The sequence below is a fragment of the Leptodactylus fuscus genome, chromosome 5, assembly GCF_031893055.1.
Source record: "Leptodactylus fuscus isolate aLepFus1 chromosome 5, aLepFus1.hap2, whole genome shotgun sequence".
In the NCBI taxonomy this organism is placed as follows: domain Eukaryota; kingdom Metazoa; phylum Chordata; class Amphibia; order Anura; family Leptodactylidae; genus Leptodactylus; species Leptodactylus fuscus.
Genome location: NC_134269.1, coordinates 133,031,497 through 133,175,675, shown reverse-complemented (window position 1 = coordinate 133,175,675; position 144,179 = coordinate 133,031,497). Strand labels below are relative to the sequence as shown.

Genomic DNA, 144,179 nt, shown 5'->3' with positions numbered 1-144,179 from the left:
CTATGGCTTCTCACCTGGCCAACCAATATTCCGTAAACACCAAAAAGACAAACGCTCTACTTGGAAGCACTGTATAGGTTTGAGAACAAATGGGGTTGCACGGAAAACACCCGACTGTCGTGCAATGATATCAAATAAACTTGAAAAAAATCCAGCAAACCACTATATCATAAAACTTAACTTTTACTCCATATAAAAAATAAAACCATGGATGTTACATCACCATATCAGAGAGCAGGTACATGGCAAAAAAGCTGACGTGTTTCGGGACCAATATTCTTAAAGTCCCTTACTCACAGCCATATACAGTATTCTGTATCACTGCAATAATCCCAAAACATTAATTTTTGTATTTGTTGGTACAAATACAATATTATTATACTATGGGGTTTCTTCAGATCCATGAGTTTAATAATTGGAGACCCAGGGAAGTTGAGTGACATAAAAACAAGTGTTACTCACCTCTCCTCAGATCCAGTGCGATTTGGCCCTGTAGTGGTCACAGACCTCAAGTCAAAAAAAGAAGTTGAATCCAGCACTGACTGGGCCATTAAAATATAGCTTTTATTTCATATCCATTAAAAGGTTCATATAGCAACCATGGGGACTCAAAGTGAATACATGAATGTACAGCACCTACACGTTTCGGAACATGGTTTCTTCCTCACGGCAGATTTTTCATTTTATCAGTTCTGTTGTTTTTATGAAGATACATGGATGTAGACATGGAATTTTAGTTTTACAATGTATGGTGCATATAACTTTCTGCAGGGGTTACTCTCTTATTTTTATTTATTTATAAATTAATTAATTTATTATAATTATATATTATATAATTATATATTATTATTATGATAATGATAATAATTATTATAATTATATATAATTATAATAAGGGGTTCCTCTTTTAGCTGCTAATAATATTTTTTTTTGCACTCTAACTGAAAATTACATATTGCCACAAAATAGCATGAAGGTGTGCTATTTTCATAAAATTTGTTTTATTTTGTAATTTTTTTTGTGTGTGTGTAAAACGTGCCTCGGTTTTCAGGAATGCAAAATGTTAAAGGGGTATTGCCATGTACATAGTTTAAAAAAAAAAAAAAAAAAAAATTGTACATAATTCAAAGTTAAACATTTTTGCAAATATAAGTAATTAAACATTTTGCAGAGTTTTAAAGATTTTCTCTAAATATCTTTTGGTCACAGTCTGTTATCTTGATTGGTTGCCAGTGGATATGACCGTGAATGCAGGAACTTTCTAAGGTCAGAAAATCAGCTATGATTTTTTTATTGTGGCCGGGATATCTTCTGATACATGTAGTGTCATCGCTGATATCCCAGCTACAATAAGAAATCATAGCTGGGTTCCTGACAAGTCCCAGACCATAGAAAGTTTCTGCATTAGTGGTCGTAACCATTGGCAACCGATTAAGATAACAGACTGTCACCACTAAGAAAGTTAGAGAAAATCTTTAAAACGTTGCTGAATTTTTAATTACATTTGCAAAAATGTTTAACTTTTAATTATCTACAAATATAGATATGATCATGTACATGGGAAGACTAATTGAGCAATGAATTTGTTCATGGTTGGTTATCATTAATTTAGGATGACCATATGCAGAACAAGGCTCCATAAACTGAAGTCAGTATAAACTCTTACTAGAAAATCCATATGTATAAAACAATCCAGGGGTCCTCTACCATCTTGTTAGACTTATATGTAGTCTTCAACCAAATAATAGTTATAGAATATAAGAATTTTGGAGAGAAAAGTCACCATAAAACACTTTGCTGAACTTGCATTAAGGCCTCAAAAATAACAATTGCACAGCAAAAAACTTAAGTGTGATTTATTCCTAATGCATTGTTACAGTTGGTATTTTGGCAGGAAATTCAAACAGCACCTACTTTAGAAAAGTTTTCCTGCCAAGTCTCCATCATTTCCAAAGATAATCTGAGGTCTTAAAGTTTATGACGCCTGAAGTTTCCTAGTTTTCTTAGTACTGAACAGTTGCACAAAGCACTGTTAAATTTAACAGTTTTGTATGCATTTTAGGTAATTATTTATTAAGTAGAAAACAAATGTTTTATAATGAGACATTACACTGTTCCACTAGCCACTGCCATATCTGATATACAGATGTAGCAGAGTTCACATGTGCATTCAGGTTTCCATTCGGGAAGGGGGGGTGTCCGCTTGGGGACCCTCCAAATGGAAACATAATCTGCATAAAAACGATTACCTTAGGAAAACAGCATACCCTATAGAATATAATATGCTAGCAGAAAAAGGAACCCATTGAAGTCAATGAGAGACTTTTTATTCAGCAATGAAATTCCACACCAAATTCCTCACCATTTTTCGTCTGTTTGAATGGACCCTCTGAAGGAATTATAGTTTCTGCTTTCTTCTGATTTTGTTTCTGACATAAGGGATAGATGAGCGAGTAGTTAAATACTTGATATTTGATATTCGTTTCGAGCAGCCCCTCAATATTCGACTACTCGAATCGAATATCGAATCCTATTATACTCTATGGGGGAAAAATGCTCGTTTCAGGGGTAGGCAACATTTGATCAAACTGAACTTACCAAGTCCACGAGTGAGGGTCAGACTGGATTCTCCGAGAAGTCTTCTCCGCGCAGCGTCCCCGCGTCATCATCAGGCAATGAATTCACTCTGCTAGGCATCGGGCCTGGGCATAGACAACTGCGCATGCCCACACTACAAGAAAATGGCTGCTTACAGTCAAAGCGGCCATTTTCTTGTAGTGCGGGCATGCGCAGTCGGCTCTGCCCAGGCCCGATGCCTAGCAGAGTGAATTCAGAGCCGGAAGACACCGCGGGGACGCAGCAAGGAGAAGACTTCTAAAGGTAGGAGAAGAATCAGCGTTGATTGGCCGACTGTATAGCATTCGGCCAATCAACGCTGGTTCTGCATCAAATTTTTCGATTCGAATAGTGAGTGGTACTCGATCGAGTACGAGTATTTCAAATACCGTAGTATTCGATCGAATACCTACTCGATCGAATACTACTCGCTCAATCTCTAATTAGTAATTAGCCCCTCATAATGGCACTTTTTATATAGCAGGAAAAGGAACCCATTGAAGTCAATGAGAGACTTTTTATTCAGCAATGAAAATGCACACCAAATTCCTCACCATTTTCCTCCATGTGAATGGACCCTAATTGTCTGTTGTTTGCAGGGGTGAATTTAGTCTCTAAGCTGCCTGGCCTTTAAACTATATAATGGCACTCCCCTCCAGACTCATCAAACTTTTTTTGCATGATTTACCAATGCTGGAGTTCTCATACAGTGAACACCATAACTGGAAAAAAAATCAAGAGTCAAACCATTGTCTTTTTGCTGTTTCACCTTCCATACAAGTTTGGATAAAAAAAGTCTTCAAAGCAATAGATATTCTCTAAAATGGTCTAAATAAAAAGTACATCTGGCTCCGCAAAAAAAAGATGACTTATACATCTCCATACATGGAAACATAAAAAAGTTACGGTGTCAGAATTTGGCAACTCCAAGAATTTTTTTATTTTTTTTTTGTAAGATTTTTATTAAAAGTTGACAACAGATATGGCACATTCCGCAAACAAATCCCAAGGGATATTGTGTATGCACTGATTTCTTTATTGATAATCCATTAAGTGATTATACTGATTTGGTGTTCGCATCAATTTATAGGATTAAACTCTGGATGTATATACAAGAAGTCTGAAATATTTCTTTGAGAGACTTATTTTTTTTTTTCTTCAAGAATAGACACTCTAATAAAAGCAAGGATTGGACACTTGAAAATCTGAAATAAACTGAGAGATGTAAATATTTTTTTCTTTTTCTTATTGCAACGAAATTCATTTTTATAGTAAATGTGACTCAATTCTGATAGTCAAGCCTGTAATACAATGTTAGCACCACATCCTACTGTTTCATTTGCTCAACTCAAACAGCAAAAAACAAGAGCACGAGCTCAGTCAACTATTAAGCAGAGTGTATCAATGTCACACATTGAAAAATGTTAATGATATAATTAGCACTTATATGCAGATGTTGATGTGCGACATTTCATGTGAAATGTGAAAAAAAATCGACAAGTGTGTTTCACTAATTAGATAACACCATTTCTAAGAATGTATGTCCCTTTTGTACTAAGTGTGATGAAAGGCTTTTATTGTACATTGTATTGACATTTATGACTACATTATGATTTAATACTATTTCTGTATGCAAAAAAATCATAACAACTTAATGGTTTATCATTTATATGTAGATGAATTCTAAAAAAATCATAATATTTTGAGAAGGTCATTTGTGTATTCATGATAATTATTTGGACATGATAAACCCATAGGCTTTCTCTTTATGGAATTCACTTGATTCAATTTATTAATCTGTGTTCTGGTTATTCTTAAAGTTTTACTATGACAATTAAAAGCTGTATTTCAGAATGTTTAGATGCTCCTCCCATACACAGTATTGGTAAAATTACTACGCTAAATGGAACCGATTTATTAAGAATTTTTTCTGCCAGTCCTAGGCTGGGGCGACGAAAAACTGTGTTTAACATTACTTGAAAAGTGGATGGGATTCTGGTTAGTCCTATCCGCACATTGCAGAAAAGAATACGTAGTGGAAATGCTGGAATTTCAAAAACGCAATCGCAGCATGTCAAGTATACCTATGGAAACACTGGTGTTTTCTGTATAGGTATAATAGAAGCAAAGTCTGCAAAGGAAAACTATACAGACTTTCTGTCAAAAACACTACAGAAAAAAGCACCATGTGTTTCTGGCGCAGTCTTTTCCGCAGTACTTTTTGGTTGTGGCTCGCCACCTAGGGTCTTAAAAATTTGGATCGGATAATGAAACTGCTTAGATAAAAAGAATAGTTTATACTGTTACTTTAAATGTAAAACAATGCTTTGCCTATGTAATATTTCTACTCTACCTGGTGCTATCATTGACATTGCAACTTCTTAAAGACTACCTGTTTCAACTTTGCTAAGTGGAGGCTGAGTGACAATTTCACTTTGATAGTATGTTTCTACAGCAACTATACTCCAAGTTTCCATTGAATGTACATTTTGGATGAACAAGCTCCTTTCTTTGGCATGTATATCTAACCATCTAACCTACATTTATGAAGGCATTTAAAAGAATTGTTCCTATTAACAACGCGATACATACAAGTGTAGCAGCATTTAAAGGAGTTTTCCCATTTCTTTGCCTTAGAAGCTTTGTCTGCTGTCTCTTCCTCACACTTCCTGTATTCAACAAGCTGGGGGGAAGCTTTGACTGCTGCACAGGAATCTATGAAGTATCACAATATAGACTTTGCCTTTACCATCATAGATTTATTTATTTTGATTACTTGAAATCTAATATAGATGTAGATCTTATAATATGCACAGTAAATGTACACTCACCGGCCACTTTATTAGGTACACCATGCTAGTAACGGGTCGGACCCCCTTTTGCCTTCAGAACTGCCTCAATTCTGTGTGGCATAGATTCAACAAGGTGCTGGAAGCATTTCTCAGAGATTTTGGTCCATATTGACATGATGGCATCACACAGTTGCCGCAGATTTGTCGGCTGCACATCCATGATGCGAATCTCCCGTTCCACCACATCCCAAAGATGCTCTATTGGATTGAGATCTGGTGACTGTGGAGGCCATTGGAGTACAGTGAACTCATTGTCATGTTCAAGAAACCAGTCTGAGATGATTCCAGCTTTATGACATGGCGCATTTTCCTGCTGAAAGTAGCCATCAGATGTTGGGTACATTGTGGTCATAAAGGGATGGACATGGTCAGCAACAATACTCAGGTAGGCTTTGGCGTTGCAACGATGCTCAATTGGTACCAAGGGGCCCAAAGAGTGCCAAGAAAATTTTCCCCACACCATGACACCACCACTACCAGCCTGAACCGTTGATACAAGGCAGGATGGATCCATGCTTTCATGTTGTTGACGCCAAATTCTGACCCTACCATCCGAATGTCGCAGCAGAAATCGAGACTCATCAGACCAGGCAACGTTTTTCCAATCTTCAATTGTCCAATTTCGATGAGCTTGTGCAAATTGTAGCCTCAGTTTCCTGTTCTTAGCTGAAAGGAGTGGCACCCGGTGTGGTCTTCTGCTGCTGTAGCCCATCTGCCTCAAAGTTCGACATACTGTGCGTTCAGAGATGCTCTTCTGGCTACCTTGGTTGTAACGGGTGGCTATTTGAGTCACTGTTGCCTTTCTATCAGCTCGAACCAGTCTGGCCATTCTCCTCTGACCTCTGGCATCAACAACGCATTTCCGCCCACAGAACTGCCGCTCACTGGATGTTTTTTCTTTTTCGGACCATTCTCTGTAAACCCTAGAGATGGTTGTGCGTGAAAATCCCAGTAGATCAGCAGTTTCTGAAATACTCAGACCAGCCCTTCTGGCACCAACAACCATGCCACGTTCAAAGGCACTCAAATCACCTTTCTTCCCCATACTGATGCTCGGTTTGAACTGCAGGAGATTGTCTTGACCATGTCTACATGCCTAAATGCACTGAGTTGCCGCCATGTGATTGGCTGATTAGAAATTAAGTGTTAACGAGCAGTTGGACAGGTGTACCTAATAAAGTGGCCGGTGAGTGTATATTACTTTACACTAGTTTGTACCATGCTTGTATAGAGAGCCCACTCATGTGGTATCTTTTTGTTTACATATAGAGATAACCAAACTGTAATTAGCTGAACCGATTGTCCTGACCTTAGAGCATTTAGAACATTCATCTCCCCCAGAGAGTAGTGACTCATGTCATCCCTCTTGTCTAATCACATAAGCTTTCTCCATGGAAACAATGTTTAAACAATGTGAGGAATAATTTCACATAGCAGGCAAACAAAGCGTCATTACTAAAGCAATGCATTTAGGAAAAATCTTGAATTTACCGAAGCTGGTAGTATAGATAGGATTCTTGGGATGGGAATACCCCTTTAAACAACCTGCATATTCAGGCAGGGGTGTGACTGCATGTGGTCAGTATAGATATAATCCTTGAGATGGGAATGAAGGATGAAGACCCACAATGCTGCATTTCCGCAAAATGGGGCCTAAGGCCAGATCTCCATGAGGCATTAAAAACGCAGCATTTTACAGTTACTGTGTAGTAGAAGGTTTTCTAGCCAATCCCATCCCCACAGTGTGGTAAAATACACACAGCGGACATGCTACAATTTCCAAAACCATTGCAGTTTTGGAAATTGCAGCATGTCAATTATACCTACAGAAATGCTGACAGTTTCCGTGTAGGTATAATTGAAGCAGAAAGTCCGCAGAGAAAACCTCTGTGAACTTTCTATGAAAAGCACTGCAGGAACAACTGCAATGTATAGCCACCGTGCTTTTTCCTCCAGTGCTTTTTTGCTGTGGGACGCTACGTGGGGCCTTAGCCTAAAGGGGTTTTCTCATCTCATGTTTTCTCTCTCCACTTTCTGGATTTCAGCTCAGTCCAGCAGTATGCTTAGTGCTTGTTTCTAAACTGCAGTTATTTTTGGATTTACACCCAGAGATGACAGAAGCACTGATCAAGAAACTGTTATCACACTTATCAAAACTCAGCAACTGAAAGCAAAATGCAGAGAGAGTCCTCAGTCTAACCACTAGAACTAAATAAAGAGAGGTGGTCTGGTTCAAGGCAATAAGCTGTAAGCAGTGGCGTAACTATCAAACACTGGGCCTCCCAGCAAACATTTGACTTGGGGGGCCACTATGGCATAGTGCCCGCTTTCCTGGCCCAGGCAGGCGTCGCAACACATAATGACGCAGGCCTGGCCCACGTGCCATCTGTGATGTCATCAAATAGGCCAGAAGATGCCTGGAGGATGCCAGACCGGAGGAGAGGTAAGTAACAGTGTTTTTATGTCCTCTCACCTCCCCTGTGCCTCTGATTATTATACTCTGGGGTCTGAAAATACTTCTGAGTATAATGATAGCAATATTTGTTGAGAAACATGGGCCCACAGTCTCCCTTACCGATATCCGCTCCTGATCACAGATGCTTTCAGGGGGCCCCAGTGACATAATATGGGATACAGAAGGGGAAGCGGAGGTGGCTGTGATCAGGAGCAAGATCAGTAAGTAAATAGGGCCAGTTACACTAAGGGCCCACCGGGCCCCCTAAGGCACTGTGACCACCACTACTGCCCCTACCCCAATATTTACGCCACTGGCTGTAAACACTGAGGAAGCATAATGAGGAGTATCTGGCAAAGGCAGATAAAGACAGCTAAAGAAAGGTATTGAGTTAATCACTTCAGTAAACTTAAGCTCCAAGCTTAAATATGATCCTAGATACGGTAACACCACTTTAACTATACACTTAAGATGCTAACAGAATGGTGGCACAGAGTGTTATCCAGGTATTTCAATAACTTTTCAATGCCTTTCTTGTTAAGATACCATGCTGCAGGAAGCCAAGGTTAACTACAAGGTTGCTACATGTATATTGCTATGCCACCTTGTTATGGATGGTGCTCCCACATTATAGTAGATGCTACTAAAGCCCCATCCAGTTTCTGTAAGTGAAACACTAATTCATTTCAGTTGGACATCATTATTGGTGGTGCGGTTTTGGTGTTACTGAGAAGCCAGTGATGTTATAAAGCTGAGCAGTGACAGAACCAACTATAGCTGCATCCAGTATATCATGTGGAACCATCCTAAGATTGGTGTGGTCTGACTTATTGGAAATGAAAGTCACTACAGGATTAGTTTCTAGTTTGAACCAATTCCTGGGCAACCTCTTTAAGAATAATGTCTTATAGTCCCGTACACACAGTATGAAATGCCATAGTGGCCCTTTCATACACTATAATGCCCTATAGTTGCCCTTCCACAGACAATATATTGTCCTGGGCTCTGTCAGACTTCTGCCAGACAGGACTCAGTGGTCTCTCACATCATTCAGATGTGAACAGAAGGCGCTGTAAGACCTGCGCTGGAGCCCAGGAGAGGTGAGTATAAGTGTTTATTAAGTTTAATCATCTCACCGGGGATTCTGATCAGGTTCGTGGATGTGATGACACAAAAGTGCTGGCTTTATTTTCGGCTACTTCACTTTTTAAGATGCACTGACTTTTTCCCCTCCTGTTTGGCTGGAAAAAAGTGAGTTTTATAAAGTGTAAAATAAAGTATTTTCTATTCAAAATACAGGAGAAAACAGACAAAATGGAACAGAGTTCCCAGTATTATCTGCAGAGAGAAGGTAGGGTTCAGACAGAACGTGAGGTCTGGTAGGTCTTAGCCAATAGCTGCATTTTACAAACTTCTCTATTAAAGTTCAGTAATATTTATTATTTAAGTACCTATAGTGTACAGAATCTACATTTCAAGACCAGAATAAAAAGAATGAACATTGAATATGATTCTGGTTATATAGATAATGTTATTAGTAATTACTTTAGAAGTTATGTTACACACTTAGGCTACCTGCACGTGACTGAGTTTCACCCGTGAAACTCGGTACATGTTAGCCAGATTTACTGACTTTAAAGGGGTTGGCCACTTTCAGACCAATATTGACAAACAAATGCACAATAAAATGATACACAATTTTCCAATATACTTTCTGTACCAATTCCTCACAGTTTTCTAGATCTCTGCTTGCTGTCATTCATTCTGTTACTTCTAGAGGATGAAACTCTGACCATGGTCATGTGATGAGCACACAGGTGCCTCTCGTTACAGTCACAGCACAGTAATCAGACATCTGCCTTGTAAACAGCTGTACACCTGTGTGCTCATCACATGACCATGGACAGTAAATCACATGACCATGGTCAGAGTTTTATCCTCTAGAAGTAACAAAATGAATGACAGCAAGCAGAGATCTAGAAAACCATGAGGGACTGATACAGAAAGTATATTGGAAAATTGTATATATTTTTATTGTACATTTGTTTGTCAATATTGGTCTGAAAGTGGACAATCCCTTTAACTTCATGCTCAGAGCAGGACTCCTAGCATCCTAGTTATCAACAGCAGATTGCCCTGTGCCTGTACTTTAAATGGATCAGTTAAAAAAATGCACACATTAACATCAGTTAACATCAGTTAGTGTCCATTAATGTCTGTTATGATAGGTGTCCGTTTTTTTGTTTTTTTTTTAAACGGACACCTTCATAAAGGAATCCAACGGTAGTGTGAACCCTGCCTAAGTGTCTTACTCCCAGCATGAAGTTTAAGGCCAGGGCCTCACAGGCCAGAAATACCACGATTTGGCTGCAGTAGAAACGCGGCATTTTACAGTACTTGCAAAGTGGATGAGATTCATGTGAATCCCATGCCCACTTTGTGAAAAAAAATCTTAGCACGGACAAGCTGCGATTTCCAAAACCGTTGCGGTTTTGAAAATCACAGCATGTCAATTTTATCTACAGAAACGCCGGCGACTTTCCTATAGATATAATTGTAACAGAAAGTCAGCGGAGGAAAACTCTGTGAACTTTCTCTTGAAAGCTCTGCGGGAAGAACCGCAATGCTTTCACGCAGTGGTTCTTCCCACAGCGCTTTAGCACTGCGTTTCCGCCCAGTGGGGCCTTAGCCTTAACCAGTAAATACAGCTAACAGATGGACTGAGTTTCATGGGTGAAACTTGGTTGTCTGAAGCTACCCTAAGGTATTGATAGGTGTCATGTCATCTCCATATGGTTACCATATTGCCTAGATAATATTCTTTTACATGATAGATCATTGCAGCTTATCATATGCTTTTATCAAACCTTTACTTAAGACTTGCTAAGTCTGGAAAAATAATGTTCAGTTTGTTTACCTATAAGTTGATTATGGAGAGCAATTAACAGCTTTTGCAATGTTATAGAAACAAAGGGAAGTGTAATGTGCCACTAACTGTCTTATAGCTAACAGGAATTCTCCCTGTAAATATATTCTCAACAGATAACTGAAAAGTATGTCATTAATAGGTTGCCAGACAGCATTGTGCGCCTTGCATTATATGACTGGCACCATATGGGTCCATTCACACAGAGGAAAATGGTGAGGAATTTGATTTGGAATCTTCCACGCTGAAAATTTCTCTAATGGAAAAAAAAGATAGCAGAACCCATTGAAATTAAATTGATGGGAGGCTTTTTTTTTTTTTTTTGGAAATCTTATTAGGGTTTTTTTTTTTCAGTGTGGAAAATTCTACACCAAATTTCTCACCATTTTCCTCCGTGTGAATGGACCCTATATAAGTAGAGATGGGCGAACATTATTCGAAACAGCCGTTTCAAATAGCACACTCCCATAGAAATGATTGGATGTAGCCGCTTCCATTCATTTCTATGGGAGTGTGCATTTGGAATACTGGGTATCTGCCCCCACTTATAGATTGTAACGCGCCTTGCAGATGACTGTGGCAGTGGTCAGTGTGCTATCTGTGTATTTCACGGATATTACACTTACCCATTCTTTTCTATGGACCCATACAAATAAATGGGAATTTCACGGTCCCGTGTGCAGGCCGACAATCCAGGCCCCAAAATATAGAACAGGTCCTATTCCTGTTCCAGCCCTTGCTTTTATGGCTCCTATTCATTTTATGAAAGGAGCCATGGAAGCAAGATCCGTGCACGAGCGGCACACGGGGGACATGCCTGTGTCCCCCGTGTGCCGCCAGTACTTTTAATTCACGGCCAGCTGATTGCTGCAACTGACTAAAGTGCGTGAGTGAATGTGTTTTTTGCTTTTGAGTAGCCCCCACCATTTACTACTTTAGCCTGTTAGCCTCCAGTGAACCAATGATTCGGTCAACATAAGTTAAATGTGTCCTCTTTTTAGTGATACAAAATGGATCAGATCCACTCAAGTAAGATAATAAAAGCCTTTCCCAAAGTTTATGTTTACATTTAATTACTGTTATTTACATAGCACCATCAATTCTGTTGTGCTGTACATATTGGTTGTGTCTTTCATGCACGCTAAGATTAATTTCATGGAAAACCAATGTATCTACCAATGAGTTTGTGTTTGCACAGATTTCTTCTGGACAGTCTGGTTTCCTTTCAAACACAAAGACAATGTACAAGCTCCATGCAGCTGTTGCTCTTGGCCAGATTTAAAGCTTTGACCTCAGTGCTGCATATCAATGGTGCTAGTAAAAAAGGGGCCATTGACATCACTTTTTAGCTCACTGCTGAGTGTTTCTTTGGGAGTTAACTTAAATAGCTGGTATAGAATGCTGATTCATTCACTTTAATGGATCAAACAGAGTCTATTGCTAAGGCTTCCTTCACATGACCATAATTAAAAAATATTGTCTGCAATTTACTTGTAAAACTGATCCGCAAAATCATTCTCTTCTGTGGTGCACTGTCTGTGGATCTGCCAAAAACAGCAGAAGGCTAGTAGTCACTTGATAGTCCCAACCTCCTGAAATAGGTCACATGATGGTCCTGACTCTTTTTCTTCAGTATGTGTAATTGTTTGACAAATGTGTTAGATTACTTTACTAATTACAAACAGGTTTCTGTGTTTTCTCACTGGAAACACGCCATTCACTCATGTGGATGATATTCTTCTGGACTGGCTTGATTCTTGGTGATTTGGACATCAGTCTGCTAAGCTGGAAGAGGGAGCCAAGGAAGAGGTATTGAGTTCACCCCATTAAATTTATATGGCACAAGACAGGTCATTTCCACACCCTCTACAGTGATTCGCGACATCATCTAGACAAATTCCACAGCTACTGCTGCATGAATAAACAACAATCTGCTGTCAGGCCTTCGTCTTTCTATAAAGGATACCAATATGCAATGGCTCATCTCTCTGGAGGAATGGCTTCAGATTAGTATAGTACTGTCCCATTTTGTCCCTTGCCATCCTGATGATTGTGTTACACCCTTGTTTTTCCCCTTTCTACCTTGATAATGTTTATATGTGTTTGATTTCCCTGGCTACTGGAAATTTGTATCCCTTGCTGCACTTTGAGTTTCTGCTGAGGTGCTTAGCCATTTTATACATCATAAGACTCCCCTGTGAAGTGAATTGGCAGTATCTGAGACATCTGGTGATGCCAGGGCCAAAGGAAGGAGATTGGTTTAGATTGCAGAGGGCTTCTACAACTTGGCATAACAAACACAATGATGGAATATAATGAGCAAGTTGTTGGTGTCGATGATCCGCCTGCTCCGGCATTTCGACAGCTGTCAAGCTGGCCTGCTGCTACACTCATTCCTTGTGCTGTGCCCGTGATTGTTCCAGCATCTCAGCAGCTCGCTGGGAAGCCATATAATGAGCGTGTTGTTGGCATCGATGATCTGCCTGCTCCGGTGTTTTGGCAACTGTTAAGCTGGCCTGTCGCTGAACTAATTCCTTACACTGGGCCTGTGATTGTTCTGGCATCACAGCAGCTCACTGGGACACCATATAATGAGTGTGTTATTGGAGCCGATGATCCCCATCAGCTCCGCTTGAAGAGAACTCTGTTGACTTCTGGCTACATTCATAGCTGTCATTGTTTTAGAATTTTGCAACAAACTAGATTGTCTTTTTCCCGGCATGTTTAAAAGTAGCAAACTGCCAATTTGGATTAAAGGTTTTTTCCCATGTCAGTGTGTCAGCATGTTGCCTGGAGCAGATCAAATAAAATGCAAATGCATATACAGAATCCACTAAGGGTTAGCTAAGTGTTTACATAGCTTCCAATAAAGCCAGGTCTGTTATCTCTCTGAGATAAGCTGCAGCAAAGAGCAGTGTAATATAGTATGTGAATGTAAATTCATAACAGTCATGAAGCCATGTCATTTAAAAAGTAGCCTATGTTTTAATCGTGGTTACAAACTATCTGCCAAATTTTAGCGTGATTGAGGAACAAACATCCAAACACACAAACATCCAAACACACAAATTTTCACATTTATAATATTAGTAGGATTAAAAAAAACCAAGTTTTTACAAATGGATTCCTCAGCAGAGAATTAAAATGCATTGTGCTATCCCGAGGCTACTGTGTTTTTTAACATAACCCTTGACAGGAGCATTTCTTAAACACTATTTCTTTAAAAAGCTATTGTAAATTGTCTCCAAAAGACCACCTCTTTTATAAGACCCCTCCTAATCCATGTTACCCTTTGAGAAGTCCATCCCCATAGTAGACCACTTTATAATGCAATTTTTAGTCGTCTCAAAGAGTTTTAACTGTATAAGGTTTTGCTGTGTAATGAAAAACTGCAAAGTGTGAACCTACTGAAGACTTATAGCCAAAGGAGAGACCAATGACATTGAAGGTCAGCTGTTAATGATAGAGTTCTGATCAATAAATCACTTTTATCTGAAAGCATGCATACTGTACATAGGTGCAACTTAAATATCCATTGGAAGGCAGCTGCACTGCTTGACCTAAATTAGCTTCACATCGGAGTTCTTCGTTATTTCTGTTTCAACACTGGTACAGATATACATTTACAGTGGCCTTTACTGACACAGATTGAGTAATACCTAAGGAAAGTTACACTGCACCACCTTAGGGGAAAATAACACATGAAATGTGTGTTAGGTTCTAAGTATTATAGGATAAAGATGAAAATAATGCTAATGGAATTTATAACATATCTATTTCAATCATTTCTACAGTCATAAAGTGTTAGTTAAGCAGATTATAAAGACACAGTCACTTGTGTGCAGGGGCACTATTTACAAATATACATGACATTTCACACTGGAGGAATCTTGTATGCAAGCTGGAAAGCTGACAGGCGCTGTCATGGAATGTCAATCACTTAATGTATATTTTTAGCAAAGTATACAGAATTGTCACCAACATATGGTTACAAGTGACCTTTTCATATTTAAAGGGCTCCTGAGAAGTAAATACAGTTTGATCTATCTGCTAAAAAAACCTGCTTATATGTGAGCAAGTCTTGGGAAATGTGTAAGCATAGAGAAAGGTCATTCAGTAATACTTATATAATTTACACCACCTAATATAATACCTGAAATACATATGGAAGTTTTTTTTTTATATGCACTAGAAATATGTGCAGATTTGATATGATATAGTTGTGGTTGTATTATTTGTTTTGTTTTATTTCTCTATTTTATTTCTCAAATTTAGATTTCATAGTGAATAACACTTGAAGAGTTTTGGTTTTTGCCCATAAATTAGAGTTAAGTAACATTATCAGCGTAAGTTCACACAGAGATTTTTGGACCGGATTTTGACGCAGGGGCCGCCTCAGATTCTAGTCCAAAAACGGCTAGCCGCAACTGGATGCTGTTGCAGTGCACCAGAATACTAGAATTGAGATTTTACTAAACTAGATTGTAGAATAAAAGACCTAGTTGGTATACAAAAATTCACAAGCCAGCAAATATAACAACTTCAAGTTACTAGATATTGTATGAAGTGATGGGCAACTCTACAAGGCATTCAAGGCAGAAAAATCCCCAGAAGTCTTGAAAAATAACACTGTAAATATTGAGTGTTTGCAGGAACTTGATGCATTTGCCAATTTGAGCAGCACAGTGCTCAGTGGTTAGCATTATTGCTTTGTTGCAACATCTTAATGAAGTTTGTACATTCTGTTCTCCGGTTACTCTGCTTTCCTCCCACATACTAAACACATGATGATAGATAAATTGGCTTCCTGTAAAACAACTGACTCTTATGGGTGTTGGGGATGAGTGTCTGTATGGCAGCCACTATGTCCCCTACTCCTCAATGCTCCCTATTCTCTGAGCCACTTGGTAAGAAAAGTATGAAGTACAAACGTTTGTCATAAAAGTTTACCAAACCTCTTTTAAAAGATTAAATTAACTAATTAATAAACTAATTTTGGGTGAATTGGCTCATTTGCAATGAAGATTCCAAATTGTTTTGTTTTTACTAAAACCGAACAATATGGGGTTTGTCTTAAGCAAACTAGAATGGCTGCTGCGACATGATTTGTGGTAAATTATGCTGTGAAGTTTCTTCAGACTCCAGAGCAAAATAGGAGTATGCTCAAAGGAGGTTTACGAAATAAAAAAACATTTATATTCTCTTTCGCTCACCTCTTTTAGGCCTCCTTGCTGCATCTGGAGATGTGTTTCTTCCTCCTCCGGCCTGTGATGTCTCAGAAGTATGCCAGGGCCTGAGTGTGATGCAAGTCTATAATATCATGTGCCTGGAGGAAGGAGGAAACAGATTGCCAGACACCGCAAGGAGGCCCAAAAGGTGAGGGAAGGGGAGTATAAATGTTTGGTTTTTTATTTTTCACACCTCCCTTGGGCCTACTCCTTTTATACTTTGGGGTATGAAGAGACCTCAGAGTATAACTTCATACCCGGTTCTATCCTTTTTTGTTATACACACATGGTGGTTATATTGCAAAGCACAAAAAAATTGTTTTGACGTTTTGACTTCATGACTTGTTAGTGCTACAGGTTATTTTGGAGAAATAACAAGTCTCGTTCAAAAAGTGACTTTTCAAAACAAAAAGCCATGAAAAATTATCCCTTCATGGGTGAAGATGTGAAATCAAAATGGTGTTGGCGCTGAAAGATGCAATGCCATGAGTTTTTTCAATATTACTTTGGTTTTTTTGTGCCAACACTATGGAACCAACAGAGTATGGTATGGTAGAATGTGATGGACCAAGCCGCAGGACATATCTGGCTGAGGAGTGGTGCACCATCTTAGTGGATACTGCTTATATTGTCTTTATTTTGTTTTATTGTGTACTGTTCCACTGGCTGAATATATTGTGTCTTTTCTCTTGATTTTGTATGTTTGTAGCTTCCCATATGTATGTTCCCTTTTTGTTTATCTCACTTGTTGGCTTCCACTATATTTTACAGGGCTTGGTAGACCATTGACCTAGGGATGGAGACTCTAAGTTCAGTGAAGTGTGTGACTGCACCTCTGACTGAGTCCTAGGCAGCCTCTGAGGAAGAAGTGACTAATGAAGGCCATCATCTGCCCAAAGACGGCCCTGAGACAGGTAAGACATAGCTGTCAACCCCAAAGAGATTTTAAAAAAAATGTGCCTGAGAGGAGAAAGGAGTCGTGCTTCTTAGGTTTGGTTTACTCAGCCCCCATACTCTATACCATCATAAACTGGGCATCCCTAATCCCAAGCCTGGGAATAGTCATCCAGGTGGAGACTACTACCCCCATCAGGAAGCTGCATGAGTTGAGAGTTACACTGTTCTCAGAGTAAAGTTCACTTTGGTTAAACGTATGAGTTGTTCCTCGGCCTTCCGAACATTATCACACGGCTTAAAGTGGGAGAGGACCACTCTCCAACTAGAGGTGCCCTGGTTAAGCAGCTACCTCCACCATCAGACACAATGAAGGCCCCCCTAATCAGCGTCCAGTCTGGGAGATGGGTGGGAAGAGTTCAGATGAGTGTACTCGGCTTAACATGTGACATCATCACCACCACTACTACTCCCATCTCCAGTGCTGGGTTGTGGCAGAGATGTTAGCTGTGGCAACATGAGAGGCCACAGTGGCAGTACAGTATGGAATAAAATGAAGGACCAAATTGCAGGACATTTATGGCTCAGTGGCAACATGACTGGTAGTATGGCTTGGAATAATGTGATAAACTGGGCCACAGCAGATTACACCCAGGTGTTTAGGAATAGCAGAGAGCATCAGTAGTACAGTAAATGGAACATGTTACAGGGATATAGTGGTATCTCTATTATGAGGATTGTGCACTGTCCCAGGGGCTTGCCATGATTGGACTTCTTGGCCATCACGGTCGTCGTCATCATTATCATCTTGAAAGCTATAAGAATTAGCCTCTTCGACTGCCTGTTTCTGCGACATATCAATGGCCTCCTCTACAGCCAAAAGTAGAGTCTTTCTCTGCCTAATTCTCCTGATCTTTCTTTTCCAGTCTAGGAGTCCCAGGTGCTCCACCATAATAACTCTCATCCAGTTCGTTCAATTCCCCTTGCATGAACCCAAGGCAATTATGGTGACCAAGAGTTGGAATTTGTTCTTCCTTCTACATCTTTCATTGCATGACAGTGTTTCATGTAAGATATATGATAAAGGGATGACATCACTGATGCTGCAGCTGTCCCTGCTTACAAATTTCAGGAACCTTCTCAAAGGGCTTGAGAACCTGATACACTTCCTTCATGAGCCTCCAATGACCTTGGTCATTGTACCTGTGGTCTACTGTATGCAGTAATCATTCTTCTGCTCATCACTCAGATGCACTAACATGTGTAAAATGGAATTCCACTTAGTTTGAACATGACAGATAATGCAGAGGCATATAATTTTGTTGCTGCAAGTCCAACAGATTGCTTTTATCCACATAAGAATAGCTGAAGTGTGCAGACACTTTTCTGGCCATAAGCAGGCCCTCCATTAATCCACCATATATGTTAATAAAGCAGCACACTGCTAAAATTAGCACATGCACCAAACTGAGACAAAGAGTTATTCAACCCAACGGATGCCATTGTCGCTGGCTACACTATCCAGTTGTAGTAGGTGAAGGGCCACCCAGCGCAATATTAGCTTAAAGGGGTATTCCCATGACGCTTGTTCACTAACCTGCAGGCTGTTGTGCTCTCTTCACTTCCTGCTTTTCTCGGCACATAGGTGGGCGGGGTTTCACTTGCATGGGATTGGTTGTAAATGAATTACCACAGTGTGAAGCTGATGTAGCAGAGCTGTATTTGAGTCATACAGAGGTAACGGACTCCCTATCTCAGCCCTTATCAGCCAAATTCAATTAAACCGACTGATAAGAGCTCAGAAATCCCAGAGCTCTCTGAGAAGCTCCACTACTTAAAAGACATAAACAGCTCAGAGCTGCTCCCAGCCCCTCCCTCCCCCCTGAGATCAGGCAGCTACATCACTGGACAAATGAGCAGATAATCCCAAGGGCCATAGAAATAGAGTGTAAACAATGAAGTGAATAAATTAAGATATCGGCCAAACAAAGCAGTTTTGATAAAGCAATGCATTTAGGAAAAGTCTTAAATCCACATAAACTAGCAGTATAGATAGGATCCTTGTGATGGGACAACCCCTTTAAGAATACAATGGAAAAGCTGCTCCACTGTGTGATTCCTTTGATCCAGACTTATTAGCTGTAAAACTGCAAGCCAGTGTTTCATCTTACACCCATGAAAAGAGGAAGGAAAAGTGGAAGCCTTGTCGGCAATTACCCATACAGTGAATGTTTGGTCAGAGGAAAGTGTCGTGTCTCTGAGGGACTGTTTTAATATAACATTATGGGAAGTGTTTCAAGACTCATTTCCAGGTGACATTGAGGGACTCACACACTTCATAACGGACTACATTAATTTCTGTGTGGACAGCACAGTATCAACTAGAAAGGTGAAGTGTTTCCCCAATAACAAACCATGGATCAACTCTGAGATTAAAGCCCTTCTCAAGCAGAAAAATAGAATCTTTAGGTCTGGGGACAAAAATGGCCTGGGGGAGGTGCAAAAACAGTTGAGACAACTAATCAGAGAGGGGAAAGCCAACTACAGGCAGAAGATTTAACTACAGATGGGGGGAAGGTAGGTTCTCGAAGGTGTGGGATAGCCTGAAGGTAATATCCAGACATAAACAAAAGCTGGTCCCCAGATAGAAGGTGACAGGAAGTGGCTTAACAAGCTTAATCTATTCTTCAATAGATTTGACTCCAAACCAACTCTCCATTCACCAGCATGTCAGTCAACCCCCCTCCCCTCAAACACCAAGACCCAACCCCCACCAACTGGCAGTAAATTGCAATCTGGCTATCTGATCCTCAAGGAGTCTCAAGTGTGTAGGGAAATCAAGAGGATTAAAGCAGACAAGACCGGGGGACCCGATGGGATAAGCGCAAGAGTTCTTAAAATGTGTGGCGACCATCACCTGTCCAACTGGATCCTAGACTACCTCACAAACCAACCTCAGCATGTGAGAGCCCGGGACTGTGTGTCTGACACTGTGATCTGTAGTACGGGGGCACCACAAGGTACAGTTCTTGCCCCATTTCTCTTCACACTGTACACTGCTGACTTTAGGCACAACTCATCCAGCTGTTACTTACAGAAGTACTCCGATGACTATGCTATAGTAGGCCTTATCACTGATGGTGACGATAGGGAATACAGAGATCTAAACCAGAATTTTGTTGAATGGTGCCAGCTGAACCACCTCAGGATTAATGCTGGGAAGACCAAGGAGATGGTGGTGGACTTTAGTAAACATTAGGGGGCCTGGTCACAGCCACTACCGCTGCTATTTTTTTTTTTAATATCCCGTTATGGGCCTGGGCCCTATTTACTTACCGATCCTGGTTGGGACGGGATCGGTAAGTATAATAAGTATAATAATCGGTAAGCAGACCCCCGAGTATAATGATCGGAGGCCCAGGAGAGGTAAGAAACATAAAAAACACTGTTACTTACCTCTCCACGATCCTGCCAGGCCTCCTTCCTAGTTGTCTGACATCTCTGACGTGACATGAACCCGGCCTGCGAACCGAGTCATGTGACATCCGACGTCATTGAAGAAGGACGGCAGCTGAGGCCGACAGCATAGGAGCCGGGGGACAGGTAAGAAACAAGAGTTTTTTATGTTTTTATCCCCCCGGGTCTCTGATTATTATACTCTGGGGTCTGAAAAGACCCCAGAGTATAATAATTGTTTATGGGTGTCCACAGTGGGACATAATAGTGTGTGCAGGGGCAACTATGGGACATAATACTTTGTTCAGGGGCGACTAAGGGACATAATACTGTGTGCAGGGGCCACTAAGGGACATAATACTGTGTGCAGGGGCCACTAAGGGGCATAATAGTGTGTGCAGGTGCCACTAAGGTGCATAATACTGTGTGCAGGGGCCACTAAGGGGCATAATAGTATGTGCAGGGGCCACTAAGGGGCATAATAGTTTGTGCAGGGGCCACTAAGGGGCATAATAGTGTGTGCAGGGGCCACTAAGGGACATAATACTGTGTTCAGGGGCCACTAAGGGACACAATACTGTGTGCAGGGGCCACTAAGGGACATAATACTGTGTGCAGGGGCCACTAAGGGGCATAATACTGTGTGCAGGGGCCACTTAGGGACATAATACTGTGTGCAGGGGCCACTAAGGGGCAAAATAGTGTGTGCAAGGGCCACAAAGGGGCATAATAGTGTGTGCAGGGGTCACTAAGGGGCATAATACTGTGTGCGGTTGCCACTAAGGGACATAATACTGTGTGCAGGGGCGACTAAGGGACATAATAAAGTGCGCAGGAATGCGGAGGAGGGGGTTGGTCGAGGTCGTTGGTGTCATTTGGGGGGGGGGGGAATGTCAAAAGCTCACCTGCCATTCCTAGTAACGCCACTGATTAAAGGATTATCTTATCTTATAAGTACTTCTTCAGGTATTGAAGGTATCATGCACTTTTCCCCACACTGGCATATCCAAGGAAAGGCCTGCATTCTCCAACACATGGCAATATAAAACAAGGAAGATCACAGGGAGACTAGGTAGGATAGTCTTGATAACGTCCCCTACCAGTGCCACTGAAAAGTCTATTTTGGCAAATAATCTTATGATTCTTTTTCATCTGGGTACATAGAGATATAGTTCAGTTGTTCCTGTACGGCCATGGCAAAATTTCTGCTTGCAGATCTTGCACATTGCCATGGACTTGTCACTTGGTAATGTGCAAAAAAATTCACACATAAGAGGTGACCACGTGAAATTGATGCAGCCAACACCAGCGACATTGGAAATGTATCGGTACCCGTAGGTCTGCCCTAGGCAGACTTTTTGGGTGTTGGGGCTGTGTATTGCCTGCAATATCACTTTACTATCACCACTGTATTATCCTTTTCCTCTGATGTCACCTTGTGACCCTGATCTGGTCGCCAGGACCTATCAAAAATCATTAGCAATCATCTTCTACACTTTTTCTGACTCTTCATGGGCATGGGATTCTTGCACAACCTCATAACTTCCATCTCCAGATTTTCCCCTAGTGCACCTACCAGAATGAACAGCAGTACTTACCCTTACCACTTACTACCTCCACCAACAACAGTAATGTCTTCAACCTCTGCTTCTTCTACTTGTACAATATGCTGACTATTTTTATCCAACAATTCAAAAAGAGGAGGAAGACTGCTCTGACTAGGGGAAATAGCTTTTAGTAGCAGCTGTCACATCACTACTAAGGATCTTTGTGTATGAAAAAGATTAAGGAGAAATGGCTGGCAGTCCAAATAGCCTTGCAGTAATTTACATGTTACAACATTAGAGGAGGAGCGCACAGAAGTCTGACTCAAGATGCAAGCGCCACTCTCAGATGCAATGCTCTCCTGTGACTGAGATGAGTGAGCTAAGTAATCAAAAATTGATCCTTATTCTCAAGAAGTACAATAATTCTGCTTCTACTGGCAGAGCCATCAAAACCAGTAGTGTTGCTGATGCCAACCCACATTCTTTTTGCTAGTACTTGCTTGAATGTTTCCTCCTCCCTTTCTTTTGCCTGTTCTATTTTTCCATTCATTTTACTGCACACTGTTTAATCACGATTGGCAACAAATCTGACATTGTATATAATTTTGTATGTCTTTTTTTTCTAACAAGAAAATAAAAAACCCACTAAAATGATGACCTGGATGACCTGGTCAGTGACCGGTAGGCTAGAACACACTTTATCAGTCACTTATTTTTTTTTTTTTTATTATTAACTGGACTAACTTTATTAGTAAAAACAATGTACTAAGATACTCTGTGGACAGTCACAAACCAATCTGACACTGTATTCAAGAAAAAAACAAAACCCTTCTCTATTGCAAAAAAAATCCTGTAAAAATGTATATTATTGGCAATAAGAGGGTTAAATGTCCAGTGTCTTTAAGTACTCTGTGCAAACTGCAGAAGTCACAGACTGCAGAATTTCTCCCTCCCCCACTCATGATTTTTCTGACTATTTGCCAGTAATTGATTAAATCTAACTAAAGTTCTTTCCACTTCTCATTCTCCCTTTATTCTGTAGTTCTATTGCACTGATACTGTTGTATTTCAGTACAAAATAGAGATATTGCATTGGATAATGCAGTGAAGATGCTAACATGTGTGTCTCAGCTTGAACACATCCTAAAATGTACCTGTCTAAAATCTTATCTTTTGTCCATTACGTCAGAACTGTAAGGTCTCCACCTACCACTCATTAATGGCTGATGGCTGGTAGGTGATGCCAGAAGCACAGCCAAAGTCGCACACATATATTTTCACCGTATAATGCATGTTGTGGCCATTTTAGTTTGCCTATTGGCGTGTTGCAAAGTATTCGGTTAGGTTAAAAACTGAGCAATTTCAAATATCCAGGTCGAATCTGGTCCATAACAAATTGCTTTTCCTATCTTTATGTTTAATCTGATTTTATTAAATTTTTCAAATATTCCAGAAAAAGACAAAAACAAAGTGAACAAACTGATGGCATAATGGCACACAGGCCTCGCCAATGAGCAGGAGGACGGGGGTAAGACACCATCCAGCATTACAAAACATAATATGACAACAAAGGAACGTAAGTCCCAGAATTACGGGGCCATGAAAACAATGTCAATAAGGAAATGGAGGCGAACAAACAGACAAGGGGAACAAACAATGGGAACTGCAGTTGGAAAACACATACAAAAAAAAAAGTTGGCGGGGGCGCAACAGGGGGAGAAAAGAACGACCAGCAACCTGCTCCAGGGAAGGGGGAGAAAGGGCTTTTCCTATCTTTAATTTTAATGAATCTCCCATCACAATAAGAGGTATTACATTAATTTTCAATTTTTCTGTTATTCATTTTTTAGTTCTGTTTCATAGTTGCATATACAGTTAAGCTAGGGGTAAAGGTCATGTACTTTCTAAACAAATAGCCAATAAATCAATATATAACTTTTTAATGAAGAGCACTCTGCACCGTGACCCTGTTGAATGCAAAGCCACCTAATATAAAACTTTCTTTAACCCCTTCCCACTGAGGGCATTTTTTGATTTTAGTTTTTTCGTTTTTGAATCCCCTCCTTACAACCTCTATAACTTTTTTATCTTTCCACTCTCAGAGCCATATGAGGTCTTAATGTTTGTTTGACAAATTTTTCTTCATGATGCTACCATTAATTATTCTGTACAATGTACTGGGAAGCTGGAAAAAAATCAGAATGGGGTGGATTTGAAGAAAAACTGTATTTGCGCAACTTTCTTATGGGCTTCGTTTTACCGCGTTTATTGTGTAGCCAAAATGACATGTCATCTGTATTCTATGTTTCAGTTCGATTCTGGGGATACCAAAATTTATATAGTTTTATTTACATTTTAACCCCTTAACAAAAATCCAAAACTGTGCCAAATTTTTTTTTCTAAAACTTTATTCTGACACCTATAGCTTTTTATTCTTCCATGTATGGGCATGCATAGGGCATCTTTGTTTTGCGGGGCTGGGTGTACTTTTTTTTTTTCTACCATTTTGGGGAATTGCTTTTGCTTTGATCACATTTTATTCACATTTTTATCAGAGGTAAAACAGTGAAAAAACTGCAGTTTGGAACTTTTCATTTTCTTTCTCGCTACAGTGTTTACCGTATGGGAAAAATATTTTTATAGATTTGAGAGTTTTCGGACACAGGGATACCTAATGTGTATGTGTTTCACAGTATTTAAGTACTTTTATATCTTTTCTAGGGAAAGGGGGATGATTTGAACTTTTGTTATTATTATTATTATTATTATTATTATTATTATTATTATTGAGAAGACATACATGCTAGACCAAGTCAAGCTTGGCAGGTGAAATGACCTGCTGTCCAACAGAATTTAAAAGTGTGTGAACACATTTACAAAAATATAACATAGGGTATACTATTTTATTTTATTTCCTGTAAAATAGCTACAGGGAGTGTAAACTTTGTTTGTTTTGTAAGAATTGGATGTCAACTTTGTCATTATTTTCTACAGAATATTAATTTACACAGCTAAGTAGATTTGATTTTGCCTGAGGATGTTTGTGACATATGATAGTTAAAGATTTTTATAACAGTATAAACTCACAATATTTAAAGAAAAAATCATTCAGATGTCATCAAAAAGCATCTTGTATTTTATTTTCCAGTACTGGAATACTGTAAAAAATGATGCCTTGCTATAAACCGTTCTTACCCTACAATAGCATGGGGATAGGATAATATGCTTAAACTGTCTATCTATCTATCTATCTATCTATCTATCTATCTATCTATCTATCTATCTATCTATCTATCTATCTATCTATCCATCCATCCATCCATCCATCCATCCATCCATCAGCCGACTGTGCAGTTGTCTGAATTAGAAATGTTTCTTGCTTTTTAAATTGTAGCTATTAGGCATGAGCGAATCGGTTTGTAACAAACTGGATCCGATAGTATAACGGCTGGAAGCCCAGGGGAAGTGGCAGAAATATAAAAAATGTATACTCCCCAATTACAGGCCTCAGCAGTGACCCTGGGCAGATGACATCAGAGAAGAGTGCCAGACAGCAAAATCTTCTACAAAAAAGCTACGTTTCCACAATGTGGGGCCTCACCCTTAGCCTAAGGCCCTATGTTGCGGAAAAACTGCATTATTTGCGGCAAATTTTGCTGTGTTTTTATGATCCAAAGCCAGGAGTAGATTGAACAGAAGGGAGAAGTAAAAAACTTCATTTATATTTGCCATTCCATCTGTAGTCATTCCCGAGCTTGGCTAAAAAAACGCCGCAAAATTTGCAAACAACAGCAGCTGCAACAGTTTATTTGAAATTCCATACAGGATCACTTTATAACCCAAAGAAGTAAGGAGGGTACTTTAGTGTTTATTTTAGCATTGGAAGAAAATTGGCTGCAATATTTTATTTAACTTGAGTTTTGCAAGCTTTGGAACTTGAAGCTGTGTTCCATGTGCTTCAGAGGGACTGAAAGTTTACATTGCATAGCTTTTGATAGTCGATATCTTTTGTAGATTATTATACTTTCATATAGCATTTCACAGAACAACTGTGGATTACAGTGTGTATCAGCTGCTTGTAATAAAAGAAAAAATAATGTATACTAAGACATGAAAGTACTTACATTCTTCATGTTACTTCATCAGCTGCTTTTTTTTAATGTAGATTGTGAGCCCACATAGAGCTCACAATGTACATTTTTCCCTATCAGTATGTCTTTGGAATATGGGATGGAAATCCATGTAAACACGGGGAGAACATACAAACTCCTTGCAGATGTTTTTTTGTCCTTGGCGAGATTTGAACACCAGGACCCCAGCGCTGCAAGGCTGCAGTGCTAACCACTGAGCCACTGTGAGGCCCCCTTCATCAGCTGCTTTAAATGTAGAAATTACAGTAGATGGTGTAATGTACGTACAGTGTCCAGATATGTATAGCACTATATAGTGCATATTTTATACACAGGCAAACAACTGAAAAAATACTTTAATTCCATCTATTGAATCTCAATGACAGAGACAGCCTGACAGTCTTAGCAATAGTAAATAATAGTCAGAGTTGTTTCAATAAAATTATGATATTATTTACCACAAAAGCAAATAGCAAATAACATACGGATGGTCCAGCAACAATTTAATATTATTACCTACAGGGACGTAACTATAGGGAAACATCTTCTGTGATGTCACACAACCTGGGTCTCCACTGAGGCCTGTGATTGGGACACCACGGTCACATTGGGCATGCCAACATTATGAAACTTTGATCCACGTTCATAACATTGTTGTGGCCCACGTGACCACTGAGACCCAATAACAGGCCTCAGTTGTGACCCCAAGGAAAGTGATATCAAAGAAGAGATTGGAAGAGTCTGTGGGTGAAGACTGGAGAACCAGGATAGGAGAGTAAAGGTAAGTTTCTATGTTTTTTTTAAATTTTTCTCTGTAGTTCCCCTGGGCCTCTGCTAATTCTATTCTGTCTTCTAAAGAGACCCCGGAATATAACAGCACTTCCTGCACATCTCTGCAAAGAAGAGGAGGAAGAGGAGAAGGATAGAGAGCTCAGTCAGCAAAGTGAAAGTAAAACATAAAACAACAGGTACATACTGGGGTTATTATTCCTGTTACTGTCAGGTATTTGGTTTTAATAACTTCATGTACCTCACATTAATCCATTTGCATCACAGCCAGTTTTGGACTTTATGAAACAGCCCCATTTTTTAAATATAACATGTGTTACTTTATGTGGAGCAACACTTTAACTTTTCCAGTTGATTTTGAATATGTTTTTTCATGACACATTGTACTTTGTGTTTGGTGTAAATTTGGGTCAATATGTTTTGTGTTTTATTTATTATAAAATAGGAAATTTGGTGAAAATTTAGAAAAATATGCAATTTCCAAAGTTTGTAATTATCCTATTTTCATATAAAGTCATATCACTCAATGTGGTATGTTGACATCAAATTTTAAACGTTCATTTAATTTTTTTCGGACGTTATAAGGTTTACAGTCTAACAGGAATTTTCAGGAGAATATACGAAACAAATTTTTTAAGATACTAATTCAGCCCCAATAAATCACCCCCTTTTCAAAACCATATCACTAAAACAATTCAATACAGCATTTGAGGAGTTTGTTAACTCTTTAAGCGCGTCACAGAAATTAAAACAAAATAAAGGTGAAAAATGTACTTTTCAATTTTTTTCAACACTATGTTCATTTAACCCTAAAATTTTGAAATTCACAAGGGGTTAAAGGAGAAAATGCATCCCATAATTTGTTGGTGTGTTGATGTAACCTGCTCTTTGGGCACTCGACAGGACGCAGAAAGGGAAGGAGTAACATTGAGCTTTTGGAGGGCACGTTTTAACCTGAATCGTTTTCAGGTGCCATGTTGTATTTGCAGTGCACATAGAAACCCCCGAAATGTGACCCCATTTCGGAAACTAAACTACTCAAGAAATTTATCAAGGGATATAGTGAGCATTTTGACCCTACAGATTTTTCCATGAAAATAGATACATTTTTTTTCCGTTAAAATGTTGTTTTAACCGCAAAGTACTGGAAGTCCAGGTGTAACTTCCTTCTATTATACCCATCTGAAAGCTGCCCAAAACAGGGAATTTATATTGTGGCATTAAATGGGTGAAAATGTGTTATGTGACAGATAGAACTTTCCGCCTGTTACACGTGCTTTATTCCTTCATTCCTAATGATAATCATCATTGCTATGATCACATATTTTACTCTGTAAAAGATCAGGTATGGACGGGACAGTGAAAAAGTGTGTGTATGTGTGTGTGTGTGTGTGGGGGGTACTAGAGCCTGTAATAAGGACACATTATTGATGCATTATTTTATTTCTTTTCTAAATTATTTTATTTTATTTTTTCTATTTTTACATTTGGGGCATCTGATCACTTTTTTTTTTGTGGAGAGGCTGATTTCCCCTATAACTGGGACTGGTACATTTAGCCCCAGTTGCAGGAGGAATGCAGCCTCCAGCCCTGTATGACCTAGCAGCGCTAACACAGTCTGATCCCGGCAGATCATGTGACCACCGGGTCAGAGGGGAGTTGCATAATAATGGTATTAAATCTTCCCTGCCTTCTTTAGGAGAGCTCCGGCTATAGTTACATTTCATGTAGCTGCTGGAAACTGCCTGGACGTATCGGTATGTCCTTGCAGATCTAGACAACCACTCTCCTGACGTAAAAACCCAATGGGCGGTCTGGAAGTGGTTAAACTTAAAATTAGGAGGCCATATAAAAGTGCCATTTACAGTATACATATTTTCTATCAGGTGTCACAAGCAGATGTTGTGACATCTGGATACATTTTTAAAAGTATGCTTTTTATTACATGCATTTGTATGTATTTGTATGGCTCCAAATGGTAAATAAAGTCATGACAGTGCATATGAAGTGTCAGCAGCTGTATGCTCTTTAATGATACAAAGAATTACACTATTATGACCTGCATTTGAATGTTTAGTTACCCAGCTTCTGTCACTTATCAGTTTACTCTTGAAATTCACTATTTATTGAATGTTATGTTCTATACTTATTTGTAAGACATTTTTGAATAGCCTTAGGCTTAGGGTTTAGGCCCTTGTATTATTTCAATGTATTTTGACAGTCAGAATATGGCAACATGGCGCACTATACAGATTTTGACGGATCATCATCGATCCATTAACATACATTATCAATCCTATGCAAAACCAGCTGACTATTTTTAAAGAAGGTACATATTAGGCCTTGTTCACATCACATTAAAGCATGCAATAGTAAAAGCTCCAGCGTAGGCACTAAACATGTTCATACAGCTTACTTCAACTTAAAAAGGCCAAAAGAATGTCCTTTTGGCATCTATAAAATAATATACAGTACCTTTGTAAACTTCAAGAAAAATTGGTATGGAATATTGTAGTATAACAATATGTTATTCTGTACAACTATATACAACTATATACAGTAAAAAATGTATACCTCATCGTGCAGGATGTATTTTTTTTTACAATGGGAGCCTATGGACAACACATTCCAATGTACTGTACACATTGGGATATGTCACAACTGTCCAAGGGAGGTTAATGGTTATATTAATTTCTATTAAATTATAAGTCGCGTTCATATATTTGCACTTGCATGGATTAATTATTTATTACGTTATATGATTATCAATATTTTTTTGGGGAGGACAAAGTTTAAAGGGGTTTTCCAGGTGAAAATATTTCAACAATTTTTTTTTTTTAAAAGGTCTGTTAGTACTATTAATGGGTTAATAAATGCACACAAATACCTTTAGCAGTATTTTAAGTGATTTCTGCCTTTCTCTGGGATCTCCTGACATCTTCAGTTTTTGTTTACATCGTGTAGCTTCCTCTGCTTCTAGCCTACAACTACCATAATTCTTTGCTCCCTCCCCCTCCCTCGCTCCCTCCCTCAAACCTCCTCCCATTCTCACTATCTATCCGGCCCTCTACTAGCCCTTCCTAACTGACTAACTAACTCAGCCCCTCCCTGCCCCCCCCCCCCCCCCCCGCATCATACTTACCTGTCTTCCTGTTTCCTCCTCTTCTTGATGTCTGCCTGGAGTGAAGTTGATCCTGGCCAACCACGCTGCCTGGAGTCGGGTGTGACGTCACTTCCAGAAATTATGTCACGACTACAGTCTTGTCCGGAAAGGAGAAGAATTATGATAAGTATAGTTTGAGACTTACCATCACTATTGAGTGTGCAGGGGGGCCGCACACAGAAGAGGAGAGTTGGGGATGACTCTTCTGCCCGGGTCTGCAGGAAAAGGTAAGTACTGTATAAAGGGGCTAGGGGGGTGAGGCCTTTTCCTGACGTAACGAGTCAAGATATGGATTATACTAATGACTGTTACGTCAGCGGAAAGGTTAAAAATGTAATATATGTAGGTCATAGGACCTAAATATATTACTGCCTAAATATACTATATGTTTATTAGACTTATATTAGAGAGTTGGAGGAGGGGGCATGGGGGGCTTAGTTTTAAAATATTGATTTAGACTCTACAACCCTTTGTCGCTACAGTTAAATGTCCATCCTGTTCTTATCACGGCACTTGGTGAAAGATGATTCAGCAGTAGAGCTCTGTTGATAATCACGGGCTACGTGCATTCTTAAAAATAGCTCGCCTCTTGTGTAGTGGAGGAGGCCAAACTTTGATGAGCGGCTCCAGCTGTTCGGCTGTCTGCATCATCCAAATGTAAAGGTCATGGCAACAGTTGCTAGTATCAGATTCCTGGCAGTCTCTGCCATGTGATGTCTGATATTGTTGTGGAGCAATATGCTGCTGATCTCATACTTCCAGCTAGCAAAACTGACATGACAAAAAATGCATGCTAATAATTAGTGACATACGTTTTCACCAAGCTGATTTTAGTGCTATTATTTAGCTTTTTTTAGTTCAATACAACTTGTCTTATTTATGAGTTCTATTCAACTTACCTTGTTTTTTTTAGATCTATACGACTTGTCTTGTTTTGTATGCTATTTCTTGTTTTGTTATGGTATATATAATCAATCTTTCTACATTATATATACTTTTATTACTCCTAATAACTGCTGTTCTACCTACTGTATTGTAATATTGGTATAACGTAATTTATTGATATTAGTCCATAAAATAGATTTTCTTTATAGCATCATTTATTATGAAGGAAAAAGAAGGGAGGATATTTGTCTATAACACCAATAACTAATTTTATTAAAGGGCTGATACAGTGCTTCTGGGGTTTCTTATGTTCAATGCCTCATTCTTACTATTGCGTTCAGCTCCACAAGTACCACCTCTAAATTACTTGCATCACAGAATGTGGCTAGTTGGTATCTAAAGCAGACATGTTGCACAAGGGCTCCTTGACATCAGCCCAAAACCATACATCCACTGGCAGCAGTCGTATTTTTCGGGGCTCATTATCACCCCAGGACTTGACCCAAGTGCTAATCCAGCAGTATTCCAACTGAGGCCTAATTTACATGTAATGTCCACTGCTGTGAGCAGACGCCACACTACTGCAAGTAAGCAACCACCACCAACTTCGGAGTCTCCTAGAGCCTTTGCCTGGTTGATTATAAGCCTTCCACCTAATATTTACCTGAAGCCTAAAAATGCTTGCGGCTACAACACCAGCTCCATCTTGAGACATTTGTACCTGTCCCACGGCCTCTTCTTTTCTGTTTCTAGGCCCCCCGAGGCCTGGCCTGAGCTGTTGAGCAGAATCCTGGGGGGGGGCGCTACTCGGCTTGCAGGCGTTGCCTGGTGTGCCTCATTACAAAAGGCCTACATAACTTACTGAGGCCAGAGATCCTCACTATCAGAGATTGTGAACCCTCCACCTGGGGCCATTATTATCCTGCACCAGCAGACATACAGGCCCTGCAGCCAGCCCACTTGAAGTACTTTTGATCAATATAAATCTGCCTTTCTCTGTCTCTTCCCTGGATTGCCATTTCTTGCTGCTAACTGTGAACCCACTTCCTCTCTCTTCACTACCATCTGTAAGTCTGGAATACAATACTGGCCCTCCAGACCGCACTATGCTTCTATCACATATGCCTGAATAGAGATCTGGCTGACCGCCACAGCTATCAGTGATGACATTGCCTGCTGTCCTCTTCCAACATACAATTAGAAATGTCTACTCACTCTTAGAAACCCAAACTCCCCAAACCTAGAGAGGACCCTACACCCTGACATACTTACTGTACTTATCATTGCTGCAGCCATTAATAATTCTGCATTATGTGCTGTTACTTAGGAGTGCAATCTGTTACCTTCAGTATGATTGTGTGTGTGTCATGACTATCATCTGTGGGTCACTATATTAACCCTGCACTATTCCCCATAGTGTATTATACCCACCAGGCCTAGCACAAAGTCCATTCCCACCACTAGGGGGTTTTATACTATAGGATGTATCTGTGCATTGTCATGCGAATAAGTGAAACATTTCTCTGTTCACATTTTATCAAGTTTGCCCTGTTTTCCATTCCCATAATAAACCAGTTAAGTAGTTTTACCTTTAAAATTTGTGAGTGTGTACTGAGCTTAGGTGGGGGTTTCCTGAGTCGACCCCTAAGAGAAGAGGAAGACCCTCCTGAATACTTACAGAACTCCTAGCCATAGTGAGGTGAGAACTACAATACATCCTGCCTACAGAGGTTGGCCCAAAGGGGTGTTACATATGCAACTGTATTGGTCAAATGTGACTAAAAGAAATTAATTTCCCTTCTCAGTCCAGGTTTACAATATGGACGACTCTTAATTTATGCATTGCACTTTGTTTATCACATTTTTATTATTTATTATTAGAGATGAACGAACAATGAAATATTCGAGATTCGATATTCGTTTCGAGTAGAGCCTCAATATTTGACTACTCGATCAAATATCGAATCCCATTATAGTCTATAGGGAAAAAATGCTTGTTTCAAGGGAAACCACTATTCCACTAAAGGAGAGTCACCAAGTCCACGAATAGCAGGAGAAGAGTGTTTAGGAGAAGCACTGTGCAGTTAAAGTGCACGGATCCCATTATAGTCTATGGAGTCCGTGTGCTTTAACTGCACAGCGCTTGCAGTTGCGCTGATAAAAAGACAGCTCCCTCGTAACTGCAAGCTGCCAGCTCTCCTGACTAGCAAAGACGAGCCTGCGGCAAATCAACGCTGGTTCTCCAGCAGGCTCATCCTTGCTAGTTGGGAGAGCTGGCAGCTTGCTGTTACGAGGCAGCTGACTTTTTTGTCATAGGAATGAATTGACCAGTGTTGATTGGCCAGTGTACAGCATTCGGCCAATCAATGCTGGTTCTGCTGGAGGCTCATCTGTGAGGAGGCGGAGTCTAAAATCGGACCACAATGGAGACTGCTGTGGTCCGATCTTAGACTCCGCCTCCTCATAGACGAGCCTCCGGCAGAACCAGCGTTGATTGGCTGAATGCTGTACACTGGCCAATCAACGCTGGTCAATCCATTCCTATGAGAAAAAGTAAGCTCCCTCATAACAGCAAGCTGCCAGCTCTCTTGACTAGCCTGCTGCAGAACCAGTGTTGATTTGCCGAATGCTATACACTGTATAGCATTTGGCCAATCAACGCTGGTTCTGAATGGAATATTTACTGCGAATAGCTAGTAGTATTCGATCGAGTGTGAATATTTTGAATACCTACACGATCGAATACCTACTCGCTCATCTCTATTTATTATTTATTTATTTTTATGTTCTCCTTTCTCTTTTCTCCCCCTTTCTTTTCTCTTCCATTTTTATATTTCCTCTTGTATGTTTTATGTTATAGATTTTTCCACATTTACTATGTATGTGTCTATATTAAGCTATATCTACAGTACATCTTTGGGCACATCTGAAGGCAGTGAATGAAAACTTAGTATAGCTATTGCTATACTTCCGTAGAGATTCATCTTTTATAACAATAAGGCAAAGGCCCTACTTAGCAAGTGTACGTTTGAAAACGCAACTTTTCCGCAACTTTTAATTCTCCCCCCAACGTATGGATGAGATTAAACAAAATCTAATTCACTTTGCTGGTACTGTAAATCACTGTGTTTCTGCAGCAGCAAAAAAGCTATGTTTAGCCTAATACTGTAAAAGCATTCAGAACAATGCAAAAGAATGATTGCTTTGGTCTAGCATTTCACTCCAGATAGGCCTCATTCACAAAAATGTCTTATTAATCCATATTTTAAAGATTGGCAATACAGCGCCAATAGACTGTTTCATGCTGATAATGTACCTCTGTGTGCCTTTGATGTTGTACATAGTCTAACATGCCATGGCTCATATGACAGAATACAGTGCCTCATGGAAGTATGATACAGCTGTATGTGGAGTGTCAGCAGGAACTTTGGACCTTTTAGAAGTCCTTGTAATGATATGGACACTCTGTACTCATAGCAGTTTTCATGAGCCTTTAAATCATTTGAGGATTTCACATTGTATCTGTATGAAGTGCAAAAGATCAACAGTCAAAAGGAATATATTTTAAAACACAATATTCATATCCAACTTATTGTAAATGTTTGAGGGAGATATGGCCTTATGGGGGACATATTAAAAAATACTGTATTTAAAAATAAGTAAAAGAAAATTCTAAAATTAAATGTACATAAAAAGCTATACTGTACATGCATACCCAAATCATTGTCATATACGATAATATGAGACTATATTATATATCATTATATTATACTGTATATCAAATAGCTAAAAATAATAGGAATTCATTCCTATACGCTTTGTTGGTGTAAATTTGCAAATGTATTAATTTAAAGAATAAAAAACCTATGAATAAAAAATATCTATCAATCCATCCATTAACATCCACTTCATTTAAAAAATAATATGTCATTGGTCAGATTAGTTGTAAACATGAAACTCACACTTCAGTATTTCTACCTGATTTTTTATTGAAATGTGGCGTAGACAGAAATATCTTTGCAAACAGTTTTTGTTAAAACAAAACTACTTATTGAAACAATATGGAAGAGAAATGCAGTACATGAGTGTTACATTGACTAGTAGCACCTAAATAATCATCTAAACGTTAAAAAAATCAGTAAAATGATGTTTGTTTCCTTTTGACTTGTCATGCAGATTCCTCATTCTTGTGATATAAAGCTGAATATAATCTGTTGTTTGTCGAATATCATTTGCACCTACATTTAGGTTGCACTTACTTTTCCCAGGGTACCCATACACTCATTGAACTGACCGCTAATCCTTCTGACTCCCCCATACCTGTACACACTCGGCTCAGCCAATGTGCATGTGTTTTCAATGGTGACTCCTCTGGCATCGGAATAGTTTCAGCAAAATCTTTGCTTTTTCCCTGACATTTGTTGTATGGGGTCAATCACATCCACATTAAATGGTCCTTCTGAAATTATTGGGTAAACATATTAAATAATCATTTAAATAATATTATAGATCACAAGGAACCTATCAATAGATTTTCAGCTATTATACCACTGCCTTTTTTGATTCAGTAAACACGCCTTGGTTAGAAGTGTCCATTTTCCACTACATACACAAGAAAACTTTTCTTTATGTATATTACCCATGAAGAGCCATATTATTGGCGCCAGGAGCTCGATCACTGGATTTTCGCTATTTTAGATAAACAGGAAGAGGAACTTACATAGAAGAACCAAGAGAGGAGGGCGTGAACAGATTATGACATGGAGGGTTGCACGGGAACACCCACGGTGCATGGTAGGGCTCATTTACATATATGTTCAAAAGGTAATTCATTAAAATGGGGATCTTTTAACAAAAGATTAGCAGGCATACATTTATCTAAAATAGCGAAAATCCAGTGATAGAGCCCCTTTAAGCAATCATGCATCCCTATTCTTATTTATCTCCCACACGTGAGGATTCCCCAAGCAAGGCAAGTGCATTTAGCACATACGTAGTAAAGCAGGATATACCGGCCTCTTCTTCATCTATATGGGTTACTATTGGAGCTGACTTATAATGAAGTATTCTGACCAGCGAGAAATCAATCTGGCCTGCATGAAATATTAGGAGATCAAAACCACCACCATGACAATTCTTCAGTCATTTCTATAGAGAACATGCTGTATTAAAAGTTATTTTTATGTATAGTGCTAAAACATATTTTTCACAGAGGCCTGCTTAGAAAGTATTACAACATGGTAGTGGTCTGGTGGACAAAAATGTAGTGACATATTCCCTCTAAGGCTAAGGTCCCACATTGTGGAAACAGCTTTTTTTGTTGCGGAATTTGTTGTGTTTTTTTGAGCCAAACTTGAGAGTGACTACTAAATAAATGGTAAATATATAGGAAGTTCTTATACTTCTACCTTTTGCTCAATCCTCTCCTGGTTTTGGCTAAAAAAAAAACGCAGCAAAATCTGCAACACAAATAGCTGTATTATCGCAACGTGGGTATTTAGCCTAGTAGGGTTCTCTAGCTCTATAACTGACCTTAGATAATATGTAAGCCAAAGGTAAACGTTACATTTACCAACATATAGTGATTCCTAGAACTTCATTACTTTTCCTTAGTTTTGTAATGCTACTATCTTGACTTCATTGTCTATGCTTTCATAGTCATGGTAATGCCCATGTTCAGGTAAGCTTATGAATAAAAAGACAGAAATGGGTAAGGTAAGATAACTATTTAGCTATATTTAGAATAATAAGGAAGCAACTGGCAAGCGTGGGAGAGGTAGTTTGATAAATACATGGCTAAAAAATGGTTAAATTTCCTGTTATTCATTGAATTACTTCTGTAAATATGATGGATAAAAGGGAGTGTTTAGGTAATATTAAGAAAAGAAATTTAAACTGTAGCCATTGCTTTAATGCAGTTTTCTATAAAGGGGTTAAAATTTTTCATGACCTTTAGGATACGTCATTAATATCACCCAGCACATCATTTGTTTTCAGTAGCTGATGCACTGAATGGACAATGGAGCAAGAAGCAGACAACTCTGTTCTCGGGGCCGGTTCAAATCTGCGTTCAGTATTCCATTTGGGAAATCCGCTTGGGGACCCCCTGAACGGAATACTGAATGTATTAAAAAGCAGTGAGCAATGAAACCACACGGACCCCATAGATTATAATGGGGTGCGTGTGATTTCCGTGTGGTGTCCGCATGAATCATGGGGAGAGAATACTTAAATACTTAAGCGAGAATACTTAAATTACTTTTCTCTCCGCATGATTCGTACATAAGCCATACGGACCCCATTATAGTCTATGGGATCCGTGTGGTTTCATTGCTCACCGCTTTTTAATGCATTCGGTATTCAGTTCAGGATGCCCCCAAGTGGACTTCCTGAATGGAATACCAAACGCAGATGTGAACCGGGCCTCAATGTAGTGTCTGAAGATGGTCACTGCAGCTTACATCACATTCAAGTGTATAAGAGCTGATCTGCAGTAACCTACTCTGACCACTATACAAAGAATAAAACAGTCTGCTTCCTGCTTCGTTCTCTAAGTACAGCTGATGGTGGGGTGCCATCTGATCTGATACTGATTATCAAACTTTTTAGCATAAAAAACCATTTAATGTGTACATCTGGAGCCATATGTCTCTTCCAAGATGGCAGCTACATATATTATTGTTCATTATTGGCCCCAAAGAGGGTATAGAATTGTTAGAGATTGATAACAGGCTTAAAATTATATTACTGGCAAATAACATTGTTAAAAGCCATATCATTCAGTCATATAGTTCATAGACTTTTTTTATCACTCACTGTGGCTCAACAACCATCTTTTCTATGTAAAAGTGACTCATACCCTACAAAAGACTGGAGACCTTTGCTTCACACAGTAGTAACTAACCAATGTGAGGGAGCCTGCACACGGAGTTTACGCTCACTGATTATGAACATAAAACTCGTTCAGAGTGAGCGGCGTAAAAAACAGATCCCATTGGCTTGAATGGGTGCCGGCATACGCGCGCTCCCCATTGAAATCAATGGGAGGCTTCTTTACCTATTGCTTTCAATGGGATATGCGCGTATGCTGGCACCCATTCAAGTCAATGGGATCTGTTTTTTATGCCGCTCACTCTGAACAAGTTTTACGTTCAGAATGAGCGAGCATAAACGCCGTGTGCAGGCTCCCTTAGAGTTTTAGATATTGGTAAATCAGACTACCCTTTTTATTGAAAGAAAATATTTAGCCCTTTAGTCATGGGTCAGCAACCTCTGCCACCTAAAGTCGTCACTTCAGGCATATCTACCTGGCAAAGAGCTCTCTCAACTGTATTGCTTCAGGACAGGGGGGAAGCCCGAGGTGTGACATTGTGCCTGGGCATGAGCTAGTCTGAGGGCAGAAATAGTTTTTATATCTTTAAAGTGTCTGTTAAAGTGTAATATGGCAGCATAACACGCTAAAATGGTCGTTCATTCATTTCAACATGGCTGAAATGGTTTGTATCAATTTATTTAACATAAAGATCTGACTGTGTAAATGTTTGAGTCCATATTAAAAAGAATCACCAGAGAAAGATTCCACTAAAATATAAGTTTAATCAACTATTTAATTGGTTGCCGATATGGATTGTGCTTTATGAGTATCAGGTAGAGGTTGATATTCTTACAATTACTGCATGGCACACTGACTACTTTGTCTTTGATTTTTTTTGTAATCAGCACACCATAGAAAAGGCTGCCAACCCTTGCTGTAGTCTATAATAAAGGTAGAAACAGTAGTTTGATATAAATTATTCTCTCACAGAAGAGAATACACCAGTAACATCAATTAGATAGCAAGATACTCAATACAAAAGTTTTTCTCATCTGCCAAAAAGTGTTTTCTCAGCCATGTTCTCCATGTACTCTCAACTTGTTCCTGTATAAAAGTTGATATTCTATTACATTAGTATCACAAAATGGGTCTTACTTAAGAAAACTAGTTCAAAAGAAAAGTGAAGGAAAGGCTGATGGAACTAAATAGCATGGAATTCTATTCTGAACTTGGGATTTGCTTGAAGTAAAACATGGTCATCAGGCCCAGGACTATGGCATTCTGGCTGATCCATTTTTTATTTTGTTAAGAACTACAATAATTCATAAGCCCTACTATTAGTTAGTACACAAAGTGTTAATATTTTATCTATCTTACTAGTTTCTATGACCAACATATAATCTATGGACTACATGTCAGTAATAAAGCATTGTGCAAATGTTTTAGGTGTTAAAAAATGCTGCAAATTAAAAATGCTTTCAAAAATAGAATTGTTGTTTGTTTTTGTCAACTAACACAATGCAACATAAATCAACAAAAGATAGACCTAAATCAAGTCAATAATCAATATTCGTGATCACTCTTTGCTTTCAAAAAAGTATTTGTTCATAGCACAAACAAGGAGGTTGTTCCAAACATCCTGGAGAACTAACCATACATCTTCTGTCTACGTAGCCTTGCTCAGATCCTTCTGTCTCTTTAAGTAATCTCAAACTGGATGATGTTGAGTTTAGGGCTCTGTGGGGGCCATGCCATCGCTTCCATTACTCTTTCAGCAAATATTGATTTGATTGAGATTTTTTATTGTTTATTAACTTAAATTTGTTAGTTGAGAAAAATAAACTGTTAACAATTATGTTTTTCTTTAACGTTTTCATACTTTGCAACATTCTCCCTACACTAGCTTAAAACTTTTGCACAGTACTGTACAAATATGTCAGTAGTAGTATAGCTTGCAGACCAGACTGATATCCACTTTACATATAAAGAAAAAAATATTCAATAAGAAATATTCCAGATTTTTGTAGATGTAAGTACTTAACAACTCCAGGTCTCTCTCATGTGGTCCTATCTCAAATAACAATCAATTAAGAAAACTGATGATAATAAGTATGTACTTCCACTAAGGTCCACTTATCACTTAACTAGATGTTAATTTGTTAATTCAATTCTGGAGTAACATTGTTACTCTTTTCTGACAGTATTTTTATTTTTGCCGCCCTCCCAGTATAGCCAGTATAATGAGAAAAGGTAGAGGGCAAAGCATACCACAAAATCAAAATGATACATGAGGCCAGCAAACACCACAAACATTATAAAACATAAGACTTTAGACCTGACATGACCCATATTTACGGGCTCTGCGGCCATTGTATCGGTCTGAATCTGTTGGTCAGGACAGGTTGGGTGATCATGGAGATTTTGCTGTAAATCCTCTAGACTGCTCTGTTCTGCTTCTGGGCATGGAGCATCACCTTCATCATCAGGTTCACTGGTGATGAGAATAGATGGGCCCACATATCCTTCCTCAATATTAGCTAGTACATTGCCTATGCTTTCATCCTCTGTTATAATCAGTTGTGAAAGATCAGTAAAATCTAGAGTCTCCCTATTAGTTTCAACACCATCCTCAGAGCTGAGATGTGGTTCCTGCCCTAGTGATATTAAACCATGACTGAACTCCGTAACTGGAATATCATTTTCTTCCACGCTTTCTCCAACTAAGTCATCAGACCTGCTGTCATAATGTTCTAATTCATATTGTCCTCTAGAAATATATGCAGCGCCCCCATGGTTCCTGTCTGTAGATAAGCTTGAAATATTATCTGTTTTTAACATAGCCTCCTCAGCTAAAATTTCAACCGTCCCTTTTTCATCAGATACAATGTTTTTACAGGTGAGCTTGATGTTCTTCCCTGACTCAAATGTATCTTTTTCTTCTGTATCCTCATCAATTTCTTGTTGTGCTTTTATATTTTTACTACTACCAATGTCTATATAGGAGCCTTTGCTGCTACCCTGTGTGTCTTGAGTACTATTTTGACTTTGACCTTTTTCTTCTGTTATCTTAGCAATGACGACCTTGTATCCCTGTGTCTGTTCACTTGGAAGACTTCCCAGCATTGCATTCCATTCATGAAATGTGCCCTGGGTCACATTTTCAGCTGCAGTATGGGCTCTTGATGGTGAGCAGTCAAGTACTGATGATTCCTTTCCTGAATCATTGACTACATGTACAGCTCTATCTATGTGATCGTCTGTCCCTGATACCACATCTTTATCATCAGTAACCTGTATTTTCTTCTGCTCCTGAAACCAGTGTCTATCCTGGTCTGTGACATAATATTGTTTGGACAGTGAAGCAGGTATAATGTCAGAATCTGAGAGTTCTTTTTCCTTCCCAGTAGTAATATATTGTTTGCCATCTGATACTTCGGTGTTATCATCCATATATTTTGTATTTTTCCAAACAGAAGGAGTAAGATTTGTACTTTCAGTTGCTTTATCTTCTCCTGTGTCCCTCACTTGTCCCTCTCTAACCAGATAAGCATCACCTGAAGATGTAAAGCTACAAACCTTCTCATTTGCTTCTGTATTTTCCTTTTCAAGGACACTGCTGCACGAAGATTTACATTTATATGAAAGATTCTGGAATTCTTCCTGCTGTGAAAATAACATGGGGTGTTCTTCTTCTGTATGTTCTTTTGTTGCTGGCAGTAGTGTGTCATTTTCAATTGTTTCACTTTTACTTTTTTCACTTTGCTCATCTTTTATTCTCTTTGTGTTGTGTGTTGAAAAGTATGGCAAAGTACCGCTGTGGCTGTAATTTGGATTGGCATTATCATCCAAAACATCTGCTATCTCTGTTAACTGCATGGTGTTAGTCGGTACAATACGTGGAGTTTCTGAAATGTTGAGACAGCTTTCGTTTGTGGAGTCCTCATGTTTCTTTTCGGGTGATGACCATTGACATGATTCCTCATGTGATATTTCATCTGTAATCACACCTGAGATTTTTTCCTGTTCGTTTAACTCTGAGTCAGGTATATATAAATCTGTTTCTTCACCTCCTTCCAAACATCCCTGTGTACTTGTGGGTGCTGTGTAATGTCCAGAATTATCATCTCTGCTTAAAAATCCTACAAAGTCCTTTGTTTCCTTAGATGGGATTCCCTTGGTAATCGGTAGATATTCCCCACTATTATCACATTCTTCTGGCTGCTGTAAATCATAGTCTGATATGCCAGAATACGTATTCTTTAGGTATTTCATTCTTTCATTCTCTTCTTGATCATTTGATGAATCTTTTTCGATATATCCAGTACTGTGTTTTTCTTCAGAAGAGGTGATTCTGGCATTCATAAGCCGCTGACTTAGCTGGAATTTAAAAAAAAAACAATTAAACAACAAAAAAAAAGACTGGATAACAACAAACAAAAGCAATTAAAAGACGTATATCTGAGTCATTAAATGTTATTTTTTTTCTTAATATTGTTTTTAAAAAACAAACACAATCATGTTTGAGACTTTGTATAACGGTGTAATGTCAATTTCTAAAGTGGTAAAACCATGCTTCTGTACTTTCCAAAATGGGGTAACAAGCAGTTAGATACATTTCATCTTTCAGGATGCAAGAGTTTTGTGAGGGTGCTACACATATCTTCACATTCACTGCTCTTCAGTGACCTATGCATAGCAAGCAAGTTAATGTTTATAAGTCAATTCCCATAAGGAAGAAATTACCCCGAATCATACCTGTCATTATATCCCAGGCACTCTGAATGTTGCCCATGGTGCGTGTAGGAGAAGTTTTGCAGCTCATGGGAGTAAGGGCTGCATTTGCCTGGGCTTGATAGCTGAGGGAATTGAATGCACTTTGCTTAATTCAGTATAAACTACAGCAGTATTAAAATATGTGTTAATGTAAACCTTCATGCATGTACTAAGAATACTTATTCTACAAAGCATTATTTTAATAATTCCTAATTTTTAATATCTTCTTTCAATAAAAGCATTCTTCTGGTGACTCATATATGAACATGTACTTATGTTTTGTTTGTATATTAACCTACATGGTTGGGTAAACCAGAAAGATTCAAAGAAACACAATGCATACTTCTAGTTCTAAAAAACAACTTGTGCTTGCTCTTGAACCTTTAGGCTGCATTCACACAGAGTAACGCCAGGCGTTTTTTGTGTGTTTTTTGCACATAGCGCCGCGTTTACGCCGCGTAGCGTCGCGTTAACGCCGCGTATACGCCGCGTTAACGCCGGGCAACGCCACCGCTAAATAGCGCGGCGTTAACGCGGCGTATACGCGGCGTTAACGCGACGCTACGCGGCGTAAACGCGGCGCTATGTGCAAAAAACACACAAAAAACGCCAGCGTTTACTCCGTGTGAATGCAGCCTTAGGCTGGGGCCCCACATTGCGGAAACATAGTTTTTTTTGCTGAAGATTTTGTTGCGGTTTTTTGAGTCAAAGCCAGGAGTGGATTGGGCAGAAGGAAGAAATATAAGAGCTTCCTATAGGTATCCCATTCCTTGGCTTTGGCTCAAAAAAAAAAAAAAAAAGCAACAAAATCTGCAACAAAAAAAAGCTGTGTTTCCGCAACGTGGGGCCTTAGCCTAACATACAATCACTTTTTCTTACAGTCACTTTCTGGCACAATAATAAGCTACTTCTTGTTAGCCATTTCAACTCCCAAAGGACCAAATTCTTCCAGTCGCAGAAAATCTGTGTTTTAAAGTATGGCTTCTCCTCTTTGCTCCCTCTGTGTCTCAGACAACCAGTAACATCCACCTTCTTTGCCATTTACAGTGCATGTATGTGCCTGAGAGACATAGAGATTAGAGATGAGCAAGTACTATTCGAAACTCCCGTTTCGAATAGCATGCACCCATAGGAATGAATGGACGCAGCCGGCACGCAGGGGGTTAAGCGGCCGGCCGCTGGCAAAGTCGGCGTGCCAGCCGCTTCCATTCATTTCTATGGGTGCGCGCTATTCGTAACGGCCGTTTCAAATAGTACTCGCTCATCTCTAATAGAGATGTAGCAAAGTTTAACACTTAAGATGACACTTTAATGTGTTAACAACACTGTGGCACAGAATGTTAACTTGACCTTTTCAGTGGCTTTTGTCATGTTCTGTGACAAGATATCCCACTGCGAGATAATATTAGTGTCAGTGTGCTACATATGTGTAATATTTGGCTCTCCATCTGTGACAACATTCAGGGATAAAGATTTTTAGGACATTCTGGCGCATGTTGGTGAGCTATAAATTGTTAATTACTGTAAAATAGATACAGAACATATAGAAAATGTGAGATTTAATAGCACACCTTAAAGGAACTTTTACCCATGGAATTTTTTGGAAAAATGCCACAATTTTTATGCCAGTTTTCCATTCAGCTTTTTAAGCCAGAGCTAGAAAAGGATTCAGAAAGGAATTGGAAATATAGAAGAAAAACTTAGTCTCCATTCACATGGAGGAAAATGGTGAGGAATTTAGTGTGGAATTTCAGCGCTGAAAAAATGGATCCCATTGACTTCAATGGGTTCCTTTTTCTGCAGAAAAAGGAACCCATTGAAGTCAATGGGAGCTTTTTTTTTCAACGCTGAAATTCCACACTGAATTCCTCATTATTTTCCTCCATGTGAATGGATCCTAACATTTCTCCTTCCTTTTGCATCCACTGACTTTGGGTCAAAAAACTGCAAAGAAGCTGAAGTGGCCTTACTTCAACCCCTGGTTCATACTAGCGTATGTATTCCGTCCGGTTAGAATTCACATGGAGACCCCCTGGACAGAATACAATCGCAATTGCAAGCACTGTGCTGTCAAAGCACACGGACCCCTTAGACTATAATGGGGTCCTTGTGCTTGCCGCGCACTGTCCGCACAAGTTTTTCTTGCAGCAAAAATGCTAAAAGGGTTTCCAGAGATTTAGTTAAATAATCAATAGGAAAGGTCATCAATATCATATCAGTGGGGGTCCAATACCTGGGTCCCCCACCAATCTGCTGATAATTGGAGCTGTGTTTGCTCAACTAGTGCAGTGTGTATAGAGTCAAAAGCAGACAGCTCTGTACACTGTGGTTACCGCAACTCAGATTCCATTCACGTGAATGGAGGCTAAGCTGCAATAACCCAGAACAAAAAAGGAAAATGCCAAATATTGGTAAACTATGAAATATAAAAACATTAAGTTTTAAAATGCATTCAGGCTCCACATTGTCTAACACTAAAGAGCAAACTTGGTCTAATAAATATCAATTCTACTAAATACTGCTCTTTATATTTCCCACATAGTGTACCATGAAAACCATTCTCTAGTTCTTACACAATGGCAGTAATATATAGAGACTGCCAGAAATGTCGGCATCAAGTCTGACATGTTTGAACATAACCCTACTGTAAAGAATCTCCTACTAACTTGATATTAGAAGTGACTTTCTTCTATGAACACATGAAGTCATTTCTGTTTATTTCCTGGAATAACTAGTGTGGGCAATAATTCTCTTTATTGATTCTGCACATTTTTATACATATTAATAAGATCGCATATAATATATTTTCTCCAAAGTAAACAAAGCCAATTCCTCCATTCTTTTTTTTTTTTTCAGTAAGACAAAATTGTAATCCTAGCCAATGAGGAATACTATATACTAAATGAGTCATACATCTGTATGTGTCTTTTTTATGCATTGTAAAATTACATTTGTGTTTGCAATTGGTCCTGTAAGGGTGCATTCACACTACGTAAACGGCAGCTTATTCTGAGCGTAAAACACGTTCAGAATAAGCGGCGTATAAAGCAGTTCCATTCATCTCTATGGGAGCCGGCATACGAGCGCTCCCCATAGAAATGAATGGGCTGCTTCTTTCACTATGAGCACTCCCATTGAAGTGAATGGGAAGTGCTGGCGTGTACGGCTCGGCATGAGCAGAGCTAGCCATACACGCGAGCACTTCCCATTCACTTCAATCGGAGTGCTCGTAGTGAAAAAAAGCAGCCCATTCATTTCTATGGGGAGCGCTCGTATGCCGACTCCCATAGAAATGAATGGGAACTGCTTTATACGCGCTGATTCTGAACATGTTTTACGTTCAGAATAAGCTGGCGTTTACTCTGTGTGAATGAGCCCTAAAGAGATCTGTCTAAAACTACCTAAATAATAAAAAAAATATGGTAATCATAATAAATTGCACGACATATGTTACTAAACCGTTTGCTTAGAATCAGCTAAGATGAATCATCAAGAATATATATTAAACCAAATTCTGAAATCTTCTGTTAGTCTAGGTGTTCATTTACTGAAGTAGGGCTAAGTAAAATGGTCTTGAGTTAAGATACTATAGTCCGTAACTGTATAATAACACAATAGAAAATCATATTTTATTAAAACTATTAAGAAATAATGTAACAAACAGGACAGTAATGCATATTCGGTATAATAATATATTATGTATACAGTACTTGTATTGCTATTATATGTGGCAAAATTGAGGTGAATCAGACTGAATTGTGTAGCACCAAGGATAAGAAATTATTTGCATGGTTGCTGGGGTTAATTCATATGTAGAAGCAAGACAAGATCTACAGTAATGTGTAAAAGTTTTAGATAGGTATGGAAAAATTGCAAACTACTACTGCAAGCTAAGAATGAATTTATAAATAGAAATGTTAATAGTTAAATCAGTATTTGGTGTGACCACTCTTTGCCTTCAAAACAGCATCAGTTCTTCTAGATACACCTGCACATAGTTTTTGAAGGAACTTGGCAGGGAGGTTGTCCCACACATCTCGGAGAACTAACCCCCGATCTTCTGTGGCTGTAGGCTTGATAAAATCACAATACTTCTGTCTCTTGATGTAATACCAGACAAACCTGATGATATTAAGATCAGGGCTCTGTGGAGGCCAAATCATCACTAGGACTCCTTCTGCAGAGGGTGGTCACAGCAAATATTGATTTGATTTGGATTGAACTTTTGTTTTTATTTGACCAAAATAAACTTTTAACACTATTTTTGAAAGTATTCTTACTCTGCAGTATTTATTTATTTGCACACCTAAGACTTTTGCATAGTATTATATGAAGAATTACAATGTTTAACTTGATTTTCTGTGCGATAACTTTCTGTACAGCAAAAGAAGCCCTTAAAAGAGTGAAGTTTACACCCTGTGCCACAGTGTTGTTGTAGTGCAAGCTAAACTTTACCACATTTGTGTGTCACAAGCATATATATTGTATATATGTAAACAATATAAAGACTATTAGACTGTTAGATAAGTTATATATTTATCTAAGATAACTGAATTTTATTTTCTAATTTACACAAGTGTCATCAATCTTTTCAATTAGAATATTGAACATGAATAAAATGTACAAGTACAAGTACAATTTTACATGTATAGTCTATAGGGTTGTTTACATGCTCACCTTACTAATCCACTGGTGTGTTGCTATGTAGGATGGACTGTCATAGAAACTAGATACTTGTATGGAAATTAATTTACCAATATGGTACAATATAGATAAATTAATAACTGAATTCAGTTATTTACAACAAAATTAACTGAATCCATTTTGAGCTAATCTTTACTCTCACTTCTAATATAGAACATTAGTAGACATCAGACTATGTAATATAACATAGCTGCTATATTGCTATTAAAATAAGAAATAAATCATTGGTTCATTATGCACTATATGTTCATCTACTGTATTGTAATAGAGAATGACATTTTCTTAAGAACACACTATAGGGATAACGGTAATTCTTTAAATATTATAATACACTTAGAATCTGTATTTATTAAGTAAGTAAAACCTTTAGATTTTAATGGTAACATTATCAAAATTGAACTTATTCATTTTGTTGTATTAGTCTTTTTTTCTGCATGTTTTTCATGTGTTAGTGATATTGGTATTTGAACAATCATCTAATATTAACACACATTTACTCTACTGTGTTTGGAATGGTGTTTTATTATACTGAATACTTTAAAGGTATTCATGAATATCACAGTAGATTCCACACTCCTGCTTTTGCCAATGCGTTGCCTTAATTTTAGGAAGTTTTGCAAACTACATTTTTTTTCTCTCTCCTTTTTTCATTAGCTATTGTTGGTTATTCTGTATGGAGGTAGTTAATTTTGTCATTCCAATGGAAAACCTCCAATCATTTCGGTCTTTTTTCCCTCAAATGTCAGAACCATCATTTCGATCTCAACTTTATGCATACGTACTGTATATTGATAGCTTCTTTCAAATCAATTAAAAAAGGCTCAATGTCCCCATACTTCACCATGCAATTTTTATGTGGAAGCCCACTACAACTTATCGTGCTAGTATGTTTTCTGGAAACTCTCAGCCAACTATAAATAGCAAACTATCACTCAAAGAAAAGTGAGAGTGTTAATGTATCTGCAAATTCTGTTTTAATGACCTTCTGCCAACTAGTACTCAAATGCATTTGAGCTTTTCAGTGATGCCAACTGTCAGGATTTAACAGTGAAATGCCTGTGTTTTTTTATATTCATAACTGACATTTGCATGATCTCGGTAATTATATGCAAATCTTACAATTTCTTCTTTTTCTAACATAAGGTTCATGCTACTTGTCAACTGCTCAGCTGTCTAGTGAGCTAATGCCTGTGGGTTTCAACCATTCTAGATGGCTGTATTTCAAGGTCTTATACTGCTTCATTGTTTAAGTCATTAAAGTGTTGGAAGTACAAATCTAAATTACAAATATCTAAAGAATATACCTCTAGAAAATCAAATGAGATGGTCAAAATTTGCTTTATTACCTTATCTGAACCATTTACGCTACAGAAAATGTACTGATAACTTCCTTTGGCAAAGTAATGTGACATAGTGAACGTGATTAGCTTTTGTGTTAAATCTCCATTTTTTAAAATGGGTAGAAAAGAGATAAAATTGATAATAAACTCGATTATAATAGTTATATACGATTTAAAGTGAATCTAAATTGAATTTTTTTGTTTCTTATTGAAGACTTAAGCGAATGTGGCAATTTAATAAACACAGTACGTCTAATACAGTTATATTGAGGGTATATTCACATGTTGTAAAATGACGCAACAACGGACAGCACCATTAATGCGCCACGGCAAATCTTCCCATTAATACGGGGGCATGCATGTACACTCAGAGTTAGGGTACAATCACTGTGCACCGTTTTTACACTGTGTGCATATATCCTTAGATAACTTTCTAAATCAGATTTCATTGCCAGTAATAATTACTTACAGATGGCAAAACCTTATTTAACTATATTTCTTTTAAAACTTTGAAGCAGAATCAGGAATGTATTCATTTTAATATGGATAATAGTGACTGGGACAAATTTTGATGATCTGTTTTGTACTAGGGAAAGAAAGACACAGTAAAGAAGAACACAGCAGATAAGCCATTGGATGTCCAATGACCAGATTCATTAGGCACAGAACTTTTGGCGATATACATATTCTGACCAGGTGCCATATTTTGTATATAGCCATAGTTGTAGCATAACACATTTATATTATACGGGAAACCTTTGTTACCTATAGACATCATACGAATTACCAAACAATATGTTCCAGTGTATATTACTGAATATTAATTCAATCACAGTACATGTATCAAGCTACATATGCAGAGATTTATTTAGTAACTATCCTGGCAATATTTAGATTCCATTTTAGAAAAAGGTATTGCTGAGGTCAGTCTGATAAGGTAAGACATTGAATAAAATATAAGAAAAATAAAGAATTATATTTTTGAAGAGAAATAACATGAATAAATGATATGATTTTTATTTTAGAAATACTAATGATATAAAAAATAAGTAATTTATTTGTATTATAATTTATACCTAAAGAGCAATAAATCTCTTTGATAATGACCTTAAAATATTTTCTCATGAACCAAATTAATTATTAAGAATTAGATTTTTTTTAAATCATGTGTTTAAAACACTACATTTTAAAATGAAATAATTTATTTTTCTGGTCAAAATATATTCAACTGAGATTGTGTTATAATTATTAATTTTATGCTTGCAAGCTATGTTTAAGTACAGAAAGTAAACCTAGACGGAAATAAAATATTGGTGGTCGATATTTGGTTCCATAATTCAGCCTTTATTGTTTATATGTAGCAACTATGGCCATAAAATATGTGAAATGCACCTGATAGCAATTTTTAACTGGTTCACTTTCTGTACTGGTAAGCAATGGAACAATCATGTCATCTCCTTACTCTTAAAGTGTTAGGTCTGCAGACTTAGCCTGGCCTTGATTATATCATACACAGAGGCAGGAAAAAAGTATCTTATAATAAAAACAATTGATTCTCTATGAAATTCATTATATAATAGTTTCAATAATGTTAGAGAGAAAGAAATCTGAATTATGTGGTTTTAACCCTTTCCCGACATCCGCCATAATAGTACGGCGCATGCCGGGTGTGTAACTATGGCGCAGTAGACAACTGGCGCTAATGTCTCTAATCGGTCCCCGGACCGATCGGAGGCATTAACACCTAAGGCCCCGCAAAAAAATACGCCCTATGCATCCCCATACACTGACGTATAAAAAAGTTATGGCTGTCAGAATATGGCGACTTTTAGAAAAAATTTTTTTACACAGTTTTGGATTTTTTCTAAGCGGTTAAAATGTATATAAAACCATATAAATTTGGTATCCCCGGAATCGTAATGAAACACAGAATACAGGAGACATGTCATTTTGGCTGCACAGTGAATGCTGTAAAACCGAAGCCCGTAAGAAAGTCGCAGAAATGCACTTTTTCTTCAAATTCACCCCATTCTTAATTTTTTTCCAGCTTCCCAGTACATTATACAGAATAATTAATGGTGGCATCATGAAGAAAAATTTGTCCCGGAAAGATTAAGACCTCATATGGCTCTGGGAGCGAAGAAATAAAAAAGTTATGGGGTTTAAAAGGAGGGGAGTCAAAAACGAAAAACGAAAATCAAAAAATGCCATTGGCTGGAAGGGGTTAATATATTCACTTATTTATTTTGCAGATTTGTTTTTACACCTTTTGCAAAATCATAAACTGCTATTTGAGTAATAAATGGTCTGTAGAGAAAAAAATATTGGCTTAAATTTGCCAACAAAATAGTTTAATATAATAAAAAAATTTCATTTTTTAATTTTTGCTGAAACAAGGATGTATAGTAAAGTATTCCAACCTCTATTGTCTGATATGCTTGAAATATATATATATATATATATATGTATATATTTATAGTAATGTATTCTGTTTACTGAACAATCTACCATACTGTATAGTGGATTTGCATTTCTGATTATCTTGTTTAATATTAGAGTACTATGTTGTATACCGTGGTAAAGCTTCACACAATCTAATATTGCAGTTTAGAAAATATTGCATGTACCAGTATACTGTTTCTATAGTTTCTTGTTTAATATGATGTATTTGATCATTTTACAGTACTTAATGGTATATGCTATATCTATTTGTCTACCTGTCATCTGGATTGTTTTTATAAATTTTATGCCATTTTATCACTTTTTTTTAAAGAGTTGGAAATCATTGTTTCTGTGGTCCTTCTTAACTAGCATTTGGAGTTTCTGAAAATACAATACATTCTAAATGTAGAACAGAGCAACCATTCATGACCAGAGCACAGACTGCTGTGGATTCTCTGCTGTGTAAAGGTGAGTGTAGGAGGACATGTACTCGTACTATAATCAACCTTTACAAGCACTCTTTCTGAAACACATAATAAAGGTCTTTTGTGGCATACATTACAATCATAGGAAATAAGCTAATTTTACGTTAGTTTCCCTTTAACATTTCAGTCATTGGTACTGAAAAACAGCAAAATAGAATAAAAATAAACGGTAATTAACAAAGAATTGAACAAAAATATGAGCTGAAACACAATTATCCCCAGTGTGAATAAAAATATAAAGTGAACAATAGATCCATTTCCTATTAAACATGATAAATAGGAAGAATATATTTAAACGTGCATATTATAGCCCACACAATAAAGCCAATGCTTTGTAAAAATGTAAAAAGAATCCAAGTGTACAAAATTAAATGACAATGGAATACCTTTCCAACAAAGAATGGAATGCCGTAAAAAGCATACTATCTTTATCTTTTCAAAACTACATGTATATGAAAGAAGAGTAAATTACCCCAATTTGTTAGAATTAAAACAAGAACATTGACAGATTCAATATCAGCCCAAAAAAGACTTACAAACAATTGCACTTCACTTTCATCCTCATTGTTCTTTTCTTTACTTCTATCTTCTGTTTCTTCATCATTGTTGTCTTCAGAAAAATCATCATGTGAACAAATTATTCTGGGAATATATTTCTCTGGAACAGAAAGATAATTAAAATGAATTGTATAAGTTAAAAGGACACAGAACATATTGCAGCAAGTTATATGAATGATATGAAATTTTTAATAATGTACCTGTTGCTGCGGAAGTTTCTTCATGAAACACATCAGAATCTTCATCTTCTTTGCTATACAAAGAAAAATAATCAGTTTTTAACTCATAAATGTAATACAATAGGTACATGTATAAATTACTATATACTGTATGTACTTGTATTCGTCTGGACAGCACTTTAAATTACATAAAAACTGTCAGTAAACTTTCTATACAACAAAGGACCGGTAACACAGATTTGTTTTGGAAAACCTGGTTTAAGAAGGAACCGTGCCCACCATAGGATGTTAAGAAGCAGCTTTACTTAAGGACTCAAATACAACATGTTTTGGATGTCAACTCCGCCCTTCCTCAGGTGAAAAAAAAAGTTCTAGGGGGCCACATGGTGGCTCAGTGGTTAGCACTGCAGCCTTGCAGCGCTGGAGTCCTGGTGTTCAAATCCCGCCAAGGGCAGAAAACCATCTGCAAGGAGTTTGTATGTTCTCCCCGTGTTTGCATGGATTTCCATCCCATATTCCAAAGACATACTGATAGGGAAAAAATGTACATTGTGAGCTCTATGTGGAGCTCACAATCTACATTTAAAAAAAAAAAAAAGAGTTCTGTACTGTCGGGCATATAGTTTCATATAGCTATATTCAAGCTATATGCCTGACGGTACAGAACTCTTTTGCACCTGAGGAAGGGCGGAGTTGACATCCGAAATGCATTGTGTTTGAGTCGATAAATAAAGCCGTTTCTTAACATCCTGTGGTGGGTGCGGTTCCTTCTTAAACCAGATTTTCCAAAACAAATCTGTGTTGCCGGTCTTTTTTTTGTATTACCTATACACCCGTGAGGTGCGTGGAACCCTGCAGCCTAACCCAATCCAGAAAGGGATGCTCTGTCAAGTGTTCCCACTGCTATAGTAGAGTTGTGTGCATTCACAACCTTCCAAGGTGAGCCTTGTTTCTGCCATACGTGTCCATTGTCCAAACTGTTCTACACTACGAATTGCTCGGTATCTCTCCCTTCTTGTTTTCGAGTAAACTTTCTATGTAATTGTATGAAAATGCACGACCAATTAGAAGCAAGAATTGACACAAGAAAAAAATTACACTTGGTCCTTATTCATAAGTGAAAAATGGCTGCATGACAACATTTTTGCATACCTCCATCACATGGTCATCATAAGAACATTGGTCCACATTTACTAAAGCTGTTGCACCTAGAAAGTGTCCAGAAATGTGTCTAACTAGCAACAGCCTCTGTACCCCATGGTGCACCAAGTCCCCAAATTTATAACTTACAAGTGGATTAGATTTGAGACAAGGCATACCTACATGCACAAGAATTGCTATGAGGCTACAGAATTACTAAGAAGAAATGAGTATATTCACATCTTTTTTTTTTTTTTTGATGGATAGAAAAAACAGTCAGTTAAAAAAATGGACATGTTCTATCTTTGTCTGTTTTGACAGGCACAATTGAAATCGATTGGTCTGTCTTTAATGTGTATAAAAATTGATTGACATCCAAGTTAGGTCAAATTATGCCCATTTAAAAAAACAGTCAATGGTTTTGGTAAAAAAAACAAACAAACAAAAAATAATGAAATCAATTCTTTTTTTTAGCAGTCCATTTAAAAGTGATGTATAGTGGATGACTCTTGGTCATAAAAACAGGCAAACAGAAACAGAACGTACGCAAAACAATAGTCTGTCAAGATTTTTTTTTTTTTACCAGAGATACAATGTCAAAGAGCTTCCTATATCAAAATCAGGTCAAGACAACTATGCAACCAGCAAATTCCGTATTGGATAATCTACCCAGTAAGATTAATGATTATGGATGTGGATAGCTCCCTTTTCTTCAGCAAACTGGCAGACACGGACGAGGAACCACCAATCATCAAGATGCTGACTATGTCCCCAACTCTTCAGGAAGGCGACTATAGACCTGTTGTAGCATGTACATGACATCTACGTTATTCATATATATATAGCACACTACTCTGCCGTAGGTCTGTGATAAGCAGCTTTATACATTATTTATATGCAATTTATGATATTGCTTTTTGGTGGTATGAGGGTCCCGCAACCTTGCTCAATATATGAAACCATAATTCTAAAAAAGATGGGTGCAGTGTGATCTGTAAAGAAAACAACAATGATTTGGAGAACTCATATAATCATATTTTATTCACAATATGAAACAAAAAAATCTGGCAAAGAAGACCCAGAAGACTGTTGAACAGCTACAATCCTACATCAGACAAAATATGACATTTATCTCCCCAAACTCTACCAACAATTTTCCTACTCTCTTCCAAGACATTTATTATTTGAAATGAAATGGAAAACTGTCTAACATTCACCTTCTGATATGTGCTCCATTGTAAATCATCACATTTTTGTTTTCTTTACATTTTACACAGTGCTTTAACTTTTTGGATTTAGGGTTGAATTTCCCAAGTGGTTGTCTTGCTTGGGTGGATACATCTTCTCCATGGAACACCTGATGGTTGTCACAAACATTTCAGACTTCATTGGGTTATAAGTTTAGTTATGTGTAACATTGCTTACTGTACCATGGTACACCCTTGGTATGATAAAGTCTCTTAGTTGACTGCCACATCACACAACACTGTTGAGGCCAATCAGTGGCCTCAAGCAGCCACAGGAAGTTAACTGGTGACATGTAAGTCACTGGCACCTTTCCCATGGCTGCTGAGGCCTGAGCTGTAACTTACAGCACAGATGTTGCATATATGTTCACATGTTCAACATGACTGTCTTTGGCAGCATAGTTTTATACCCTATAAACAGGCAGAGGGTAACGTGGTGGATGGCCAGTATCTGCCACTTAGAATGCTGCTTTCAGTGAGATAATGGCTGGAGTCTGGGATTGAGGACTTGCTGCAGGTCCACTCCAGTCCGGGTGTTGCTAGCACAGGTGAATGCAGTCTTTAAATTGAAAGCTGCCAGAGCAGTAGAGGTGTGGTGGAACACAACTAAGCTGCCGTGTGATACAGAGCTTGTTCAGCTACTATACACACTCAAACCCAAACAACTGCATGGGTAAGGAGCTCTTATGAACTATTTTGTGCCCTGACATTAGGGATGCTTTATGTTATCTTTTGTTTTAAGTTGGACTGTCTGAACTGTTGCCAATAAAACTGCAAGTGTGAACTGGTACCTATGCCTCTGTGTGCCTGACTTATTTGGCAACAACACCATTGTGAAGGTCCTGTGTTTAACAACCACTATTTTGGTCTTTTATTGTCTGATGTCATTGTAGGAGGATTAATATACAGGCTCCAGCATCTTTTTATGTAATCTTTGTATGTTGTCATCCCTTATTACTATATATATATATACATATGTTATATATATGGACTTGTGATTGGAATCAAACGATGACATTTTCATAATATATTAATACATAGTGTTCTTAAAGCGCTGTTATGGCAGAAAAAAACAACAACATGCAGTGCATTGGCATCCAGCTGCACACTCCGCTCCGGATTAGGCCCAATGAATGGGCCTAGTCTGGAGGAGGGAGTGTCTTCAGGCCAAATCGTGAGGCAACTCGGCCTGAAGAATGAGCTCCTCGCTTCTTTTTTCCAGGAGCTGGAAGATACGGCTCCCGGGAAAAACTTGATTTAAATGGGAGTCGTCTTTTTGGTCAGGATATTGAGGCAGATACGGCCTCAAAATCCTGACCAAAAAACTGCGTGTGAACTTACCCTTAGACTGCGAGTGACAGCAGTGACACTACTTCTGGCTCTGGTGGCACTGCCAGTAGCCGCAGCATAGTTGTAAATTGTGATTGTAATTTTCCATTACTTAGCTTGCTAATCTAAATTAAAGGGGAGGATATTACAACTGAGAGTGATGTGGTCTTGAATCAGGATGTTTCTTCTCTTCCACCTCTAATCTTGTAACAATGCAAGGCCATTCTGGACTGTCAACTAAATCTCCATCTTTTTCATTGATACAGTTCCCATTCTCCAGTAGTGATGTGACACTTTATGAGAAAAATATTTGTCCTGGTCTGAGCCTTCCTCCTTTTTTTTGATGACTTGGATGAGAACAGTCAGTATTTTTTGCCAATAGAGGAGGCAGAGGTGGTAGAAGACATGACTGTTGGAGACAGGCAGCATGGTACTGGTGGTTGTGCTGGTAGGAGGAGCACTAGGGAAAATTTGAAAATTATGAGTGTGCAAGAATCCAATGGCCATAAAGAATGAAATAAAAGTGTAAAATATGTTGACATTGCTGATGACAATTCTTTTATGGATAGGACCTGGCAACCAAGTAAGAGGGACAAGGTGACATCAGAGGAAGAGGGTAGTGGCAGTGGTGTTAGTAACAATGTCAATGAGCAGCACCAACATTCAAACAGCCTGCTGAGGGCAGACCTAGTGAAGCTCTGGAATCAGGGGAGGTAGCACTGGTGGTGGAAGAGGTAGGCACATTTTCAACACTGCTGGTATTAATAGAGGTCACTTTCCATTGATGGCAATGTGCAAGACTTGCAAGAATAAAATTAGCCATGGCTGTGCAGGAACAAATGTAGGAACGACTTTTCCTGCTTGAAAGAAAAGGCATCAGCTTATTTGGCAAATTAGAACTGGCAATGGCAGTGGAAGTGAGAAGAGTTAGCATTTTTTTAAAGTAGAGGAGGCAGATGTGCTAAGTGGAACTTGTGAAGCTATGCAAGAATCCTATGGCCATAATGAGTCAGAAAAAATTAGGAAGACCGTGACATTCCTGATGATGATTCCTTTGCTGATGGGGCCTGGCAACTAGTTTAGTGTGACAAGGTGACATCAGAGGTAGGGGTGGTGGTAGTGGTAATAGTAATGATTCCAGACAGTGTTCAGCCCAAACATCCAAAAAGCTTATAGATGCTTGTAAAGAGATGAGATCCGCAGCTCTTGCTCGTAGTAAAAATTAACTTTTATTTTTTCATATTAAAAATGGTAGAGACACCATGACGTACAAGTGAAAAAAAAGGTAAGAAAAAACATAGGAGTGAAATAAAAAGCGCAGTGACTACATTTTAGGCTGACTGACACGTTTCGAGACACAAAAAAAGTCTCTTAATCATAGTCTTGTGAAACGCGTCAGCCAGCCTAAAATGTAGTCACTGCGCTTTTTATTTCACTCCTATGTTTTTTCTTACCTTTTTTTTCACTTGTACGTCATGGTGTCTCTACCATTTTTAATATGAAAAAATAAAAGTTAATTTTTACTACGAGCAAGAGCTGCGGATTTCATCTCTTTACAAGCGTCTATGGAATTTCCTTTTTCCTCAAGTCCAGGAAAACTAGATCGTGCACCCTGCTACATGGATCCAGTGAGCTTATACACCTAACTTTATCGTTTATTATTTATCCAAAAAGCTTGCCTATGGCAGACCTGGGCAGAGCTCAGGAAGTGGTGGCAGTAGCATGTATATTTTACCTGCTGGTATTGGCAGCAGTACCTACATGTGGAGATTTTCCCTGCAGGAATATTTGTGTACATTGCCAAACTAAATGTAGGAAATACATCTCTCACATACTCACATGAAAAGGCATCAACGGTTTATTTTGAAAACTAGAATTGGCAGCGGCATTGAAAGGGAAGTGAGCAAAACCATCCTACATCCATCTCCCCATGATTGTCCATGTATGCAGGCCACAAACACAACTAGCTGGTTGTCATTATCATTAGCAGCAGTGTCAGACCTATGTCACCAATGTCAAACATCCATAAGGGAATGTATGTGCTCGAAACAGCAATTATGTACCCAGTAATCCAATAGTTCTGCAACCTAACCCAGACCTGACCAGGTTGCTGCCATATCATTTAGTGTATTCTACTGCATTTTGACAAATTGCATGTGCTCAGTCTTGATGGAGGATACTTAGCTGCCATTATTTCTCTAGGAAGGATGTCCCTGTTTTATACCACCATGTGTCAGAGAATGTGGGCCTCACCTTGAATATGTCAGTGTCAGGAAATTTGCATGTCACCGTTGACATGTGGAGCCACAGTTATGGACAAGGACAATAAATGGCTTTCATGGTCCACTTTTCAATGTTTTGAATGGCAGTGGCCACAGTTCTGAAATGCAACAAGGACTGGGACTAGTTCCACTCCATTTGTATAGACCCAACACAATGCAAGACTCAATGCAAGACACAATCAAGCCTCCGCTGGATCCTCCTCTCTGAAACTTTTCAGGCTTCCACTTCCCCCCCCCCCCCCCCGCCGCCTTGTTCAATTTGTGTAAGATTAAGTGCTGCTATGCAGTTTTACAGCTAATGAACTTGGGTCAGAAAATCTTCACAGAAAAGGAGCTGCCTACTGCATCCTGTACCAAGTATGAATTGCTCTTCTCCAACTTCAACTAGGCAGCGTTGCAGTTGGATAGAATAACATGGTGCATGTGCTAAATTTGGTGGAGCAATGCTTTATTAATACATGTTGAGGCTTACAGGACATGCTGATCATGGTCAAAAAAGTGTGTGTGCATTCTTATGTGAAGAAAAATATTCTGCTGGACTTGCATCAACAAAACAGTGACAGATCTTTGCACTCTCATCTGCCATTTTCTAATCTTATAGAATTCCACTTTGCACATGCTGGAGTGTTTGAGCAGAAAAAGCTAGTGAATGATTACTGCATGGAACAGACCACAGGGACAATATGTTATGAGATCTACCACTGGAGACTCATGAGGGAAGTGTGTCACCTTCTGAAGCCCTTTGAGGAGGCACTAAATTTGTTATCAGCAACAAATGTAGCATCAGCAATGTGATCCCTTTATTATATGTCTTATAGAAAACACTAACACTCATGCAATGAGAGATGAAAGAAGAATAACTTCCAACTCTTAGTCACCATGATTGGCCTAGACTGATGTAAGAGGACCTGCAGGATAATGAAGAACTCAGTCAGGGTCATCATGGTGGAGGACCTGAGCCTTTTAGACTGGAAGACGAGGAGGAATACACTCCTTTGGATACATAGGAAAAGCTTGATATTGTACACCCATGGAGGAGGCAGACCCTTGTTTGTTTCAACATGATGATGATAACTGCCACTCTGGCCAAGAAGACACGCTATGGCAGGCCCTGAGTCTCTGCACACACTGATAAGCATGGCAGGCTATATTCTTTGATGCTTACACAGTGACTAGCATGAAGCAGAGGGGTGAGAACTGGATCATGTGCTTTTAGACTCTTGAAGGGCCATATTAGGCCAAAATGGGGAATTTATCCCTGTCTCACCAAGGGAGAAAAAAAATGGCATATTATCAGGAGGCCACTGCTAGTGTCAGACGTACATCTGTTTAGGTGGTCTCTGACTTCTACTAGTCCACCTTATTCACTCAGCACTCCACCTCTGCCAGTGCCACAGCTACCAGTAGCAGAGTGAAAATCAGCAGCAGTCAGGATAGGATCTGGAGCATAATGAACCAGAAATTTTCACTTTGCAACACCTACCAAACTCACAGCAGGCAACTGATAGTCACCAGCTGGACGAGCAGGTACGGTTGTATGTAGAGTGTCTTCATATTATGGCAGATAACTGTAACTCCATGGAATTCTGGGTTAATAGGTTTTAGCAGTGGAAAGATCTGGTTCAATTTGCTTTGTAAGATTTATCTTGTCCAGTCTCAAGCATAATGATTACGAGGGTGTTTAGTGCTGTCAGTGAGGTTATAACACCTAAGGCGGACTAAACTATTTTACATAACTCCAGCTGATGGCACTGAATAGCTCTGCCATTGTCTTACCGTATCATATTTCATTTACTGTACTGCTAATGCTGCCTGCTACTCCTGAGCTGGACATCATCTCTTGCAGTCTGGTCCATCACAGTATTCCTGCCGCTACCACTGCTGCCACCACTCAGCCAGATATGTCCTGTGGCCTGGTCCATCATGTTATTCCAGACTGTACTGCCAATTGATGTTGCCATAGCTGCCACCACTCAGCCAGACATGTTTTGCAGCCTGGTCCATTACATTCTACTATTTCACAGTATGGGGTATACCATTGCTTTTTCCACTATCAATACCATGTTGGTGTGTCATTCTACTCCCTTAAAGGGATAATTTTTGGTGACTTTTTATTTTTAAAGCCAGGTCTTCTTCATCATTTTTCAATTGGGCACACTGTCACACATTTTTCTTTACAATAACAAGCCTGTAGCATGTACAAGTGCACAGAATGGGCTAATTTTGATATATTTATTTTTCAATATAACTTGTGTGTATATAAAAAAAAAACCCAAAAAAACCCCACAGTGACAAGTACCTTTTCCCAAAGCATGCAAATTTTTTGAGTATTTTAAATGTTAAAATGTGTAAAAGAAAATGGCAGCCAATGTGTAGTTAAACTAGCAGTTTGTGTCCACTGCTTACCATCCATTTTCTCATAAACATATACCGTATTTTTCGGACTATAAGACGCACTTTTTTCCCCCAAAATTTTGGGGGAAAAGAAGGGTGCGTCTTATAGTCTGAAGGTGGCGCCTGGCATCCGCTGTAATAGAGAGGCGGAAGCCGGCAAGTGATAGACACCATTACAGGTGCCGGGGCCTGAGACATCGCTGCGCTCCTCTGCCCTGCTGGCTTCATGCAGGGCAGAGGATCGTAGCGATGTCTCAGGCCCCGGCGTCTATCCCTCCCCGACATCCACCTCTCTAGTACAGCAGATGCCGGGTCAGTATCGGTGGCCTCTTCTCCCCCGGGGCCGGTCCCCACCGGCCCCGTACCTGTGACGTTGCAGGCCGGCTCCTGCGCGGCAATATCACAGGAGCCGACCTGTTCGGGTGACAGCCGGGAGCCTAATGAGGCTCCCGGGCCTGTCACTGCTGTATTAGTATTGCGGCTGGTCTCTATGACCAGCCGTAATACTAATAGACAGAATGTCCCATAGACGGCAATACAGTTGTATTGCCGTCTATGGGACTTGCGATCAAGTGACCGCAGGTTCAAGCCCCCGGGGGGAATAAAATAGTAAAAAAAAAAAAAAAAAAAAAGCTTTAAAAATATGAAATAAATAAAAGTTCTAAATCACCTCCTGTTTTTTTTTTCAATACAAGGTGATCTAAGCAATAGATATCCCCCAAAATGGTATAACTAAAAAGTACAGCTGGCCCCGCAAAAAAAACGCCCTATACATCCCCGTACAACTGCAGGGTCACCTGTCAATGTGGCCTTGCAGCTGTTGCAAAACTACAACTCCCATATATTAAATATTTTACCATTTTTTGCTTCAAAAATTTTTTTCCCTATTTTCCTCCTCTAAAACCTAGGTGCGTCTTATAGTCCGAAAAATACGGTAAGTCACTTTCACTTTGAAATAAGTCTTTGTTTCCTTTACGCTAGGTTCACACTAGCGTTTGATCTCCGTTCTGCATGCAGAAGATGGAAACCTGTCAGACCGGGTACGGCCGTGAGCGGCGGTGAGCGTTTTATGCTCTCCGCCGCGAAACTGTTTTTTAAAAATTGGACACAGAGTACTGCATGTCCGACTTAAAAAAAAATGGTTTTGCGGCGGGGAGCATAAAACGCTCACCGCCGCTCACGGCCGGACATCTTTCAAACCCATTCAAATGAATGGGTATGAAAAAGTCCTGCAGGTTTCCGTTTCCTGCCTCTGTTTTGTGCAGGAAATGAAACCTGCAGAACGGAGACCGGGCGCAGATGTGAATGAGCCCTTACAGAGCTAGAAATGGCCTAGATAGAGTCCTAGGAGCTCGGACAGTGTCACCGCCTTAAGCTTTAGTTCATGACTAACCTGAAAGCAATCTTTGGACCAAACTTCTCGAACCAAAAACAGTACAAATATTCAGGGAGTCACCCATTTATACCCAGATCTGGAATATGTCTTGTATTACAAGTCTAAATTCACAGAAGAACTGTGCTTAGTTCTCTAAGGTGTTTGAAACAATATTCCGGCTGAATTCTTTCAAAATATGTGTGCAAATGTACCTAGAAGAATTTATGCTGTTTTGAAGGCAAAAAGGGGTCATACCAAATATTGATTCATATTGCCAAAAATAAACTATTAACACTGCTATTTTTGAAAGCAATACTACTTTGCAGCATTTTTACCACACCTGCCTGAAACCCAGGGCCGCACCTCTAATGAGGCGACATGAGGCGACATGAGGCGACGGCCTCAGGCGGCACTTGGGGGGGGGGGGGGGCTTTATAGAGGAGCGCTGGTCTGTGTGATTTGCTCCAGACCATTATTATATGCCGCCCCTCCTGATAGTGGTTGTTGTATTATTGTGCTATCCAGGTTTTTACCAAATAGCACACTGATCCATTCATTTTTATCAGGCCACGCACATGACGTTACACAGATCAGTGTACGGGCCGACAGTCCAGGCCGCAAAACTCTAGACAGGTCCTATTCATGTCTGGTTTTGCGGGCATACCATGGCTCCTATTCATTGAATGAATGGGGCCGCGGAAGCACGGTCAGTGAACAGGCAGCACGTGGATGACACATGCGTGCTGTCCATGCACAGGCCATGCCGTTCAATCATGGCCGGTGGTCATCTCATGGTTGTCTGCAAGGAGCCTTATTCTCATTCTCATTTACAATTAAATGAGGACTAAAATGCAGTAGAGGGACATTCACACTACTGTTAAGAACATCAATCTCTCTCATCCATCAAAGGATAAAAGCAACAGACCATAGCAGTCCTCCATCTGCAATCATTCCCATTATTTCTAATATAAACAAAATTACACAGGCTTTCTTCTACCATGTTTGTTTTACTCCTGCATGCATAACTTTCTCTTCCATCAGCAAAGCAAAAAATCAGGGTAAAACAACCCCTTCCGTCATGATTTACATGAGGCATGGCACATTCCGAAATGGAAGGGACTATGTCTGTAAAAGCCACTGTATGTGTATGCTGATCTGATCCCATGGCAGATGACAGCAATGAGCATTAAATAACGGTGGTGTGAATTCACTGTAACTCAGCACAGCCACTACACAGACAACAAAACTATCTACTGCTGACTCTGTTCTCCGTATAGTGACCGCTGAGAAGAAGCAGATTGTGGGATCCTAGATATAGATTTATGATAAGCGTAAAGGTTTGTGTGGATTATACAAATATAATTCCCAATATAACTTGCAAGCAAAAATTTATACATTCCTGTGGTTCTGGCATTTTTAACTGTAAATATAGACATGGTTTGTTCATACTTCTCATATCATATGTTTATTTGCAGTATACGATACATTGTGTTTGCAAAAAGGATCTGTTTGCACAGTGTTTTTGTAGTAATTATTTTAAACACTAATAACTGATACAAATTATATGGTTCTATTTTTATACAGAGTATAACATGCTGCTCCCACTTAAAGAGGCATTCCCATCACGCTTGTTAACCAACCTGCAGGCTGTGTGCTCTCTTCACTTCCTGGTTTTCTCGGCACATTGGTGGGCAGGGTTTCACTTGCTCTGCTATGTTTGAAGTCAATAATGAGGGATTGGTTGTAAATAAATTACCACAGTATGAAGCTGATGTAGAAGCTGATGTAGCAGAGCTGGATTTGAGTCAGTTTATAATACATACAAAAGTAACAGACTCCCTATCTCAGCCCTTATCAGCCAAATTCAATTAAACCAACTGATAAGTGGAAGAACAGGAGATAAGAGCTCAGAAATCCTGGAGCTCTCACCTCCCCCCTCCCCTATCTGAAGAGCTCCGTTGCTTGTCTGTGGCAGAGACATACACAGCTCAGAGCTGCTCCCACTTGGGGACTGAGCAGATAAGTCCGGGGCCTGTGGTCATAGAAATGCATGTAAACAATGAAGTGAATAAATTAAGATAGCGGCCAAACAAAGCAGTTTTGATAAAGCAATGTATGTAGGAAAAGTCTTATATGCGCATAGACTAGCAGTATAGATAGGATCCTTGTTATGGGACAACCCCTTTAATGCAATTACAATTTGATAGTATAGTAGCTAGTTAGGGTGTGCATTCTATATTTTAACAATTTTTGGATGTATGACAAATATTGGCCTCCATTGATTATTTTTGAGAGCAGAAGTTCTTGCTGACGTAGACATTGTTTTCACATGCATTCCACTTTTTGTGTTGCAGATTAATTCAGATAGCTGTAATGCAGCCATATTAGTTGTTCTGTGTTACAGCAACAAATCCAACCGCTTATCTAATGAATGAACCTAGTAGTGTGATGGGGATCTACATTGCCATAATTTCAGGTCAGTAGCCTTGCACTCAGGACAGAACTTATGACCATGAAATGCATTATGACTGTGTGAATTAGCCCTTAGCCTGAAATGTAAGACTTAGGCTGAGGACCCATGTTACGAAAGCACAACTTTTTTGTTGCAGATTTTGTTGCATTTTTTTTTTTTTAGACAAAGCCAAGAGTGGATTGAGCAGAAGGTAGAAGTATAAAAGCTTACTATATATTTCCCAATCCTTTTGTAGCCACTCTTGGCTTTGGCTCAAAAAAACAGCAAAATCTGCTACAAAAAAAGCTGCGTTTCCACAAAGTGGAATATTCACTCACTTAATCCTGTATCTCAAATTTCATGAAATATAGGGGAATATTTACTATTGTGGTTACAACTTAAACTTCATAATAAAAATCTGGTGCAAGCTCTGGCTTTGGGGCATCTTGTTTTTTTGGAAATTTTTACTAAATGGGAAGAGGCTTCACCAAAAGGGTTGTGGTCTTCGAAGGACAATGGCAGGTCATAAATGCACTAAGATGGACTAAATTGTGGCAAAATGTTTAAGCAAAATTCGGAAACAACGTAAGCCATCTAATAGATGATATAAAGTTAGGACACTTTCACAGAAATGTATTCGGACTGCATAATATGATCCATGTTTTGGCCACATATCCCAGTGCGACTGTGGCTTACTTGAGTTATAAAATCATTCTAATTTATGATGAGGTGGGCTTCAGAATCGGTGATATTCCTGAGGAAGCAATTGGGTGATATGAGAGGGTAGAAGAGTAGGTCAGATCCCTTCACTGTTATATACGTTATGTTGCAACATTTTGTGTAAAGAGATCATCTGTTTTTCCATTTGTTGTGTTACTGATCCAGTTTGTCATTTGTGACAGGTACTTAGGACAGAGTTTGCCTCATACAGAGGAGGCTACTCCAGTTCATTTGATAGGATATTATTCAATAGTTTTTAAAAGTATGGTGTTTTGCTAAAATAAAGATTGGGTTTATTTCACCAAATACTGCGACGCCATTTTCAGCAGTATCACTGTTTCTGTGTTTTGGTTTAGTTGGTATAACAGGGTGTATAGAGGATTATATTTATATTGGTGGCAGCTATCTAATGTATAATAGATGATCTAAAGTTAGGACTAGAGATGAGCGAGTAGTACTCGATCAAGTAGGTATTCGATCAAATACTACGCTATTCGAAATACTCGTACTCGATCGAGTACCACTTGCTATTCGAATGTAAAAGTTCGATGCAGAACCAGCATTGATTGGCCGAATGCTATACAGTCGGCCAATCAACGCTGGTTCTTCTCCTACCTTCAGAAGTCTTCTCCGTGCAGCTTCCCCGCAGCGTCTTCCGGCTCTTCATTCACTCTGCCAGGCATCGGGCCTGGGCAGAGCTGACTGCACATGTCCGCTTGTAGTGCGGGCATGCGCAGTCGGCTCTGCTCAGGCCCAATGCCTGGCAGAGTGAATAAAGAGCCGGAAAACGCCGCGGGGACGCTGCAAGGAGAAGACTGCTCGGAGGATCCAGCCCGACCCTCACTTGCGGACTTGGTAAGTATAATTTGATTGAACGTTGCCTACCCCTGAAACGAGCATTTTCCCCCCATAGACTATAATAGGGTTCAATATTCTATTCGAGTAGTCGAATATTGAGGGGCTACTCAAAACGAATATCGAACCTCAAACATTTTACTGTTCGCTCATCTCTAGTTAGGACCCTTTTACACAAAAGTATTAGGAGAATCATTCTCCTTTATGATGTTGTGGGCTTCTGCACTACTATGGCTTTACTGTCGTTCACGTACCGTACATAATTCACAATATATAGTGCCTTGTATAATTGAAATGAAGTGTCTACATGTTATCACATAATACCTTAGTATATTTTATCCATTTACTGTAAATCTAAAAGGAAATTTAAGTGACTTGTTTGTTGTCTCAATTATATTTATTTTCTTCTGTCTAGACCAGGACAATAGGCAATAAAAGCTCATTTGGAAGTATGGAAGAGAGCTGGAGCTAATTCATGACGGTCTAAAGTACACATCATATAAATATTAATAGATACTTTTTCTATATTAGTTGTATAATCTGCTTGTTTTTTGAGATCTGATATGAGTCTGTGTGCGAACAGGATACACTTGGCAAAGAACATATAAGTAAAAGTATTTCAGCTCTGTATTAAATTGTATCACATGGTATTAGAAAGAAACACAATCTCCATAGTTCCACGACAGACAGCAAAGGGCATTATCACAGTATTAGGTTTTGACCTATGATCATTAAACAAATGTCATATGGGGAGACATTTAGGAGGTGAGTAGTGCTTTATTCTTTACAGTTTTCTGGCACTGGGTATTCTTTTTATAGACTTGCTTTATACTAAGTTTTGAAGCTTTTACAGTAATTTAGAGCAATATATATTTACTTTACTGATCAAACAAGAGCAGCAATCATGTGGTAAGTGTTGAAAACAAGAGTATATTTAGATTTGTAGAATCGGGTTAGAAGCAGTTGTTTGGAGTGGATTCTGCAACACATCTGAAAATATATTGAATACCATTGAGGTGAATACCCAATATAGGAATAACAAAGGAGATCTGCATGAATTGTAGGGCATTGTATAAATTTAAATTTTTGATGTAAGCCCTGTAGGATTGCTACAGTTTTCTGCAGTGGATTTGAACTTCTAATAAAAAGTATCCTTATTATGACTAGTATATCGTACATGTGGTAAAGCATTACTTAGAATATGCTGTCAGGCCATAAGCAAACTAATGAAGAGCATAACATACATTGGAACAATTGACACATTCAAACTGTGTATCTCAAAAACAAAATTGCACCCTATAATTGTATAACCATATAGTAACATATTATGCACAGTGCTATCATTGAGTGCATTGAAGTCAGATAGTCTTGGGCTATTGGGGTCCTTTCTGTGTTGTATATAACACCTACCCATCTTCTCTGGGATACAGCATAACAGGTGATAGGTTTGCTTTGTTTTCTACATTCAGCAGTAAGCTGCTTTCCTGATAGCCAGGATCCAATTATTCAGGGTATCACTGACAGCCACTTGTTAATTGGAACTTGGCTCTCACAGACAGCTACAGATTCAGATCCTGAGTCATTTAGCATCTCTCCAGTTCCCCATTTTGAAAATAGTACTATTGCACTGTGAGTGCTATAAGAATTAAGTGATGAGATTTATGACACGACTCTGTTGAAACACAAAATGAGAAGGGACACTAGCAAGGTAACTGTATTTCTACAAAGTATATACACAGGCGATTCATAACTTTAACCCCTTTAAGAGTTATACCCATCTCAAGGATCCTATCTAACTTACTAGCCTGTGTAAATTCAAGATTTTTCCTAAATACTTTGCTTTAGAAGTGTTGTTTTGTTTATCTGCTATGTGAAATTATTCCTCCCTATTCTTGATGTCAAGTACCCACCTGATATCTCTCCTTATCTGGCATTATAGGATGGGTGATGTAACTCACTGCTCTCTAGAGGGGAGAAGGGCTGATTTCTCAGAATCACCCTTGATCTCAGAGCTGTTATTTCCTGTTCATCAGTCTGAGCAATCAGGTCAGCTATTTAATTTTGATGGTAAAGGAATGAACAGTGTTTTTTCTCTCTCTATGTAAACACAAAGATACAAAGATCCTTTTTTTCTCTCCAAACCTGTGTAAGGTAATATACATTTACTGTGCATTATATTGATCTACATTATTATACATGTATAGCAATCAAAATAAATCTCTAATGGTAAAGGTCTATATCTACTGAGGTACTTCATAGTGACCTGTCCATCAAGCAGTCAAAACCCATCCACAGCTTGTTGAAGAATACAGGAAGTGAAAAGAAGAGAAAGCAGGCGAACTGGTGAGAGTGAGGGATGAGAAAATCCCTTTTAAGAACCTATCCTATTTTGTATCTTTTGAATTGCAACATTCATAGAGTCACACATTTGTCAATTAACATCGCTCCAGTGGCTTAACTAGGAATGGCGGGGCCCCGTGGCGAACTTTTGACATGCCCCCCCCCCATCCGACACCGACATCGAAGACCTCGACCGACCCCCTCCTCCACACTCTATTATGTCCCTTAGTAAACCCTGCACAGTATTATGTCCCATAGTGGCCCCTGCACACATTATTATGTCCCATAGTGGCCCCTGCACACTGTATTATGTCTCATAGTGGCCCCTGCACACAGTATTATGTCCATTAGTGTTCCCTGCACACAGTATTATGCCCATTAGTGTCCCCTGCACACAGTATTATGTCCCTTACTGGCCCCTGCACACAGTATTATCCCCCATTGTGGCCCTTGTACACAGTATTATCCCCCATAGTGGCCCCTGCACACAGTATTATGCCCCATAGTGGACACCCATAAACAATTATTATACTCTGGGGTCTTTTCAGACCCCAGAGTATAATAATCGGACACCCGGGGGAATAAAAACATAAAAAATTACTGTTTCTTACCTGTCTCCGGCTCCCACGCTGTCTTCTCCGCTGGTATTACTATGAAATGACGTCAGATGTCACATGACCCGGGACGCAGGCCGGGTTCATGTGACGTCAGAAAGGAGGCCTGGCAGGATCGTGGAGAGGTAAGTAACACTGTTTGTTATGTTCCTTACCTCTCCCGATCCTCCGATCATTATACTCGGGGGTCTGCAAAGACCCCCGAGTATAATGATAGTATTTGTGGGACCCGCGGTTCACTTACCGATCCCGGCCCAGCCAGGATCAGCAACTGAATAGGGCCCGTAACGGCCTATTTAAAAAAAAAAAAAAAAAAAAAAAAAAAAAAGCGCAGCGGTAGCGGCTGTCACCGGGCCCCCTAATGGTCCGGGCCCTGTGGCAGCCGCCTCCGCTGCCTCTACAGTAGTTACGCCCCTGCATCGCTCCATGATTATTCGCTTTTTGAAAAATAAATTGTATTTTTCAATAGCTCTGGGGTATATATAACTATAGCATTAGTTAAGTTTTTGGGGAGACATGCATTTAGAAAAAAACTTCATTCTAAATTATTAATATTTTTGCATTTAGAGTGTTGATCATGCAGTATAATAAATATGCTACCTTTTTTCTATGTGTCCACTTGATTATGGCTAAGATCATAGCTACAGTAAAGAAGGTGCAAAACTTGCAAACTCTACGGGATCACAGTTCCAATTGGAAAGTGGGAATCCCTTTACATATTTAGCATTAGGACCCAGCAGCATCAAATTAAATCTCTCATTATGGCAATGCTAAAAATGCATTTTTTTTTCATTTTTTAAAATGTTTTAGCTCTTTTGTTCAATATAAAAACCAGTAATGCATAAAAAAAATGTTTCCAGAAGCTGTAACTTTTTTATTTTTATGTTGCTATAAGTATTTTTTGTGGGACAAACCATGCTTTTTAGCCAGGGCTGTGGAGCTGGTAGACAAAGCATTGACTCTGACCCCAACTCCTCTATTTTTCTGCAGCCTGGAACTTCTCTAACTCCTGTACTTCTCTTTGCCTCCAATCTGCGCTGTTAGTTTTGGTACCTGCGCTTACAATCTGCTAAAACTTACACAGTGGTGTGGAGACAAGAGGAGTAGTACAGCAGGGTCCAAACTAAGAGAGAACGTAATAGACAAAATCAGGAGACGAGCAGTATCCAGGAAAAAAGCCAATGGTCACAAATCCAACTAGGAATGTCAAAGCAGAATCAAGAGGCACATAGGGAATTCAGGGAGAAAGCCAGAAGTCACAAAGCAAACAGGAAAACACGCAAAATGGATAGCCAAACTAGAAATAGCAAAGAAAAATTAGTTGACACTTGTCTCAGGAAGGAACCCCACCACTTGACTTCACTGGAAAGGTGCGCCTGAGAATAGCTGATACAGCAAAGCTGCCAAGTGTTAACCGTCACCCCTGGTCAGCAACAGAACATGCTCTGCCTAAGCTAGGAGCTACAATAGTAGAAGACAGTATGGGCAAAATGGGACTTAGCCTCTGAGTGGCTCCAAAAGGTTTGAGCATGCTCAGTAGGAAAAGAATGGCACTTAGCCTCTGAGCGGCTCCAAAAGGTCTGAGCATGCTCAGTGGGCCGAAAGCTGGACTTAGACTCCAGACACCTCACTGCACGATGCCGAGGGCGAGGGTTGGATTGGCCCGCAGGTGGCACTATGCGCTGGATGGGAAGCCTGTGGGACTCCATCCTAACAGCAAGTAGTATTCGATTGAATAATATTATTTTCGAAATACTCGTACTCGGTCAAATACCACGCGGTAAAAGCAGTAAAAATTTGATTCCTCTCCCACCTTCCCTGGCGCTTTTTTTACGCCAATATCTATGCAGGGGAGGTGGGACAGGAACTAGGACAACATAGGCATTGGAAAAAAAAAACATATACAGTCATTGGCTGGCTAAATCAGTAGCAGCAGCAATAATAATAATAATAATAATAATAATAATAATACTGGGACTTGGGCGTGTTAGATGCACCCAGGCATGCTTCCCCTGCTGTCCCAGTTGCATTCCAGAGGTGTTGGCATCATTTCCTGAGGTGGCATTATAGTGGACTTGGTGACTCCAATTGGTCGAATTTTGGTTTCCCTGAAACGAGCATGTTTTTCCCATAGACTATAATTGGATTCAATATTCGAACGAATAGTCGCATATTGCGGTCTACTCGAATCAAATTTAGAATTTTCTAATATTTCACTACTCGCTCATCTCTAACTATAATGTATAAACCATGTCTGGTGTGCTGAGTGTAGCAGACATGGTGACTCTGGGTTATTAGAGAGCATTGATGATCAAAGCTGTATATTTTGTACAAAGAAAAAATTACCTCATGGTAAGATTTTGGTGATACAGGGTACCTGTCAAGTCTGTCTATCTACAGTCAGCTGTGCTCTCAGTCAGACTGTAAAACATTTCCATCTTACACCATTTGTATGTGTCTTTTTGTCCCATCTTTTTGTTTGCTAAGCATTGTAGTTTTTATGTTGGCTCTAAATGTGCTCAAGTCTGAAGAAAGTAAATATTGCATATTGTTACCTTTTTGTGTGCCATTTGAGCTTGGTTTGGGTATATTGGTGTTTTGACATACAATAAGTGGAGAGTGGTGGCAGAAAATTTGTGAAAATGTGCAGGGGTCAAATTACTCCTATGTAACTAGTGTAAAAGGTGAGTATGGTATACAGCAGACCTGGGCAAAGCCCAGCCCCCGGGCTATATCCGGCCCTCTGACTGATTAAGTCCGGCCCGCACAGCTTGACTAGGGGGCGTGTCTAGGGAGGCGTGTCTTAGTGCCGGCAGGAAGATGGAGACATGTGGTGTGTGTCATAAGGTACTGAGAGATGTAAGGTGAGATGCAGCGTGGAGTGTGTGTGTGTGTCTATATGTGTCTGTGTGTGTGTGTGTGTCTATATGTGTTTCTGTATGTGTGTGTCTATATGTGTCTGTGTGTGTCTCAGTAACCTAGGGGCAGAGATGGAAGGGGAATGTTATACTAGGGCAGAGATGGCAGATGGAGGGGGGGACATGAAATGGGGGTAGATGAAGAGGGCACTTAAACTGGGGGGACATTAAACTGGGGACAACTGGAGGGGGCATTAAACCGTGGAGGAGGCTGTAGGGGGACCTGTTGCACCCAGTTTCATGTCCTGCTCCAGCTGTCAATTTATTGCCCCCTCCAACTACCCCAACTGTTTAATGTTCCCCTCCAGCTGTCCCAGCTTCATGTCCCCTCTAGTTTCCACCAGTTTAAACTGGGGCACAAGTAGAGGGACTCAATACTGTGGGGCAGTTGGAAGGGAACATTATAATGTGGGGGCATATAATGTACGGGTGACTGTAGGAGGATTATACTTTGTGGGGGCACATGGAAAGATGATTGGGAATGGGCGAGGTCAACACATAAGTGGGTGGAGCTAAATTTGCCATGGTGCGGCGCTCTAGCATAGTTTCAATTTCTTATGCGGCCCCATGGGAAAATTAATTGCCCACCCCTGGTATACAGATACCCAGGGCCAGCATCAGCGCACGGCATAGTCGGGCAAGTGCCGGGGCCCACAGAGCCTCTGGGGGCCCGCCGGCACTTGCCCGCCCCAGCACTTGCCTGTCCCGATTTCAGCTCATCGGCGTCCGACGGACGCCAATGAGCTGAATACATAGGCGATTAAAGCAAGAGCGGTAAGCTCAGCTCTTGCTTTAAAGCTGCGGCCCGGCTTGCGTGTGTAGGCGCGATGACGTCATCACATCGCGCCTACACACACAAGCCGGGCCGCAGCTTTAAAGCAGGAGCTGAGCTCACAGCTCCTGCTTTAATTGCCTATGTGAATGGAGCGAGAGAGCGGAGAGCGGAGAGAGGAGCATTGGGGGAGCGATGGAAGGTGAGTGTAAGTGTTTGTATTAAATATTAAGGTGGAACATAATGAAGGGGGCCCATGAAACTGGGGGGGGCAAATATAGGGGAGGGGGGGAACGGCATGACACTGGGGCAGATGGGGGGGTGGAACAGCATGACACTGGGGCAGAGATGGGGGACATGAAACTGTGGGCAGATGAAGGGGGAGAACGTGATGAAACTGGGGACAGAGATGGAGGGGGGGACATGAAACTGGGGCAGAGGAAGGGTGTATATGAAACTGGGGGAGAGATGGAGGGGGGCATATAATTTACGGGTGACTGTAGGAGGATTATACTGTGTGGGAGCACATGATAAATGAATGAGAATGGGCGGAATCAACATAAAAGTGGGTGGATCCAAATTTGCCGCGGTGCGCCGCACATTTTGCCCCTCTTTCTACTTTTTAAAAATTGGGAGGTATGGCATTGGTGACGCCACACTCCTGCGTGACGTCACTCGCTTCATCTGCGACGCACAGTGTCTCGACTCCCCCGCCTCCTTTACAAGGGGGCCCACTGAGGCTCTGTCGCCCAAGGGCCCATAAAAACCTGGAGCCGACATGTATACAGTAAGTCTACATTGGTATACCTTGATCCCTGACAGGTATATACATTTTTTTTTTTTCACATGCATTTGATTTCTGACATAATGATGTAACTTCCAGTTCACAATTTACTTCTGTTGATATTTACAGATATTTATGTCCCTAAATGAACACTGCTTTATTACTTCTGTTCTACAAAGTAGAAGTGTAGCCTTGACTAGATATATTGTAGAAAGATGCTAAGCTGTTAAAAAAAAAAAAATAAATAAAAAAATTTGGATTGGAAGTTTAAATTTTTAAATGTAAACAATAATGTTCTATTTACAGACAACAAACAAGAAGAAATATTTAAAATTCTAAGAATTGAGGCACAATGCAGTATTATCTTGTAGTTATCCCATGATTGATTACCTTTTTCATATAGACCACTCAAACCATAATAACTGGTGGCTGGAAGGCTCCTCACCAACTACAACTAGGTAGCAGTACCAGCAACAATGGCACCAATTTTATTGCTGCACTGCAGTTGGGTTGAGTAACACATTGTCCCTATATGACACGTGTTGAATCTAATGGTACAGTCCATGACAGCAGTTTTGTTGTTTATCCATGTTGTGAAATCAAAAGCTTATAACCTGACTTTAAATTCATCCATTGGTTTTAGAAATGACTCATATGAAAGGTGAAACCCTCCCAATTGTATTTTTTGTTAAGAAAATAAATTTGCTTCACCGCTGAAATATTGATCATTTAATGAACATAGAAAGGTCAGATTTAGGAAAGACAAAAGTTCTGTCGCTCACATAAAGTAACGTGAAAATCAAACCAATAACACTGGTCAACAGCCAAAATGTTTCGGGCATCAAACCAGTTGTTCTTAACTAATTTTGGGGTGCTGAGATTGAAATTGATGCTAAAATTTTAAAATTGGCTTTACTTTTCATGATATAGATGTGCATTTTATATTTCTATTTATATTTGGTTAAGAAAGCCTACCACCTGTATTTTGGCTGCAAAATAGGCAACCAGGAAAAGAGTTGGGCTCCACACATATGCTGTAATACATGTTCTTCAAATCTCAGACAGTGGTTGAACCGAAAGAGACAGTCTATGCCGTTTGCAGTGCCAATGGTCTGGAGAGAGCCATCTGACCATAGTGACAATTGCTACTTCTGCAAGGTGCCTCCAATTGGGAAAGGAATTTCAAAAAGAAAGAAGTGGACTTTACAGTATCCGAATATTCCATCTGCGATACGCCCAGTAGCTCATTCTGAAGAATTGCCAGTTCCAAATGCTCCAGAAACATTCTCGCTCGATTCCACTGACAAGGAAGAAGAAGGAGTTTGTCTTGAACCATCTACCTCGTCAGATCCAGACTTTCCTGCATCACTCTCCACTGAACCGCACCTTATATCGCAAAGTGAACTTAACGATCTTGTTAGAGATCTAGACCTGCCCAAGAGTAAGGCCGAGCTCTTAGGTTCCAGACTTCAACAGTGGAACCTGTTGGCAAATGATGTTCGAATTTCTTTCTTTAGGAACCGTCAACAGTCTCTTGTCCAATTGTTCTTCATAGAGGGTGATCTTATTGTATGCAGTAACGTTTGTGGTTTAATGGATGCTCTCAAAATCAGCTATAACCCCGATGAGTGGAGGCTATTTATCGATTCATCAAAGCTAAGTCTTAAAGCTGTCTTTCTTCACAATGGCAATGCACTACCATCAGTTCCAATTGGTTATGCTGTTCACATGAAGGAAACCTATAACAACATGAAAGAGCTCTTGAGATGCATAAACTATGATCAACATCTGTGGTGCCTCTGTGGTGACTTGAAGGTGGTAGCGCTAGTGCTTGGTCTACAGGGAGGATACACCAAGTACTGCTACTTCCTATGTGAGTGGGACAGTCGTGCAAGATCAGAACACTACAAGAAAAGAGACTGGCCACTCAGAAAGTCACTGCAGCCAGGGACTAAAAATGTTATGCATCCAGAACTTATTCAAGCAGGAAAGATTCTGTTACCTCCTTTACATATCAAGCTTGGTCTTATGAAGAATTTTGTAAAGGCAATGGATAGAAATGAAGAGGCATTCAAATATCTCCTCTGTAAGTTTCCAAGGTTGAGTGAAGCGAAGATAAAAGCAGGAGTCTTTATTGGTCCTCAGATTCGTATGCTTCTTCAAGATGACGAGTTTTACCATTTGCTGCGTGGCAAAGAAAAGACTGCATGGGAAGCATTCAAGTTAGTCGTGGCTAATTTCTTGGGAAACACCAAAGCAAATAATTATGAAGAGTTGGTTGAAAATCTCCTGAAGGCATATAAAAACCTGGGATGTAACATGTCTTTAAAGATTCATTTCTTACACTCTCATCTAGACTTCTTTGCACCAAACTGTGGAGCGGTGAGCGATGAACATGGTGAACGATTTTATCAGGAAATTGCGACTATGGAAAAGAGATATCAGGGTAAATGGAACCCATCAATGCTTGCAGACTACTGCTGGACAATTATCAGAGACAATCCCATATCTGAATACAAGAGACGTGTGTAAAGGAGCCGAATAGCAATTCAATAAGGATCTACGTTCCAAAGTTCAATAAACATACTTCATTTGTAAAAAAATTCTTAGATATGACTATAAATTATAGTTGATTTTAGATAGAACTAAGTTTCCTAAGAATATATTTCCAAAATTTTAAAAACAGTAAACTTGCACCTCTATTATTGCAGAAGTAATAAATATGTATCATATTCTATACAATTCACAAAACAGTAAAATGAGAACTCTTCGATATCATAGAAACTAGAGACAATTGACAGTTTTCCTTGTGATATTAGAATTCAGCACATAAAAATCATTAGGGAATGACTCATTTCATTTCAGAAACAAAAAACTTTTGAAAATTTGTTGACCAGTGTAATTCAGTTCAAATACAAAGATATGTTTCATAACATTAGTGAATGAAGTTGTGGTGCTATTAGAGCCCTATTTAATATTTTGTGTGACTTCCATGAGCTTGAAGGACGGCATCCATGCGTTTTGACAATGATCATACGATTTATTGATGAAGTCATCAGGAATAGCACAGAATGCAGTCTAAGGCTGCATTCACACTGAGTAACGCTGGTGTTTTTTGTGCTTGTTTTTGCACATAGCACCACGTTAACGCCGCGTATACGCCGCGCTATTTTGCGGTGGCATTGAATGGCGCAAACGCGGCGTATACGCGGCGTTAACGCACCATTAATGCGGCGCTATGTGCAAAAATAAGCACAAAATACGCCAGCGTTACTCAGTGTGAATGCAGCCTAAGGGTGCATTCACACTGAGTAAACGCTAGCTTATTCTGAACGTAAAACACGTTCAGAATAAGCGGCATCTAAAGCAGCTCCATTCATTTCTATGGGAGCGGGGATACGAGCGCTCCCCATAGAAATGAATGGGCTGCTTCTTTCACTCCGTGCAGTCCCATTGAAGTGAATGGGGAGTGCCGGCGTGTACGCTCCGGCATGAGCAGAGCTTGCCGTATACGCCGGCACTCCCCATTCACTTCAATGGGACTGCACGGAGTGAAAGAAGCAGCCCATTCATTTCTATGGGGAGCGCTCGTATCCCCGCTCCCATAGAAATGAATGGAGCTGCTTTAGACGCCGCTTATTCTGAACATGTTTTACGTTCAGAATAAGCTAGCGTTTACTCAGTGTGAATGCACCCTAACATGCCTCCCAGAGTTCATCAAGATTCTTTAGTTTTTGTCTGCCAAGCTTCCTCTTTCATCCTACCCCAAACCTGCTCAATGATGTTCATGTCTGGTGAGTGGGCTGGCCAGTCCTGGGGCATCTTAATCTTCTTTGCCTTGAGGAACTTTAATGTAGAGATGGATGTATGAGATGGAGCACCATCCTCCTGCAAAATTTGATCCCTTTTATGATTGGGAATGTAAGAGAAAGCTAATACTTGATATTTTAGGCTATTGATATTTCCTTCCACCTTGCAAATGTTTTGCATACCCCTATACTGAATGTAACCCCAGACCTTGATCTTTCCACCACCAAACTCAACTGTTTTCTGGGTGTATCTTGGTTCCATACGGGCTCCAGTAGGTCTCCTGCAGTATTTGAGGTGGCTGTGGTGTAATTCAACTGAAGATTCATATGAGAAATCCACCTTCTGACACTTTTTCCCATTGTCCATCCATATATCAGGCTGTGGGCCTTTAATTGCCTTTTGTTTAGTGCTGGCTCCTGGGCACTGATTCGACCATGGAGGCCATTTTGAGACAGAATCCTACAAACTTTTCTAGTTGACACAGGAACTTGAGCTGACCAAGCCTGTTGGAGCTCTGCTGCAGTGGAAGAGTGGCTGGATTTGATTTTCTAACCAACAAACGTTCCTCCTGAGTCATTGTCTTGAGGGGTCTGCCGGACCTGGGCTTGTCAAAAAGATCTCCAGTCTGTTCAAATATATATATTTTTTAATTCTTTGTACTTGACGCTGAGACACATTAAAGGTGCCAGCCACCTCTGCAGTGGATCTGGTCTTCAGCCTCTTGATAATCAAGACTTTGGTCACAGGGTTGATTTTTGGCATGTTGTCAGAGGTGAAGTTGCAGTTGAAGTGAAGGTCTGGAGTGCTGGAATTCTTTTTATACACACCCACTAACTAACTGATCAATTAGTGAGCACAAGTGCGGCTGTACACTAGGATTGGGGGCATTATATGACAAGGCGACAAAACTTTTGTCTTGCCAAAATCTGACCTTTCTGTGTTCATTAAATGATCAATATTTTGCCAGTGAAGCCAATTTATTTCCTTAATAAAAAAACACATTTGGGAGGGTTTCAGCTTTCATATGAGTCATTTCTTAAACCAATAGATTAATTTAAAGTCAGGTTATAAGCTTTTGATTCCACAACATTGATCAGCGACATAACTTCTGTCAGGGACTGTATGCTGCTTCATTAACAGGTATAGTGGCTTAAAAAAGGTGCTCCTCATGGCCAGAAAAGTGCGTATTTCATATGTTCTTATGTTATATTATGGTCTATCTTTGCACTGCCTTATCTACGATGTTCCAAGTCAGTGGAACGCCACCTTAAGTATACTGGAGCACCTGTGTGAGCAGCAGAAGGCAATGAACAATTATTGTATGCAGCAGACCATAGGGACAAGGTGTTATTTTGAGATCCATCATCGGAGGCTCATGAAAGAAGTGTGTCGGCTTGTCAAGCCAGTTTAGGAGGCCACCAAATTTGTCAACAGGAACAACTGCAACATCAGCAATGTCACCTTTTGTTATATATCTTACTGGAAACGTACTTATGTAACAAGTGACAGAAGAGAAGGAAGAGCTTCCACTTCTAAGTCAAAGACATGGCTCTGGGTTGATGCAAGGGCAGTTGGAGGAGGATGAAGATTTGGATAAGGGTCATTATAGTGAAGAAAATGGAACTCCTAGACTGGAAGATGAGGAGGAAGTCACTCCCTTGGATGCAGGGATATGTCACAGGCACATCAAGAGGAGGAGGTTGACCCTTATTTCTTTTGAGATGACGAGGATGCAAGCTATCACGCTGGCCATGAACACAACCCATGGAAGGCTCCTTGGTCTGTGCACACATGGAAAGCATGGTGGGCTGTATTCTTCACTGACTACACAGTGACAACTGTATTATTATTATCAAGCTGAAGGATGAGTATTGGATGACAGTGCCCTTAGACTCTTGCTTTGAAGCCAAAATGGGGGAATACTTCCCTCCTTCTCAAACGGAAGAAACACTGGACTATTAGAAAAAAAGGCTGTATACCCAGCTTCCTGCCGCATTTAGGGAGAGCACTGCAAGTGCCAGAGGCCCATATCCAGGAGCCTCTGCTCGCTCCCAGTCCACCTCCTCACGTCACTGCTCCACCATTTCTGCCAGTTCTTCCTCACCTGATACAAGTAGTATGAGTAAAAGCAGCAGCATCATCTGCCAGTACAGTATTTGGAACATGAAGAACCAGAAATATTTCACCTCTTAGCGCCAACTGGAGCCGCACAGACAACTGAATCACACTGACTGCACCAGAAGGTACAGTCATATGCAGAGTATACCTGTTTCTCAGCAGATAACTGTGACCTCATTAAATTCTGAGCCAATAGGTTAGCGCAGTGGATGGAACTGACCCAGTTTGCCATAGGAGTTTTATATTGACCTCAAATAATGTGTTTAGTACTGCTGGTGACATTGTGACACCTAGAATGACAGAACTGTCCACTGCGAGCTTGGAAAAAATTACTTTTGTCAAAATGAATCAGGCATGGATCAGAGGGGATTTTCCACAACTCTGGCTGATGCCTCCGAATAGTGGTGTCACCGTTTTCCTGTATCATATTTCTTTTACTGTACTGTTGAAGCAGTCTACTACTCCTAAACAGCTGCCACCACTCATCAACATTTTACCTGTGACCTGGTCCATCATATTAATTCATGCTGTGCTGCCGCTCCTGTTGCCACAGCTACCACCACTACTACGACTCAACCAGACATGTCCTGTGCCATCATATTAATCCATGCCAAATTATTTCTCATGCTGTCACAACCACCATCACTGCCACAACTGTTGCAGCCTGGTCCACCACATTTTACTATACCACATTGTTGGTGCCCTATTGTTGGCATACAAACAAACATGTAGATTTTGCATCTGCTTCCATAAAGGGATAATTTTGGTGGCTTTTTTTTTTTAAACTCCCTTTTGAATCACTTTTCAACTAGGCACACAGCCACAAATATGTTTCCCTAATAACAATTGTCAAATCTACTGTTTTTGGAGCTATAAAACAGACACTCTGGATTGGTTTTGGTCCCAGTGGTTGAACAATATACCTTTTAGGTTTTAGAATTATACATGCACCAACTAGGCCTGGGAAATTTGAAGGTTTTGGTGCTTCTGTATTGCAGTACATTGCACATGGAACACCTATAGGGAAAGGCAGCCTGAATGCCATGGCAACCCCTTAGACTTTAAAGGACTGAAAGAGAGGCGATATCCCCCAGCGCCCCCAACCACCCAGATGCAATGATCATGGCATTTGAGGGTATAAGTTGCTGGAGTCTGAGTATTTTACGACTCTGGCAGCTAGTTACGGGTCTTGGCTGTGTCATGCAGTTGCGACCTAAAAGTCAGGCCACAGGGACAGCTCTGGTGCTTGCAGGGTAACAATTCCATACTATTATGGCATTGAGAATTAATTATATGCTCAGCGCAACATAGTAGTAGGGTTCAGAGCGTGAAAGGGTTAAAATAATGAGCAGCAGCTGTGTCAGAATGACCTGTAAGCCAAGATGGATTTCTGAGCTAGCGCTCCAAGAATATTTAAGTCTTATGCTTCAAAATATTTTCTGCTATTTAATTTTATCCTTCATGTACTGCACAGTGTTGGGGTATGTTCACACTTCACACCATCCATTTATATTTTTTAACATTCACATCAATACAGATGCTATCTTTGTTTTTGTCATAAGGGAAATCTCTCATTCTTTTGATGGATCATAAGAATGGAATACAGAATGCCGAAAAGACCCAAATCAATGCAATAAAGTAAACCTATAAAAGTGGTTTGTACAAATCTGACATATCTGTAGAACTTTGGAGGGAATTTTAATGAAAAATTGCTAACATGCTATATTTGCTTATTATTAGAGATGAGCGAACAGTGTTCTATCGAACTCATGTTCGATCGGATATTAGGCTGTTCGGCATGTTCGAATCGAATCGAACACCGCGTGGTAAAGTGCGCCATTACTCGATTCCCCTCCCACCTTCCCTGGCGCCTTTTTTGCTCCAATAACAGCGCAGGGTAGGTGGGACAGGAACTACGACACCGGTGACGTTGAAAAAAGTAGGCAAAACCCATTGGCTGCCGAAAACATGTGACCTCTAATTTAAAAGAACAGCGACGCCCAGCTTCGCGTCATTCTGAGCTTGCAATTCACCGGGGACGGAGGTTTCCGTCCAGCTAGCTAGGGCTTAGATTCTGGGTAGGCAGGGACAGGCTAGGATAGGAAGGAGAAGACAACCAACAGCTCTTATAAGAGCTAAATTCCAGGGAGAAGCTTGTCAGTGTAACGTGACACTGACGAGCTCAATCGCCGCAACCCAGCTTTCCCCGGATCCTGAATGGAATACACTGACAGTGTATTCCCGTATACCCTATATATACCCTCGATCCCCATTCCAACGGTGTGCCCCCCCACCTTCACCCCAGAAATACCCTGCAAGTCCCCTAGCAATAGAATTGGGGCTATATACACCCACTATTTTTGCTACTGCCATATAGTGCCATTGTCTGACTGGGAATTCAAAGAATATATTGGGGTTACATATAACTTCAATTCCAGGGAGAAGCTTGTCAGTGTAACGTGGCACTGACGGGCTCAATCGCCGCAACCCAGCTTTCCCCGGATCCTGAATGGAATACACTGACAGTGTATTCCCGTATACCCTATATATACCCCCGATCCACGTTCCAACGGTGTGCCTCCCCACCTTCACCCCAGAAATACCCTGCAAGTCCCCTAGCAATAGAATTGAGGCTATATACACCCACTATTTTTGCTACTGCCATATAGTGCCATTGTCTGACTGGGAATTCAAAGAATATATTGGGGTTACAAATACCCTCATTTCTTGCTACTGCCATATAGTGCCAGTTTCTGACTGGGAATTCAAAGAATATATTGGGGTTACAAATACCTTCAAGTCCTGCCACTGCCATATAGTGCCATTGTCTGACTGGGAATGCAAAGAATATATTGGGGTTACAAATACCTTCAAGTCCTGCCACTGCCATATAGTGCCATTGTCTGACTGGGAATGCAAAGAATATATTGGGGTTACAAATACCTTCAAGTCCTGCCACTGCCATATAGTGCCAGTTTCTGACTGGGAATACCTGGCCGACACCAGCTCTGCCCTCTCCGATCCCTCTGTGCTCTACAGCCTACACTTATTTTCTCATCTTTTTTTCTGCACTGCACATCTCTTGCCTACTTCCTTTGGGATGTCAGAAGTGGTGGTCTCAGTGCTGAGAAACACATCTGAGTCCCCCATGCAATATGCATTAAGAGAACCCTGGAGCCTACCATAGCATCAAGCCTGGCTAAATGCAGAGAAAGATTTTGGACCATTTCCAGAGATGGTAATTTCAGTGCTGCAGTTGGCAATGGATGGTGTAATGGGATTAGCTGAGGGATCGCTGTCTTGACCACTTTTTGGCACAAAATGAAAGTCCAATCCAGCCAAGTATGGTGCAAGGATATGATGCAAGGACACCTACATATCCGTCTGTGACACATTGGGGAGTTCACCCTCATCCGCCCTTTTGGCCTGCACCATAATGCGCCTCTTCCCAGCTAAGCTAAGCGCTGAATTTAGGGACCGCCTCATGTTTGGGGGAAAGTGCTGGTGTGGACGGCACAGTGAGGTGGCGCAGTAGACACTGCCGGGACTCCAACATCTCCTGGGCCAGATTTTTGGAGATGAGGCCGTTGAAGCCTTGGGCATGTGGGTGGGTTGCGCTGTACTTTAGCATGAAATGAAAGGCCTGGGAGATGGGGAGTTGCTGGGAAGAGGCGCATGATGGCGCGGGCAAAAGGAGAAGTGGCAGGAAAAGGGGAGGATGAGGGAGAAGTCAACAAAGTGGCGGAGGCAGATGAAGTGATGTCCTGGCTCGTCCTCTGGAGTGCATCGCCAGCACTGTGAGCAGAGGCAGTGGCATGAACGGCGGGCGACGTTTGTCCTGCCGTTGCTGCCTGCCACTGATTCCAGTGCTTGGATTCCAAATGACGGTGCATTGAAGTGGTGGACAGGTTGCTCTTCTCAGGGCCCCTACTCGATTTCGAGAGGCAAATTGTGTAGACGACACTATATCTGTCCTCGGCGCTTTCCTTGAAAAAACTCTACACCTTCGAGAAACGTGCCCTCGATGGGGGAGTTTTTCTGGGCTGGGTACAAAAGGGAACATCTTCGGACATTCCGGGTCTGGCCTGGCTTCGGCGAAGCTGCTGACCTCTGCCTCTAGCTACCCTTTTTGGTGCTGCATCTGCCTCAACATCCACACTACTTTCCCAGCTTGACATCCGCCTTGTCCAGGTGGAGTCGGTGTCCTCGTCGTCCACCACCTCCTCTTCCAACTCCTGTCTCGCCTCCTCCTCCTGCACAATGCGCATGTCAACTGGCTGCCCTGACAGCAACTGCGTCTCATCGTTGTCGATGAGGGTGGGTTGCTGGTCATCCACCACCAAATCGACCGGAGATGGAGGAGACTCTAGTGTTTGAGCATCTGGACACAGATACTCGTCTGTTAGGTCCGTGGAATCGCGAAATGGAGGGGCAGGTTGCGGTACAGTCAAAGGAAGGGAGAACAGCTCTGGGGAGCAGGGACAGTTGGGGTTATTATTCTGGGAAGATTGAGAATTTTGGGTGGAAGGAGGACAAGACTGTTGGGTAAGAGGAGGAGAGGAGGTAGAGGCTGACTGGCTGGTGGACAATGTGCTTTAAGCATTATCTGACAGCCATTGCAAGACCTGTTCCTGGTTCTCGGGCCTACTAAGGTTTGTACCATTCAGCCTAGTTAATGTGGAACTTTTGTGCAAAGCGCAGAACTTAGCGCCCGCCTGATGTTAAGGGACACACGCTGGTACAAGGCTCAACTCACCCTAAGGGCCAAAAACACTGCTGGTGCAAGGCTCTACTCATGCCAAGGGCCTCAATCTCTGCTGGTAGCTCAGCTTAAGGTCCTGTAACTTTGTTTGGAAGGGCTCATGTTAAGGGCTAGAAAAGTCCCATTGCCTATTCCATCTGTGGTTGTCATGGTTTAAAGGGGTGGTTGTTACTGTTTGTTGAGCTTAAATTGGGGTTTGTGTCCATCCATTTGAGGAGTAAAGAAGGTTTCCAGGTATTTTCCCACTTTGATAGAGGTTTTTTTGAATGTGTAAAGTGTGTAGTTGTTAGGCTATGGTGTTGGGGTAATAGAGGGTCTTTGGTGTGTTAGATGCCCCCAGACATGTTTCCCCTGCTGTCCCAGTGTCATTCTAGAGGTGTTGGCATCATTTCCTGGGGTGTCATAGTGGACTTGGTGACCCTCCAGACACGGATTTGGGTTTCCCCCTTAACGAGTATATGTTCCCCATAGACTATAATGGGGTTCGAAACCCGTTCGAACACACGAACAGTGAGCGGTTGTTCGAATCGAATTTCGAACCTCGAACATTTTAGTGTTCGCTCATCTCTACTTATTATAAATGTGGCACAATTCATGAATGAGAAAAAGTGCCATACTTTCAACTTGATGGTGAGACACACATGTAGCAGAGTTAACCCGAACTGCTGCAGCGTGATCTCTTAGCACATAAGACAACAAAATGCTATGAAAAAAAATATTTTCAGGACTTTTCAATGTTTTTGTTATTTTCAGTGATAAGATATCACACTGCAGAAATGTAACCAATTGCAGAAGCTCGAGGTAACTCTGCTATATCTGTATGTTGTATATCCTGCGTGTCAAAGTCCATCTTGAATCTGTCAAAATCTAATAAATTAGCTGACATTCAACTTTGGCACTAGTTATAAATGTGTACCATTAAAGGAGCTCTATCAGCAAAATTATACTGTAAGAGCCCCACATATGAATGAATAGCCTTTAAAAGGGCTATTCAGGCACCACAAATGTTATTTTAAACCTCCCCCCTGTTTTAAAATAAAACCAGAAAAACATATTTGTAAATCATACCTATAGTGCATGGTGGGCGGTCCTTCACGGTTCGACATGATCTTGCTGTCACGCCTTCCTCTTATTTCTTCCAGGGACGCCCTCCTGTCCTCGCTCTTCCTCGCCTCGAGGAGGTTTAAAATAACTTTTTAAAGGCTATTCACGCATATGTGGGACTCTTACAGCATCATTTTGGGAAGAATATGCAAATCTGTCTTCCATGATGTAATTAGGAAGTCAGGTGCCTCAGTGTTGCGGTGGTCTCTCCCCAAGAAGTGACGATATCCCCCTAGCATCATTTTGCTGATAGAGCCTCTTTAACTTCTTGCTTGGCCAAATCTAGGTAAATTTATGATCCCTTGAGTGAGTAAAATTGTCCAGCTAATAAAGCCCTCAAGTAGCCCATTAGAGGATTCTCAGTAAGGACTTATTGACATGACCGTTCTATTTTCACGAACATAAAATACGCCAAAAAATGGCTGTGCATGTCAGTTTTTGTGAAACAGTTTGTCTGTTCCACTTTGTAATGGCTGTATTGAATCTTTTTAAATGACTGTTAGATAAGGTTGAGCAGATCTTGAGATTTCAGGATCGATTTTAAAATCCGATTACCGATCATTTTCCATTTGAACCCAATCCCGATTCCAATCCTAATGTAAGTCAATGGGATTTTTTTATTGATCGAAAATTGGATTTTAAAAACGATCCTATTTACTACACAGCGTGGAGTCCAAAAATTTTGGACTCCACACTGTGTAGTGATTTAAAAAATCCGCCGGCAACTTAGTCCCCCCCACTTACCTGCACAGAACCGCTGCTGCCTCCTCTCCCGGTGTGTACTCCACTCCCCGGAGATCTCAGATGTAGCAGAGCTGAGTATACAGTAAAGCAGGGACGAAGCAGAAGAGTAGAAAGACAAGTCAATGTACAGTAATGCAGATGTAGCACAGTCCAGTATACTCTTCTGTTACCTCCCTGCTATGCCGTAGGAATGAATGGAAACAGCCGGCACGCAGGGAGTTAAGCGGCCGGACGCCGGCACAGACTGTGTGCTGGCTGCATCCATTCATTCCTAGGGGAGCGTGCCGTTTCGAATAGTACTCGCTAATCTCTAGTAGCTAACATTGTTAGCTTTTCCCACAATGCCTGGCCAGTAGCAAAGCATTGTGGGAAATAACCTCCGACCTCGATCCCGCCTAAAAAGATCGAGATCGGAATTAAGATCGCGATCGTGAAATTTACTCGATCGCTGATCGGAATCCGATCTTTTCCGATCCCGATCGCTCAAGCCTACTGTTAAACAGATTAATTTCATTTGGTCTTTCTTTTTTGACTCAATGGATGTCAATCTGTTTAACACCGGTTAAAACAGATGCATTGAGTTCCAGTGGGTCGTTGTGTTTGTAAATATGGACAAAGATAAAGTATGTCCATTTTTAAATTGACCATCTTTCTGTCTGTCAGAAAAACAGACGTGAATAAACTTACTCCCATTGTGTTTAAAATGGCCATGTTTCTAGTTCTAAACCCATTTCTGTTGACCAAACTGTGGAATGGCTGCTCATCTAGTTTCGTAATCTTTCTGTAGTAGTCACCAAAAACAAATAAATAAAAAAATAAACTGAATTATAAATGCCAAGCAAGTTCCAGCTTCATGAACCCCTATGAGTATGATATGTGCACATTTCTTCTGCATACGTGCTACTTGAAAGAAAAGCCAAAGCAACTTGGCTTACCGAACTCCCCCATGGATATAGCACAAACAAGGACGTTATAAGGTTAGAACCTCAACTATTTGTTTGGCAACAAAGAATTAATGATTAAGAAATAAAAGAGCTGGTGACACATTTATGTCTTCTACACAGTAAATGAGATTGTTGTATGTAGAAAAAGGAGTTATTCAGATAGAATTATCAGTATATCTATAATCCTTTCAACCTAGAGGAATCACTTATTAGGAGCAAAGCAACCGCTGATGGGTCAGACTTTGCACAGGGTGTGAAATATGTTCTTTGCTGTCTACATTATTGCAATGTCAGTGATTGTACTTCCTATGTCATGAAGACCTAATTATGCTTGAACTGAAGTATGGGCATCTTTTTTGTCATTAAACTGACAATGGAAGCAGAAGTAAAAAACCTTGACATTACTTTCAGAACATTTTCTTAATTTGGAAATACAAAAATCACATTATTCTTCTCCATTTAACCAGGATAAATAGCAAGCAGGTAATTCAAAGTGAATTGAGCTAATTATAGGAAGCCAAATAATTGTAGCAAATTAAAGGAAGAGATCACAAATTATCTTCAACAGATATAGGAATAAACTGATAATTCTGCATATCAGAATGTGAAGGTGACTTTTCTGGAATGCACATTTGTTAGATTATAATATACATTTTTCTATATTTAATAGAACCAGTCATATATTACCATATATACTCGAGTATAAGCCGACCCGGATATAAGCCGAGACCCCTAATTTTACCACAAAAAACTTGTGAAATGCAGCAGCTACTGGAAAATTTCAAAAATGAAGGCTGGAATTTTTGGGTGCAGTAGATGCTGGGTGATGGGGAGGGGGTGTTTTGGTTGTCTGTCTGCCGCTTCCCTGAGCTTGAGGACTGTTTTTTTTTCCCCCTATTTGGAACTCAGCCTGGCTGAATATAGTGTATCTGCAGTGCTCCTATTAACCCCTTCCCGAAGGAATAGGAGCACTGCAGATACCCTATATTCAGTAGACCGGGCACTTTCAGATACAGGGATACCTAATGTATTTTTTTTCACAGTAATTTTCTACTTTGAGTGCAGGTTCACACCTGCGCCTGATCTCCGTTATACAGGAGACCGAGAAACTGGGCAGGAGACGGAAATCGGCAGGCATCGGCATGAATGGGTTTGAAAAGTGTCCGCCAGTTAGCACCTTCTGCTCTCCGCGGCGAAACATTTTTAACTGAACACAAAGTCAGACCTGCAGGACTTTGTGTCCAGTAAAAGAAAAAACAATTTCGCCACGGAGAGCAGAAGACGCTCACCAGCGGACAATTAATGTCAGTTTCTGTCTTCTGCTGACAGAAAACGGAAACCTGCATAACAGAGATCGGGTGCCGCATTTATATGTATTCTAGGGAAAGTAGTGATTTAGAACTTTTATTTATTATATTTTTTTAAAACTTTTTTTTTCACTATTATGCAGTCATAGACCATTATGCTGGTCATAGACCAGCCGCAATAGTAATATAGTGATGACAGGCCTGGGAGCCTTCATTAGACTCCCGGCTGTCATCAGAACAAATCAGCTCCTGCGAGCTTGTTGCACAGGAGCCGGCCTGCAACTCTAAAGGTATGGGGCCGGTGAGGACCGGCCCCGGGGCTAATTTTAAACTTGGAGGGGGGAGGGCCTGAGCTTATGTGGCCACGTCACCCAGCATGTGACGGGGGTGGGGGGTGGCGGGGTCTTCGTTCCTGGCCTGTATATACGGTATAAATAAAATACAGGCCAAATGTCTAAAGTGCTGGCTTAGTTAACATTCTTGGTGAATCACATAGTCTAGAATCATTAACATATATTGAAACACATTAAAGAAATATCACAAACTTAAGTCATTTAGTTATACATGGGACCATGTGCAAGATACAGTACACATCTAGTTTTGTAAAAAAAAAAATAATAATAAAATTTCACAAGATTCAGTGTGCTAAAAATGTAGGTGATAAAGTAGTATCTATCTATCTATCTATCTATCTATCTATCTATCTATCTATCTATCTATCTATCCAGGGGTGCACTTTTCATGAGGCGATTGGGGGGGAAGGTGCACAAAAACAAGGGTTGTGTATTGTGTTGGGGCCAAAAAAAGGGAGTTATACTAAATTAATTCCCAAATGAGGGAATTTTTTGATCTGCCAATGGGGTGGCATGTTTTAATTAGTAGGAACATCATGCAACTAAAGATAGCCGGGTGGGTATTTGTTTTTTCTATAGTTTGCCTAAGCCAGCAGAGAGGCTAGGTTCACCCCTGATATTTTAGAAAAAAGTGGGGGAAGATGATGATGCGGACATTGCCAATGATAATTCTCTTACCAATAGGATCTGGCAACTGGGTCAGGGTGACAAGGTGACATCCGATGAAGAGGGAGTTGGCAGTGGTGATAGTAATTCCAACCTGCTTGGGGAAGACCTAGGGGAATTTCTCAGGGTGAGGGTGGCAGCACTGGTGGTATTAGTGGCAGAATTGTTTCCGCTGATGCTGGCGGCAGCAAGTACACACCCATCTCCATATCTCCCATGTAGAAATTTTTTTTGTACATTGCCAAACGATATATCCATGGTGATGTGCATCTAAAGGGACAAAACTATCCATAGGTAGCGTGGAAAAAATTACTTTTATCACAACGAATCACAAATACATCTGGGAGAATTTTTAAACACCTCTGGCTGATCCCTTCCATTTACTGTACTGATGCTGATGCTACTCCTAAATTGCTACAAGGACCACCACTCAGCCAGCCATGTACTGCAGCCTAGTTCATCATATTATGGCTTGCCATACTGCTACACATGTTGCAACAGCTGCCTAGTGCCTACCACACTGCCACAACTCAAGAAGACCTGTTCTGCAGCCTAGTCCATCATATTATGCACTGCTGCAGTGCCACACATATTGCCACAGCTACTGCCACTTGTGCAGACATGTTCCCCAGCCTGATACACCGTTCAACTATAGCATACTGTTGGTGCCATTATGTCTGTAGCATTTACAAGCCATCAAAATGAGCTAATATTTCTACCTATCCAGTGCTTTTCAAAATATATCCACCATTGGTGTGTCTAAAAAAACTACAGGAACACACACTTCCCTAATAAACAAGTAATTTTGGAGCATTTTAAATATCAGTGCAGTATTCTCTGCTTACCATCTGTCTTTCCATAGACATACATTCACTTTGAATGTATGTTTGGCTGTGTTTGTCTTCGAGAGCTAGAAATTGGATATATAGGTTCCTATGAGCCCTGACAGTGTTATACACTGGACCACTGTATAAGGAATTATACCTCTTGTGTCATTACTTCTACCTCATAGATCTTGTGAGAAGGGCCCTCACTATTGTGTGAATTTGATTTATTACTCTGTAATGTCTCTCTTTTTTTTTTTTTTCATAAAGTAGATTGTGAGCCCCACATAGAGCTCACAATGTACATTCTTCCCTATTAGTATGTCTATTTTGGAACATGGGATGGAAATCCATGCAAACACGGGGAGAACATACTAACTCCTTGCAGATGTTTTTTTGCCCTTGGCGGGATTTGAACACCAGGACTCCAGCTTTAAAATCCATTCATTTGAATGGGTTTTTTAAATGTGACCACTGGTGTCTGCTGCGGCCTCTCCATGGGGAAACCATTTTTTTCAGCCAGACACAAAGTCAGATATGTAGGATTTCAGCATGTGCAAAACTTTGTTCTTGCATTAGGTGTACCACTGTTGGAGGGGTTTGTTAACAACTTATTCCCCAATTCCCATTGAAAGAGGTTCCCCTTCCATCCTTACATCTCTGATGCAGCAGAGCTGAGTGTGCAGCAGGGTTCAGCGGTTCTCCGGTGTATTAGCGGTTCTACCGCTGTGTAGCAGTGCTGGCCGTGCACTCAGCTCGGCTACATCTCCGGAGTAGTTGAGCTGAGCACACGGCCAGCTATGCTTCATATCCGATGTAGCAGTGCTGGCCGTGTGTTCAGCTCGGCTGCATCTCCGGAGTTGCCGAGCTGAGCACACGGCCAGCTCTGCTTCATATTCGGTGTAGCAGTGCTGGCCATGTGTTCAGCTTGGCTGCATCTCCGGTGTAGCCGAGCTGAGCACACGGCCAGCTCTGCTTCATATTCGGTGTAGCAGTGCTGGCCATGTGTTCAGCTTGGCTGCATCTCCGGTGTAGCTGAGCTGAGCACACGGCCAGTACTGCTACATCTCGGCATAGGAATGCATTGACCAGCGTTGATTGGCCGAATGTCATACAGTGTACAGCATTCGGCCAACCAACACTGGTTCTGCCGGAGGAGGCAGCGTCTAAGATCGGTCCACAGCAGTCTCCATTCCAGTCCGATCTTAGACTCCGCCTCCTCACAGATGAGCCTCCGGCAGAACCAGCGTTGATTGGTCGAATGCTGTACTCTGTATGGCATTCGGCCAATCAACGCTGGTCAATGCAATCCTATGGGAAAAAGTCAGCTCCCGCATATCGCAAGCTGACAGGGATCCCGACCAGATAGAGCCCCAAAGAGTTGGGTGAGTAACATTCCCACCTAAATAAAGGTAATCCCTAGCTAACCCTGCCTATACATTTATCCCTGTCTCATAGTGACATAGTTCACAGTCTCAAATTAACCGAATGTTAAATCCATCATTCGTAAAAATTGGAGGTCACCTGAATTAGCCAGCCAATTACTTTTTCCGATTTTTTTTTTTTTCAATGCCTCCGTTGTCGTTCCTGTCCCACCTCCCCTGCGCAGTTATTGGTGCAAAAAAAGCGCCAGGGAAGGTGGGAGGGGATACATATTTTTAGTGCGTTTGCCTTGTGGTATTCAATTGGAATCGAATAGCTCAAACGGCCTGATATGCGATCGAATATGTATTCGATCGAACAGTGTTTGCTCATCTCTATTCACTTATACTATTTATGTACTAATATATTGTGACTCCCCTTAATCATTGGGTTCAGGTGTATCATTCATTCCCAATGCTACAAGTGTATAACATGCAGTAGCTAGCCTTGCAGTCTGTCTCTACAAACATGTGAAAGAAAACATATTCTATGGACTAATGAATCATGATTTTCTATGTGGAAGTCTGATGGCTAAATCTGGGTTTGCCAATTGCCAGGAGAACATAACCTGACTTGTTTGCAATGTGTCAACTGTAAAAGCTGGTAGAGGAGTATTAATGCTAATGAATTTTTCTAAGTCCCTTAGATCCAGTAAAGGGAAATCTTAATGCTATAACGTACCAAGATATTTGAGAGAATTGTATGCTTCCATCTATGTCAGAAAAGTCCCACAGAAAAGGTCCACAAAGGCATGGTTGGGTGAATCTGATATGGAACGACTTGACTGGCCTGTACAAAATCACAATCTCTACCCCTCAGAACAGCTTTAGGCTCTATTCACACAGAGTAATGCCAGGCGTCATTTGTGTGTAATTTGTGTGTCTTTTACGGCCGTCCGTCATTTACGGCCGTCATTTACGGCCGTCATTACAATGACAGCCGTAAATGACGGCCGTAAATGACGGCCGTCTTTTCCTATAGAACTCTATGTAAACGTTTTATGACGGCCGTAAAAGACACACAAATTACACACAAATGACGCCTGGCGTTACTCTGTGTGAATGGTGCCTTAGAATGAACTACAATGGAGATTGTGGCAGACCTCACAACTGTCCTTCTGGATGAATGGGAAATAGATATGAGCGAACACTAAAATGTTCGAGGTTCGAAATTCGATTCGAACAGCCGCTCACTGTTCGTGTGTTCGAACGGGTTTCGAACCCCATTATAGTCTATGGGGAACATATACTCGTTAAGGGGGAAACCCAAATCCGTGTCTGGAGGGTCACCAAGTCCACTATGACACCCCAGGAAATTATGCCAACACCTCTGGAATGACACTGGGACAGCAGGGGAAGCATGTCTGGGGGCATCTAACACACCAAAGACCCTCTATTACCCCAACATCACAGCCTAACAACTACACACTTTCCACATTCCAAAAAACCTCTATCAAAATGGGAAAATACCTGGAAACCTTCTTTACTCCCCAAATGGATGAACACAAACCCCAATTTAAGCTCAACAAACAGTAACAACCACCCCTTTAAATCACGTTCCCCATGACAACCACGGATGGAATAGACAATGGGAAATCCAAAAGCCCTCACCCTTAACTGTCATTTTGAGTGTGTGTGTGATGTGGTAAGACCTTCCAAAATTCACTTTTCTAGCCCTTAACATGAGCCCTTCCAAACAAAGTTACAGGACCTTAAGTTGAGCTACCAGCAGAGATTGAGGCCCTTGGCATGAGTAGAGCCTTGCACCAGCAGTGTTTTTGGCACTTAGGGTGAGTTGAGCCTTGTACCAGCGTGTGTCCCTTAACATCAGGCGAGCCCTAAGTTCTGCACTTTGCACAAAAGTTCAACATTAACCTTAGTAGCCTTAGTAGGCCCGAGAACCAGGAACAGGTCTTGCAATGGCTGTCGGATAACGCTTAAAGCACATTGTCCACCAGCCAGTCAGCCTCTACCTCCTCTTACCCAACAGTCTTGTCCTCCTTCCACCCAAAATTCCCAATCTTCCCAGAACAATAACCCCAACTGTCCCTGCTCCCCAGAGCTGTTCTCCCTTCCTTTGACTGTACCGCAACCTGCCCCTCCATTTTGCGATTCCACGGACCTAACAGACGAGTATCTGTGTCCAGATGCTCAAACACTAGAGTTTCCTCCATCTCCGGTCGATTTGGTGGCGGATGACCAGCAACCCACCCTCATCGACGACGATGAGATGCAGTTGCTGTCAGGGCAGCCAGTTGACATGCGCATTGTGCAGGAGGAGGAGGCGAGACAGGAGTTGGAAGAGGAGGTGGTGGACGACGAGGACACTGACCCCACCTGGACAAGGCGGATGTCAAGCTGGGAAAGTAGTGTGGATGTTGAGGCAGGTGCAGCACCAAAAAGGGTAGCTAGAGGCAGAGGTCAACAGCTTCGCCGAAGCCAGGCCAGACCCGGAATGTCCAAAGATGTTCCCTTTTGTACCCAGCCCAGAAAAACTCCCCCATCGAGGGCACGTTTCTCAAAGGTGTAGAGTTTTTTCAAGGAATGCGCCGAGGACAGATATAGTGTCGTCTACACAATTTGCCTCTCGAAATCGAGTAGGGGCCCTGAGAAGAGCAACCTGTCCACCACTTCAATGCACCGTCATTTGGAATCCAAGCACTGGAATCAGTGGCAGGCAGCAACAGCAGGACAAACGTCGCCCGCCGTTCATGCCACTGCCTTTGCTCACAGTGCTGGCGATGCACTCCAGAGGACGAGCCAGGACATCACTTCATCTGCCTCCGCCACTTTGTTGACTTCTCCCTCATCCTCCCCTGTTTCTGTCTTATCTTCTTCTCCTGCACCATCAAAGGCACCATCAGGCGCTTCTTTACAACAACCCACCATCTCTCAGACATTGGAGCGCCGGCAGAAATACACCGCTAACCACCCACCCACGCAAGCCTAGAACGCCAACATCGCTAAACTGCTGGCCCAGGAGATGTTGGCGTTCCGGCTTGTTGAAACTCCCGCCTTCCCGGACCTGATGGCAACTGTGGAACCTCACTATGCCGTCCCTAGCCGTCACAACTTCTCCCGGTGTGGCGTCCCCGCCTTGCACCAGCACGTGTCACTCAACATCAGGTGGGCCCTTAGTTCCGCACTTTGCTGCAAGGTCCACTTGACCACCGACACTTGGACAAGCGCATGTGGTCAGGGATGCTGCTTATCTTTAAGGACAGGCAGGGTGAATGTGGTGGAGTCTGGTCCCGGGGTGCAAACTGAGGTACCCTATCTCCTCTCCCAGGCCAAAATTCATGGCAGGAGTAGACTGAAACCCTACGATGCTGCAACCTCCACCCCAGCTACTAGTGGCAAACGCTAAAACACTGGTGTGGGGAGACGTCAGCAGGCCGTGCTGAAGCTCATCAGCTTGGGGGACAGACAGCACAGTGCCTCCGAGGTCAGGGATGCCATCCTGGCTGAGATGGCTTTTTTTTTCCCTGCTACACCTGGGGCCTGGCATTTTTACGCCTGTGATAATGGCTGGAACCTGGTAGCGGCTCTGGAGCTTGCCAGCCTCCAACACGTTCCATGTTTGGCCCATGTCTAACCTAGTGGTACAACGTTTTTTGAAAACATATCCAAATGTACCGAAGCTACTGTTGAAAATGCGGCGCTTGTGCGCCCACTTTTGCAAGTGTACAGGAGTCGCTGCTAGCCTAAAAACACTCTAGCAAGGCCTACATCTGTCCAAACACAGGCTGTTGTCCGTCATTCACACACGCTGAAACCCTACAATACCATATCTTGAGCAGGGTGTGTGAGCTGCACAGACCTTTGATGGAGTTCCATCTACAAAACCCAAGGGTTCCTCAATGTCAGCTCCCAAAGTTTCTGCACCATGAGTTTCCAGGGGTGGCAGAGTTATGGCTAGGGGCAGAGGCATGGATAGGGATGATGTCTAGGGGCAAAAGCAGTGTGGATGTGGAGGCAAGCTAAGCAGCAAAAACTGGGGGTACAAGCTAAGGCATGGACTGGGGTGATGTCTAGGGGCAAAAGCAGTGTGGATGTGGAGGCAAGCTAAGCAGCAAAAACTGGGGGTACAAGCTAAGGCATGGACTGGGGTGATGTCTAGGGGCAAAAGCAGTGTGGATGTGGAGGCAAGCTAAGCAGGGAAAAAGGTGGCTAGAGGCAAAGGGATGTCCAGAGGCAGAAGACAGCTGCATGACAGAAGCTAGACCTGAGCCAGCAAGGCCCAAGATGCCCTCTTTTCTAGCTTCCTTAGAAAAATTCCCCCATCGAGGCCACGTTCCTCGCTGGGGGAGATAATTTTTAAATGTATAGGTCGAGGACAAACTGAGTGTGGTTTACACACTTTGCAATGCGACTCCCCATCTCCCAGGCCTTTCATTCCAGGCTAAAGTACAGCACAACCCACCCACATGCCCAAGGCTTCAACGGCCTCATCTCAAAAATTCTGGCCCAGGAGATGTTGGGGTCCCGGCTTGTGGACACTCTGCCCTTTTTGGGCCTGCTGGCTACTGCGCCACCTCACTGTGCCGTCCACACCAGCACTTTTCCCCAAACATGAGGCGGTCCCTAAGTTCAGCGCTTTGCCCAAAAGTTCCACGTGACCAGCTATGAATGGACAAGTGCATGCGGACAGGGACGCTAACTTTTAATCTTGGCACAGTGGTTGAATGTACTTGAGGCATGGACCAGGTCGCAAAATGTGGTAGACTGACTTGTCTCCCCACACAACATTCCTGGGAGGAGGGCTGAAACACCACCCTCCTCCTCCGCTGTTAGATTGACCCCAGCTACGAGCTGGAAACGCTGCAACACTGGTGTGGGGAGACGTCAGCAGGCCGGGCTGAAGCTCATCAGCTTGGGGGACGGACAGCACACTGCCTCTGAGGTCAGGGATGCCATCCTGGATGAGATGGCAATTTGTTTATCCCCGCTGCCCCTGGGGCCAGGCTTTTTTGTCTTGTTGGAGGGCTCTGGAGCTTGCCAGCCTCCAACACGTTCCATGCCTGGCCCACGTGTTCAATCTAGTGGTGCAACGATTTTTAAAAACATACCCCAAATTAGCAGAGATAAGGGTGAAAGTGGGGCACTTGGACACCCACTTTCCCAAGTCTACAGTACCTGGAGCTAGCCGCAATACACTCCAGCAAAGCCTACATCTGCCTGAAGCACCTACTGTTGTGCGAGGTCACCACACGCTCAAACCCTAGATACCGTATGTTGAGCAGGGTGTGTGAGCAGCAGAGACCTTTGATGGAGTACCAGCTACAAAACCCAAGGGTTCCTCAGAGTCAGCTCCCTCACTTTCTGCACCATGAGTTTCCATGGGTGGCAGAGTTATGGCTAGAGGCACAGGCATGGATAGGGGTAATGTGTAGGGGCAAAAGCAGTGTGGGTGTGGAGGCAAGCTAAGCATAAGAAACTGGGGGTAAAAGCAGAGGCATAAACTGGGGTGATGTTTAGGGGCTAAAGCAGTGTAGATGTGGAGGGAAGCTAATTCAACAAAAAAACAGGGTAGAAGCAAAGGCATAAACTGGGGTGATGTTTAGGGGCTAAAGCAGTGTAGATGTGGAGGGAAGCTAATTCAACAAAAAAACAGGGTAGAAGCAAAGGCATAAACTGGGGTGATGTTGAGGGGCTAAAGCAGTGTAGATGTGGAGGGAAGCTAATTCAACAAAAACAGTGGGTAGAAGCAAAGGCATGCAAAACTCTACCCTGTTGGAAGACTTATTCCTAGGTCTGGAACACGTTAATGCCCCCCCCCCTGGACAAATTACTGCCACTCAGGGTCCTAGTGTCACCAGGAGGGACAAGTATAGGTGCATGTTGTGGGAATACCTGGCCGACACCAGCTCTGTCCTCTCCAATCCCTCTGTGCTCTACAGCCTACACTTATTTTCTCATCTTTTTTTCTGCACTGCACATCTCTTGCCTACTTCCTTTGGGATCTTAGAAGTGATGGTCCACTTCCAAAGGTGGTAATTTCAGTGCTGGAGTTGTCAATAGACAGTGTAACGGGAGTAGCTGAGGTATCACGGTCTTAACCACTTTTTGGCACAAAATTAACTTCCAAAGCCAAGTATGGTGCAAGTATATGATGCAAGGACACCTACACACCTATCTCTGACACATTGGGGAGTTCACCCTCATGCGCCCTTTTGGCCTGCACCATCATGCGCCTCTTCCCAGCCACTCCACATCTCCCAAGCTTTTCATTGCAGGCAGAAGTACAACACAACCCACCCCATGCCCAAGCCTTTAACAGCCTCATCGATAAACTGCTGGCCCTGGAGATGTTGGTGTTTGTTTATGCTTCTGGATACCCAGGCCTTCCGTCAGCAGATGGCAGCTGGGGCACCTCCCTATGCTGGGCCTAGCCGTTACTACTTCTCTTGGTGTGCTGTCCCTGCCTTGCGCCTGCATGTGTCCCATAACATCAGTCGGGCCCAGAGCTCTGCACTTTGCTGCAAGGTCCACTTGACCACCGACACATGGACAAGTGCCTGTGGTCAGGGATGCTGCAGTGCTTATCTTTAATGACAGGCAGGGTGAATGTGGTGGAGTCTGGTCCCCGGGTGCAAACTGGGGTGGCCTATCTCCTCTCCCAGGCCAAAATTCATGGCAGGAGTAGACTGAAACCCTACGATGCTGCAACCTCCACCCCAGCTACTAGCGGCAAACGCTGTAACACTGGTGTGGGGAGATGTCAGCAGGCCGTGCTGAAACTGATCAGCTTGGGGGACAGACAGCACAGTGCCTCCGAGGTCAGGGATGCCATCCTGGCTGAGATGGCATTTTTTTTTCCCTGCTACACCTGGGGCCTGGCATTTTTGCGCCTGTGATAATGGCTGGAACCTGGTAGCAGATCTGGAGCTTGCCAGACTCAAACACGGTCCACGCATGGCCCACGTTTTTCAACTTGTTGGTGCCATGTTTCTTTGAAACCTACACCATTGTGCATGATATACAGGTCAAAGTGGGGCCATTTTCGTAAGTGAGAACTAGCCTCTGCTAGGCAGAAAACATTCAGAGCACACTCCTCTCATCTTCGCACCGTTGGCTGGCGGAGGAAGACGAGGGGGTTGGAGTGGCATCTGATGTCCCTGTCCCACACGAGGCTAGAGGGTGCACTTCAGTGCATCCCATTGCTTCACCACAAATGGTGTGAAGGGGAGTGGAAAATGGAGGAAATGGAGAGTGACCCTTACAGTTGGGGCCAGCAAAGGCATGCCAAGTAACACACTGGCACACATGGCTGACTTCATCTTGGGTTGCTTTTCAACACATATTTCACATCATGAAGAACAAATAATACTGGATTTTTACAAGCCTCGAACCCCGGTCTAGGTCTAATGTCTGTTCCTTTCTTATATTAGGGGAGAGGGAAAAAAAATTACTTCAGTGATACGTTTAGCATACATAGACTGACTATTAATGTGTATCCCACTTAGTGTTGTTAGGGTTACACACCGTCACAACCTGGCTAAAGCTTCTATAGCTGTTAATAAAGTCAACATAACTTTACGGTATCCAAAAAGACAGCTGGTACCGACAGAGAGCAAGACAAATGTCAACCAAAGCTGTGAGCTCTGAACACCCACAGTGACTTTGGCGTCATCATCATTATAAGGGAGCGGGTGGTAATAAACAACTTGGCAGTGCCTAAAACCCAAAAAGCTTATACAACTATATTTACATTAAGATACACAAATGACACTTTTTAGTAGCATGTCATGATACAAGCTGATAAGATCTTCCTTTGTGCAGTGCTATTTGAAAGTTAAACGCTGCCTTTATTTTAATTCTGGAAAAGGTGCAGACATTAGATTTAGAACATGTTGTCTTGATTGTCCAAATTCTCTATATAGGTAATGTGTTTTTCGGGCTGAGCTGTCTGGGAACGAGCTGGTGCAGCACTGACAACCTGGGTGAATATGGCAAGAGCCTGAGATGTAGGGTGAATGAATCCCCAAATTATTTGGGGAATTTCCACTCAGAAACTGGCACTATATACCAGTAGCAAAAATTGTGGGTGCACGTAACCCCAATATATTCTTTGAATTCCCAGTCAGACAATGGCACTATATGGCAGTAGCAAGAAATGAGGGTATTTGTAAACCCAATATATTCCTGGAATTCCCAGTCAGACAATGGCACTATATGGCAGTAGCAAGAAATGAGGGTATTTGTAACCCCAATATATTCTTTGAATTCCCAGTCAGACAATGGCACTATATGGCAGTAGCAAGAAATGAGGGTATTTGTAAACCCAATGTATTCTTAGAATTCCCAGTCAGACAATGGCACTATATGGCAGTAGCAAGAAATGAGGGTATTTGTAACCCCAATATATTCTTTGAATTCCCAGTCAGACAATGGCACTATATGGCAGTAGCAAGAAATGAGGGTATTTGTAACCCCAATATATTCTTTGAATTCCCAGTCAGAAACTGGCACTATATGGCAGTAGCAAGAAATGAGGGTATTTGTAAACCCAATATATTCCTGGAATTCCCAGTCAGACAATGGCACTATATGGCAGTAGCAAGAAATGAGGGTATTTGTAACCCCAATATATTCTTTGAATTCCCAGTCAGACAATGGCACTATATGGCAGTAGCAAGAAATGAGGGTATTTGTAAACCCAATATATTCTTTGAATTCCCAGTCAGAAACTGGCACTATATGGCAGTAGCAAGAAATGAGGGTATTTGTAAACCCAATATATTCTTTGAATTCCCAGTCAGACAATGGCACTATATGGCAGTAGCAAGAAATGAGGGTATTTGTAAACCCAATATATTCTTGGAATTCCCAGTCAGACAATGGCACTATATAGCAGTAGCAAGAAATGAGGGTATTTGTAAACCCAATATATTCTTGGAATTCCCAGTCAGACAATGGCACTATATGGCAGTAGCAAGAAATGAGGGTATTTGTAACCCCAATATATTCTTTGAATTCCCAGTCAGACAATGGCACTATATAGCAGTAGCAAGAAATGAGGGTATTTGTAAACCCAATATATTCTTGGAATTCCCAGTCAGACAATGGCACTATATGGCAGTAGCAAGAAATGAGGGTATTTGTAAACCCAATATATTCTTGAAATTCCCAGTCAGACAATGGCACTATATGGCAGTAGCAAGGAATGAGGGTATTTGTAACCCCAATATATTCTTTGAATTCCCAGTCAAACAATGGCACTATATGGCAGTAGCAAGAAATGAGGGTATTTGTAAACCCAATATATTCTTGGAATTCCCAGTCAGACAATGGCACTATATGGCAGTAGCAAGAAATGAGGGTATTTGTAACCCCAATATATTCTTTGAATTCCCAGTCAAACAATGGCACTATATGGCAGTAGCAAGAAATGAGGGTATTTGTAAACCCAATATATTCTTGGAATTCCCAGTCAGACAATGGCACTATATGGCAGTAGCAAAAATAGTGGGTGTATATAGCCCCAATTCTATTGCTAGGGGACTTGCAGGGTATTTCTGGGGTGAAGGTGGGGGGGCACACCGTTGGAACGGGGATTTGGGGTGTATATATGGGGTATACGGGAATACACTGTCAGTGTATTCCATTCAGGATCCTGGGAAAGCTGGGTTGCGGCGATTGAGCCCGTCAGTGCCACGTTACACTGACAAGCTTCTCCCTGGAATTTAGCTCTTACAAGAGCTGTTGTGGTTGTCTTCTCCTTCCTATCCTAGCCTGTCCCTGCCTACCCAGAATCTAAGCCCTAGCTAACTGGACGGAAACCTCCGTCCCCGGTAAATTGCAAGCTCAGAATGACGCAAACCTGGGCGGCGCTGTTCTTTTAAATTAGAGGTCACATGTTTTCGGCAGCCAATGGGTTTTTCCTACTTTTTTCAACGTCACCGGTGTCGTAGTTCCTGTCCCACCTACCCTGCGCTGTTATTGGAGCAAAAAAGGCGCCAGGGAAGGTGGGAGGGGAATCGAGTAATGGCGCACTTTACCACGCGGTGTTCGATTCGATTCAAACATGCCGAACAGCCTAATATCCGATCGAACATGAGTTCAATAGAACACTGTTCGCTCATCTCTAATGGGAAACAATTCTGACAGACATAGACTAGGTTCACACCTGCGTCTGATCTGTGTAAGCAGGACTTTTCTCTCCACACCTTATGTTTTTTGGAGCCAAACCCAGGGGTGGCTACGAAAGTAATGGGAAATCTATAGGAAGCCTATATACTTCTCCCTTCAGCTGAATCCACTCCTGGATTTGATTAAAAAAACCAAACAAACTGCAAAATCTGCAACAAAAAAAGCTGTGTTTCTGGAACCTGGGGCATAAACCTAAGGCCAGTTGCACATGGCCATGTTCTACTGGCCAGCCGTGAATTAAAGGCATGAAATGAATAGGAGCCTTGGAAGCAAGGGCCATAAAATAGGACCGGAATAGGACCTGTTCTATATTTTGTGGCACGGATTGTTGGCCCGCACATGCGACCGTGTAATTCATGGCCATGTGTAGGGGCCCATAGAAATGAATGGGTCAGTGTACTATCCGGGAAATACACAGATAGCACTCTGAACACGGCCACAGTCATCTGCAAAAAGCCTTAGGTTAAAGCTCCACCTAGTGAAATGCAGCATTTTGTACTTCCTCTATTGAATATGTATAGGGAAACTGCTTGCAATTCTGCATCTAAATTTAAAATGCAGCTTTTTTGCAACTATTTTTACACAATGTGTGGATGAGATTAATGAAATCTTATTCACGTTGCTGGTGTTGTAAAAAAATAGTGTGACTTTTTCTGCTACATTTCTGCAGCAGCCAAAAATGCTGTGTTTCTGCAACACGGAGCTAATTCCCCCTTTTGAACTTGCATGTCTGTTAGTGAAAGGGTTTCAGCCACTGACACATTGTGATTGTACACCACTGAATTCAGTATTAAATTAAAAAAAAAAAAAAAAATTATATATAACTTTTTACTGCTTTCCATATCATTATACAGTATGTCTTTATGCATGCAGTCATAGCCCAAAATAACTGTTCTGACTTTCTTATACCTTGGCCTACACAATCTTTGGTCTTGTAACACAAAATCGCCATGGATCCCCAGCATTATTTTGGTAATAATTGTTATTGCTAATTAAATCAACTATTGTGAGAACTAACATTATTAATAGTAAAACTACCATAAAGAGTTCACTGCAAAACATATGCATAAAAATATGCTCAAACTGCACCTCCAAAATGCATCAAAAACTGCATGAGTTATTCCAGTCTCATACATATTTTTTTTAAAATTATTTTTATTGTACCTTTTTCCCATTAATAAAGAAAACTCAAACATCCACAGAATGCTAACGTATATAAGGAAAAGGAAAAAAAAACACAACAACAAAAAACTAGAATAAATTAAAAACCAATTTGGCTGCCACAAATGAACCAAACTACCTAAATTTACATATCTTGTTAAATGTGGCCAAGAGCTTTCAAATATCATTGTACACACTATTGACCTTGGGAAATTACCCTTTTACCCTCTCTTATCTAACTTCCTACTTGTGACAGATGGTTCTGGAGAAAGGTGAGACCACACTCTAGAGCCAAGTACACATTCTCATCATTTACGTAACAGTGACATTTATGCTAGATCACGTCACCATATACTGCTACAGTAGGATCTATGAATAATAAAATAATTTAATAATGTAACAAATATTTTTTACAATTTTTTGCACTATGGTAATACATTATTATGGCATACACACAGTTTGTACTAATGACAGTTGAAAAGTTGCTTGTACAGCTCCTACGTAGGAATGCTCCTGCCTCCCCTCACTCATTTATCTATTATAATAATGCAGCTCTATGTGACAGACAAGTCTATTGCACTGTGCAAATAAGGATATTGGTTTATTTACCAAACTACCTAGACATTTTGAACAAAACACAGAAAGCAAAGTAAACATTGCAAGTTTTACTATATGTTCTGTTTGTGTGAGTGTTAGTATACTGTTATCATGTTTCTTAAAAAATGTATTCTGCTCACCGTTTTAATTGGTGCTATGTTTGGTTAACGTGTAAAGAATAAACTGAATTTGCATAATGTGTTTCCAATTACATTGTGTTTTAATTAACATAGTTTTATTATCAGACTTACCTTAGTGATGGCTTTAAACAACTTTTCTTATTTTTGTCTATAACCTCATCTGAATCCTTACTAATTTCTATAACTTTTTCCTTCTTTTGACATGTTAGCACATAATTCTGTCCATCATTATTATCCCAAAAGGTACCAACTGATGTTTCATAGCATAAACAGAACTCCACTTGTGCTCCCTCTTGTTGATATGGGCTGACCAATGATATTGTAAAGCAGAATTGATCTGTTTTCCCATCACAAGAATTGGGTACATACTCTGCCAATAGGTCATAATGGCTTTGCCAGTTATCAAGTGACATTCTGACGTAGACCTGTTTTTCAAAAGAAATATTGAGAACTCGAATAATTCCCTTCATGGCTGATGTTCCTGGTATGAAATCCACAGATTCCAGTGTCACATTTTTTGCATGCAGCCTTTCCATAATGCCAGTGACTGGAGGTAAGATAAAGCTTGGTGTTAAATAAAATTCCTCAATTTTAATGCTTTCCATTACAAAGTTTGGCATTACAGTTGGAATTTCCCATGTGTCAAACTCTTTAACTGATACCAAATCGAATCCAAATGCATCTGCAAAGGATACCTTCCTTGCGACTGTAGGTGGTGGTTCCAGGTCTCCATCATCTGAAGATGCAGAGCTACGTCTTCTGGGAAGTGGAGATAAACGAGGTTTGATAGTAGCTTTTACATCCTCCTCATCCGTAGTAGAATCATTTATACTTGGTGGTTCTAGTAGGTTATCTTTACTTGCATTCATTTCTTCAAAATTCTCCATCTTTCTCCTAGATGTGTACAGGAGACAAACAGGACGGCTACTGACAGCTGACATTTGAAACTGTGTGACTTAGGATGAGGATTAGCATTACACATGACATTGCAAAGGGTAGTCAGGCCTATTAATAAGTGTGGTGGCTTGTAAACTATGCTGGCCTTCCACCTAAAGGTTTAAATTCTGATGCCCTTAGTGTGACTTACTAGCGTAAAAATCCAAATAGTTCCTGCATATTCCTTTTTTAATCATTTAGATGCAGTAATTTCTTTATTATTCTGATTGTATAGCTAGAGAAGATAGTTAATGTACAAATATTACTTATACACTGTTACTGGCAACATAAAATCACCAGTGTGTACACACACTTCTACCAATAATGTATATATAGTATATCGTATGCACAAGAAGGTGCATAAAAGGGGGTTAAAATAAAGTTCTCGTGGCGGAAAATAGAGGAACTCCTTTTCATATTCCGTCACCATTTTTCATGCTGCAGTCTACCTGCAACGGGATGCAGAGGCAGTGCATTGGCATTCAATCATGTCTTTCCACTGTGTATTAGGACCAAATAAATGGCCTGATCAGCAGGGAGTTTTGAGCCGTGGATTCTGAGACAAGATTGAGCAGGATGCTTATTTTTTCAGCCCTGCTGCGATCTCTGCTTCCAATTGAAAACCGAGAAAAATAATGGGAAAACATTGAAAGCAATCGAAGACAGAATTTGGGCAGAATCTGCTGTAGGTTTGGGGGTGGAATGCATCTCCACATCTGTGGCAAATTCTTCTGTGTGAACTTATCCTATGGGGAATAATTAAAAAAATGGGGGTAATAGAAAATGTGGCACAATGTGACTCATCTTTGGCACAACTCTATACATCTTGGTGCATCTAGTTTTGGCTAACATTTTACTTGTAGGTATGGCTTCTCAGAAAAATGGGGCAGGGGCTTGGCCATGAGCCAAGATGCACCATAAATGCATTGTAAAGTTCTGGATCAAAGTAAGTTAACCTATGTTGTAGTTATATCAGATCCATCGCACAGCATCAGCCACTGAGCTAAATCTGGCATACTTTCAGACTGCCTGTCTAGGGTTACTTCTAACTTTTAGTGAACCTGGACCAGTGTTTTATAGTCCCAACAAGGGATTTCAATTAATCTCATCCCCACTTTCCACAAATAAACACTTCAGATTTTTTTTTTTTTTAAAGCGACATATTATGTTTCCTGTAGAAATGCCTGTGCATTCCCCATAGATTTATATGGGGAAGATAAAAATGAAAAACATAGTGGAAAAGCAGTAAAAATGCAAGTGTTTTTCCCCTCAGTGTTTTTTAGCAACATTTACCTCAGCCTAAAACTACATCTCAAAGCGGATTAGATTTCACAAAATTTTAGCAATACGATGAATAACACCCGCAGCACAAAGTTTCTCATGTTGTGGGTTTAAATCCTGTACCATGTCAATGATTTCTATAGGTTTTACCAATGTCTTTTCAACCTTTATAAATTCTGAAAATAACTGGAGACGTGTCAGTTCCTAAAAGTGAGCCATCTCAAAAACCACCCAAGTTCAGGTGTTGGCTGCAGTAACTTTCAGGAAAACATGCTGCTCATGAAAATTCAGCAGTAAGGGTTGGTTCACATTTGCTTTTGTATTCTGTCTGTGGAGAGTCTGCATGGAATTAGCAGACTCAAAAAAGATATTCACCAATTGTAATCATTGTTGTTTATTAGTTTATGATCACAAGGTGCCAGTTTTAGTACAGTTTTTACCTTATTTCCACTAGCTATACTCTGTTCTGGGTGGATACATTGACCCTGAGTCATACACAAGTTAACAAGACTCCTGGAGCCCTGACATGCCCCTTTGGTGACGTTAGGAGGTGAGCGACCACATACAGATTGGCGCTCCACTTGGAGGTGTGTACCAGGGGGTGGAGCAAATTCTCACTCTGGGTCTATTTAAAGAGCGGAGGTTTCAGACAATAGTGTCAGCAATGGCCACATTCAGTAATAGAGTTATCCCACCCAGCAGAATGTGGGTCCATAAACTTGCAGCGCGGTCATGGGACTTGTTTTCCCAACATCATGGGTACTATTTGCAACACTGTTGCAACTGGATACTTGCATTAACATTAAGCTACAACTTCTACATTTTAATAGACTGTCCCAGTGTCTGGCTACTGTAGGGGGGTCTCGTCCATTAACTGCGCTTTCAAATGGTCAAGCACCTCCACCAAATGGAATAACCAGTTATTGTTAAAGGGATTCTACCATTAAAAAACTTTTTTCTGTGGCTAACACGTCGGAATAGCCTTTAGAAAGGCTATTCGTCTCTTAACCTTTAGATGGGATCTCCGCCGTGCCGTTCCTTAGTAATACCGGTTTTTACCTGTATGTAAATTTGTTCTCTGGCAGCGATGGGCGCGAGCCCCAGCGCTGAAAATTCGATGAGGGTGTCCCCACCGCTGCCCGAGAACAGGATCCTCCGCCGCCTCTGTCTTCTGCTGGATCCTCCCCTTCTTTCTTCAGCAGCGTCCCTCTGTCGGCTCTTACACTAGTAAAGCCGACTGCGCATGCTCACAATTGCGGCCTCGGAACTAGGCCGCACATGCGCAGTCGGTGGGATCGCCCTCATCGAATTTTCAGCGCTGGGGCCCGCCCCCATCGCTGCCAGAGAACTAATTTACATACCGGTAAAAAACGGTATTACTAAGGAACGGCATGGCAGAGATCCCATCTAAAGGTAGGAGACGAATAGCCTTTCTAAAGGCTATTCCGACGTGTTAGCCACAGAAAAAAAGTTTTTTATGGTAGAATCCCTTTAACAACTATCATATAGCCATGCTTGTTTACATTCTGATCAACAAAGTAGCTGAGACCATTCTAGATAGTCATCTAGTTTCACAGCACAACACAGCTTCCAGGTAGTCAGGATACAAAAGATGCTGGTCCTTCTCTTGCTTCATATACTTGACTTTTACAGCAGTAGATTTTGCTTTTCGTTTATTATTTTGGTGAAAAAGTTTTTTTTCTCCTATGACAAAAAGAAAAAATATGGTACTGTTATCATACTAAGGCTAAGACCCCATGTTGCAAAAAAGTCTTTTTTTACAGTACCAGTAATTAATGAGATTTTGGCTAATATCATTCACATATTGCAGGAAAAAGGCTGCGGAAAAGTTGTGTTTTCAAAAGCACGTGTTTTCAAACACATTTTACCTGCGGAAACACTCACATATTTTCTCACTCCATAGATTTAATAAGGAAAGAAAAACTAAAAAAAAAAAAGAAAAGCAATGAAAAATGCTTTGGAAAAAAAAATGTAATCTATTTCCGCTGCATTTCTTTTGCATCATTTTTTAACTGCGTTCCACAATGTGGGGTCTTAGCCTAAGATTGTCTTTGTGTTGTCCTTGCTACATACCAAGCCATGTATAATTTTATTTAATCATGACAGTTTACTTTTTGACTTTTATATTGTTGCCAAATTTTATCGGCCAATTTAAATACAATGCTAGATCTTTAGCTTTTCTGTAATGCGTCTTTTGTTTTTGTGCCAGAGCAATAAAAAATGTCAATTTGTTGAAAAATATGAGCAGAGCTGCAGTGGCTGGGGCTTCTGCTTTACAATCATTACTTGAATAAGTGGAGTGTCTACTCAACTTACCATCCACTGCTGCTACTTCCTAGCACTTGGAGACTGCTGAATAACCTGATCTGATTACCTGATTACCTCAGCCTAAAACTACATCTCAAAGCGGATTAGATTTCACAAAATTTTAGCAATACGATGAATAACACCCGCAGCACAAAGTTTCTCATGTTGTGGGTTTAAATCCTGTACCATGTCAATGATTTCTATAGGTTTTACCAATGTCTTTTCAACCTTTATAAATTCTGAAAATAACTGGAGACGTGTCAGTTCCTAAAAGTGAGCCATCTCAAAAACCACCCAAGTTCAGGTGTTGGCTGCAGTAACTTTCAGGAAAACATGCTGCTCATGAAAATTCAGCAGTAAGGGTTGGTTCACATTTGCTTTTGTATTCTGTCTGTGGAGAGTCTGCATGGAATTAGCAGACTCAAAAAAGATATTCACCAATTGTAATCATTGTTGTTTATTAGTTTATGATCACAAGGTGCCAGTTTTAGTACAGTTTTTACCTTATTTCCACTAGCTATACTCTGTTCTGGGTGGATACATTGACCCTGAGTCATACACAAGTTAACAAGACTCCTGGAGCCCTGACATGCCCCTTTGGTGACGTTAGAAGGTGAGCGACCACATACAGATTGGCGCTCCACTTGGAGGTGTGTACCAGGGGGTGGAGCAAATTCTCATTCTGGGTCTATTTAAAGAGCGGAGGTTTCAGACAATAGTGTCAGCAATGGCCACATTCAGTAATAGAGTTATCCCACCCAGCAGAATGTGGGTCCATAAACTTGCAGCGCGGTCATGGGACTTGTTTTCCCAACATCATGGGTACTATTTGCAACACTGTTGCAACTGGATACTTGCATTAACATTAAGCTACAACTTCTACATTTTACTAGACTGTCCCAGTGTCTGGCTACTGTAGGGGGGTCTCGTCCATTAACTGCGCTTTCAAATGGTCAAGCACCTCCACCAAATGGAATAACCAGTTATTGTTAAAGGGATTCTACCATTAAAAAACTTTTTTCTGTGGCTAACACGTCGGAATAGCCTTTAGAAAGGCTATTCGTCTCTTACCTTTAGATGGGATCTCCGCCGTGCCGTTCTTTAGTAATACCGGTTTTTACCTGTATGTAAATTTGTTCTCTGGCAGCGATGGGCGCGAGCCCCAGCGCTGAAAATTCGATGAGGGTGTCCCCACCGCTGCCCGAGAACAGGATCCTCCGCCGCCTCTGTCTTCTGCTGGATCCTCCCCTTCTTTCTTCAGCAGCGTCCCTCTGTCGGCTCTTACACTAGTAAAGCCGACTGCGCATGCTCACAATTGCGGCCTCGGAACTAGGCCGCACATGCGCAGTCGGTGGGATCGCCCTCATCGAATTTTCAGCGCTGGGGCCCGCCCCCATCGCTGCCAGAGAACTAATTTACATACCGGTAAAAAACGGTATTACTAAGGAACGGCACGGCAGAGATCCCATCTAAAGGTAGGAGACGAATAGCCTTTCTAAAGGCTATTCCGACGTGTTAGCCACAGAAAAAAAGTTTTTTATGGTAGAATCCCTTTAACAACTATAATATAGCCATGCTTGTTTACATTCTGATCAACAAAGTAGCTGAGACCATTCTAGATAGTCATCTAGTTTCACAGCACAACACAGCTTCCAGGTAGTCAGGATACAAAAGATGCTGGTCCTTCTCTTGCTTCATATACTTGACTTTTACAGCAGTAGATTTTGCTTTTCGTTTATTATTTTGGTGAAAAAGTTTTTTTTCTCCTATGACAAAAAGAAAAAATATGGTACTGTTATCATACTAAGGCTAAGACCCCATGTTGCAAAAAAGTCTTTTTTTACAGTACCAGTAATTAATGAGATTTTGGCTAATATCATTCACATATTGCAGGAAAAAGGCTGCGGAAAAGTTGTGTTTTCAAAAGCACGTGTTTTCAAACACATTTTACCTGCGGAAACACTCACATATTTTCTCACTCCATAGATTTAATAAGGAAAGAAAAACTAAAAAAAAAAAGAAAAGCAATGAAAAATGCTTTGGAAAAAAAAATGTAATCTATTTCCGCTGCATTTCTTTTGCATCATTTTTTAACTGCGTTCCACAATGTGGGGTCTTAGCCTAAGATTGTCTTTGTGTTGTCCTTGCTACATACCAAGCCATGTATAATTTTATTTAATCATGACAGTTTACTTTTTTGACTTTTATATTGTTGCCAAATTTTATCGGCCAATTTAAATACAATGCTAGATTTTTAGCTTTTCTGTAATGCGTCTTTTGTTTTTGTGCCAGAGCAATAAAAAATGTCAATTTGTTGAAAAATATGAGCAGAGCTGCAGTGGCTGGGGCTTCTGCTTTACAATCATTACTTGAATAAGTGGAGTGTCTACTCAACTTACCATCCACTGCTGCTACTTCCTAGCACTTGGAGACTGCTGAATAACCTGATCTGTTTGGGGTCGAGATGTCAGACCCCGACAGATCACATAGTAATGGCTACTGTTCATCAGTCATAAATATGCATTTGGGGCCAGACAACCCTTTAAAATAAACAACAAAAAAACAACTTGGTTCCATTAAAACACATCACCTATGAGATATAGATTATATGTATAAAAAGAAAGATTTTACCATTGGCAGTGTTGCATTTTATACATTACTTAGTACTTTATTTGTCAATGAAATTCTCAGAACCATCTTTACATTCACCTTTATATTGGTAACCTTTTGCTGGATCACTGTAGTAGTCCCAAAGACAACAATTATGCCTGCAAGAATATGAAGAAGGAAGAAGTTGAAACATGAGTAGCGAAAAGGAATTTGTGAAACTTGTGCTGGTGCAGATCCTGATAGAGATGTGGAAGTCTCTTTTCCAGTCTTGCTGCGACAGAATATGGTAAACCCAACTGCTCCTCCACTTAATACTTCAGCCAATCTTCAGTTGCTGACCAAATTGGTGAGAAGTCAGCCAAATTGTTCATATACGGTTCCTAAATCATGGGCTTATACTATGTATCCAAAAGTAGCCAAATGCCAGAAACCAGGACAAAACTGGAATCAAAAAGGAGAAGTATAAGGACTTCCTACATATTTACTATTCCTTTTGTAGCCATTCTTGGCTTTAGCCAAAGTGGCAGTTCCACAATGTGGGACATCAGCCTTCTAGCTAAAATCAATCAGTGGTGCTACAAAAATTTGCTGTATAGTTCCGGCAAAATCAAGGGGACTCTAATTGATTACTTAAAGCATTTCAACTACAATTAACCATTTTAATTTAAATTCTTGATAGCTGCTTCTGAGGATATTAAGAAAGAGAAACAGAACTGCATGTATGGTTGCAAAGCATGGTTGTCTCCAAATTTTGGATGTGGATATAAATCTAGATCTGGATCCTTCCCTTCCGCCTTCAAACATGCCACCGTCACACTATACTTAAGAGACTGTCTCTCGACCCATCCTCTCCAGCCAGCTATTGACCAATCTCACTGCTCCTGTATGTCTCAAAACTGCTTGCAAAACACATCCACTCTGAACTATCCTCCTATCTCTCATCCAACCTGCTCTTTGACAGACTTCAGTCAGGCTTCAGATCCTATCACACCATAGAGACTGTCCTAACCAAAGTCAATAATGACTTTCTAACTGCCAAAGCCAAGCGTCACTACTCTGTCCTCCTCCTCCTTCACCTATCCTCTGCCTTTGACACAGTCAACCTTTCCCTCTTGTTAGAAACGCTCTCATCCCTTGGTATCCCAGACCTGGCCCTTTCCTGGATTTCCTCATACCACCTCAACTGCACATTCAGCGTCTCCCATACCACCTCCTTGCCATGCCCTCTTTCTGTAGGTGTCCCCCAAGACTCCGTCCTAGGACCCCTCCTGTTCTTGTTCTACACCCTCAACCTGGGCCAACTCAGAGAATCTCATGGTTTTCATTATCATTGTTATGCTGATGACACTCAAATATATCTCTCTGGACCAGACATTACCTCTCTGTCTAGCGGCCATACCCTCATTTCTCTTTCTCAAGCTCAACATGGAGAAAAAAAGAGTTGATCAACTTGACCCCACATCCTATGGCCTCTCTATCTGACCCATCTATCAAAGTTAATAGAACCACATTTATCTCTATCCCACGGGTTTGTTGCCTTGGAATAACCCTGGGCTCTGATCTATCCTTCAAATCGCACGTTCAAACCTTCAACAACTCCTGCCGCCTCCAACTCAAGAACATCCATCAAATCTGCTCCTTCCTCACCCCAGAAACTGCAAAGATGCTAGTCCATTCCCTCATAATCTCCTGCTTAGATTACTGTAACACCCTTCTCCATGGCCTCCCAGTGAATACTCTCTCCCCCTCCAATCCACGTTAAACTTTGCTGCTCACTTAATACACCTCTCCCCCCATTCTTAATCGGCCTCTCCTCTCTGCCAGTCCCTTCACTGTCTACCCATTGCCCAGCGAATGGAGTTCAAATTGCTAACAATGACCTACATAGTCCTCCACAAACTGTCCTCTCCATGTATCTCTGACCTAATCTCCCATTACCTGCAGACACGTAACAGATCATCCAAAGACCTCCTAGTCTGCTCTTATCCGCTCCTCACACAACTGCCTCCAAGATTTCTCTTGTGCATCCACATAGTCTAAAACTCCTTACCAAGACATATAAGACTGACCCCCCACAATCACAAGCTTCAAGAAGGCCCTCACCTCACCTTCAAGAAGGCCCTCTACTCACCTATTCAGGAAGGCCTACAACCCCCAATAATGGTGCTGTCACCATACCACCCTCTGAACAGCCCGTTCTTTCATCTTCTGTTTCTATCCCTCTTCCCTCAGACTGTAAGCCCTTGCGAGCAGGGCCCTCTACCTCACTGTACCAGTCTGTCGTTGTTAGTACTCTATTTGTTTGCATATTTTTTGAACCGTATCTAAACCCTCAAATGCAAAGCACATGAAATTAATGGTGCTATATAAATAAACAATAATAATAACAACAATAATAATCTATACCAAATGACCCTTGACATGTACTGTATTCTAAGTGGACACCCTTTATGAGTACTTAAAATAATTCCTCTTGTAGGCCAGAGCATCTTGTTTTAAAAATGCAGCATTTTGGCCATGACACAAATGCCACAGCAAAAAAACATTTGACAGCACCTACAAATTAGATGGGATTCTGGCTAATCCTATCCACACATTGCAGATAATAATCTGCTGCGGAAAGGCTGCATTTTCAAAAACGCCTAGTGTTTTTTTTGTTTTTTTTTTAAATCAGTGCATACCAATTATATCTATGAAAACACTAGCATTTTCCATATAGGTATATTAGGGACAGAAAGTCTGCAATGCGTTTCCTCCCCATTTCTTTTTCATTTTATTTTGTTGCGTCCTGCTACATGGGGCTTTAGGCATACATTGTTTCAGCCTCTCATAATAGCAACTAGACATTATATAGCAAAACATTAAAGGAAATCTATCTTAGATTAGTTAGTAGAGGCTGTCATTTTTCTTGTTTGGTTATTGTTGGTTAGATGGTTGGGTTCTCTATCATTTTGCAAACTTGTTTGTAGATAAATTTGTAAATGAAAGGATAAGTTCACAACCAGTGGCCACGATATAGGCAAAAACAACCTTGTCATATGGCTTTACTGAAAGCTAGCAATATTGACAAATTGTTTGTTAGTGCTTACTCATCTTTTGCAGGGATATCTGGTGTCCACTTATAAAACCATGTGATCATTAACAAGCATTTTGCTTACTGCTCTGATTTGCTGTAAAACCACATGCCAGGAGTAGCTTGTGGCAGGATGATGGCTGCGTCTGCGCTTATCAATGTTTAAGGCTTTATTAATAACAGTCATATACTAAAATTTCAAAGTGAGAATCCTGTGCTTATTCTGTAGAAAAATGCCTTACGGATGTATTATTTCATTAACTATTGCAATATATTGCACAAAATCACAGATGTGCTTTTTTATGATAATTATTCCATGAATCTTGATAAAGTAATTGAGTTTCAACAACTGAAGCAATCAAAGCAATTTACAGGCCAGATGGAGCACACATGATTTAAATATCAGACTCAATATATTAAGAAAAATTAGTTTTAGATCATCTCTGTCATTAATCAGGAAATAAATCCTTCACACAAGTGAGCCCCATTACTGCAGTTAATGATCAACATCACGTGCCAAAGGCGAGAAACTAAATACTGAAAATTTAACTGATTTAATATATAAGGTGAAAGAGTTTTAATAGAATCTTGAAAATACAAAACATTTTAATGTGTTGGCCGGATTTACCAGCCTGCATCTAATGCAGATTGAGGAACTCCTAGCAATATAGTTCTGCGTAATGCTAGGAGTCCTTGCCTCCCAACAATATACTGTTCCGTAATGTAACCAGTAAGGGGCAGCATGTCATTTGGGAGGCAGGGACTCTTAATAGTATAGCATATTCCCTCTACTGGCATAGGGTAGATAACATGCTGCTCAGTTGAGGTCTGACTGATGGGACCCCACCAATCATGAGAATGAGAGATTTTTCCCCATTCAATTCTAGGACTAAAGCCTCATTCACATCTGTGTCGGTAACCAATTTGGGGAGTCCGCATGGGGACCCCCCCAAACCGAATACCAAACCCATTGACAAGTGGTGTGCAGTGAAAGCACACAGACCCCATAGACTATATTGGGGTCCACAAAATCCCCGCACAAGTCATGCGGACAGGAAGTGGATCATAAAAAACTTTTCTGCCCACATGATCCCTGCAGAGACCATGCTGAAAGTACACGGACCCCACTATAGTCTATGAGGTCCGTGTGCTTTGACTGTACACTGCTTACTAATGTGTTCGATAATGCGTTCAGGGGGGTCCCCATGCAGACTCCCCTGAATGGATTACCAATGCAGATAAGAACGAGGCCCAAGCCAAGCATAAGAACTACTGCTGCACCATTCATTCTCTATGGCACTGCCAGAGATAGCCGAGCACTGTAATTGGTTATATCTGGCAATTCCATAGACCTTGAATGACTTGCTGCTCCATTCAGGTGGGGAAAAAAAGATCCCATTCTTGTGATCAGTGTGTGTCCTAGCGGTCCTCACAGATTACCATATTTTATCCTATCCGGTCGATAGGGGATAAAATTAAATCTTAGATTAACTTTTTTTTTTTTTTTTTTAAACCTTTTTCTTTAACCTTGATCATATAGAAAAAGTCATGCTCTATAATCTTGTTTTCAGTCTTTTTGGGAACAAACACTGACAAATGTCTGCTGCTCATGCCTTGTAGACATCCAGTATGTACATGTAACTAAAACATTTACATAGTTTCCAAAAATGCAGAGGTACGGTATACAAACTCTGTGCCTTCTGCTGAGGAAACATTGTCAGGTTATCACCGTCTGTACTGCAGAAGTCAGGGCAAGAGTATTATAATAGCAAATACTTCTGTACTTTGATGGACATGTGTGAGCTCCAATGCTTTATAATATATAATGTTGTGAGTTTTCTATGAAAGAAAACAATAAAAAAAAATTCTGTCTCACTCAGAATCATTGTGGAGGACAATATAGATACATACTAAACAGTTTTCATGCAAATAAAGAAAAAGAGGTGACGCTAGGTTCACACCTGCGTTCAGGGTCTCCGTTCTGTGCTTTCCGTCTTCTACATGCAAGAAGACGGAAAGCACAGACCGGGTCCGGCCGTGAGCGGTGGTGAGCGTTTTATGCTCTCCGCCACGAAACCGGGTTTTTTAATCCGGACACAGAGTACTGCAGGTCCGACTCTGTGTCCGAATTAAAAAACCCGGTTTCGCGGCGGAGAGCATAAAACGCTCACGGCCGCTCACGGCCGGACATCTTTCTCACCCATTCAAATGAATGGGTGAGAGACTCCTGCAGGTTTCCTTCTCCTGCTCTGTTTTATGCAGGAAACGGAAACCTGCATAACGGAGTGCCGGGCGCAGATGTGAACGAGCCCTGAAATAGAAAACCTACTATTAGCTGCATTGTCTACTCTCTGTCTGAGGATCTGCTTTGGTCTAGCTCAGCACCTCCCTCCTCTGACTTCCATTCCCTCTCTATAAACTTCCATGGGCAATTGCAATGTGATACCTGAGTAATCTGAAAGTAATTCTTGGGAGAACAAAATGTATTTAGCACAGAAGAATAAGGGAACAGTTTGGTAGGGAAGGGGGAAAGAAGAAAGGGGCCAGAAAAGTGAAGAAAGAAGTATTTTAAAAACTTTTTGTTTACTTGTACCATTGATTTATTCAAAGTTTATATTAAGGTTAGAAACCATTTAAATCTGTATTAGTATCATCTTACAATTATTATGCATTTTACTGTATTTTTTTTTTCCACATGGAAAACTTTTTAGTGAATACTAGTCTTTTTCTAAAACAAAGAAAACAAACCCTCTTAGATGGTATGTTCAATGTCTACTTTTATAACTGTAGCCTTACAAACATTTATGACATGAATATTTCTGTTTCTTTCCACCGGCTATACTGAACCTCTTCTATTTAAGGATTCCTTGACTCTTAAGACCAGTTCTTGACCTTTAGAACTTCTCCGGTACAAGCAACAGCACTTACAATAACCACTTCTTCACTCTTTTGTAGTGTATGTATAGTTACACTAGTCTTGTTTTAAACCCACATAATCAATAATCGTAATAATAATCAATAGGATGGTGTGATGAAACGTTATAAGTTGTGTATCTAGTTCTGAATTTTTCTTGTTACAAATTTGATTCATTGTAGAGGATAGGTCATGATGACTTATTGTGTAATGTCTCTTTTAAGTCTCAGTGGCTAAGGGGTATGGCCATTTCAACTTACCTCCACAGGCCAGTATGCACGTGGTGAATTAAGTCATGGGTATTAACTAAATTGCTGTCAATCTATCTAACGGGCCTTTGTGTAGTGGCTCCCCACCAGATAGGTCAACTATGTGTCTCAACCTGAGGCCTGGATAATTTATATCAAACAAAAAGAAATATGACATCAAAACCATGGATGTTATAATTCATATTTTCTAACCATCCATGGATCAAAAGATAACTGGTGAACTCTAACCAGTCAATGAATTAAAAAAAATCTGTACATTGAAGCTCCCCAATAGGTATCCATGCAAGGGAGTATAATTTAATATACATATTTGGTATGCTTGGACTGGAAAAAACATTTCATACCTATATCTGGGACCTGCCCAGAGTCAAGGCATGTTCACTAAATATTTCATATCTCTGGATTTGGAACATATACTCAGCCAACCCCAATCAAAGGTGGGGGGTTCCAAAAAGGATAACACCAGAATCACCTGGGTCAGATATTTGGAGACACAGCCTAGCGTGCAGCCCGTCTACTTCTTACAATATTCTCTATGTCCAGCCTTAAAATAGGCCTGTTTTGGAAGTGAGTGTGTAACTAGTCCCTGTTTTTGGTCACATCCAGGGCCACGTGCTTGTGCGGTGAGTATAGTGTATGGAATCATGACAGATGAGAAATTTTGTAGTTAGAAAGCAGTATTCACTTTATGGATTTCTTCACTAGACTAGATCTGTTACAGAAACTTCTTCAAGTGTTTAATTCGTATTGCTACATGTAAATATATTCCCCATCACCCAACAGACAAGCAAACACTCATTTGTTGGCTCAATTTTTAAAGCATAATAAAAAGTTTGCAATATTTTTTCAATAATGTCACAATGTCAAAAAAGCAATTGATGTGGTAGATAGACTTGTGGTCTAGAATGTCCAATGTCAAATCCTGATTGCATAACATACAACACTGCACTCATGTGCCAAATACTATAACATGTCACATGTCGCATCTTCAAATGCCAATACACAATATTTTACAAATTGGAAAAATTGAAAGAATACTAAGGGGGTGTTCACACTAGCGTCGGTGTCGGACAGCTAGTGTCCGATGCTAATGTCCGCAGAAGATTTTAGCATCGGACACTAGCTGCGTCCGTTACAATTTGCATTATTTTAAATGGGACATCGTGTAGTGTCCTTTAGTGTCTGGATGTCCTTTAAAGGGGTATTCCCATGTACATGATCATATCTATATTTGTAGATAATTAAAAGTTAAACATTTTTGCAAATATAAGTAATTAAAAATTCTGCAAAGTTTTAAAGATTTTCTCTAACTTTCTTAGTGGTGACAGTCTGTTATCTTAATCAGTTGCCAATGGTTATGGCCACTAATGCAGAAGTTTTCTATGGTCTGGGACTTGTCAGGAACCCAGCTATGATTTTCATATGTTGATGGGTTATCATGCAGGGACACTACGTGTATCAGAAAATATTCCGGCCACAATAGAAAGTTCCTGCATTAGTGGTTGTATCCACTGGCAACCGATCAAGACAACAGACTGTGACCACAAGATATTTAGAGAAAATCTTTAAAACTCTGCAAAATTTTTAATTACTTATATTTGCAAAAATGTTTAACTTTTAATTATCTACAAATTAAAAAATAACTATGCACATGGGAATACCCTTTAAGTGTCCGCTTACAAAGATGTCCAATTTTTCAAGCGGACAGCTAAATCCTACATGTAGAGGCAAACAAGGTACAGGAGACGGGTGTGGTGGAAATTCAATTACAGAAATAGAGCTGTGTTTACACAGTGCAACCAAAATCTCTAAACAAGGAATCAAACTGCACACGCCTCCTGCACCGCAACATGCCAGCAGAGGGTGGCGCAGAGACCCGAACAGGCAGAGATGTTACAATAAAGCTGTGATTTTTAAGCATAGTGTAAAAAAAAAAAAACCTCAAGTATAATCCAATACCAATAATTCTGGGGCTTTGAATGTTTCTCTGCAGTTTTTTTCAAATCAGTATATAGTTTACAAAGAACTGCATATGAACCTTCCCCTATGTTATTAAAATGCAGTTTCAAAGAAAGAAAAGGTAATATAACGTTACTAAAGTATCTTGTTTGCCAGATAACAAATACAACAAAAAATAACCATTGCATTGCTTATGTAAGACCTCTGACATATGACTGTGTCCAATGGCCACAATATGGAAAAAAGGGAAAGTATGGCATACTATATTAGAACCAGTGAACTTAAAGAAATGTATAGAGGATACACTTGGAATAAGTATTGGCACTTATGAACAAAGTCGACAGTAATTTATTGCTTCTTCAGCATTTACTTTGTCCTACACATTCAATGTAGTAGTTGAAGTCTGGAATAAGTGTATATTAGGAATAAAACAATATCATGCACTGCTTTAATTACAGCCCTATATTTATCAGTAACATTAAATATACCAATTAATCCTACATTAGGAAAATATAAAGAGTCTGAGTAAATAGCATGAAATTTACAGCACAACATATTACATAGAACTCATAAAGGAAGACCATAAAAATTGACTTTTTTGCTGCACATTTAAAAAATAGATTCCCAAATTGCTGCAAAGTTTAATTATGAAAAATGACTTCAAAACTTATTTTTGAAACCCTGAAACACTGTATGAATTATATACCGTACTATACGAATTGTAGTAATAATTGTAACAATTGTCTGAACATTTCAGAAATCAATGTAATTATTCAATTTTTGAATTCTAAAAATGAAAGCAACAAGAGATTCGAGTCTGCGTCAATACTGCCTTCATGGTTAGCCTGTCATTCCAAACAAAGATATGTGTAACACATTTTTATGATCTGACATGTTAGGTCACTTAATTGCTCCCCAGGCCAGTAATTTTTTGAATACAGGAGAAAAGCAACTAAGCAAAGTTAATTTTACTAATTATACTGCAATAGATTTCTTTTATTTGCAAGGTCAGACCAAAGCTGTCACTTTGAATTTATTCTCTAAAGTGAATTAAATATTAAAGTAAAAGGGGGGAAAAAAAATCAGCTCACAATACAAAGAACGTTTTTATAGTATTCACTGTCTACTTTCTAATGAAAGAACACAACACAGAGGTCTCCTACAGTAGTGGATTGCTATACCAATATTCAGAGAAGAGCTACGGTATTTTATTTAAGAAATCTAGCATTTTCACTTTTGTACAAAATATACATATGTAAGGTTTATATGTTTAATTTTTCACTTTTTCTACAGTGAAGAAAAAGATGCTATTGAAAAGCTAACCACAATCTAAGCTTAGTATTACAACTTCAGCAAATGATACATTCAATTCAATTTATATTTTATTCCCCTTCCAATTCCTTGCAGTTATATATGTTGCTTGTGAATAATTTAGCTACTTGTATTTCTACCTATAAGCAGCGTCACTTACAGAATTCCCAGTACCCTGATACAAAAGGGAGGATGGGGGGGAGGAGATTTATCAAGCCTGTTGAACTGATTCACTATACACCAGGTTTATCAAATGCAAGTCTATAAACTCTTGAAAACATACAAATGTTTTTATCACATCTATTAAAATGAACACAGGAAAAAAGGGTAGCTCCGCGGCACTGCACCTGAACTCATGCCGAATCTCAAAGGAACATAATTAGGGAGTCACTGATGTCCAACTTGGTGGTGCTCTGCTTTGTAAATAGATCATTTGTACAAGCCTACAGTAGGCTAAAGAAAAGCGGCACTCACCAGTGGTAAAAACCTTCCTTATTCTTTCTCATATAATGGGCAACATTATGGCAGTTTCACTTGTAACCAAATGCTTCTTCTGGCCCCTCATTGCAGCATAGTAGCATTAAGCTTAAAGGGGAAGAACTCTGACGATTTCATACATTGTAATTATTAAAATAAAGGTAGATATTGTATTAAAAAATAATTTCTATATCACAAACCACGTAGCCTTAATAATTTGGGGTGACTCACTGTCTGATGTGATTGATTTAAAATGCTCTCAGAATCTCACATATAGATGTTTGATGGTCATTCCTATATAAAATCTGCTGAAAAAAGTGGTATAAAATGGCATAAACTAGAAAAGTGGCCTTACAGTTAAAAAACTGATTGACCACATACCTGGTACGACCCATCTGTATGATCCAACCATGTGGATGTATTACATATAAACCAACTCCTAACTAGCTGGTTATTAATTGTGCAATTAAAATTCTACTTAAGGCTAAGGTCCCGTGTAGCCTTACAACAGCTAGCATTTCCGTAGGTACAGTGGGGCAAAAAAGTATTTAGTCAGTCACCAATAGTGCAAGTTCCACCACTTAAAAAGATGAGAGGCGTCTGTAATTTACATCATAGGTAGACCTCAACTATGAGAGACAAAATGAGAAAACAAATCCAGAAAATCACATTGTCTGATTTTGTAAGAATTTATTTGCAAATTATGGTGGAAAATAAGTATTTGGTCAGTAACAAAATTTCATCTCAATACTTTGTTATATATCCTTTGTTGGCAATGACAGAGGTCAAACGTTTTCTGTAAGTCTTCACAAGGTTGGCACACACTGTTGTTGGTATGTTGGCCCATTCCTCCATGCAGATCTCCTCTAGAGCAGTGATGCTTTGGGGCTGTCGCTTGGCAACACGGACTTTCAACTCCCTCCAAAGGTTTTCTATAGGGTTGAGATCTGGAGACTGGCTAGGCCACTCCAGGACCTTGAAATGCTTCTTACAAAGCCACTCCTTCGTTGCCCTGGTGGTGTGCTTTGGATCATTGTCATGTTGAAAGACCCAGCCACGTTTCATCTTCAATGCCCTTGCTGATGGAAGGAGGTTTGCACTCAAAATCTCACAATACATGGCCCCATTCATTCTTTCATGTACCTGGATCAGTCGTCCTGGCCCCTTTGCAGATAAACAGCCCCAAAGCATGATGTTTCCACCACCATGCTTTACAGTAGGTATGGTGTTTGATGGATGCAACTCAGTATTCTTTTTCCTCCAAACACGAAAAGTTGTGTTTCTACCAAACAGTTCCAGTTTGGTTTCATCAGACCATAGGACATTCTCCCAATACTCTTCTGGATCATCCAAATGCTCTCTAGCAAACTTCAGAGGGGCCCGGACATGTACTGGCTTAAGCAGTGGGACACGTCTGGCACTGCAGGATCTGAGTCCCTGGCGGCGTAATGTGTTACTGATGGTGGCCTTTGTTACATTGGTCCCAGCTCTCTGCAGTTCATTCACTAGGTCCCCCCGCGTTGTTCTGGGATTTTTGCTCACCGTTCTTGTGATCATTTTGACCCCACAGGGTGAGACTTTGCGTGGAGCCCCAGATCGAGGGAGATTATCAGTGGTCTTCTATGTCTTCCATTTTCTAATTATTGCTCCCACAGTTGATTTCTTCGATCCAAGCTGTGTTGCCTATTGCAGATTCAGTCTTCCCAGCCTGGTGCAGGGCTACAATTTTGTTTCTGGTGTCCTTTGACAGCTCTTTGGTCTTCACCATAGTGGAGTTTGGAGTCTGATTGTTTGAGGGTGTGCACAGGTGTCTTTTTATACTGATAACAAGTTTAAACAGGTGCCATTACTACAGGTAATGAGTGGAGGAAAGAGGAGACTCTTAAAGAAGAAGTTACAGGTCTGTGAGAGCCAGAAATCTTGATTGCTTGTAGGTGACCAAATACTTATTTTCCACCATAATTTGCCAAAAAATTCTTACAAAATCAGACAATGTGATTTTCTGGATTTGTTTTCTCATTTTGTCTCTCATAGTTGAGGACTACCTATGATGTAAATTACAGACGCCTCTCATCTTTTTAAGTGGTGGAACTTGCACTATTGGTGACTGACTAAATACTTTTTTGCCCCACTGTATAAATGACATGCCGCGATTTCCAAAACTGCACAGTTTTTAGAAATCGCAGCGTGTCTGCTGCACATATTCTTCCACAAAGTGTGGATGGGATTTTCTAGAATCCCATCCACCTTGCGGTGATTGTTAAAAGCCTCACAGCATTTACGCCATGTGGGCCCTAGACCTTACTCAGGGTTTTGCATCATTATGGGCCAGTTTTTCATGAACGCTGAACATACTGTATAGTAGTTGCAGACAGACTATACTGGGACGAAAAAGTAAACCTATTTCCATTTGAACACATCTTTGTTTCTTCTGTTCGATAATAAATCTAATTGTGTGTGACTCACTGCATGATTTTTAGTCTTGTCTAATAGCTCTGCAGGATACCCCCTCAATGTCAAACATTGTTTCAGTTCCAGTGCTTGTTCCTCAAACATAGCTGTATTACTATTTAATCTTTTCAAACAGATAAATTGACTGTAAGGAACTGCTCATTTTACATGAGGGGGTGAAAACTCGGAAAATGCAAGTACAGATTTCACTGCATGTACTTCCAGAAAACCCTAGTTTCCAATCAATTACTGTCAATGGTTAAAGGAAAATGTTTGTTCTCGTACCGTGTTAGCCAGTGGGTAGGAAATATAAAAAAAAACAAAAAAAACTTGATAGTCTTCAGTAGTTGATACTAGAGATGAGCAAACAGTAAAATGTTCGAGGTTCGATATTCATTTTGAGTAGCCCCTTAATATTCGACTACTCAAATCGAATATCGAACCCTATTATAGTCTATGGGGGGGAAAATGCTCGTTTCAGGGGTAGGCAACATTCGATCAAATTATACTTACCAAGTCGACGAGTGAGGCTCGGGCTGGATCCTCCGAGAAGTCTTCTCCGTGCAGCGTCCCCGCGGCATCTTCCGGCTCTGAATTCACTCTGCCAGGCATCGGGCCTGGGCAGAGCCGACTGCGCATGCCCACACTAGAAGCCGGAAGACGCCGCGGGGAAGCTGCACGGAGAAGTCTTCTAAGGTAGGAGAACCAGCGTTGATTGACTACAGGACCTTTGATGACATCACAGTCACGTGACTTCATGATAAGCCAATCACAGAGCAGTAGCACTAAAGGACCACCCCCTTCCAGTTTTCTGTGCTCCGTTAGACAGAATCCCACCTTCTTTGCAGGTAATGTAAAACACAGTGGTATTTGGCAAAGCATTTCTGCCGCGGTCATAGCACAGTGTTTTCACAATGTGCAGCCCCGGTCTTGGGCTAAGGTAGCACGTTGCGGAAAACTTGTTTATTTTTTTGCAGATTTTGCTGTGTTTTTTCGAGCCAAAGTCTGGAGGGGAATTTAACAGAAGGGAGAAGTATAAGAGCTTCTTTTATATTCGCCATTCCTTTTCAAACCACTCTTGACTTTGGCTTAAAAAAACCCTGCAGCTAAATAAGCAACAAAAAAGCAGCTACTTAAGGCTAAGGCTGGGGGCCCACGTGGCGTAGCAGTTTGCAGTTTTGAGCTGCTGTATATCAGCATGCTGTTTAATAACATTTAGTAGTGTTGATTAGAGATGAGCTAGTAGTGTTCGATTGAGTAGGTGTTCGATAGAATACTACAGTATTCGAAATACTCGTACTCGATCGAACACTACTAGCTGTTCGAAGTTTAAGGTTTGATGCAGAACCAGCGTTGATTGGCAGAATGCTATACATTCTGCCAATCAACGCTGGTTCTTCTCTTACCTTTAGAAGTCTTCTCCGTGCAGCGTCCCCGTGGCGTCTTCCGGCTGGAATTCACTCTGCCTAGGCATCCGGCCTAGGCAGAGCCAACTGCGCATGCACGGGCATGCCCTCGCATGCGCAGTCGGCTCTGCTCAGTCGTCGGGCCGGGCGGAGCCGACTGCGCATGCGGAGTCAGCTCTGCCTAGGCCCTGATGCCTAGGCAGAGTGAATTCCAGCCGGAAGAAGACGCGGGGACGCTGCGCCAGGAGAAGATTTCAAGGAGAATCCAGCCCGACCGTCACTCGTGGACTTGGTAAGTAAAATTTTATTGAATTTTGCCTACCCGTGAAATGAGCATTTTCCCCCATAGACTATAATGGGGTTCGAAATCCGTTTGAACAGTCTAACAGTGTGCGGCTGTTCGAATCGGATTTTGAACCTCGGACATTTTAGTGTTCGCTCATCTCTAGTGTTGATTTTATCACTGAAACAAAGGCAAGAGATGACAGGTAGGTTTTTTCAGTGCAATAAATTTAGATTCAGCACTTTGATTTATTCCCATTGAAAACAATGATAGAACAGGGGCAAAAATGTAAGCGGTTTCACATTCATTTGTAAATGGAAAATGCAATGGAAATGCTTTGGAAGTAGCAGTCAAAACATATTGTAAACATACCCTTACCTGTACTTTTTCTCATTTCCTATGTAATTTAATATTCAGGGCATTTTATGTTATTCCATGCTTTATTTGCTGATGACATGTGTTAAAGTATGTAAGTATCAAATTATTACATGTATCTTTTTTCTTCTCTGACATATTTTATATGTATCGTCATTAATTGCTGCAAAAATATTAGATTTCAGCTCTTCCCATATAAATAGAATATGAACTCTTTTCATGTTGTGTCTAAATGGTAAGATGTTTTACTAACTCCTCTTCACATTTTTATGCATAATCCATGATGACTGATGTTTTGCTTTTATCTGTCATCTTGTGGATGATATTGCTCTCTCACTCAAATCCCAGATTAAGTACACATACCATACGTGACAATTTTCCGTAATGAATATTTGGTATTTGATGATAAACCACAAGGTGTCTTCTGATACAGAAATGTATTTTGTGAAACAAAACACACAACTGTACTATGAGGATGTTACTAAGTATATACTTAATTCAGACATATGAACTTGTTAACCCGTTATACTACTGTTCATCAGACATTATGCTAAAATACTGTTTTCTAAAGTGAAAATTCCTTTTTTTATATTTTAATCAATTACACATAAAAAGTAGGTTTAACAATTTAGATGCAATTTGTAAAATTAGGTCACAATAGACATATATTAACTAAAATATATATTTTTTAAATTATTATTTAACTCCTACTTATTGTCTAACTGGACAACGATTCTCAAACCAAAACAGAAACAAATAATGCGATGGCATAAACCTGAATCATACTGGAGCCCACCATACAAGTACGCAGTACATCCTAATTTTTGTTCATTCATCATTGAGGGATAATAAAAATAATTGCAGGCAAATATCCAGCACGATGAAATGTTCCGATATATATAAAACTTAACTTTTAATGGTGCAAAAACATATTTAAAAAAATCACAAGATACAGAGTGAAAAAGGAGAATAAAAACTTACAAAAACATGCCATAAAATAGACAGGACACCACATCATGAACTAATGATGCGTTTCAGGGCATATGCCCCTTACTCATGGTGTGTTAGATCACTAGGACTCATCTTAGACTATTTACAGTCTCTCTCAGTCTCTACTACAAAAAAAATCATCTGCCACCATTGCAGAGGAAATTTTCTTAGAGGAACTCGCAAAATTGCAGGGAAAGCCAGTTGAAAGCGAATGTTACGTTTATATAGATGAGAGCAGATGGCTCTATATGCTCTCCACTTGCAAGTCATCCCTTCAGAAAAGACCTCAAAGAGTAAGAGTCGTTGATCTTGTCTTCATAAATACTCCGAACACTATGAGAATTTCTTCATTATTATTGTAATACAAGAACCGAGCAATGACTTGTCGCAGCTTATCGTTAGCCCCGCGGGCGAGTGTGGAAGTATACGTTGTTGACCCACCCTATGGCCCTTTTCAATCTGCATCGGATGACGGAGGCCAAGAGCCTGTGGTAGTTCAATTTTGCACAACTTTTGTAGTTCCCTAGGTTCTTTGCTTTCAGGCAGGCCCACTATGCGTATATTGTTCCTTCAAAATCTATTTTCAAGGTTCTCAATTTTGTTGTAAAGCTGGGTGGTTAAATCTCTTATCAGTAGTGGAGACCCTCTGCTCCATTTCGTCAAGTCTCTGGCTCTGTTGTTGTATTTCCTCATGTAGTTAATATAGAGAATCATGTATGGTGGAGGACAGGGAGGAGGTCAAATCAGGAACCAGGTGTTAAGCCACTTCAATGGCCAGCTGCTTATAATCAAGTTCATGCTAGGTATTTTTTTTTTTTTTTTAAATGTAGATTGTGAGCCCCACATAGAAATCACAATGTACATTTTTCCCCTATCAGTATGTCATTTTTGGAACATGAGATGGAAATCCATGCAAACACGGGGAGAACATACAAACTCCTTGCAGATGGTTTTATGCCCTTGGTGGGATTTGAACACCAGGACTCCAGCGCTGCAAGGCTGCAGTGCTAACCACTGAGCCACTGTGTGCCTCCTGCTGCATGTTACTAAACAGCGCCATCTTAGTCTCTTTCATGTTCTCTTACACCAGCCGAGACAGCCTTTTTCTTGGTATATTGGTGCATGCACAGAGCTACAGCTGTGAAGAAGTCCTTCTCCCTGTAATTGGGGTGTCGGTGAGCTGAATTTCAGGTCTTATGTGAGGAGATATAGAATGGGGAGAGAGGAGTGCCGGTCAATGCGTCCTTTCATGTCAGCGTCAGAAGTCCAAAGGAGGCATTTTTTACAGTAAGGGGGCACTATAACTGTCTGGGGTATGCTTACTGTGTAGGAAATAAAACAGGCATCAATACTGGGCCAAAAAAGAGTTATTATTACTTTATAGTGCAATGACAATGGGGTCATAATGGATGGTGAGTCTGTGTAAAGTTAGGGAAAAGGTGGTGAAGTTAATGGAAAAGTGAGGATCCCAACAAGTTTATGCATACGTATCTGCAGATGCAAGTCAATTTTGTTATGTGTATAGTAGTACTAGTACTATTAATAAAACTATTTATTATAGTCCGAGTGGTATTATTTGTTAACTCTCTGACACTATTTAGAAGTGTATTATCAAACCCAAAAAATTATCTTTCTTCTACATTACATACACATGTATCTCCAATGTTTTTTTGTTTTTTTTAATTAGAGACATACAGTGCCTTGTGAAAGTATTCTGCCCCCTTGAACTTTTCAACCTTTTGCCACATTTCATGTTTCAAACATAAAGATATCAAATTTTATTTTTTTGGGAGGAAGAATCAACAACAAGTGGGACACAATTGTGAAGTGGAATGAAATTTATTGGATATTTTAAACTTTTTTAACAAATAAAAAACTGAAAGGTAGGGTATGCAAAATTATTCGGCCCCCTTGTGTTAATAGTTTGTAGAGCCACCTTTTTCTGCGATTACAGCTGCAAGTCACTTGGGATATGTCTCTATCAGTTTTGCACATCGAGAGACTGAAATTCTTGCTCATTGTTCCTTGCAAATCAGCTCGATCTCAGTGAGGTTGGATGGAGAGCGTTTGTGAACAGCAGTTTTCAGCTCTTTCCACTATTCTCTATTGGATTTCAAGTCTGGATTTTGACTTGGCCATTCTAACACCTGGATATGTTTATTTTTGTGAACCATTCCATTGTAGATTTTGCTTTATGTTTTGGATCATTGTCTTGTTGGAAGAGAAATCTGCATCCCAGTCTCAGGTCTTTTGCAGACTCCAACAGGTTTTCTTCCAGAATGGTCCTGTATTTGGCTCCATCCATCCTATCATCAATTTTAACCATGTTCCCTGTCCCTGCTGAAGAAAAGCAGGCCCAAAGCATGATGCTGACATCACCATGTTTGACAGTGGAGATGGTGTGTTCAGGGTGATTAGCTATGTTGCTTTTACACCATATTGTTTTGCAATGTGGTCATTAAGTTCGATTTTGGTTTCATCTGACCAGAGCACCTTGTTCCACGTTTGGTGTCTCCCAGGTGGCTTGTGACAAACTTTAAACAAGACTTTTTACGGATATATGGAGAAAAAAGAAAATATAGGGGTGGGCACTCACCAATCAGTAGACGAACAATCTTCTAAGTAAAAATAGATCCTTTATTGGGTGCATGGATAAAATTCAGAGAAGGAGTGACAGCATATTGGCAGAAAAAGTGGCAACAGCCGTTTCGCGTCAAAACAGATGCTTTTTCAAGCCTTAGTCTTGCCTAAAAACACAGCCATGAATAAAGAATGGTACCAGAATGTCCTCCAAGATCAACTTCTCTCAACCATCCAAGAGCAGTTTGGCGATCAACAATGCCTTTTCCAGCATGATGGAGCACCTTGCCATAAAGCAAATGTGATAACTAAATGGCTCAGGGAACAAAACATAGAGATTTTGGGTCCATGGCCTGGAAACTCCCCAAATCTTAATCCCATTGAGAACTTGTGGTCAATCATCAAGAGACAGGTGGACAAACAAAAACGTACAAATTCTGACAAAATGCAAGCATTGATTGTGCAAGAATGGACTGCTATCAGTCAGGATTTGGTCCAGAAGTTGATTGAGAGCATGCCAGGGAGAATTGCAGAGGTCCTGAAGAAGGGTCAACACTGCAAATATTAACTTGCTGCATTAACTCATTCTAACTGTCAATATAAGCTTTTGTTACTCATAATATGATTGCAATTATATTTCTGTATGTGATAAAAACATCTGACAAACACACATAAAAACCAGAGGGCAGCAGATCATGTGAAAATATAATATGTGTCATTCTCAAAACTTTTGGCCATGACTGTATATCTCTATAGAATCTAGTACTAAAGGTCACCCATAATTGAACCTCACTGGTGAGGTGCAGCTCACTGGCTGGTGAGATGAAGGTCCCTTCCTGTGTCAGCTTCGATACAAACCAGAGACTATAAGTCTAAGGCCACAGGTTGAGGAAATCTGTTCGACATCGATCTGGGGCTCTATGCAATATCTCACCTCGCAGGGTGTCATTGATCATGAGGAAGGTGAGAGATCAGCCTAAAACTAAAACTTGTTAATGATGTCAAGGCAGCCGGTACCACAGTCACCAAGAAAACCATTGGTAAAGGAAGTTCCCCTGTGTTGCTTAATAACTGATCTGCAATTGGGAGAAGGTACAGGAGTGCATCTGTAGCTTCTCCACAATTTCTAACTGCTCATAGACTTTAATAGACTTGTTCGCAACGTAAATGTGGGAAAAAATAGGACATGCTTCATAATTTGAGGTCCTCAATTATGGCAGGAACACATAGCCAACATTGCAGTCATGTATCGAGGGTCATAGAAATGAATATGTATGTACTTTTATCTGCAATTATGGATCAAAACTATGGTTGTGTGCAGGAGGCCTAAGTTACAGCTAACACCCACTCCAAAGTTCACCTGCTAAGTGTCTGAGTCAGTGGAACATTTCCACCGTAAGAGAACTTTCCAGAAATTAATACACTACTGATGGAGAAAGTGAAAATTGCAATCTTTCCAGACATACAGTATTCCATACACTGCCCAAAATATTGTGCCCAGCTTGTGTCAACAGAGACACATACTCAAACTATTAGGCCTGGTTCACATCTGTGTTCCATATTCTGTTTGGGGAGTCCGCTTGGGGACCCTCCGAACAGAATACTGAACACAATGACAAGCAGTGAGCTTATAAAAGCACACGGACCTCTTAGATTATAATGGGGTATGTGTGTTTTCCATGCGATGTCTGCACGAGTCATGCGGAGATAAAAGTACTTCATTAACTACTTTCCTCTTTGCATGACTCGAGAGGACACCATGTGGAAAACACATGGGCTCCATTATAATCTATGGGGTCTGTGTGCTTTCATAAGCTCACTGCTGGTCATTGTGTTTGGTATTCCGTTCGGGGGGTCCCCAAGCGGACTCCCCGAACGGAATACTGGATGCAGATATGAACCAGGCCTCAAGTAGATTATTCCAGGTACAACCAAGTTAATTGCAGCCCTACATTGTGTGGTGGGTGATATGCTTGTGTGTATGTCCCTTTCTGAATATGCAAATGCAGGAAATCTTTTCAGTTCAGAGTCATAGTGTCAGTTGTAGTCCACCTTAGATGTCACTGATGGTGTACACAACTGTTGTGCTAGAAATTGGTAATCTACTCCAAAATACCCCAACTGTAAAGTACGCAGTCACAAAACGCAATTGATCTTTTTACCATTCTGATTCTCAACAATATGCTTTACTGACACTCCTGACTGTTTTATGATAAAGTGTTAACTACATGCAGATTTAGTGTAAATTGTCAGCACAGTTTGAAGGGAATTAAGTGCACAACACCCATTAATGTTAATGGGATTTGCATGTCTAATTCCCCACGAAGTGCAGTGAAAAAGCTACCCTGTAATGCTGCCATGAAATACAATTTGTATGCACATAAAATTTCAATATAATATCAAGATGTGAAATCCAACAGAATAATTTAGCTATGAAATCCAATCTTTGTTCCCTCATTTTTCCACCTCATTGATTTTTTCTTCATTGTAGTGTTTCTCCTGCTTTCACATTGTCTTCTATTATATATCTTTTTATGCTCCTTTATTAGGGAAATAAACTTATAAAAGCATCTTGATGTAGGAGGTTTTATTTGTATCTAATTCTATTTAATGACTTAGATGTCTTTGATAACCTGACTAAGGTGTATTGATCTATTTAATTGATTTTTTTAATGCTCACAACACCATTTTAAGATCATTTACTAGAATTATAATAGTTTTTTTTACTTTAAACTAAGACGGAAATTCAAGTGCCACATGCAACAATTTGAAATGTTTTTAAATAGAATTCATCTGTTTTATGATTACCGTATTTTTCGGACTATAAGACGGGGGAAAAATTTGGGGGGAAAAGAAGGGTGCGTCTTATAGGCCGAATGTGGCGCCTGGCATCCGCTGTAATAGAGAGGCGGAAGCCGGCAAGTGATAGACGCCATTACAGGTGCCGGGGCCTGCGACATTGCTGCACTCCTCTGCCCTGTATGAAGCCAGCAGCGGGAGGAGTGATGCTATTCCGCTCCTCCGTCCCCCCGCCGCTGGCTTCATGCAGGGCAGGGCAGCGATGTCTCAGGCCCCGGCGTCTATCCCTCCCCGGCATCCGCCTCTCTAGTACAGCGGATGCCGGGTCAGTATCAGCGGCCTCTTCTCCCCCGGGGCCGGTCCCCACCGGCCCCGTACCTGTAAAGTTGCAGGCCGGCTCCTGCGCGGCGATATCGCAGGAGCCGACCTGTTCAGGTGACAGCCGGGAGCCTAATGAGGCTCCCGGGCCTGTCACTGCTATATATTAGTATTGCGGCTGGGTCTATGACCAGCCGTAATACTAATACACAGAATGTCCCATAGACGGCAATACAGTTGTATTGCCGTCTATGGGACTTGCAATCAAGTGACCGCAGGCTCAAGCCCCGGGGGGGGGGGGGGGGGGGAATAAAATAGTAAAAAAAAAAAAAAAAAAAAGCTTTAAAAATATATAATAAAAATATGAAATAAAAGTTCTAAATCACCTCCTGTCCCTAGAATATATATATAAAAGTAGAAAATCATATATCATAAACCACCGGGTTTTTTTTTCAATAAAAGGTGATCTAAGCAATAGATATTCCCCAAAATGGTATAACTAAAAAGTACTTCTGGCCCCGCAAAAAAAAACCACACTATGCATCCCCGTACAGCTGCAGGGTCATCTGTCAATGTGGCCTTGCAGCTGTTGCAAAACTACAACTCCCATACATTAAATATTTTACCAGTTTTTGCTTCAAAATTTTTTTCCCTATTTTCCTCCTCTAAAACCTAGGTGCGTCTTATAGTGCGAAAAATACGATATATATATATATATATATATATATATATATATATATATACTGTATACAGACACTCACTTACATGTACATATTTATAATGGGGCAGATTATAATACTGTCTAAGTTTTAGTGTAGATTTAGCCCAAACAGTTTTAAATTACACCAGAGTGAGTGATAAATCTGGTGCACTATTGCAGTCTAAGTTTTTGCCACTAGAGACAAGCTAACCAGTTCATAGCTAAACATATTCACATGATCTGTGGCACTGGTGGGTTTACCCATAATCACTCTTATCAGCCTCTCAGCCAGTCATGAGGAGCTGTGGAAGGAGAGGTGAATGAATGAAGTGATATAGACTACATAAAATTATACAGAGATCGATAGATAGATCAGATTAGATAGATTACAATTAGACAAACTTAAATTAAATTTATAACATGATATACAGAGAGATCATAGGTGACGGAGAGACAAGCCCTGTCTCTATAAAAAAATAAATAAATAAAAATTCACAATTTCTGAGACTTACACAACTGCAGTGCCGATTTTTTTTTACCTTCAGTCTGACTGCAAGTCACCCTTTCAGTACCAAATCACTTTTTGTTAACAATTTGCATTATTCCCTGTGCATTACAAAAGTTATTTTATTTTATTCTCAGTATTTGTTGATTTTATATTTAAAACACAAACAACACATCACAGTATGGCAAGCAGAGTCCAGGAGAGGTGAAGATGTGAAGGTACATAAAAAAACAAACAAAAAAACACTGTTACATACCTCTCCTGGGCTCCGAAAGGCTTCAGGCCTACTTGTGATGGCACACACAGCACGTTGGCCTGGCTTGCATTCTTGCATTCTTAGGTGTCACTACGCAAGCCCAGCTCAAGTGACGTCTCTTCCATCATTGAAGATGCCCGACATTAGTGGGGAGTGCACAAAGCCAGGGAGAGGTAAGTATCAGTGTTTTTTATGTTTGTATCTTCCCCTGGGTCTCTGATCATTATACTCTTGGGCCTAAAAAGACCTCAGAGCATAATAATTGTTCATGGGTGGTCCACTATGGGGCATAATACTGTGTGCAGGAGCCACTATGGGGCGTAATACTGAGTACAGGGGCCACTATTGGGCGTTATAGTGTGCAGGAATGCAGGGGGGAAATCCATCAGGGCCTTAGGGGAGGTTGGTTGGGGGGGCCCATTTCAAATGTTCACCTTGGGGCCCCGCCATTCTTAGTTACTGATTGCAAGTACTGTATTAATAAATGCATTAGTGTCGAGCAGTACATAGTAAATATAACAATAGACTGCCACTTAGATATCTGTATAACGGTCAATAAAAGAAAACAATATATACAGTTTCATAGGTAGTGCAAATTGTGCCTTAGCAGAACATGAGAATCTAAATTCACTCATAATGCATTAAGTAATATACTAAAAAGTATAAAGTATAGTAGAACGGTGTGGATTTGAGAATGATTCAATCAGAACAGTGACTCTCTTGATATGAGCCATTCTATCATTTTCCTAAAGTCTAGTATTGATTAGTTTGAGATGCATAGGTTGGTGGGCTAAGCCTGTAATGGTTTATTTAGGGTATTTATTCAAAGTCAGAAAGGGTAGAGCAGTGTCAGGTATGAAAGCTCTGATCATTCACATGAGAGCTGTGATAATTATGCCAATTGCTTTTCATACTGGTTGGACATGTTTGTGTTGCCAAAGTATGTGGTACAAAGTGCCAGTTTGGCTGCAATCCTTCCAACATAGTGCAGAACAAGAACGAAAGATTTAGCTTAATTATGTCCTCCTGATTAGATGTGCAGTGAAATATCTTGAAGGATAAAGTGAATTAGGAAATGAATTATGCCTTGTACACCAGTTTCCTGGCATACACAACATGAAAAATTTTTAAATTTTACACAAATCTGTTTTCTTTGCTCATAAACTTGAGACTTTTAATTTTTTTTTGCCTTGCCCTCACCATTTTCTAGGAACAGGACATGGAGAAATGTGTAGCATGTGCAGGGGCAATGATCTCACTAGATTTATGATAATTTTTGCCAGTTTCCAAGTTTGCATAGTTTTAATTGCAGTGAACAACTCAGTCGAAAGTACAGCTGATTTACGGGGCATTCACACGATGTAACGCAGTGTTGGTTCTGACACATAACTCGTGTCAGAATCAGCGCTGCAAAACAGAATCCTATTGACTTCAATGGGTTCCGTTTAGCGTGCGGAGCACATTGAAATCAATGGGTTAAAAAGCCTCCCATTGATTTCAATGTGCTACGCACGCTAAACGGAACCCATACATCGTGTTACATCGTGTGAATGCCCCCTTAAGGAAACAAGCACTTCCTTGTAAATGGTGTCATATCCTCAGCTGCAGGGGATATGAAATGTGGTGTTGAAAATGCCAATCTTCAAAAATCTTTCCCATTGTTCTAGAGTAGCAGTTCCCAGGGGTACGCGCCACACTGAGAGCCACTGTGTCCCACCCCCCACCAAGGATAAATGCCTGCTCAGAGAAACAGCATGGAGCAAAATGGTAATTAGTGCAGCTTCTCACTCGCTCTTTAACATCAATGAGTGTGGGGACACTGTAGGAGCCATATGTCGAGGCACTGTGTGGGCCATTTTACAATATATGAGGGCAATGTGGGGGTTATTATATGTTTAGGCAGGATGGGGCTATCATGTTATAGGCGGGGGCACTATGGAGGCCATTATATGTAGGGGAACTGTGCGGACCATTATATGGAGCACTGTGGGGGACACTATATTACTTGGGTAAGGGACAATATACTATACGAGGCGACACAAACAAGGCCATTATTCAATATGTGGGACATTCTATTTAACTGAGTGGTTTTCTCACTAGGAAAACACTATTGTAGAGAAAACGTGACTTCTGGTTTCCCACTTTTTGTGTATGGTGGGCTTAGATTCTATGGAATTGTATTAAAAAAAGCCTTTGTCTTTAGTGGGTGGTTTACATAGTAGTTAATGATATAAATCTCAATATTTTTGGATATACTTTTTGGATATGTTGTATTTTTGGTGGAGGTGAGTAAAGGTTAGCCAGCCCTCTGGATCTACCAGAGGACTTACTATGTTTCCATTGATGGGTGTTGGTATATGGAATTCCAATAGTTCCATTGAGAAATGTTGTAGCAGATAAAGGGCAGTCTGTGAGAAATTGGAATTATAAAATTTCCAAGCCACGTTTGAGATGTAGATGTCCGTAAGAAAATGTAATTAATTCCATAGATTTAAGGATAGTCTTGCTTTAAAAGGAATCTGTCCCCGGGGGAAGCTAATTAAACCGGCAATACATTTAGATAGATCAGGCTCACCTAAATGTTACATAATTTTTTCCAAGAGAATTCATACCTTCCTTGCCAAGATATTAATTTATTTCAGAATATGCAAAGAAATTTGGACTACCAAGAGTGGCTCCATTTCCAAAGTATGATGCCTCACACCACTCTCTATGCTAGCATGAACACAAGAACAAAGGGTTAGAGTTGAGCAAACAATTCATTAAGAGCCATATTTGACCCAAATATTGCTAATTATTCGATTTTTTTTTTTACATAACCAAATACATTTTGTTTTATTTTGTGCAAACTAAAGTAGTTGCTGTGGTATGTATTATGCATTGAAAACAGACGAGACCTGTCTGTGATGTTCGATGGGGTTCTGGTATCATCTGACAACCTCTCAGTGGGGTTGAGCCGATCTTGAGATTTCAGGATCGATTTAAAAATACGATTTCTGATCATTTTCCAGCCCATTCCGAACACGATCGTGAAATTTGCTCGATTGCCAATCGGAATCCGATCTTTTCCAATCTCGATCCTCTACCCTAGTCAATGCTTCTATATGGGAAAAATCACTTTTAGGGTTGATCCGATCTTGAGATAACCTCCGACCTCGATCCCAATCGCGATCGTGAAATTTACTCAATTGCCGATCGCTCAACCCTACCTCTCAGCCAATAATGATTGGTAGAGGGAGACCTTACAGTGCTGATGTCACAGATATATTTGTATATAATTTTAGCTGAGGAAGACAGCCATTTTTAGATGTGTTTAAGCTGAGAAATATTAGCGGAATCATCATTACTGCATGATCCCAAGCAATAGCTCTATTTTGCTACTGGAAAACAATAACAATGAAATAGAACTACAGAATAATAGGAGGAGGACAGGTGGAATAAAGTTTAATTTAGTGAGGATTACAGGCAGATAGTCAAAGAAGTCATAGGAGGTAGGGAGAATTTTGGCACTGTGATATGAGCTTGTGACTGCTGCAGTTTGCAGAATTCCACAGACACTGAACAGTTAAGCCTTTCATTGCCAATAATCTAATTTTAGTTTTACAAGGGCAATTAATCAAACAAGGCTCCAAACTCAAAAAAGCAAAAAATTCACCCACTGACTAAAGTAATACAGAAACTTACCACTCTGGAGCAGAGATATATACACTCACCGGCCACTTTATTAGGTACACCATGCTAGTAACGGGTTGGACCCCCTTTTGCCTTCAGAACTGCCTCAATTCTTCGTGGCATAGATTCAACAAGGTGCTGGAAGCATTCCTCAGAGATTTTGGTCCATATTGACATGATGGCATCACACAGTTGCCGCAGATTTGTCGGCTGCACATCCATGATGCGAATCTCCCGTTCCACCACATCCCAAAGATGCTCTATTGGATTGAGATCTGGTGACTGTGGAGGCCATTGGAGTACAGTGAACTCATTGTCATGTTCAAGAAACCAGTCTGAGATGATTCCAGCTTTATGACATGGCGCATTATCCTGCTGAAAGTAGCCATCAGATGTTGGGTACATTGTGGTCATAAAGGGATGGACATGGTCAGCAACAATACTCAGGTAGGCTTTGGCGTTGCAACGATGCTCAATTGGTACCAAGGGGCCCAAAGAGTGCCAAGAAAATATTCCCCACACCATGACACCACCACCACCAGCCGGAACCGTTGATACAAGGCAGGATGGATCCATGCTTTCATGTTGTTGACGCCAAATTCTGACCCTACCATCCGAATGTCACAGCAGAAATCGAGACTCATCAGACCAGGCAACGTTTTTCCAATCTTCAATTGTCCAATTTCGATGAGCTTGTGTAAATTGTAGCCTCAGTTTCCTGTTCTTAGCTGGAAGGAGTGGCACCCGGTGTGGTCTTCTGCTGCTGTAGCCCATCTGCCTCAAAGTTCGACGTACTGTGCATTCAGAGATGCTCTTCTGGCTACCTTGGTTGTAACGGGTGGCTATTTGAGTCACTGTTGCCTTTCTATCAGCTCGAACCAGTCTGGCCATTCTCCTCTAACCTCTGGCATCAACAACGCATTTCCGCCCACAGAACTGCCGCTCACTGGATGTTTTTTCTTTTTCGGACCATTCTCTGTAAACCCTAGAGATGGTTGTGCGTGAAAATCCCAGTAGATCAGCAGTTTCTGAAATACTCAGACCAGCCCTTCTGGCACCAACAACCATGCCACGTTCAAAGGCACTCAAATCACCTTTCTTCCCCATACTGATGCTCGGTTTGAACTGCAGGAGATTGTCTTGACCATGTCTACATGCCTAAATGCACTGAGTTGCCGCCATGTGATTGGCTGATACGAAATTAAGTGTTAACGAGCAGTTGGACAGGTGTACCTAATAAAGTGGCCGGTGAGTGTACACTTCCAAGATTGCAACTCAACCCAAATCTCTGAAACAAGAACAGCCTTCTCTATCCTGGAAGAGTGTAAAGTTGAAAAATCTCCCAAGTGATGAAGTTAAGTTAGGATTTATGCCAACTCTAATAATGCTACTGCCAATGTTTGCCAGAAAGCTTAATGCACATCTTAGAAATAATGTAATAATTTAGTTTCTTTCTTCTCCACGCATACCTACAACAGAACTTCACAATTGGCTGTGCTCCCTAGCCCTACCAATACTGCCTGAAGACATCCTTGCTTCCCTTAACACTCCTAGAACCACAGAATAGTTATGTGATGCCGTAAAATTACTCCCGTAGCCCTGGTCCTAAAGGCTACAGTATATGGCCTTGTTCTACAAAAAATTTGCTCATATATGTACCCTCCACTTACTATCACTCAAGGGAGAGAATACCTTCCCACTCTGAATTTTTTCAAGCCATTATCTCTATGATTCGCAAACCAGTAAAGGACGAATCACATTCCACAAACCTCCAACTAACTACAAAATCCTCATAAAAATCCTAGCTAACAGGCTTTCTCATTATGTGACAACCCTCATCAATCCAGGCATCAAAGGCCCCTTCTTAGGGGTTGTATACTCACTTTACCATTCCCCTCAAGCTAAAGTTAAGACACTCCTTCTCATATTTTAGCATCCAAACAGGAACTAGAAAGACCTGCCCCCTATCACCTCTATTATTTGCCATTACTATGGAGCCTCTATTACAAAGTATACATTTAAATCACAACATTTCAGGATACAGAATAGATGAAACCAAGCTTAAATTCAATATATACGCAGATGGCATGTTATTATTTATCACTCAACCACTGACATCCTTGCCTATTCTTATGAATACGCCCACCTTCTCAGGAATCATTGTGAACCCCAAAAAAGCTATTGCACTAAGTGTCCACTTGCCACAAAACACAATAGATGTAATCAAACGTAACTATGGATTTTGCTGCTAAAGATTCCATATGAGCTACGTTGGTATCGAACTACCCAATGACCCTGCTAATTTATACCTATGTAACTATCCTAAAAAAAATTATGTCCATGACGAAACTCCTAGAAAAGTGATAGCGAATGTTTTAGAGACTGAGTGCCTAAACTGCAACGCAAAATTCACTAGATTATCGCAAAAGGGCCAACATGGCAATTTAACCTTAATACTCTGCAGATCCACAATTATGGATGGTTACGGACCCACAAATTAAAGTTGTGTGCATGAGGCTTTACAGAGCTTTTAATGATGCAAACAACTGAAAGGACTTGGTACTTTTGAAAAATTAATGTTCACTATTTACATCACGCAGGATCTGTTTTATAGTGACTGCAATGTTATTACAGCCTGTACTAATGTCATGCCTGCTATAAAACAGATACTTTGTGGGAGAAGGTGACAGGCATAGTGCTGGAGTCCCGCTATATCAACCACAGGTTTCTGACTTACGTTTGGTAAAGTGAGGGTCTGGAATAGGCCTCAGTTTCAGCTGTGTGTACTAGGCTCATTACTGGGCCATAAAACGCTGAAGAGCCTGCACTTCAAGTCAGATCCAGGGAATGAGAGGAGGCGTCTGGGTCTGTCCTGATACTGAGTCCAGTGAGACTGTACTGCGCTTATTTGTTTGTTCATGTGGCTGTTTAGTAAGCCACGCATATAGTTAGCTTATGATTACTGTTTAGTTAGTAGCTCAGATGAGCAGAATTTTACTTCTTACTGTTTTTCGTGAAGTTAAGGCTGTATAGTATTTTGCTCATTTTTTTGTGCTTGACATAACGGTTTATTTATTTATTTTTTAAACAGGTTTGCTGCAAGATTTGTGCCCCTGTCTCTGACTGGCTGGGTCCGCACCACTGCTTCTACCGAGCTACCTTCCCCACGTGTGATATAGATAGTGAGGGAACCCCAGACAGTACAACCTGTTCAACAGTGGCTCCAGACAGTACAACCTGCCCCACAGTGACCCCCAGACAGTACAATATGCCCTACAGTGGCCCCCACACAGTATTATATGCTTCACAGTGACCCCCACACAGTATTATATGTTCCACTTTGGGCCCCCACACATAATTATATGCTCCACAGTAGACCCTCAAACACAGTATTATATGCTCCACACTAAAGCCCCCCACAGTACTATATGCTCCACAGTAGTCCCCAGACAGTATTATATGCTTCACAGTTACCCCCCACAGTATTATATGTTCCAGAGTAGTCCCCCAAACACTGTATTATATGCTCCACAGTAGCCCCCCCCCACACACTTAGTATTAGATGCTCCACAGTACGCCTTGTGCTGCACTCTGCAGTCATTGTAGGCCACAGTTTCGCGGACCAGCAGCCTTCACTGACTGCCTACACTGAAAGCAGCGCTTTCTCATTAACGGGGAATCCTGTACCATTTTCCCAGTTAGTGAGCGATCTGGGCGATGGCACGTGCGTACTATAGGTTTGCCATCACAGTTCTAAAAGAATAAATTAAATATCATGTCTCATGGTCAGGACATCTCACAGCTGTAAAAATCACATTACAACCTAAATTATTATACCTATTTAGGGCTCTTCCGAATTCCCTGCAATCAGGGGTACAAGAGTGGGTAAAATCACCTTATCTCACTCCACCACAAATGGCGGGTTGAGCTTACCTAATCTTAAATAAGGCTAAAGCCCCACAGGCCAGAACTGCCACTGTGGGACTTCCTGTTACAATTATATCTATGGGAAAGCTGCCGGCGTTTCCGTAGATGTAACTGACATGCTACGGTTTTCAAAACTGCGCCGGTTTTGGAAATCGCAGCGTGTCCGAGTTGCGATTTCTTCCACAAAGTGAGCAAGGAATTCGCATGAATCCCATCCATTTTGTAAGTACTGTACAACGCCGCTATTTTTCCCACGGCATTTTCACAGTAGACAAATCGCGGCGTTTCCGACCCATGGGGCCCCGGCCTAATACTAATGTGTCCGATGCTAATGTCCTCGGAAGATTTTAGCATCGGACACTAGCTTTGCCCGTTTGCAATTTGCATGATTTTAAATGGGACATCATGTAGTGTCCTTTGCTGTCCATGGGTGTCCTTAAGTGTCCGTTTACAAAGATGTCTGACTTTTCAATCGGACAGCTAAATCCTATGGAATGGAAATGTGAATGATTAGTCATAGACGTCACCTGTAAATCACTAAATGTAACTACACTGCACTGTATTCACCTAAATCGTGTGCAGACCCTGTGTACAGCCGCCATCTAACACCATACAGTCACCGTATAGTGCTAATATCAGTATACCTAAGTTGGGGGCCCACTTGCACATGCACCCCCCCCCCCCCCGTGCTCAACCCCTAGCTACGCCTCTATCCCTAGCTATGCTATACAAACCCACAGATGACACTGAGTTCTTCTCTAGAAGCATGTACATATTATTTGAACAGCATTTATATTATATTTCTAGTAGTTATAATAAGTATTGTGATACTTCATAGTGTCCTATTCCGCAAGCTGGGGGGAGAGTCAGCTTTGAATGTGTGATAAGGAATACAGGAAGTAAGACAGCAGGTAAAGCTGCTGAAACAGAGAGTCGTGAAAACCCCTTTAATATATTGTATGTCTGTATGTGTGTACATGCTGTCACAAAACACTATCTGTATATTATGCAAGTGATTTCATATTTAAGTCCCTTAGTGAAACTAAGAAAAAAAATTAAAAACATAGAAAACAATACATAAGTGGGAGTCACAGTGAGAAGACGACAGTGAGATGTCGGGGCTCTGAGTGGGAGTCACAGTGGTGAGCACAATACTCTATACAGTGGCGTAACTACCGTAGAGGCAGTGGAGGCAGCTGCCACAGGGCCCGGGCCATTAGGGGGCCCGGTGACAGCCGCTACCGCTGCGGTTATTTTTTTTAATAGGCCGTTACGGGCCCTATTGACTTGCCGATCCTGGCTGGGTCGGGATCAGCAAGTGACACCGCGGGCCCCACAAATACTATCATTATACTCGGGGGTCTTTGCAGACCCCCGAGTATAATCGGCAGACCGGGAGAGGTAAGGGAACGTAAAAAATACTGTTACTTACCTCTCCACGATCCTGGCCAGGCCTCCTTCATACCTCTCTGACGTCTCTGACGTCACATGAACCCAGCCTGCTTCCCGGGTCATGTGACGTCCGACGTCATTAAAGAAGGACGAGAGAGGCGGCCGACAGCATAGGAGCCGAGGGACAGGTAAGCAACTGTTTTTTTAAATGTTTTTATTCCCCCGGGTCTCCAATTATTATACTCTGGAGTCTGAAAAGACCCCAGAGTATAATAATTGTTTATGGGTGTCCACAGTGGGACATAATACTGTGTGCAGGGGACACTATTTAGGGTTAATACTGTAGCCACTATGGGGACATAATACTGTGTGCAGGGGCCACTATGGGACATAATACTGTGTGCAGGGGCCACTATGGGGCATAATACTGTGTGCAGGGACCACTAAGGGACATAATACTGTGTGCAGGGGCCACTAAGGGATATAATACTGTGTGCAGGGACCACTATGGGGCATAATACTGTGTGCAGGGGCCACTATGGGGCATAATACTGTGTGCAGGGACCACTAAGGGACATAATACTGTGTGCAGGGGCCACTAAGGGATATAATACTGTGTGCAGGGACCACTATGGGGCATAATACTGTGTGCAGGGGCCACTATGGGACATAATACTGTGAACAGGAGCCACTAATGGACATAATACTGTGTGCAGGGGCCACTAATGGACATAATACTGTGTGCAGGGGCCACTATGGGGTATAATACTGTGTGCAGGGGCCACTATGGGACATAATACTGTGTGCAGGGGCCACTATGGGGCATAATACTGTGTGCAGGGACCACTAAGGGACATAATACTGTGTGCAGGGGCCACTATGGGGTATAATACTGTGTGCAGGGGCCACTAATGGACATAATACTGTGTGCAGGGGCCACTAATGGACATAATACTGTGTGCAGGGGCCACTATGGGGTATAATACTGTGTGCAGGGGCCACTAATGGACTAATGGACATAATACTATGTGCAGGGGCCACTAATGTACATAATACTGTGTGCAGGGCCACTAATGGTCATGCTACTGTGTGCAGGGGTTACTAAGGGACATAATAGAATGTGGAGGACGGGGTCGGTCGAGATTTTCGGTGTCGGTGTTGGTTGGAGGGGGGGGGGGCATGTCAAAAGTTTGCCACGGGGACCCGCCATTCCTAGTTACGCCACTTACTCTATACTTGTACCTGAGGAGTTTGGTAAACCTTTATGTATGCAGGAACGTACAATTGTGGATAGTGTTTTATTTGCTATTTGCTCATGCTAGTCTTACACTCTATCTATTGATTCATTCACAAAGCTAGATACATCTTAAGTAAAATGCTCCACTTTGTGGATAATGTATTCTGACCTATGTATTTATCCCCTAGCACTTGCAATATTGCAGCTCACATTGTTGGATCCACAATCTTTAAATTGTTGTGCATATATATTTATATATATATATATATATATATATATATATATATATATATATATATATATATATACACACACACACTCACCGGCCACTTTATTAGGTACACCTGTCCAACTGCTCGTTAATAGAGATGAGCGAACACTAAAATGTTCGAGGTTCGAAATTCGATTCGAACAGCCGCTCACTGTTCGAGTGTTCGAATGGGTTTCGAACCCCATTATAGTCTATGGGGAACATAAACTCGTTAAGGGGGAAACCCAAATTCGTGTCTGGAGGGTCACCAAGTCCACTATGACACCCCAGGAAATGATACCAACACCCTGGAATGACA

General features: G+C 40.7%; 1 protein-coding gene across 1 annotated transcript; it reads right to left on the bottom strand.

Annotated features, from left to right (window-relative positions):
• Positions 1-34,909: 34,909 nt before the first annotated feature.
• Positions 34,910-104,503, bottom strand: PPP1R3A (protein phosphatase 1 regulatory subunit 3A). The gene is made up of 4 exons (XM_075274227.1): positions 103,673-104,503; positions 52,258-52,310; positions 52,036-52,157; positions 34,910-42,132 (listed from the first exon to the last, which is right to left on the bottom strand). Exons 1-4 carry the CDS (start codon positions 104,500-104,502, stop codon positions 39,940-39,942), a joined length of 3,198 nt encoding a protein of 1,065 aa, XP_075130328.1. The 5' UTR covers position 104,503; the 3' UTR covers positions 34,910-39,939.
• Positions 104,504-144,179: the final 39,676 nt, after the last annotated feature.

Coding starts and splice junctions, on each gene's coding strand:
- PPP1R3A (XM_075274227.1), bottom strand. CDS start 104,502: ATGTCAGCTGTCAGTAGCCGTCCTGTTTGTCTCCTGTACACATCTAGG. Junction 52,311..103,672: donor TGTTTAAAGCCATCACTAAG/GTAAGTCTGATA, acceptor TTCTTTGTATAG/CAAAGAAGATGAAGATTCTG. Junction 42,133..52,035: donor AAAGTGAAGTGCAATTGTTT/GTAAGTCTTTTT, acceptor TTTAAATTCCAG/CTAAGTCAGCGGCTTATGAA.